General features: G+C 45.7%; 1 long non-coding RNA gene across 1 annotated transcript; it reads left to right on the top strand.

The window, feature by feature from the left end:
* Positions 1-7,016: 7,016 nt before the first annotated feature.
* On the top strand, positions 7,017-115,816 carry LOC309526649. Its single transcript, XR_014216786.1, has 3 exons — positions 7,017-7,774; positions 110,958-113,576; positions 113,956-115,816. It is a non-coding gene; the product is annotated as an uncharacterized lncRNA (long non-coding RNA).
* Positions 115,817-121,896: the final 6,080 nt, after the last annotated feature.

The raw sequence follows: 121,896 nt of genomic DNA, 5'->3' as shown, positions 1-121,896 counted from the left end.
TTTTATTTTGTGTTTGTGTGGAGGGAAGGGGGAGTAGCTTATTGAGGGTAGGTTTCGACTTCTTTCTCCTCCTCTCCTTGCCCCCCCCTCCAGTGCCTTAGGAGACCTGGTTAATGAGTAACTATAGCGTGCTTGGAGGCAGCTGTTTCAGACAAACCAAAGAGAAGATTTTTTTTTCTTTCTTTCTCTCTCTCCCTCTGAGCTTCATAAGGGAGCGTTTGTTCTGTGGCTTCTCAATAGATCCTTGTGCAGGAGGCAAAAGAGTGGAGGGAGGCAGAGAAACGAGACACTAAATCACTGGACTCCCTGAAAAGCACCCCTCTCTCTCTTTTTTTTTTACTTAAAAATCTCCCTTTTATAATAGCCCCAGCCTTTCAAGTCCAAGCTCCTCATTTAGGGTTGAGGAGTAGGTCTTTAAAAATCTATCTCAGCTCGGAAGGTTGCTTCAAATAATATAAAGCAAAAGAAGAAGAAAGCAGAATTTATAGAGATACCAATAGCAGAGGCTGGAATCACCCATCCCTATCCCAGAACAGTAAGCCTTATGCAGGCTTAATGTTTTGGGGTTGTGCCTAAAGCCAAAATCGCGTATAGTCAAAACCAAATGGGTTCAATGGTGGGTGGGACTTCCCCGTAACCTCACCCCCTTTCCGCCTATTTTATTTTATTGTCATGCACGTAAAGTTGAATGTGCACAAGTTAAAAGTTTGTAAGTTGCAGGCTTACAGTATATAAAGGAAGAGACTGGGTGATAGCCAGTTAAGGAAACAATCCCCAAAGGGATTGACCATGGCACAGTCCACCGGGGGGAGGGGGACCACAACACTTACCTCCCCCAGGCGTCAGCAACCCACACGACGCCCCACCAAAAGCGAACCATTTAGGCTCACAGGTGCCCAAGGTAATTGAAGTACCCATTAGTTCTCTTTCTTCTTTATGGTCAAGCTGTTTTCTCCCTCAGGCAGGGAAAGCACCCAGAAAAGAAAGTAAGGACACCTCTGTCAGGTTCGTCTTTAGCAGATGCAGCGCCCCCAAATTACCACAGATACTGTTGGGGCGGCTGTAGCTGCGCACTGAGAGCCACCCGGGGGCGCAACTCTCCCTCATGCCGCTGCGGGAGAGCGATCCCTGCAGAGGCTTGGGAGTGAAGTTGTGCCCCTCCCAAGCCTCTGCGGGAGGAGAGCGCAGCTTCCCTCCCAATCATCATCATCATCATCATCATTTATTAGTTATACCCCGCCCATCTGGCTGGGTCTCCCCAGCCGCCCTAGGCGGCTTCCAACAAAGTATTAACAGTGGTCTGTTAAACATTAAAAGCTTGCCTAAAGAGGGCTGCCTTCAGATGTCTTCTAAAAGTCTGGTAGTTGTTGTTCTCTTTGGCATCTGGAGGGAGGGCGTTCCACAGGGCAGGTGCCACTACTGAGAAGGCCCTCTGCCTGGTTCCCTGTAACTTGGCTTTTCGCAGTGAGGGAACCGCCAGAAGGCCCTCGACGCTGGACCTCAGTGTCCGGGCAGAATGATGGGGGTGGAGACACTCCTTCAGGTATACTGGACAAAGGCCGTTTAGGGCTTTAAAGGTCAACACCAACGCTTTGAATTGTGCTCAGAAACGTACTGGGAGCCAATGTAGATCTTTCAAGACTGGTGTTTTGTGGTCTCTGCAACCTCGCAGAGGCTTGGGAGTGAAGTTGCACCCCTCCCAAGCCTCCGCGGCAAAGATGTTGCTGGACTGCAGATCCCACGATCCTTCACCATTGGCCATGTTGGCAGGAGCAGATGGGATTCAGAGTCAAACAACAGCCAGAGGGTCACAGGTTCCTCACCACTGGGTCAAGCCAAAAGTTTCCAGTTTTGAGAAGCGATATGAAGGAAGTGTTCTGTGAAGGAGTTCAAGGCAGATGGAGAAGCATGGGAAGAAGAAGGAGCTATGCTGATGAGAGAGAGCAGGTTGGGAAAATGAAGTTCACAATAAGGTTATCATGAGAAATAAGGGGAGGGAATATGGGGCAAGGTCATGCCACAGAAAGCTTCACGGGTGAGGGCAAGGGCTTTGTGCTGGATGGAGAGTCAGGATCTGATGCCACATGTTCTGGGAACAGCTTTTGCACCGGTGGTTTGGACAGAGACGAAAGGTCTGGCTGAGAAGAGACTGCCAGAAGGAAAGTTGGAAGAGCCAAAGGCAGCCAGGAGCTGACCAAAGCAAGCTTTACAAAACCCGAGAGGTTGTTGTTTTTTGCAGTGTTGTATAGGGAGAAGCTATATCTGTGGGGATTTGAATTGTGCACTAAACATTGTGTCTGTTGTGCCATTTCCAGAGAGCTGGATGCTTTCAATATATACAGAGAGCTGAAAAAGGCTTTCAGAAGTTTGTTTATACACCACACAGAGACACACACACAGAGAGAGAGCGAGAGAGAGCGCCTTGCGTGACTACAGCTTCGGCTGGAAACATAAAGTCATTGTTTTAAAGTGATAGTCTCCTCCCTTTCTCCAACCTCCTTGTAAGAGGACAGCATTCCTCCTTCGCATTCCTTAACCACTGCTGAGATGGGGAGGGAAAGCTGTGGGGGGAGCGAAAGAGAGGGCTGGAGGAAGCAAATGTTTTAATTACTAAAATGGGCTGGAAAGGAGCGAAGGCACCCACTGAAAAAGCAAGATAAAGGATGTACGGAACAGGTAAATTAAGCATGATTGCCAAGAAAAGAAAAAAGAAAAAAGCAAGCCTGCAGGCTGAATAATATGTCAACCAGATGTTGCTAAGATACAAAGAATTAGTGGTGTTTTCCCCATAGGCCCACATGAGCAATTCAAAGCATCCTTTATTCTATTTAACCTGGAGGTCTCCTGGGGGGGGGGAGTGGGGAATGAGAGCCTTGTGTAGTGCCCATCCTGTGTGAGCCACAGGTAATAGTAGGTCTCAAGAGAGCAGTAAGGTAAAGGTAAAGGGGCCCCTGACGATTAGGTCCAGTCGTGACCGACTCTGGGGTTGCGTGCTCATCTCACTTCCGGGTCATGTGGCCAGCATGGCTAAGCCGCTTCTGGTGAACCAGAGCAGCACACGGAAACGCCGTTTACCTTCCCGCTGGGGCAGTACCTATTTATCTACTTGCACTTTGACTTGCTTTCAAACTGCTAGGTTGGCAGGAGCAGGGACTGAGCAACGGGAGCTCACCCCGTTGCGGGGATTCGAACCGCCGACCTTCTGATCAGCAAGTCCTAGGCTCTGTGGTTTAACCCACAGCGCCACCTGCGTCCCTCAAGAGAGCAGTAGAAAGATGCTTTTGACAGATTGGCTGATAAGCAGGCAGAGGCCTCTACCAGCAGAGGATTGTGGGCTTGCAAAGAAAACTAGGGATTTACCAAGCAGATCATTTTGTGCTAAAAAACACCAGGGCATAAGGTACCGAAGGGCATTGTGCCAGAACTAGCAGAATTCTCACTCACTTTCATCCTGGTCTGTAACACGTTTTATTGGACGCATAGAACATACTTCCAAGTAAGGTGCTTTGGGATCGGAGTCCTAAACACTGCAGGTGAAGACCTTTCTGTAGCTGCCAGGGCTAAGGAGCCTATGGCCCTCCAGGCTGCAGCTCCCATCAGCCCTGACCATTGGGCATGCTGGCTGGAGCTGATTGGGAGTCCAACGATATCTTGAGGGCCACAGGTTTCCCAACCCTGCCTTAGGCAGCGGGAAGTAGACATTGAGATAGCGATCATTCAGCTTTTAAAAGTTGTGTGCGGTTTGGATTTCTGCCAAATCTGCCATGCTTTGGGGGGGTGGGGACAACCAGGCACATGCTCACTTCGGAGACTGCAGAGGCTGTTATTACAGTGCAGAATGCAAATCAATTGGTCAGGGAAAGAAAGATGCTCACAGGAAGTGTTTCAAAAGATGGAGGGACTCTGGTCCACTGCTGATGGGTATTTCAGGTGGGGTTAGGCGTGTACGGGTATCTGAGAACTGTTTGAACCCTAGCATTGCAATGGGCAGCCCAAACCTGTTCTTTCTTTGTGACAAATCACCCAGCTCTTTCTGCCTGCCGCTGCTGGGTTCAAGAACTTGGAGCCTAGCAAGTAAGCAGGACCCATTTCCCCCCTTTTGATCCCTCATCTCTGAAAACTATGCCATGGATGTGTGTTTTGTCTGCAGCCATCGCAGCCATTCTTTCCCTAGTTTCTGAATTCATCCAGCAACCAATCATGTGTGCATAGCCGGCCTTTAAGCTCACGAAGGACTACAGACTTTCCTGGAGCGGTTTTGTATCCATTTGCTGTTTACAGTAAGATATGGGGTGGGGGAAAGATCTGGTTCCATTTTCGTCTTGGAAGTGTATTTGAGAAGTCTGGAAACGATTTAAATGCTTAGCAGGTGAGTGACAGGAATTCTCATCTAAGCATTACCTTGCAGGAGCACTATAAATATCAAATTATCATCTGTCACCTCTCTAGCTGATGCCATTATTTCTCCCTGCTAACTGGTCACTGCAGAGGTTTCCTGCGTTATTGGTAAAGGTAAAGGTACCCCTGCCCGTACGGGCCAGTCGTGACCGACTCTGGGGTTGCGTGCTCATCTCGCTTAAGAGGCCAGGAGCCGGCGCCGTCCAAAGACACTTCCGGGTCACGTGGCCAGCGTGACGAAGCTGCACTGGGGAGCCTGCACCAGCACAGCACACGGAAACGCTGTTTACTTTCCCGCTTTAAAGCGGTACCTATTTATCTACTTGCACTTAGGGGTGCTTTCGAACTGCTAGGTTGGCAGGAGCTGGGACCGAACGACGAGAGCTCACTCAGCCGCAGGGATTCGAACCGCCGACCTTACGATCAGCCAGTCCTAGGCACTGAGGTTTTACCCACAGCGCCACCTGTGTCCGCCTGCCTTATTGGTAGTGTGTGTTTTAAATAGCTGCTCCTATCTACAGTGCTGCTTGCTGCCACATTTTTTGAAGCTAAACCATTTTTGGTGTAAAACATGGGTAGGCAAACTAAGGCTTGGGTGCCGGATCTGGCCCAATCGCCTTCTAAATCTTGCACACGGACTTTACAGGAACTCAGCATGTTTTTACATGAGTAGAATGTGTCCTTTTATTTAAAATGCATCTCTGGGTTATTTGTAGGGCATAGGAATTTGTTCAACCCCCCCCAATATAGTCTGGCCCCCCACAAGGTCTGAGGGACAGTGGACCGGACCCCTGCTGAAAAAGTTTGCTGACCCTGGGTGTAAAATGACCCCCCCCCAAAAAAAAGGCTGCAGAGTGCCTAGTTGGAAACTGTATGGACGGGAGGAAATTTGGGGGAAAGCTTTTTGTTCCCCCCTTCTCCAAGAAAACTCATAGAATCATAGAATCATAGAATCATAGAGTTGGAAGAGACCACAAGGGCCATCGAGTCCAACCCCCTGCCAAGCAGGAAACACCATCAGAGCACTCCTGACATATGGATGTCAAGCCTCTGCTTAAAGACCTCCAAAGTAGGAGACTCCACCACACTCCTTGGCAGCAAATTCCACTGTCAAACAGCTCTTACTGTCAGGAAGTTCTTCCTAATGGAATCTTCTTTCTTGTAGTTTGGATCCATTGCTCCGTGTCCGCTTCTCTGGAGCAGCAGAAAACAACCTTTCTCCCTCCTCTATGTGACATCCTTTTATATATTTGAACATGGCTATCATATCACCCCTTAACCTCCTCTTCTCCAGGCTAAACATGCCCAATGGGGGCATGCCCAACTCAGAGAGATGCTAATGTTTTGCTCATTCTTTAATTGTAAGAGTTTGAAGATAATAGCATCTATCCCTTTATTTCTCTGTCAGAACATGAATGGGAGGGGGGGCGATTCTTAAATATAATGGTCAAGAAGTTAGAATAAGAGAGAGGCTAAAATATTTTTGTTTATTTTTATTTATTTATTTTATCTTATCTCCAAAACCCTGCCCTTTAACGTGAAATTATTCAGGGTGGATCACAACAGACAGCACCACACAAAACCAATCATTTAAAAAAAAAAAGTATCTGAGGATCGCCTTAAAGTTCTATTCAGTCGATCCATTGGACCTAAGTTAGCCATGTCCATTAACTTCAATAGGTTTACTGTGAACACAGAAAACATTGAATAAAACAGAATCTGTAATTCAACATATTTATTTAATGTACTTTTTTTTTTTTAAAAAAAGCCAAACTTGTACCAATTTCTAACTTGTACAAATAAATGAAGTACTCCTAGCCTTTTGTACAATTTTAGATTCGTGTAGTCCCCAAAAGTTTAAAGAAATTCATCCGATTCCTATTAATTCCTATTATAGGAATAAGACCAACAGGAAATGGGACCAGCAGTCCCCGCTCTAAATGACTTTGCTGTGCCCCGCACATGAATGGGGTACAAAAACGGCGCTAGTACTGTCGCGTCAAGGAAATAGTGTGACGTCAGAATTGCGGTAGCTTTTTTTTTCGTGTGTCCGGATGCATATCTAAGCTTGGTGCATGAAAACGCTTAGCCGCACAGCCCAGGTGCATGCTTACTCACAAGTAAGCCCCGTTGTGGTTATGAGAATTTATTATTGCATTTCATTCTATCATCTATCTATCTATATCTATCTATCTATCTATCTATCTATCTATATCTATCTATCTATCTATCTATCTATCATCTATCTATCTATCACGTTTAAATAACGAAGTATATAAACCAGTGGCGTAGCGTGGGTTGTCAGCACCCGGGGCAAAGCAAGTAATTTGCGCCCCCTAGCCCATGGATTTTAGCAGGGGCCAGAGAGCTGCAAGTACGAGCGCGCCCCCCCCCCCATGTTGCGGCCGGTGCGGCCGGCCCCCCCTGCACCCCCACGCTACGCCACTGATATAAACATTAACTGGAATGTGGCGAGAGAGGGAGGGACGGAGGGAGAGGAAAAACTACGACTCCCGTGATGCTCTCTGCCTCGGCTTGCCGCAGTCGAGCGAGCCTGCGGCTGCGGAGTATATAAAAGCAGGCATGGCTCGAGCCCGGGCAGTGGGAGGGAGGTGGGCAGGGCGCGCGTTTGCCTGGTGCGCGGCGAGAGTTCGTCTCCTCCGGAGCTGCTGCTTGGGCGGCGCTCGGCCGCCGGGGTCCGGCAGGAGGGGCTTGGCGGTTGGTGGAGGGGACCTCTCGGCGCCTCCTCGATGCGAGCCGAGCCGCTTCGGGATCCCGAGAGCGGGCTGCTTCTTCCAGCCTCCTTCTCTCCCGGGTGCGTGGATGCGCCGGGAGCTGCTCTCGCTCTTTTGGGGCTGGCCCGGAGAGAGACAGAGAGCGCGCGCCTCGCCGGGCACAAATCGCGGGGGATCGTGCGCATTTCTCGGCTGGCTCCTGCAGGTCGGCAGTACCCCTAAACCCCGAGTGTCTGCCAAGGATGGGATGCGGGTTATTATGGCCCCCACGACCTGGACGCATCTTCCCCGTTGGACAAGGAAGGACCTCGCTGCGTTGGATTTATGCCTCTGGGATGTTCAAGCATCGCCCTTCCGGGGAGAGGGCATCTGCTGGAGGCGAGGGAAGATGCTGGCAAGAACACCTGGGAGAACCTGGCCCCTTGGTCTCCCTTGGGCCTGGATTATTGTGGGACCTCTGCCTGGCAACGATGGTTTTTGCGCACCCCGGTTGGGCTTGGGCACCTTTGCCTGACGCAAAATCCGGTGCGTTTTGGAGCTGATCTGCTTGGTGCCCTCTCCGTCCCCGCCTTCATATTTGGAATATAATTCTTGCTGCGCTTTTCGCGGCAGCCCCTCTCCACATGGGGGATGCTCTCCAGGTAAGTTTCCTGTTTGCCGTCGAATGCTTTGGATTCTCTGGGAAGCGGTGGCGTGAGGATGAGGGGCAGCTGGTGCTCTTCGTCTTGGCATCTCGGCTCCAACGTGGATGATGGAGCGCTTTCTGTTATTATTGGTTTTTCAACAGTTCTGCCGGTGATTGTTTTACATGCACCACCAATGTGTATGGATGTACGTGATGCTCTTAAGGAGACATCGCCAAACTGGGAATAATAAGCGGGCGAATCCCCAGCACTGTGATGAGGGTGAGCGTAAAAATCATTCCCCTTTCTCTCCCTATCGCGTTCCAGGAAGTTTCGCTTTATTATCGCTTTGCATTCAGGGCCCGTTACTTGAAGGCTTGTATTAGCGAGGGAACAGCGCCTACCCACCGCAGGGAAGCTCCAGGCAGCCCGCAATCCGGTGAGATGGAGCCGCGAATGAATACAGACGAGCCTTGCGCGCGCTGACTGGTGCAATTCTGGGGTGTTTTGCATGGGGGTGTCGAGAAAAAGCGGCGAGGCGAGCGAGTCATGTAGGAAATGGCATCTGGGGAGAGGAAGTACATTATGTGCCTGGCGGTGGGTGTGAGGATGAAACGCACCTGTCCTTTGGGGAAAGTCCTGTGCAATGTGTATGGCTTATCCGTGCACGTAATTCAAAAGTGTTCATCTGTTTTGGGGGAGGGAGAACCTTGCATAATATTTCCTTCTTCCCTTCTTCCTTGTTTTTCAAAAATAAGATCTAATAAAAAGCATGCGTGTACTGGAGTTGCTGGAACGGTCATGTCCTGTTATGCAGGCGAGCGAGCCCAGTGGCTTGATCACAAAGCCTTGCAGTTCTTCCGTAGATGCACACATGCAATGCTTTGTCTGCTTGTTCCCCCAACACAAATTTTGGTTGTGCCTCCTTTTCCAACATGGGTTGTTGTTTTTTCAGTCTCCTGTGCCTCCTTATTTTGTCCCTGGGGGCACAGGTGATGTTAACCTTGCTCTGTAACTTAATATTGAGTCCTTCATCTGTGTAAATGGGCTCTAATGGTTTGCTTTAGGCTGCTCTCTTCTATATAATCAGCCTTTGTTTTCATTAGGGTAGCCAACATGCTCTTTGTTTTTCTTCCTTCCTGGGTGCCTCTCTGATCTCGGGAGTTTCTTCCCACTAGGACATATTTCATGCACCCTCTAGCCAGGGTGTGCAAAGCTAGAATTCCCTCCTCAGCCTTCCTCTGTGTTTCAGTGACTCACCTGCCCAAGAGGCAGAGGCAGTTTATCTTGTTCCCTGACAGCACTACTAGCTCCATAGTGAGGTTTACCGACCCCTACGCTTGTACTGGGATGCTACACACTGCCTCACCACCGCAGCCTTTTTATAGAGCTCTTGTGGGAACTGGTGCAATCTTGTCGCCCATGAATCTTATTTATGGCAAGAATGCCTAAACCACATTTCTTAGCTTGACAAGGATCTTGGATCGAATGTCTCTTTTGCACTGCTTCCCTTCCTTTCACCATCACCTGTGCCTGTTCTTGCTTCTGGGAGCACATTAGCGAAACCTGATTTGAATGATCTTATAGGAGCGATTTGCTCCCAAGGCAGCTCCAAATGTCCGTTAGATATGCATAAACATGTTTTAGTCTCTTGCAGTGGTGTGAATGCATTTCCGTCCTCTCAGATTTTTTTACATTTGTCGTCTCCCAAGACAGAGCATTTATGTTTTCAGTGGTGGTGGTGAAGTCAGTAGAGCTGACTGGCAGGAAGGTCATAGGAGGTTAGATACAAGGAAGAACATCCGAATCATTCAAGGTAGATGCATGGTTTACTTTGTATGGCAGACAGCTCATCCAACTCTCAAAGCTCACATGTCTGAGATTTCAGCCTCTGCAGGAATGCACTCATTTGGAAGTGTGTAGACCACCTTGAAGGAAAGGTGGTGTAGAAATGTAGTAAAAAAATAAAAGGGTCTGTGTTGTCAGTGTAATCTTTTAGGCAATTCCAGCATGATAGTTTCCTTTCCATCACTGTACTAATTTTGGGGGGGATTGGAACATCATTTCTTGTATTTCAACTGCAACCTTATAGTGAAAATGAATGAGGCTCACGTTCCCACACAAGTACTTGAGCAATGGAAATCAACGTTAAAGAAACTGTAGGATCATCTCTGTGTGTTTCATCAGGAGGAAGATGAAACTTCTGGCAGAGCTATGATGGTCTTTGCCTTGGTATGGTGATTTGGGCAAGCTAACATCATTTAAAAAAAAATGGGATCCAGTGGTGACACTGGAACTTGCACATTGTTGCAGTTTGTGCGATGTAACCATTAGCTTGTTGTGTTAATCACAACAACAAAATTCTATGTTTGAGCAGATGCATACAGCAGAAGCGGAATGTCTAACTCTGAATATACATTCATTCATCTGCATATTCTAATAAATATGCATTCATTAAGATGTATATTGCAGTAAAGGTTTATCATCCATACATGGTTCTGTAGCAGAAATCTCTCTCTCTCTCTCTCTCTCTCTCTCTCTCTCTCTCTCACACACACACACACACACACACACACGTTTATAGATGCAATCTTTCTCATGGGAATTCGAGTGGTATCAGTTTTATTTCCTTCTTGTCTGTGAATTCCATTCATTCTGACATTGTAGAAGCCTTTCTGCATGTGTGTGCATGCTCATAACCTCACGTCAACTCTCGGTGAAATATATTATCTCCTTTCTTATTTTGCTTCTGTAAATAAAGGCTACACCCCTCTGGTCCTGTGTTGGACAATTACAAAGGGATTGGGGCAAATCTTTTTCTAAAACAGCTAACATAAAGTATGTTCTGGAAATGACGCATGAGATAACTCTGCAATAAGCAAGAAGCGAATCTTCTGGACTTTAGCCTGGGTGCTGTGTTTAATCTCTCCCCTTTTCAAATGGGTGTATCATACAAAGTATGGTGTTATGATTTAGCAACCATCACTTGGGTTCAGCAACATTTCTGGACAGTAATGTCTTGCTATCCCACCAGCCTGGGGTAGTTTTAAGAAAGGTAATCAACAGCCCTGTAAGCACTTGGGAGAATATACCCCAAAGCAGTGCTGTTTTTCTAGAAAAAGAGGTGCTGGCACTCACAATGAACACCTTCCTTGTTCTCTTATAAGGGCAATGACTCCCACCTGAGAGGTGCTGGAACTGAGTTCAGGTGAGTTCCGGCTGGAAAAAAAGCCCTGCGCCCCCAAATGAATATTCAGGTAACTTGAGAAAATAAAGAAAGCCAAAAAACCAAACAATCCCCAAAACACTTTCTCTCCATTTATTTTTGTTGCTATTGCTCATTTTCTTCCCTAATGTAGCCCTCATAATGCAAGCTTTGTTCTAGTTCCATTCATCTCCTCGCCACCCCAATTCAGCCTACAAATGTGTGTGTGACTAGAAGGACACCCTTCCATAACTGCAATATGCAGTGCTGTTGGTCATAGAATGGTAGGGTTGGTAAGGAATGTTGGAAATGTAAAGAAAAGGAAGGGAATTTTTATCACATGTGGTGGAAGTGCAGTAAGGTAAAAGCTTACTGGGACAGTGGTACCTCGGGTTACAGACGCTTCAGGTTACAGACTCCGCTAACTCAGAAATAGTACCTCAGGTTAAGAACTTTGCTTCAGGATGAGAACAGAAATTGTGCTCTGGCGGCGTGGCGGCAGCAGGAGGCCCCATTAGCTAAAGTGGTGCTTCAGGTTAAGAACGGACCTCCGAAACGAATTAAGTATCGTATTTTTCGCTCTATAAGACGTACTTAACTCGAGGTACCACTGTAATGCATTAAAGATAATATACAAAAGTACATTTGTTAAAAAACCAGAAGCATTTTTATTGGGGATAATAGGTGAGGAAATCCTGAAGAAAGACCAAAGGCTGTTCAGGTATGCAACAACGGCAGCAAGGACTTTATTAGCTCAAAAATGGAAGAAACAGGAGTTCCCAGCGATTCAAGAGTGGCAAATGAAGATGATTGAATATGCAGAGTTGGCAAAGTTGACCGGGAAAATCTGAAACCAGCGGGTTCAAACATTCCAAAAAGACTGGAGTAAATTTATATGACATTTGAAGGATAATTGTAAACGTTCAACAACATTAGCAGGACTGACTTAAGAAACTTATAATGTTGAGGTTATGTACTTTTTGACATCTTTATTTAAAATTTGATAATTCAGATGGATATAATGTAAACAGGAAAAAATAGAAATACTGTGAAATAGAAATAATTTAGGTAACCATGAGGTGGGAGGGAGGGAAGTCGCTAGCTCTTTTGAGCAAATAACAAGGCAAAAAATATAAAAGTACTGTAATAATAGATAATGTAAAATTCAATAAATATAATGGGGGGGAATAGAACTGTAGAGTTGGAAGAGACCACGGGGGTCATCTAGTCCATCACCCCTGCAATGCAGGAATCTTTTTGCCTAGTTGGTGGCATTGAACCCATAACCCTGAGATTAAGAGTGTCATGCTCTACCAATTGAGCTATCCCAGAATAATAATAATAATAATAATAATAATAATAATAATAATAATAAATAATAATAATAAATTTTAATTTATATCCCGCCCTCCCCAGCCGAAGCTGGGCTCAGGGCGGCTAACAGTCAAAATAATCCAACGTTCTAAAAACATTTCATTATAAAAATTAATTAAAATCAAATTGATGGCAACCATTAAGCAAAATTCTGTGCAGATTGCCAGAGGAGGGGGTCAGGCTGTGCCCTGACCAAAGGCCTGGTGGAACAGCTCTGTCTTGCAGGCCCTGCGGAAAGATGTCAGGTCCCGCAGGGAAGAAGAAGAGGAGTTTGGATTTGATATCCCGCTTTATCACCACCCTAAGGAGTCTCAAAGCAGCTAACATTCTCCTTTCCCTCCCTCCCCCACAACAAACACTCTGTGAGGTGAGTGGGGCTGAGAGACTTCGGAGAGGTGTGACTAGCCCAAGGTCACCCAGCAGCTGCATGTGGAGGAGCGGAGATGCAAACCCGGTTCACCAGATTACTAGTCTATCGCTCTTAACCACTACACCACACTGACTCAGAAGAAGAGGGATTAATGTCCTTAACTCATTTCATGTGCACAAAGCCTCTGTCCGTTTGGGACAAGACCTGACTAAGATTCTATGCTCTTCTCGAGCCAGAAATGGCTGTTCCAGAAGCTGTTCCAGAGCCTTGCCCTAACCTGCTTCTTAAAATATATCCCCTTAGCAATATTTGCAGAAATGGAAATGAGCAATTTTGGCATTTGATTAAGTATATGTCGTGCAAATTGCACATGAAGCTGCAAATGGTTCATTAGCATTTCATAGATCTGTTTGGGGTTTGCTTACATAGATTTGAAAACCAAACAGATGTTGACATTGTCATGGGAAAGTCTTTCTTAACTCTGTTTAGGAAAAAAATGTTATGGGTGAAGCAGCTGAAGAGATAGAAAGTAAGCAAAGCAATGTTTGTTAAGCAAACTTTCATACAAAGAGGAAGCTTCTGAGTTATGTGGTGCTTTTAATCACAAAACTATCAGATATCCTTGGTTGATTTTAGGTGTCTCTTTGATGCACAACACAATGTTACATAGTAAAATCCTTGGCCCTTGTTTCCTGTTGTGAAGAAATTGACTTTTTAATGTGTCCAATTGTGTTGAGTTAAAGGAAATACAGAAAAGCTTTTTGGAGGATCTTGTTTTTATCTGTGAAAGTTTTGGGTCTTTGGAGCTACTTCAAACACTGTTTCCTATACAAAAGGCACTTTTGATAATCACATTCACACAACAAAACAGAGCTGTGTCCGGATTGTGGGAAAGCTGCAAATGTTCTCTAGATAGGAAGCTAGACCTATCTAAAACTTGTTCTACAATACAGGCATTCTAGAGTGTTGCCTCTTCATCCATGCGCATCTGGAAGAAATCTGTGCAGAGGGATTCCTAACAGTTTAAGTGACAAACTGCAGTACAAGGAGAAATGTTAGACCTGCAGTGTGAATTATATAGATAAACGAAGTCAAGGAGTACTGCCATGTATAGCTGTTCAGTAGAGTTGTGGAAAAATGGACGATCCTTGTGTCCTTTTCCCAATTTGCCTTTTAAGATTCTAGAACAGGGATGATCAAAGTTGTGCAATTTTATTTTATTTTACTAGATCAGTGAGATTCATAAGCCAGGTTTTTGTCTGAATTTAAGGATCCAGAGCCCAGAGATTTGCTCTGAGCACTAGAATTTAATTTGAACTCAATGGCCTTCCTCACAAAATTTTGTTGCTGTCATTGATAAACTAATAATAATAATAATAATAATAATAATAATAATAATAATAATAATAATAAATAAATAATTTATTATTTATACCCCACCCATTTGGCTGGGTTTCCACAGCCACTCTAGGCGGCTTCCAACAAAAGATTAAAAATACATTAAACGTAAGACATTAAGTGGGAGCCAGACCCTTGCCCATCTTCTTCAGATCATCCAGAGACCTTCTGCCCATCCAATCTAGAACATCACTGCTGTTCTTGACTTTTATCCATAATGCTGTTTGGGGGCTTCATGAGGAATTGGCTTCTGGTTCCATATGTCTGGGATGGGGAACCTGTAGCCATCCAGATCTTGCTGGACTACAGATCCCAGCATCCTTTGTCATGGGTTTCCCATGCTGCACACCTGTAGTGCATTGGTTAGGCTGGTGCTGTCATTGCCACTATCTGTCACAGGCACATAATGTTGGAGTGAAGCATTTTAGCCAAGCAGTGCTGAAAACAAATGCTGTGTCTTGAACAACTTCCACAACTTGCCCCTGCTGATTCTTGCTCCTTTCTCTTTCTTTTAAACCCTGTTTGCACTATACATTTAAAGCAGTATCGTACTTTGGGGTCCCCCCCGATAATCCTGTGGACTGTTGTTTGTTAAGGATTCTGAGAGTTGTTTGGAAACCCCCATTCCCCTCACAGAGCTACAATACCAGAGTGGTTTAATAGTCAACTCCTCTCCCAGGGAACTGTGGAAATTGTAGCTCTGTGAGCGCAAGAGGGCTCTTCTTGTTAGCATCTAGAGGTCATCCTTGGTCTAGAGTAGACCAACCTAGCCAGGTGCCTTAGAAAGTACCTCCCTGGCCTGGCTGTGGATTGGACAGAAGGCAGTTGATTGGCAGGGGAAGTCATTTTCTGGCAGGTTCCAGGCCTAATACAGATGGATGCCAACATCAGCTCCTTTTCTGTATGTCTCTTGTAAAGACATGAACACCTTTGCAAGGGTGTGAAGACATCTCCTTCCCATCAGTGCCCCCTGGTGTGTACAGAAGCAGAAAGCAGGCTGATGTGAACAGCTGGGGAGGAAGAGAGATGAAATTCAGGTGGGGGAAACAACTTCACTGTGCTGTGATGCGAACACACCCTTTTCTCCTGCCGTAAAAGGTGCTTGCTGTGGATTGCGACCTGTATTCCATACTGCCTCCCTGGTGCTCTGGCCATAATATCGTACTGGTAATCCCACACAGGGGATGAGATGGGGAAAATGAGTCCCTGACTTTGAGTTTGTGCGTCGCTGCCAGTTTGCTCCATTCTCCAAATCCACTCCTCAATCACGTAAATTAATTAATTTTAGCATAAGACATTAGATATTTGGGGAGTTGCTTGTCCTGGATTTTACTCATAGAAGACCCATTGACATTAATGTGAATCATTAACATTAAAACTTAGTTGAATGCCACCCATTATATTTCCCCCCTTTTAGAAACAGCCAAAGGGGGGCGGGAGGCTTGTGTGCTTTGTGTGTGGTCTAACTTTTAGAAAAGAAATGAAACTTTCAGAATAATTTGGTGAGAGTTTCATCCATGCATGGAAGCAGGTTCCCCATGCAGGTGTATTGTGATCTACCTTTGGACCTTGCTTGAATTGTCTGGATGCTGCTGCTTCTGCCTCTGGGGTTGTAGGATTCTTAGCAGCTTTTAGCCAAAGCATCAAATGACTAAAATCAGATGACTACTGTAATTCAATTTGTAAGTTACCGTATTTTTCGCTCTATAAGACGCACCAGACCACCAGACACACCTAGTTTTTGGAGGAGGAAACAAGAAAAAAAATATTCTGAATCTCAGAAGCCAGAACAGCAAGAGGGATCGCTGCGCAGTGAAAGCAGTAATCCCTCTTGCTGTTCTGACTTCTGGGATAGCTGCACAGCCTGCATTCACTCCATAACACACACACACATTTCCCCTTACTTTTTAGGAGGGAAAAAGTGAGTCTTATAGAGCAAAAAATACGGTAATAAAGTCATGGATCCAAGGGGGGGGGGTGAACGGGACAAAATGTATAACATAGTAAGAGGAATGGGCAACTAGAGCAAGTGGAGAAACAGACAATCACAGCACACTGGTTCTGTTCCAGTATCCAGCTGTCAGATTCCAAGGCAATGCATAGTTTGTTCACAGTAATTTCTCCATCACTGAATGTGTTCTGACAATAGACAGAATTAGCTGGAATACAGACTGTTTTTTCCCCTTTTCCCCAACTGTGGCAGCTGGTATATTTTGTATCACAATAAAGGTTTTATCATCCAGCTTTGGCAATCTCTCTTAGACCTGAACTTCACATTCCATTGCAATGTTTTCACTGCGCTTTCAGATGTACACGTAGAAGCTTAAACATTCAGCATTCAATATGTTTCTTTAGAAAAGCATAGCTGTCCTTGTTTGGTTTCTTTCTCAAGTCTGGGACAAGCAAAAGCACCTTTTAATTGTGAAGGAACAGTGGTGTTCATGGGAAGCGTTCACAATAACCCTCTTTCTCATTCTTGCTTGACTTAAATCTGGTATGAGAATTTGTACCTACATCTCCATGGTCCAAGTTGGACACTTTGTTCATTGCACTACACCAGTTATTACATTACTAATATATATATATATTTATTTATTGCATTTATTATGCCTGCTTTTTTCAAGCTGCTCCATGGGGTATTCGTGATTCTTTTTTCCAAAGAGCCTTTGAGATAAACATTGAATCTGTAACCTATCTTAGAGTCACCCTGGTTGAGTGGAGATTTCAACCTGTTTGTTCCTAGCCCAAGGATAGGGAATCTGCAACCCTCCAGATGTGGGCTGCAATATCCATCATCCCTGATCTGTGGCCATGCTGGCTGAATCTGATGGGAGTTGGACTCCAACAACATCTGGAGGGGAACCCCCCACTCTCGTCCCTGCATTACACTATCCCTAAATATACACTCATCTTTCTGGCAGGTTAATTTTCAATTGTCAGGATTTCATATCACATTTATGAATGTACTATATGGCCATGCACTCTGTAGCTTCTAAACAAAGTCGATCAGCTTCCCTAGTAGCTAGAGGTGAGGGATGACCTCTTGACTGCCTCCTGGGATGTCCTGTACTGTGCATCTTTTCAGTACATTGTTCAGGATACCTGATGATGGCTCATTCCTGAAAAGTATAATCTCTCCAGTTATCTTTTGAGTTACCTTTACTCACCTGTTAGGGTTACTTCAGATCACACACCTATAAGCATTTTATTCAAGGCTTGCTTGGGTAGCCTTTGACATTGATAGTCGGTACTATATGGTAAGAACTGTCTCTCATATTTGTGATTGAGTGCATGTAATTCACAGAATCATATAATTGTAGAGTTGGAAGGGACCCTGAGGATCATTTAGTGCAACCCCTTGCAATGCAGGAATATTCATCCTCATATGGGGATTGAACCTGCAACCTTGGCATTATCAACACCATGCACTAACCAACTGAGCTATCCAGTCGGCTATTATTATTGAATATTTCTGAACGATGTGTGTTTGCTTTCCAAAGTAAAAATATGTGGACTATGATAAATCTAATCTAGGAAGGCAGAAACCTGTTGCGCTCCAGATGTTGCTGGACTACAACTCCCATCATCCCGGACCATCAGGTCATGCTGGCTGAGGCTTATTGGAGTTGTAGTCCAATAGCAACTGAAGGTGCACACAGATTCACCATCGTTGCTGTAACCCAGTGTTTCCCAAACTTGGGTCTCCAGCTGTTTTTGGACTACAGTTCCCTTTATCCCTGACCACTGGTCCTGCTAGCTAGGGATGATGGGAGTTGTGGTCCCAAAACATCTGGAGGGCTGAGTTTGGGAAATCGTGCTCTAACCTGTTAGACAACTAGTTTATCTAGGCTGCTACTTCATAAAAATGAGCGCCAGTATTTAGAGGAGGTAGAGCTGGAATTTATAGTCAAATCTCAGTTTAAGGTTAGGTGCAGATCATGGTTCAAAGGGGCCTAGACAGTGTACTCCTAAATCTCAATCCTTGCCATAACCTAGTCGGTTTCCAGTGGCATTCACTGTGCCAATCACCAGTACACTGCCACAGGACAGTAATGGTTGGGTTTTTGTTTTGTTTTTTTACAAAAAAAAATATTGTACTGGCCCAAGAAATGTTGCTGCTTGAAGTGGAGCCCAAATGTCAGCACTCTGAAACATCACCCTGTACCATTCAAGCAGCCGTTCTTGCCTTCATCTATTCTCCCTTCTCACATTCAAAGGTAGCAGTCTTGTGCACACTTACCTGAGAGTAGAACTTATTTTTTGAGCAGATCAGCACAGGATTTTGCTATATATTTCTTCACGCCCACACTCCTGTTCCATCTCTCTCCCTGAAAGTTGCCAAAGTCGCTTGCCAGATGTCGGCGGGACTCCAGCTCTCATCAGCCCCCACCCAACGTGGCCAAAGGTCAGGGATGATGAGGGCTGGAGTCTAGCAACATGGCCCGAAGGTTAGACACCCCTGATTTCAGAGGGAACTTTGCGACACAATAGGCCTATTCTGGCATTATACTAATGGATGAAACCAATGGAGGAGGGGAGCTGTGCCAGCTAGCTTCACACTGATGCTGTGTAGACAACACCTGCAGTAAGAGAGAGGGAGCTTCATGCATACAGTTCTGCAGGTTTTTGTGTGTCTGAATAGCTTCAGTGTGATCTGGAACCTGAATGTACCTGAATGTGGTACTAAGTCAATGTGTGCACCATTAGGGGAATGGCTCCACCTTACCTGTGTTGATATAGCATTATTATTATTATTATTATTATTATTATTATTATTATTATTATTTAAAATTGATATACTGCCCTTCATCCAAAAATCTCAGGGCAGTTCACAACATTAAAATACAAGGGGGAAAGCACAGAATAAACAGTTAAACAAAAGCAAAACACATTCAGAAGGCCATAGAATATTCATCAGCCAAAGGCCTGGTTGAAAAGGGACATTTCTATAATTATTATTTTCTTGCTGCCCTTTGAAGCAGAGAATCCCCTTAGTTCCAGTGAGGGCTCAGAGAAGCAAAGTAGGAACATGCCCTATACCAAAATCAGTCCACTGGTCAGTTATTGAGCTAGATGGACATTGGTGGAGGAATGGGGGGGTGGGGGGAGCGCATCGCCCCCGGCACCATCGGGGAGGGGGATACCATCGTGGCTGCCCCCCTGACGCATGCCGTGCACCCTCCAACCGCGCCGGCGCCACGCCTCCACGGGTGGTGTCCCACGCCCCTGCAGGCAGTGAGCCACACCCCCAGGACACGCATCACGCCCCCCCCAATGTGCGCCATGCCCCTGCGGGTGACGTGCCACGCCCCCTGGGATGCACACCAGCCACGCCTCCACCTCCTCCACCATGCCAATGGATGAACTAACTGGCATCAATCTCCAGGCTAGGAGGATAGGGCTCATATGTCCCACTTACTCTTTGTGGAAACATTTGGGTGGGATGTAGGAGAAGCTGCAACATCAGTCAGTAGAGCATGAGACTCTCAATCTCATGTTGGGCAAAAGATTGTTGCACTGCGGGAGGTTGGACTTGATGAACCGCGGTGGTCCGTTCCAGCTCTACATGCAAAGCTGGATAGCTCAGTTGGCTAGAGCGTGGTGCTGATAATACCAAGGTTGCAGGTTTGATTCCCGTAAGGGAGAGCTGCGTATCCCTGCATTGCAGGGGGTTGGACTAGATGATCCTAAGGGTCCCTTCCAACTCTATGAATCTATATCTATATCTAATTCTGTGATTCTATAGTGCACTTTCCTATCATTGTAATGCTTGTGTTTGTGTGTGAAACAGAGAGAGATGGTAACAGATTTAGCTGTTGGGAACTAGATATGCTAGGTTAAGCTTTTTTCTCTGTGGAAGCAGGGACCATCCCAAACTGGAGAAACTTTTACCTCCAACTGGGAGTCCAAGCCATCTCCTCTTCAAATTCGTACGTAATCTAGGGAAACGTAAGTGCCTTCTTCAGCTGAAAGGGTTGTGGGGTCCACCTGTCTTGTTTTAGCATTGGAGGACAATATTTGATTAGCCCACAGCTGGAAGTGGGATTATTTCTCTGTTAACATTTTCCCAGAGCCCTCTCAGCCAGCTTCTTATAGATTTCAAGTAGGCTCGGTTTTTAAAGAAAGTAGTTTCTCCTGGACACACAAACAGAGGGGCTGGGTGGGTGGGTGGGGGGAGGATGGTAGAAAACCCTCTGCTTAGAGTCATGAATGAAACTCTTTCTTTTCCACCTACTCCCCCGCCACCGGCCACCCGAACCTCATTTAATGCTTCCTAAAAATGTATGGTGTGGGGAGGCCCCTTTTATAACTTATTCAATTGTTCCTTGAAGAAAAGGAGGAGAAATCCTTCTAAAAGGAGGGGAATGTGTCCCCCCACTCCCAGTCAGCACTGGGGGTCTTTAAGGCCTTGCTCTATTGTGAGTCCAGGACAGAGACCCTTCTGTGAGGGCCGGTTGGGATCTCTTCACCAGATCCCCCCCTCCCGCCTCATCTCAACAAGCCCCCATTCTCTTCTGAAGAGGGTCCCTCTGTCTAACGCCAAGTAACTCTCAGGGGAGCATTTATCCTCGGGCACTTTCCTCACAAAGCTCACTGGAGTGTCAAATAAACTCGTTCAGACCTGCAAAAGAGAGGACAGAGGGTGCCGGTGGCTGGGGGGGGGGGGGGGAGGAAGAGAGGGGAAGGGAGAGAAACACACACAAAACCCCCTTTATTTTCACCCCTGCAGGGAAACAAATACAGACTTTGTGCTGGAGAGTAGCAATCTTAACAAAACAGAGTAGTGTGTGTACTAATATCCCAATAATGGAATGGTTGGTTACGCTCCCCTGTACGATAGCAGTGGATAAATTTGTCGGACAAGCCATAAATCAAGACTTCTTTCTTTGTGTAGCTTGTTGGCAAGGCTGAGCAAAGATTGCGGCTGCCACCACAGAGGTGGCTTGTGTGTTATGTGAATTGAGTGTTATCTGTTTTATTTGGGGAAGAGGGAGCTGGAAAATGACTTGCAGCTTTAGCGTGTCTTTTTTTCCCCTCCTAGCCCCCGGCAACCCCACCCAAAACCTGATGGAGAGAAGGACTCTGGAGTCAAAATTCGCCGTCTACCTTTTTACACTGAAGTATGCTATATGGTGGGACGCGGGTGGCGCTGTGGGTTAAACCACAGAGCCTAGGACTTGCCGATCAGAAGGTCAGCGGTTTGAATCCCTGCGACGGGGTGAGCTCCTGTTGCTCGGTCCCTGCTCCTGCCCACCTAGCAGTTCGGAAGCACGTCGAAGTGCAAGTAGATAAATAGGTACCGCTCTGGTGGGAAGGTAAACGGCTTTTCTGTGCATTGCTCTGGTTTGCCAGAAACGGCTTAGTCATGCTGGCCACATGACCCGGAAGCTGTCTGCAGGCAAACACCGGCTCCTGGTGAGTGATAGGAATACAGTGGTACCTCAGGTTAAGTACTTAATTCGTTCCAGAGGTCCGTACTTAACCTGAAACTGTTCTTAACCTGAAGCACCACTTTAGCTAATGGGGCCTCCTGCTGCTGCCGTGCCGCCAGAGCCTGATTTCTATTCTCATCCTGAAGCAAAGTTCTTAACCTGAAGCACTATTTCTGGGTTAGTGGAGTCTGTAACCTGAAGTGTATGTAACCTGAAGCGTATGTAACCTGTACTTCCTTGGGTTTATTTCTTCTTCCAGTATGGGTGATCTCTTCGTTTTTAGTGGGGGAAAGGTGTTTGTGCGTACCATAAACTGGGCTAATATCGCCGGTGTGTGTATTTGTGCTGTGTATTTGGGCACTTTGAGAAGGGAGGCGGCTTTGTCTTTTACATTAGTTCCTCCCTTCTCACAAGAAGAAGCTGCCTCGAAGTGACTTTACAAACCCGTAAAGTACAAATCCGGCAAATCGGTAATTTGAAATCCAAATATCTGGGAAAATGCAATCTAAACGGAACAAAATTCCCCAAAGTGCTCATCCGATAATAACTATAAAGAGGGCGCTTCCTACCCCACCCTGCTACCCGCCACCCGACAAGGCCTGTGTGAAACGAAAGAATCAGGTTTGCCTCCACTCTATGGTCCACTGCATGTAGCAGGTAGGGTTGGATAGGAGAATAACTGATCCTCTCTGCATGCCCCAAAAAACGAACAAGTCCCTTCCCTGCTTCCCCGTGACATTGGGCTGAGAGTGGGGATCATGACAGCTTTGTTGTGGGGCACTATCCCTCACCAGAGGAGGGATCAGGGTGGCAGCAACCAGTTGGTGATGGCAGGAAGTGGTTGTATTTATGGGAGAGTCCCTGGTCAGGAAGAAGGCAAAGAGGTTGCTCCAAAACTTCACTGCGTCATGACATCGTAAGTATTGTGTGGATGGACTAGGAAGGATTGGCTTAGTTGTGTTCTGAAGCTCGACTCTGGCTCCTTTAGCCTGTGCTTTTCTTCAGGTAGCTCTGTTGAAGCCTGATGACTGATTATTTGATTTCTGTACCAGTTAATATGTTAAAAATATATCCAAGCAGTCTGAAGAAAAGCAACAACCACAACAAATATGTTACAAAAATACAGTGACATATAAAAATGTTACATTAGTACCAAGTTAATAATATACAGTGGTACCTTGGTTTACAGACGCTTCAGGTTACAGACTCTGCTAACCTGGAAGTAGTACAGTGGTGCCTCGCAAGACGAAAAGAATCCGTTCCGCGAGTCTCTTCGTCTTGCGGTTTTTTCGTTTTGCGAAGCAAGCCCATTAGCGGATTAGCGCTATTAGCGGCTTAGCGGGCTTAGCGGATCAGCTGATAAGCAGCTTAGCGGATCAGCTGATAAGCGGCTTAGCGGCTTAGGATCAGCTGATAAGCGGCTTAGCGGCTTGGGAAAAAGGCCCCGCAGGAACTCGCAAGACATTTTCGTCTTGCGAAGCAAGCCCATAGGAAATTCATTTTGCGAAGCACCTCCAAAATGGAAAACCCTTTTGTCTAGCGGGTTTTCCGTCTTGTGAGGCATTCGTCTTGCGGGGCACCACTGTACCTCGGGTTAAGAACTTTGCTTCAGGATGAGAACAGAAATTGTGTGGCAGCAGCAGCGGGAGGCTCCATTAACTAAAGTGGTACCTCAGTTTAAGAACAGTTTCAGGTTAAGAACAGACCTCCAAAACGAATTAAGTTCTTAACCCAAGGTACCACTGTATATCAAGCAATATCAATTCATTTTCCTTCTGGCACACTCTCAGCCCACAGAACCATAGAACCATAGAGTTGGAAGGGACCCCTGAGGATCATCTAGTCCAATCCCCTGCAATGCAGGGATGTGGAGCTGTCCCAAACAGGGATTGAACCTGCAACCTTGCCATTATCAGCACCATGCTCTAACCAGCTGAGCTATCCAGGCATTCATCTGTTTGCACCCAGGGTCCAAAGGAACTCTCAGTTCACCCACAAAAGTCTCACAGTGAGGAGAATTCCTGGAAACCCTAGTCTCTCACTCTAGACCAGTGTTCCCCAACCTTGGGCCTCCAGCTGTTTTTGGACTACAACTCCCATCATCCCTTGCTAGCAAGACCAGTGGTCAAGGATGATGGGAATTGTAGTCCAAAAACAGCTGGAGGCCCAAGGTTGGGGAACACTGCTCTAGACCACTCAGTTGCTCCATTCCTCCCCCCCACCTCCTCTCTTTATAAAAAATCTATGACTCTTTAGGGTGCCTTTCAAGGCCCCAGTCCCCCTTTGGTGTGTCCCCCCCCGGTTTCTTAAGTTATTTGTTTGCCCCTTTTCCTACTACTTACATGTGATCCAGCGATTGGGGAGAAGCGGCGGTGGCAACCATTTTGTACTGGTAGCAATACTCAGAACAGTAGCATGCTAGATTGTGGCTATCTGTGGGTTGGTTTGTAAGGGCATGTTTATCGCTTGATAGCAGCACTGAGTGAAAAGGTGCATGTGTGAATGAATTGACCCACATCCAATTCCACGTGCATGCATTGATTCTTCTCAACAGAGCCATCCACGAACACAGTGCTGCCACACACCCAGTGTTCCATTGTTAAGTGAACTAACCTACCTCAGATTGCCAGATTACCTCAGAAGATGGTGGATTCTCCTTCCTTGGATGTTTTTAAATGGAGACTGGGTGGTCACCTGCAAGGGATTCTTTAGCTGTAATTCCTGCATTGCAGGGAGTTGGTCTAGATGACCCTTGGGATCCCTCCAAGTCTGTAATTCTGTGATACTGTGACCTAGGGTCAATCTCCTTTGGAAAGACTAGGGATGAGGAAGGAAAGGGATTCTTCATGGCAGAGAAACTTGTCCAATGAGCCCAGTAAAAAGGTAAACGTAAACTTAAAGGACCCCTGGAGAGCCAGTGTGGTGTAGTGGCTAAGAGCGGTAGTCTCGTAAACTGGTGAACCGGGTTCGTGTCTCCACTCTTCGACAAGCAGCTGCTGGGTGACCTTGGACTAGTCACACTTCTCTGAAGTCTCTCAGCCTCATTTGTGGGCGAGGAAGGAAAAGGAGAATCTTATCCATTTTGAGACTCCTTCATGTAGTGATAAAGCAGGATATCAAATCCAAACCCTTCTCTTATGGGGTATGGCGCTCATCTCGCTTTTCAGGCTGAGGGAGCCAGCGTTTGTCCACAGACAGCTTTCTGGGTCATGACTAATCCGCTTCTGGCGCAACGGAACACCGTGACGTAAACCAGAGTGCATGGAAATGCCGTTTATCTTCCCACTGCAGTGGTACCTATTTATCTACTTGCACTGGTGTGCTTTCGAACTGCTAGGTTGGCAGGAGCTGAGACAGAGCAACAGAACTGCCGACCTTCCGATTGGCAAGCCCAAGAGGCTCAGTGGTTTAGACCACAGCACCACCTGCATCTAGGAAACTCATTGAAGCACACTCAAGTCATGCCTGTCTTTAGGCCTCAAATCCTCAAGTCACCCCTCATTTCTCACGGCCCCAAGCGGGCTACCTGAGGTGGACAGCAAGTGGATGAGCTCCAGTGTAAGCCAGATGGAAAAATTGAGTGCTGGCAGCTTTTACAAAGCCTGGCTGAGATGATCGGAGGCTGTTCCCTGCTGTGCCTGCTGTTCCCAAAGCAGAAACATCTGCCCCAGCCAATGTTTCCATGTTTTACTTGCGCAATGGGAGGAGTGGCTGCTGCCTTCTTTTTTTTAAGTCTGCTGGGGAAGAATGACAGAAACTCTCACTGGAGAAAAGCAAACGTCCCTTCTTCCCTTGTTTCTCTAGGGCTTTGATTTCTGAAATGTGGTACCTTTCCCAAAGGCAATGGCTATTCCTAAGACACTTCAAGCGAGGGCTGAATTGTGCCAGACGGTGCTGCAAATCATTTCGTTCCTTTCCATGAGAGAACTGGTGACACAAAATGACTTGCGCTGAGCTTGCAGTGATCTGGATGTAACACGCCATGTTCTCCAACTCTGCAATGCATGGGTCTTGTGCTGGTTAAACTGTGCGTTGGCTGAGAGCTGCACTGCTCTGCGGAAGGCAGTACCTGATACACTTGTTTGACTTCGTGCTCTGTGAAACAGCCAAGTCTAGAGGTATATTTTCTGAAAGCAGTTAGGCATCCCGGAATGATGATGATGATAATAATAATAATAATAATAATAATAATAATAATAATAATAATAATAATAATTTATACCCTGCCCATCTGGCTGGGTTTCTCCAGCCACTCTGGGCAGCTCCCAACAGAATATTAAAAACACAATGCAGCATTAAACATTAAAAACTTCCCTAAACAGGGCTGCCTTCAGATGTCTTCTAAAAGTAAGATAGTTGCTTATTGCCTTGACATCTGATGGGAGGGCGTTCCACAGGATGGGTGCCACCACTGAGAAGGCCCTCTGCCTGGTTCCCTGTAACTTCACTTCTCGCAGTGAGGGAACCACCAGAAGGCCCTCGGTGCTGGATCTCAGTGTCTGGGCAAAACGATGGGGATTCTTTTGATTCCCGACGTTGTAACCCGAAGCCACCAGAAACCTTGACTAGTAAGGTACTTGCTGCTTTTGTTGTAGGACACCATTTTCACATGAATGGAGGGAGCATGTACGATTTGCCATCCGGTCTTATGTTTGCCCAAAATGGTTGTTCACTCCCAGCATGGATAGTTGGCAGTTGAAGATTTATCTGTTTCTCCCCATGTACATGACCGGTGTCATGTGATCTCTACTCTCTTCTTTTTCTGCATCTCAATGTAGAGGGATGAACCAAACACAGTGTCAGTGGGAATGACTGGGTGCTAGGGAGATGTTGCTGGAATTGCACCCTCCATGGTGGGAAATAATAATAATAATAATAATAATAATAATAATAATAATAATAATAATAGATTTCATTTCATTTCCTCTTTGTATTTTAAAGTATGAATCTCAAACTGGTTTACAACACATTAAAACATCAAATAAAACATTCCAGAACAGAACATATTCAAGCTTCAAGGAAAATATTTTGACATTTTGCTTTCCCCAGCCACCAGCCTGGCATGCAGAGACCTCCATGTGGTAGCAATTGGACCTGTGCCATTCACAAAATGCACCTGGCACATGGCTAATTTCTAACACAGCCTAGCAATAGGGAATTAGGGAGGGTTGTAGGACAGGAACTAATGGCAGTGGTACATTTTGAAGTGCAGAAGCCTCACTATAGCCACACACCCATGGATGTTGTTAAAACAGCAACTGAATTTCCACCCACCCATGAGCCACAGTACTTCATACCCATTTAACAGGGTCAGCTTGACGGTCGTAGATTAGTGAGCTGACATGTGTGGCTTAGTGGTTAGCATGATGGACTATGACTGGCAGCCTCTGGGTTCACACCTGCCTTTATTTTTTAATTAGAAATGCAAACTGTCTTGCAATGTACTGGCCACAGTCTAAACTGCTAGGGAAGCACTTTTTTCAAATAAAAAAATAAAGAAGTATCTCGTCACTGCTTGGCGATTTCCACCATTCCTGTGTTCTAATGCGTCGCAAGCAATGGTGCAACTTGAAAGGCTCATTATTACCCCATTCACTTTCCAGCCCAGTTGGAAAATCCTCAAGCTGCGCTCCTTGCTGTTCCCCCTTCCATGATTCCACTGTTTACCTGCAAGCTTCTGACTTGCCTCACATCCCATCTTTTGGATTCCTGAGCCCCACACAGCTCTTCTCAGGAGTGAGTGGCAGCAGGCTTGGGAGTCGTGAACATGCCAGAGGAGAGAGCCTGCTAGCCTGTGGCATCAGAGCCCAAAATAGTCACTATATGTGAGATAACATGGAACGTCCATTTCTATAAAGTCTCCGTATAAATGGATTTTGTTATGTGTGCAAAAAATGTTTATTTTTATTTATTTTATTTATATACCACTGTGTCATAAAATATATATCATAGTGGTCTACAACAATATAAAGACATAAAACCAAACATTAAAACAGGGAAAAAACCAACAGTTTTCAGCAGGCTTTTGAAAGTTGGCACAGAAGGTGTCCTCTGAATCTCTTTTGGCAGCTTGTTTCCAAAGGACTGGGCTGTTGTCATACAAGCCTTACCAGCTCAGGGAACAACCACTGACACTTCTGCAAATGACCTCACTGTGATCGAGCTGGGATATAAGGCTTCAGACAATCCCTGAGGTACCACGAATCGGAGGTTGTTCAAAAATTCAAATATTCACAGGGAGAAGCAGCGTATTTCGGGCCTTGTTTGCTATTGGATTTCTTCAAACCGGCTTCAGGCAATATATTGATATATCACCCAGCTCTTGTTCCTGAGTGAAAGTGCAGCCATTGGGCAAAAATAGGATTGGCACCTCTAGTGGTGAAAGACCACTCCAGGTGTTACCCTTTAATAGCACTGCAGGTAATTTCCTAATCCAGCACCGCAAAATTTATGACCCACCAACTGCAGCCCACCAGTCGTGCTTTGTAGCCTTCCGTGTGCTTATCAGTAATAATCATCCACTTTTTTGCAGTTCTGAGCTAACAGCCATAGCAGGTTTATTGAGGCCCATCTTGCATGACTAACAAGAAGCATTTAACGGCTTTGTGGCTCACAAATTGTGAAGGTTCCATCTAAGACCAGCAGGCTGCATTGATCCACTCTTGACAGAGACCCCCTCTCTGCCTGGTCGACCGTAGTTCCAATCAACGCCTTCACATGTGTGCATTGACGGAATCACTCCTAATATTTTGTTCACGCAGAGGTCTCTTGAGAAGGTTTCTCAATTCAAGATCTAAAAACCAAGGGTGTTCAAACTGTTCTTGTTAACATTACTGCCATCGTCTGGTGGAAGAAAGAGAAGCTTTTCCCTGTCAGCAATAGTCAGGAGGAAAGGTCCCGTCTGGTTGGCTGTGCAAAGTGGATCTTTTCCTGCAGTGCTTTCTTAAATAGCCGAAGGCAAGCTTGGCATTGCTTAAACAAAATGCTTAAGCTGTAATAGGTGAGAGCCACCGAGTCTTGGCAAAGTGGGTTTTCTGTCATCTGATACTAGTGTCCACCTCTCTTGCAAGGAGAAGTTGTGTCACGGTTTGCGCTAACAAGTGAAAAGAAGTGGTGTCTCTGCCTGTACATGTAGCTTTAGAGACCTCTGCTGGAAGACCCCTGCCAATGCCTTGGCCACATGTTGAATGACTGGAGCTGCTTGGAGTAGGTGTAGTATAAATAATGATTTTCAATCAATGGAAGAGACTAAATTCCTGAGGCAAGAGCTGATGACGTACAACCCAATTCTGGTCATTTTTAATTTTTTAAAAATAGGATTTTATTAAGACTTTTCATAATACATTACAAAAACCAAACTTTTCTGAACAAAGAATAAAAACAGTGAAGGAAAGGAAAAGAATACATAGTCCTATTCCTAAGTGAGCCCCACTGGTATGGTTGGGCTTCTTCCCAGGTCATTGCCCATAGCCTTAGTGATGATCTGAGAATGGATGGCATGCAAAAAAGAGCACTCTAACCTAATGGAGACCCGACTTTGTGAGAGAAAGCTAGGATCGGAAGGCAGTGATGCTGAGAAGGATAGGGATACTGGAAAGAACTGCAGATCAGGGCGTAAAATATGGCAGCCCTGCTTCCCTTTTTACTACACATACAATTTCACTGCTGTGAAGACCAGTGGCTTGGTCTGCATGACTCCTGGTGGCAATACAACCCGTACAAAGCTTGTTTGGTGTCTTTGTGTGTAAGGCATCAGCTACATTGGCTCCCAGTATGTTTCCGAGCACAATTCAAAGTGTTGGTGCTGACCTTTAAAGCCCTAAACGTCCTCGGTCCTGTATATCTGAAGGAGCGTCTCCACCCCCATTGTTCTACCTGGACACTGAGGTCCAGCGCCGAGGGCCTTCTGGCAGTTCCCTTGCTGCGAGAGGCCAAGTTACAGGGAACCAGGCAGAGGGCCTTCTTGGTAGTGGCGCCTGCCCTGTGGAACACCCTCCCACCAGATGTCAAAGAGAAAAACAACTACCAGACTTTTAGAAGACATCTGAAGGCAGCACTGTTTAGGGAAGCTTTTAATGTTTGATGCATTACTGTATTTTAATATTTTGTTGGAAGCTGCCCAGAGTGGCTGGGGAAGCCCAGCCAGATGGACAGGGTATACATAATAAATTATTATTATTGTTATTGTTCTGTGGATGGTTCAGTCAGTAGAGCACGAGATTCTTGATCTTTGCTTTCGCCTTTTTCCTCCCGGAGCGACTGACTGCCGGGGGGGGGGGAGATGCAGCCCACCTGATATGGCGAAGGCACGAGCCGGAGGGGGGCCGGATTTCACTCAGCTAAGCAGTTTAATGAAGCCCCTATGCTCCTCATGTGACCCAGAGAGGGATTGGGATTTGCTCATAGGGCTGTGTAGGAAGGAAGAAGCAGCTGAGATACATTCCAGATGTTGTGATATATCAGACCCTCCAAGTGTCCTTATTTTCTAGGGACTGTTCCAGATTTATAGAAGCCATCCCAGTCTCTGATTTGATCCTGGAATGTCTCGCTTTTCCTTAGGACGTCCATATTTTCATTGGAGAAACGCTGGAGGGTATGATATATCAGCATATCATGGCATTGGTTGCTGTTATATTATGATGTTGAAAACCAGATATCACCCAGATCTGTGTGTAGTACATTCTAAAAACCATGAATGAATGAGTATATCAAGAAGGGTCTGTTTGTTGGACTGTGTGCATACAGTTTACCCACTTCTTCAGGTACAGTTCTTTAATGTTCATGTGTATAACCTCCATTTTATGTGGAACAAATAATTCCTGGAAGAGGGAAGGAAGGGAATAATATGCTTCCTCTTCTGGATTGCCTTTTCCCACCTTATTCTAGCTTGCCAACTTTTACGATCACCTTTAGAGAGTTGTCTACATTTTTTTTTACAGCTGCCTACAATTTGACTGGGACGCGGGTGGTGCTGCGGGCTAAAGCCTCAGCGCCTAGGGCTTGCCGATCGAAAGGTCGGCGGTTCGAATCCCCGCGGCGGGGTGCGCTCCCGCTGCTCGGTCCCAGCGCCTGCCCACCTAGCAGTTCGAAAGCACCCCCGGGTGCAAGTAGATAAATAGGTACCGCTTACCAGCGGGAAGGTAAACGGCGTTCCGTGTGCGGCTCTGGCTCGCCAGAGCAGCTTTGTCACGCTGGCCACGTGACCCGGAAGTGTCTGCGGACAGCGCTGGCCCCCGGCCAATAGATGTGAGATGGGCGCACAAACCCCAGAGTCTGTCAAGACTGGCCCGTTCGGGCAGGGGTACCTTTACCTTTACCTTACAATTTGACTGGAATATTACTACCTACTTGCCCTGCAGCAGAGTATGGTCTCTGCTGACACCTAGTGACTCTTGATAGATTAAATTGGAATATCATGCCCTCTAGTGCTCCCATGATTCAAAAGCAACTTCCTCCGCTCTCGAAATCTCTTGCTAAGGGATGTATAGATTGGAAGAAACACCTTATAGGAAGAACAGGAGAGTCTCATCTGGAAAAAAGAGAGCCTTGCTGAAACTGCTTTAGCAAAGCATCCAGTAGGACAGAGTCGGGAACTTGAGGGTTGAATACTGTGTGTATGATCTAGTTTGTGCTAGTCCTATCCACATGGATGACCCCTGACCGATGGATACGGGCAGCCTAAATCAGGCAGAATATACACACAGGGCTGGAACAGTTTCCCAGACACAGTGTTTTGGCTTAGGAGGGCAGAGACTCTGCAGTTCCTGGAGCCCAGGTCAAGTGGTTTGCTGAAGCCTTCTTCATGAAAGGCTCTTGGCTGAAGAATTGCACGCGATGCAACAATTGTTGCCTTTTGTAAGGAATATGGATTAAGTTTGTTTTACTTCTGCTGTACCGTATGGGTCACTTTAAGGTAGAAATTTTGTATCTGTTGATTGCCAACACCTGTTACTCGAATCAATATTGTGCTTGTTCATATAACTCTACTCTGTAAAAGTTGATGCTTACAGCAGCTACTACTATGCTATAAGATGCACTGTCCTGTGATATCATATATGGTATGTACAGTTGTTGACGGTTTTTATATTATTTTTGCTGTAAAAATGTGTGAGATTACAATATTGTATTTATTTGCATTAACGAGAGTTTGTACTACTGATGAAGCCCAGGACGGTGAAAAAAGGCTAATATTCTGGAAATCCTTGTCTTAGATTCTGTGGAACTGTAACAACCTTTCGTGTGGTTTGTTGGACTTTATGAACAGACAGGTGGAATAGACACTTTCACATATATGGACCTTATGCATAAATTGAGTAGACAATGAACTGATCCACTGGGTCTTCTACTTTTTTCGTTGAACTTTATGATCTACTTCTGTTGAAATCTACAGTTCAATACAATGAATAGTATATCTTATTTTTTCAAACGTGCAGCCGGTTACGTCTTGTGTGTTTATTGAATATGTTTCACATAACCAGAGGTTTGTTGCTGTCTTGTAAGGAATAAGCAGCACTCTGAGCTGCAAACCCGGCTTCAAGTAGGATAAAGCGCAGACCAGTCCGTACACCATTTTTTCCATAGCCATCATTTCCTGCAGAGACCCTAACAATTCTCCCTGAGTTGCCTGACCCTGCTGTGTAAGAATATGCCCCCCACAAAAAAGTAGACAAAAAGGAGGAGAAAGAAGGCGGAGGAGGGATGTGATGTATACATACATTGTCCATTTTTCCTCTCTAGACAGAGGCTGTGGATGGAGATAGACTGAGTTCCCTATTCTCTCCTGCTTCCATTTCGCTGGCTCTCAGTCATAGGCCAGTCCTATTTTTTGCCCCATTTAACTGGACACATTTCACATAAAACACACTTTTAAAATGCAAAATGTGTGTTTTCGGTGCATTTCCCCATAAAATGTTGTGTGTATTTTGAAAACAGAATGTAGTTTTTTTTTGGGGGGGGGGAACGCTTCTTGCAGAATGAAACAGCATCATAAAGTCCAGAGCAGTCTGTAATCTGACTGGGAGTGCAAGTGGTCCGCAGGTACACAGTGGTACCTCGGGTTAAGTACTTAATTCGTTCCGGAGGTCCGTTCTTAACCTGAAACTGTTCTTAACCTGAAGCACCACTTTAGCTAATGGGGCCTCCTGCTGCCGCCGCGCCACCGGAGCACGATTTCTGTTCTCATCCTGAAGCAAAGTTCTTAACCCGAGGTACTATTTCTGGGTTAGCAGAGTCTGTAACCTGAAGCTTATGTAATCTGAAGCGTATGTAACCGGAGGTACCACTGTATGTGTATTAACTTTAGAAAGCAAGGGTTCTTTACTGCTGAGGCATGACTAACTTGTGTGAAGGTTTTTCATTGTTCTGCCCTTGAACTCGGTGGTTTCCACCATCACTTGCCAGTCGGGGGAGGGCCAAGCCAGACCTCTACTGGGTGTTTGCGAGAATCACAGAATCATAGAATCGCCGAGCGAGGACCATCATTCCTGCAATGTTGGAACAGGCATCTGTCCCATATTGTGATCAAACCTGCAACCTTGGTTTTATCAGCACCATGCTCTGACCAACAGAGCTATCCCTGAGACAAGAGAGAGGGGTGTGTGTCATTTTTTAAAAGTGGGGTTTAACACTATGACTCCTGCTGTAGTCCCAGTATAGATCAAGACTCACACTCCTTTAATTTACACCACAAAAGAGAGAGAGAGAGAGAAGGCCCCGTTCATTTCAAGGGGACGTTTTCTTTCCAATGCAAGTTCCAGGTATGGGCCACCCTGAATGGGACTTGGGAGCAGGGCAAGGGTTAAAAGCTATTGTACGCCCATGCTAGCTTCTGGATTGGGCCCTCTGTTCTGACAATTCATGGAGGTGGGGGGAAATCCTTGCACTTAAACAACAACAACAACAACAACATCATCATCATCATCATCATCATCATCATCATCATCATATTTATACCCCGTCCATCTGGCTGGGTTTCCCCAGCCAATCTGGGCAGCTTCCAGCAAAATATTAAAATACAATAATTCATCAAACATTAAAAGCTTCCCTAAACAGGGCTGCCTTCAGATGTCTTCTAAAAGTCAGATAGTTGTTTTTTGCCTTGACATCTGATGGGACATCCCAGTTTTGATCATGAGACCACAGCGGCCATTTTGATTGCTGTGATCTTGCATGAGTTTGCTGCACAACTCCCCCCCCCAGCACTTTTTCAGGGCCATGTTCTTGTGCAGCACCCCAAAATGTGTGTTTGGGGGAGCTGTACCCCCCCAAAACCCACTTTTTTTTGGGGGGGGGACATGGTGCAAAATTGCGCGAGATCACAGCAACCGAAATGGCAGCCCTGCTTATGGCATCCGTGAGTTTGACTTCAAGGTATTGGAGGGTATGACTGTAGGAATCCAAAGAATCCTTATTCTAGCATTCTTTGCAGGAATTCCAGTGGGTCTTAAGGTAAAGGTAAAGGACCCCTGACAGTTAAGTCCAGTCGCGAATGACTCTGGGGTTGGGGGCGCTCATCTTGCTTTACTGGCCGAGGGAGACGGCGTTTGTCCGCAGACAGCTTCCGGGTCATGTGGCCAGCATGACTAAGCCGCTTCTGGAGAAATCAGAGAAGCTCATGGAAACGCCATTTACCTTCCCGCCGGAGCGGGAATTTGTCTACTTGCACTTTGACATGCTTTAGAACTGCTAGGTTGGCAGGAGCAGGGACTGAGCAACGGGAGCTCACCCCGTCATGGGGATTTGAACCGCCAACCTTCTGATCGGCAAGCCCTAGGCTCTGTGGTTTAACCCACAGCGCCACCCGCGTCCCATACCCATGGCTTAAATAAACACATACCGTAATTGTTTATTGAACTATCCACCATAACCCCAAGATCTGTTTAACATTTAAGTGGCATTGTTAGCATTTATTTACCCCATGGAGCATCACTTTACACTGAGCCACTTTTTCCTTTCTAATACTAATTCCTCCATTTTGGGGAAATCCTTTTGCAGCTCCTTGCAATCCATTTTCGCACGGGCTGCAGGAATCGAGAGAAGCATGGCTGGCTTCATGGTTTCCCCCACATTGTGCTTTTTGCATAGTGTGTATGTGTGTCTGTGTGCGCGCGCGCGCACACACACACACACACACCATGGTTTGTGTTGTATTGCCAGGTCAAAAATTATAAAAACCGATATCACAATATGGAATTCAAACTGGCTTTGGATGATATATTGATATATTGCCAGCTCAACTGTCCATTTCTTCCTACTTTCTGGTTCATGTTCTGGTTATTCCAAGATAGAGGAAATGAATGGAAAAGGTGTAATGCGAAGCAGAGCTCGGTGTGTTTAAGGTCATTTATTTCAATGGGCTTTGGTCTGTTTAATTCTGTGTATAGTTTGGTGCTGCAAGATGCCTCAGTGTTATTTTCTCGGGTGTTTTGTACAGACTCTTGAGCCAAATTGGACTCTCAGCCTAGGGTGAATCTGTAGCGTTCCAGAAGGCTGCATGGTGAATCAGTCATCTGATTACTCTTTGTTACACAGCCAAGATTCACTTTCATTACATAACGGAGAAAAGTTGAAAGAGATGCCCATGCCAAAACTCAACCAGGCATTTTGAGGGATCGACTGTTTCTACCATGCAGCTAGTGGTAACATGCACAACATTTGCCACACACAAAAGACCAATTTTGGATGTGTGAATTGGTCTTAACACGGAAAGCCTCTTGTCTTCCAGGCCCTCAGCAGTCGTGGGAGTTTGATACTGTCTTGTCTGGCCGCTTTGTGGTACAGATTACAGAGATTGGCACATGCTTACTAGCGCTGTAGGTATAATTTGCTTTGGAGATAGCAGTCTTCAAGGCCTTTTAAAGACAATTTTTTTTATTATTATTGCGTAAGTTATTAGGGAAAAGGGACGCGGGTGGCGCTGTAGGTTTAACCACAGAGCCTAGGGCCTGCTGATCAGAAGGTCAGCAGTTTGAATCCCCACAATGGGGTGCGCTCCCGTTGCTCGGTCCCTGCTCCTGCCAACCTAGCAGTTCGAAAGCACATCAAAGTGCAAGTAGATAAATAGGTACCGCTGTGGCGGGAAGGTAAACGGCGTTTCCGTGTGCTGCTCTGGTTTGCCAGAAGTGGCTTAGTCATGCTGGTCACATGACCCGGAAGTTGTACGCTGGCTCCCTTGGCCAATAAAGTGAGATGAGCGCTGGAACCCCAGAGTCGGTCACGACTGGACCTAATGGTCAGGGGTCCCTTTACCTTTAAGTTATTTGGGAGTAGAGTCCGTTTCAACAGATGAAGCTCATAGACTCATAGAGTTAGAAGGGACTCTGAAAATCAGCTAATCCAATCCCAGGAATATGCAGCCGCCCCATACGGGGATCGAACCTACAACCTTGCAATTATCAGCACCACACCCTAACCAACTGAGCCACCCAGGCAGGTGTGCTTCTTACATGGTTACAGAGAGGAAAATGGGGTAGGAGGGTCACATGGCAAAAAGTAAAACCTCTGACGGTACATTTAAATTCAAGCTTAAATGCATGCAAAATAAGGACAGTGGCGATTTTTAACCGTAACTGGCAATAGTAAAGTCTGCAGTGTTTTAACATGGCTGGGAATTTCGGGCTTGTTGCTCTGCAAGCAGTAACTAGCCGTTGTCACTTGGTGGCAGTATTGCTCCACCGCTGGAGCAGCTGTTTTGGACTTGACTGTGTTGCTTGGGCACTCGTCTATGCAGTCCCATGGTATCTAGGGCACTCATTCATTGTTCTTCTTGTGCAATTGGCAGAACATTCTTCGGCTGAAATAAGCAAGCTTTTGGTAAGACTGCAGCTTCTTCGTTTTCTTTTTTGAAGCGCTCAGCTGGGAACTTCCAATACTATTTTATGTAGGTTGGCCTATTCCCAGCATTCAGAACAGATTATGTGCATTGTAAAAAAAGAGAGAGAAAAAGGAGGGGTGGGAGAAGATTGTGAGTCTTTTAGGGCTAGGCACCCATTCTGGTTTTGTGCCTGGCTAAGGACATGCTGCAGGGAAATCTCCCCCATTCCCTAATTCTTTGTTTTCCAATAAAGGCAGCCGTACACACATAGACATATGTTCCCTCTTTGGACTATGTGACTCTAATAACTCCTGAATCTACTCCTTTCTAACCCCAGTCTCCAACTTTATACCCATCCGCAGACTATTACAGGACTGATAAGGCAAGGAAATAAACATGACCCCCCCCGACAAAGTTGCCAGCCACTGACTGTAAAAAGGTGCTGCCTTGTTCCACATACCTAATGAAATAAACCCTAAACATGCTTGTCAATGGGCTATCCTGCTATGAAATCTTGATGGTGAGAACTGAGTGGTGGGAAGGAGGGAATGAATCAGGCCTGGGGAGTCTTTTCCAAGCAAATGCAGACTTTTAAGTCCTGCAGAATCTTTTGCAGCCTGGGCCATAGCTGTCAACGTTTCCTTTTTTTAAAGGGAAATTCCCTTATTCCGAATAGGATTCCTCGCAAGAAAAGGGAAAAGTTGACAGCTATGGCCTGGACTAATCGGCAGAGAATGTGGTGGCAGTATTGGAACTGGAGCTTTGCAGACTCCAGAATTCCAGAAATGTCGCCTTCCGCAAGCTCATTAAGGATCGATGCAGAAAGGGGTTGAGGAGGTTGGCTGCAACCTAGATTAGAAAAGAGTGAATCGGGGGCTTTTTCTCTGGAAAAATAGGTGCAGAAAAGAGTGAATTGGAGGCTTTTTTCTGGAAAAATAGGTGCTGGTACTCACCATGAAGTTGTTGCAGTAAGTGTTACACTTTTTAAGCAAAAAAAGAGGTGCATAGCCTTGAGTATGCCCTAAAAAAAAAAAGGCACTGGGCAGACCCACTTGCAATTTCCCCTCTTTCTCCAGTTTTCTTGAAAAGGGGCTTGTTGTTGAACTAAGGCTGGGATGCCACTTTTCCTAGAGAGATAATTTGTGTTGTTTGAAGATATAAACTGCATAAATCTATGCAAGTTAAAACACATGTCTGCCTACTGCTTTGTAAAACAGCTTTATTATATCTGGTGCACTCTGGCCTGTAGCATGACCATGTCATAAAAGGTGGAATTCTCATGGGGGTCTGCCCATCCTTTTGAGATAGGTAAAAAGGTAAGGTAAAGGACCCCTGGACAGTTAAGTCCAGTCAAAGGCGACTATGGGGTTGTGGCGCTCATCTCGCTTTCAGGTTGAGGGAGCCGGCGTTTGTCCACAGACAGCTTTCCGGGTCATGTGGCCAGCATGACTAAACTGCCAGAGCGCACAGAAATGCCGTTTACCATCCTGCTGCAGCAGTACCTACTTATCTACTTGCACTGGCGTGCTTTTAAACTGCTAGGTTGGCAGGAGCTGGGACAGAGCGACAGGAGGTCACTCCGTCACAGGGATTCGAACCGTTGACCTTCTGATCAGCAAGCCCAAGAGGCTCAGTGGTTTAGACCACAGTGCCACCTGCGTCCAAAGTCATTTAGCCATTCATCGTGTCCAAGTAGAGATATCGCATCTCTCCAGTCAAGAAAGCCAGTGAAAACTTGCCTAGTGTTCGAGTTTACCTCTAGCATCAATATGAGTTTGCATAATAAAAACGTCTGCTTTACCTGCTTTCCTATGGCATTGTTTGTTAAGTACATTGCATTCATATCTTACCTGCTTTCCATCATGGAAACCGAGGCAGCTTAAATGGAGTTTCCAGGTAGTCTCCTGCCAGGCATTGATCAGACCCAGACCTGCTTAATTTCAAGTAAGGTCACTGCATCATGTCACCTCCGAGCCAGGTCATGCCCCGTGGCCTTTTGGGAAGCCTGACATCTTTACTTCTGTGTTTAAGCAAGCCTACCTTGACAAGATGAGAATGTATGGTGTCTGCATTTTAGGAAGAATGTTTCCCTCCCAGATCTTTCAAACCATCTTCCTAGACCCTGTGGCAGTAGCTCCCAGTGCCTGGATCAGGGTACATACTAGTGTGCCATGACAAAATTGCTAGTGTGCTGAAAGGAAGAAGCTTCTTCTGAGCCAAAAGTCCTCTTACCTGTTGCATCTTGGCTCTGGCCTTGCATACTTCCTAGGAGCTAAACTGATGTTTTCTCCTAAAGCTTTGCTGTTCCATTAACAGGCGATGGGTGGCTTTGGGGCAACTGGAGAGGGTGAAATGGGGGTTTGAGTGAGCACAGCATTCCTTTTAGCAACTGGCAACCACCATCTTTCCCAGGCAATGTTTACTACTGGGTTGCTATTAAAATCTAATATGGCTATCAATACTAAAACCACCATCACCACAAATACGAATAAATTAATAATAATAATAATAATAATAATAATAATAATAATAATAATAATAATAATAATAATAATAAATAAGTGTTAGCAGTGTAAGAAACTCAGATATATAAGCTAGCCACCAAATGGTTCCTTAAACCAGGTTTACAGTCGTGAAAGTTGTATTTCTCAATTCAACTTTTTGGTCCCTGAAATTCGTTCTGGTGGTGCAAGTAAAATATCACAAATAGAACTCTACAGTTTGTGTTGTTAGTGTGTGAAAGTAGGCAAGACCCAAGGATCCCCAGGCATGCACCTCCAGAGGCACCATCCTGGTGCCCGGCCATCTTCACTTGGTCACAAATGGCGGATAGGTGCAAAATGCACCTGCCAAATTTTGAACGCTTATTGTTAGTGGTTCTTCCTCCACTGTCAGAGGCATTATGCCTCTGAATGCCAGTTTCTGGGAATTGCAGGTGGGCAGACATGTCCCATACTCATGTCCTGAGCCCATAGGTATCCGGATGGCTACGTTTTTCATCATGTAGCAACATCCCGAGGGCAATTGTAGGTGACAGAAGATGGTGGCCCCCAGCCCCCAGTCAGAGAGCCATTGTTTTCGCTGGGCTGGGAGAAGTGCGACATCAGCAAAACAAGTGGCAATAAATTAAGGTGACCTTGGGAGCACAGCGCAGTCCTCTTGTTCTCTGCTCAACCTCAAGCCCTCACACCAAAACTGAACCGTAAATAAATGCTAGTACTTTTGTAACAGAAAGTCAAAATACAGTGGTACCTCGGGTTACAGATGCTTCAGGTTACAGACTCCGCTAACCCAGAAATAGTACCTCGGGTTCAGGATGAGAACAGAAATCGCACGGTGGTGGCGTGGGAGGCCCCATTAGCTAAAGTGGTATCTCAGGTTAAGAACAGTTTCAGGTTAAGAACAGACCTCCAGAACGAATTAAGTTCTTAACCCAAGGTACCACTGTACATGTATTATCAGCTCTGGCCTCACTGAAAGGCACGTTGCCTTAGATGTATACCCAGTTTTCTTTCTTCGAAGGGAGCCAACTTGAATTAAATATTGGGGTGGGGGTCACAGATAAGCCCAGCCCCCGCATAATCAATCACAAGATGCAAGCGCACCATTTGAATGGCAATGCCTATGAACTCTGGGAGGGGGCTGGCCCCCTCAAATATTTTATTAGTGGGGCCAAGGGGACCTCAGCCCCTAGGAGTGGTTCCAATGCTTCCTTCCAATTCAGTTATTGAGAGCATCGTTCTTGGGTAGAAACAGTAGTGTAAGGAATGTACCTTCATTATTCCTTTCAGCTATTTCCCCCCTCCTTCTCCCTTAATTTTTTTTTTAATCAGCCGAAGTGTCCACAAACAAAAGAGGAAGCCAGATCTGGTGTAATCTAAGGCAAAATATCCAGGGTGTTTCTAATCAAAAGAGATTTTCTTCTCCTCCTTTTAAAAAACAACCCACCCCCAGCAACTTTCTCTAGAAGAACAAACAGGAGCCGTTACCACTTCCTCTCAAGTCGTAAACAAAACCAGAAGAAACCTTGCCAAGAGACTTTCCCTTCTGATTGTTTGAGCTTTCAGGCTCTGATTGGTATTTTGCAAGCAGCCAAGGCTCAGGCTGTTGAGTTTCGGGAACAAGTTGTAATTCTTACAGCTTGTGCAAAACTTCTTCTCTCCACTTCTTTATCTTCACTTAAAAAAATAAGAAAAGCAGAAGGCTTGAATCTTAACTCCTTGGGGATATGTGTGTGTGCATGTGTGTGTTTAGCATCTGGATTTCCAGTAATTTACTTCATGCCTGAACGTCTTATCTTCCATCTTTGCTCTCAGAGTTTCAGTTAAAAGTCTCTGTGCTTGAATGATGATCTGTGCTGTGCTTTCGCCTCAGACTCTTTCGGCCAAAGCATCCTGACCCCAGCCTTCCCCAGCTCTGAAATCCTTTCACTCCCTCCTGCCATTCTTTGGATGAGTCTCCATCATAATTCTAAATAAATTGATTGACACCCCAGTGCACGCTCTTCAGACTGTTTGCAGCAGCAAAGGTCCACACCACCAGCCCACCGACTTATAAACAAGGCATGGGACCCATTCAGGAGACAGATATAACTTTTTGGGGGGTGTTTGTGTGTGACCACTGTTTTCAGGAAAGAGCTTGTTGCTGGATTTTTCTGTGACATAAGTGTTCTGAACTTTAATAATGCAAGTTTGCTTTCTTCCCTGGCTGTTGATTTTGAACTTCACCAGCTGAAACAGTACAGGTAGAATATTTCCTGTCAAATATTTGCACATTTAGGTTATTGTCCAGAAACAGTTGATCCATTTTCTGCTGAATATCAGCCCCAAACATTTGCTGTCTGTCTGCAGACTCCTTTTGAGGGGTATGTCTTCATGTAGTTCAAATGCTAACCTGAGAATGGGAAACACAGAGTAGGACCAGCATTTGAAATTCACCAGGTGCATTTTGCACCTGTCCATCGGCCATTTGCGACCAAGTGAAGATGCCTGGGCGCCAGAATGGTGCCTGACGTCTCCACCATCTGGGCTGCATGCCTGGGGATCCTTGGATCTTGACTGCTTTCACACACTAACAACACAAAGGATCTATTTGTGATCCTTTACTTGCACAACCAGAACAGATCTCAGGAACCAAAAAGCTGAATTGAGAAATACAACTCTCGAGCCGTCTGACTCCAAAATGGCAACTACCGTATTTTTTGCCCCATAGGACGCACCGCCCCATAAGACGCACCTAGTTTTTTTTTTGGGGGGGGGGAAATAAAGAAAAGAAAAATTATTTCCCCCCCAGGCGCAGGGCTGGCGCAGGGGAAGCCCGAGCTTCCCCCGACCCCACCCCCTAGAACAGGCTGCTGCCTGCAAGCCTTGCAAGCCTGGCGGGACCTCCTGCCGGGCGTGCAAGGCTTGCGGACACCTTCCCGAAGCACGGGGTGTCCTCCGGAGGGCCCGCCGGGTGCGAGAGGCTTGCGGACACCTTCCCGAAGCACGGGGTGCCCTCCGGAGGCCCCGCCGGGTGCGAGAGGCTTGCGGACACCTTCCCGAAGCACGGGGTGCCCTCCGGAGGACGCCCCGTGCTTCGGGATGCAGGCCGCCGCCCCAAGCCTTGCGCGCCTGGCGGGACCTGCCCGCAAGCCTTGTGAGCCTGCGGGAATTCCCACCGGGCTTGCAAGGCTTGCGGATAGCTTCCTGAAGCCCTGAGAGCGAGAGGGGTCGGTGCACACTGTCCCCTCTCGCTCTCCAGGCTTCAGCGAAAGCCTGTATTCGCTCCATAGGACGCACACACATTTCCCCTTCATTTTTGGAGGGGAAGAAGTGCGTCCTATAGGGTGAAAAATACGGTAGATATTCCATTTTGGCGACTGTAAACCTGGTTTAAGGAGCCATTTGGTAACTAGCTGATATGTCTGAGTTTCTAAAACTGAGTAGGACCTAGGGCTGTGCAGTAAGTCACTATACCACTGAATACCGGTATTGAAATAACATTGTGATAAGTGTTTCAACAAGGCAATATACCGGTGAACAAAAGGTGGACACTGAACAGCTTGGGGGGGGAGGGGTTTAGTTCATCTGAACTGATACTTTACAGATACTTTGCAGATAATTTGCTGGCATGATCTCCATCTTTGTTTGCTCTCTCCCTCCTCCCTCCTAACAGATAAGAAATGACATAAGCCCTCATACAAACCGGCAAACTCTTTCATCTTTCCACTTAGAGCTCAGCTAATTATGCAGAGCCTGCTAGCAATCCAGGAGGAACACCCCTTCAAAGACAATCAAAGGTCCAGCAGCAAAGTAAAGAAAGAAGGTAAACTAAGAACTGGAAAAAAGAGAGGGAAGAGTTTTTATTTTTTATTTTCTGGTACATGTAAAGTAGGCTGCTAAGTATTGAGTAGCCAAATCTAGTTAGTTCACTATGCCTGTGTAACTCTGTGCCATCTTTGGTGATGTCTGAAGCTGATCACCTCCTTAAAGTGGAGAACTGACAGGCCATAGAGGAAGTAGCTCTGGCTGTTTTGGGTCTGTGTGGCGCTGTGGGTTAAACCACAGAGCCTAGGACTTGCCGATCAGAACGTCGGCGGTTCGAATCCCTGCGACGGGGTGAGCTCCTGTTGCTCGGTCCCTGCTCCTGCCAACCTAGCAGTTTGGAAGCACGTCAAAGTGCAAGTAGATAAATAGGTACTGCTCCAGCAGGAAGGTAAATGGCGTTTCCGAGCGCTGCTCTGGTTCGCCAGAGCAGCTTAGTCATGCTGGCCACATGACCCGGAAGCTGTATGCCTGCTCCCTCGGCCAGTAAAGCGAGATGAGCGCCACAACCCCAGAGTCAGCCACGACTGGACCTAATGGTCAGGGATCCCTTTACCTTATGTAGGCTTGTGGAACCTCTGTCCATCCGGATGTTGAACTGCAACTCCCAGCATCCCCAGCAAGAGTGGCCAATGGTGAGGGATGATGAGATTTGTGGTTCAGCACCATCTGGATGGTTATCTACACCTGCTGTAGATATGCATATAGGGATATATGTGTCTGAATGCCCCCTGGCGCACACATTGAAACCCACCCCAGCATGTACAAAACTTGAACACCAGGGAGTTGGCCTGTAGCTCAGCCTTCTCTGATACCTTTGCATGTTTTCACATGTGTGGAAAGGAATGCAAAACTCCTCACATTTCTGAAGTGTTACAGTCCCATGTACAGTGAGTACCATGCACAGTGGTTTTGGTATATGCTTTACAGCAGCATTTAAATTCGCCAAATTAAACAGTGAACGATTGATGTCAACTCTGTATAGTTAAAGCTATGGTTTTTCCAGTAGTGATGTATGGAAGTGAGAGCTGGACCACAAAGAAGGCTGATCGCCGAAGAATTGATGCTTTTGAATTATGGTGCTGGAGGAGACTCTTGAGAGTCCCATGGACTGCAAGAAGATCAAACCTATCCATTCTGATGGAAATCAGCCCTGAGTGCTCACTGGAAGGACAGATCGTGAAGCTGAGGCTCCAATACTTTGGTCACCTCATGAGAAGAGAAGACTCCCTGGAAAAGACCCTGAAGCTGAGGCTCCAATACCTTGGCCACCTCATGAGAAGACCCTGGTGTTGGGAAAGATGGAGGGCACAAGGAGAAGGTGATGACAGAGGACAAGATGGTTGGATGGTGTTCGCGAAGCTACTAACATGAGTTTGATGAAACTGCGGGAGGCAGTGGAAGATAGTAGTGCCTGGCATGCTCTGGTCCATGGGGTCATGAAGAGTCGAACACCACTAAACGACTAAACAACAACAGCAACACGTTGGTGTCTTGTGCTTCCCCCTGCTTTTGTTCCATACAATTTCCTGCACTCACGGTTCTAACCACTTGGCAATAATTCCTTTCTACAATGAGTCTTATGGCCACTGACAGTGGGCTGGGAGGGGAAAACTGGCGGGGGGGAGAACATATTATTTTTTTGCATTGGACACTTATCATTGCAGATGCTGCTGCTATCTCCTCTTTTCACCCTGATCAGATCCTGAACCAAGAAACCAAGCCAGAGGGTGTGGGCTTTAATTAACTAGTTCGTCGCTACGTCCGTGAGTCAGTTCCGGTTCTTCTTGTTATTTCAGCTGAAGTTCGAGGGGCGTTTCTTGGGGGAGCAGAGCAATTCCTGCGCCACATGTGCATAGATTTTTGAAGAAGGAAAAGGTGCTGGGAGGCATGTTCCCACATCACTTCTGGGCCTGGGATTTTCATTTTGTTTTTTAAATGTGCAACATTGTTGTTTCTGTTCTTACATCATGTACCAAAGATTATGAAATCGCCCAACGATAACAAATAATCACAGGGCAGTGAGTAGGCGGCAGCGGCTGAGAGGGAAGGGAAGGGAAGGGAAAACTCACGTCGGCTCCAAGGAACTTGGCTCAATCTGCAAGCCCTTGCCCCTTGGCGGCTGCTGTTGTTCAACTGGGCGAAGGGTAGGGCTAGCACAATCACAGTCTCAAACGAAAACCCACTCTGGAGCATTCAGGTCATAGCTACAAGCCGCTATAGGCCTGCCACGGCTTGGATGTTAGGCTTGAGAATCTGAAAGTGTTCCTGGTTAAGGAGGCTGCAATTCGAAGGTGATGCCTAGCCAGCTTTAAATAAATCAGGCTCTCTGCCCTCCCCCCACTTGCCCCCAATACAGTGGTACCTCGGGTTACATACGCTTCAGGTTACATATGCTTCAGGTTACATACGCTTCAGGTTACATACGCTTCAGGTTACAGACTCTGCTAACCCAGAAATAGTATCTTGGGTTAAGAACTTTGCTTCAGGTCAGGATGAGAACAGAAATTGTGCGGTGGCAGCGGGAGGCCCCATTAGCTAAAGTGGTACCTCAGGTTAAGAACAGTTTCAGGCTAAGAACGGACCTCCGGAACGAATTAAGTTCTTAACCCGAGGTATCACTGTATCAACCTCGATGCAAGCAAATGGGCACCTTAGTGCACTGGGATGGATGTCAGTGTTGATGAACGCCTGGATAAAAGCAACTGCCGAAAATCACGTCCCTTTAATTTCGATTGAATTAGTCCGGAATGAACTGTTTATGAATATGGAAAGCAGTGTTTTTAAACCCCCTTTTAATGAAAAGCCTCGATATCTTTCCTGCTCTTCCCAGGGCAGTTGTGACTCTGTTGCCCAGTGTCCTGTATTGATGACCCATGGGCTGAATTGCTGCCTTACAGTGTGCAAGAATATATTTGTGAGTGACTCTGCTTTTGACTCTCAGAATGGGATGTGGGATGTTAGTCAAGCAGTTTGCAGTCAGTAGTTTTATATTGTTTATCTGAAGGAGCGTCTCCACCCCCATCGTTCTACCCGGACACTGAAGTCCAGCACCGAGGGCTTTCTGGTGGTTCCCTCACTGTGAGAAGCTAAGCTACAGGGAACAAGGCAGAGGGCCGTCTCAGTAGAGGCGCCCGCCCTGTGGAACGCCCTCCCAACAGATGTCAAAGAAAACAACAACTACCAGACTTTTAAAAGACATCTGAAAGCATCCCTGTTTAGGGAAGCTTTTAATGTTTGATGCATTACTGTATTTTAATATTTGGTTGGAAGCCGCCCAGAGTGGGCGGGGTATAAATAATACATAATAATAATAATAATAATAATAATAATAATAATAATAATAATAATAATTATTATTATTATTATTATTATTAGACAATGGCCACCTTTTCCTCTTTTGTAATACAGCTGGATTCATTGTAACAGCACCCATTCTTGGTGCAACCATCGAAAAAACACCTTGATAACAAAATGCTCTGTTTTACATCCCCCCCCCCCGTTGGAAAATCCATATCTGTTCATGGGCATTATTCTGCCTAAGCCTGCATCTGCGACTTTGAAGCCAACATCTTTTGAATATCGGTTGCGGGAAACCGCAGAAGGGGAGATAGTGATATGTTTATACCCCAGCTGTTTTAAAACTACTCCGGGGAGCTCGAAATTCAGAGAACATAGGAAACTGCTTTATCCAAAGTAAAATATTGGTCCATCTATTGGACCAGTAAATAGCTATTTACTGTCTGCACTGACTGGCAGTGGCTCTCCAGGGTGTCAGACACTGGCCTTTCCTAGCTGTACCTGGAAATGCCAGGGACGGAAACGGGCTTTCTGAATGCATGGCACCTGCTCTCCTGGAAGATCAATAATGGCGGGCAACTCTCCTGGCAAGACAGCTTGCCTCCCACACCAGTCCTTCTCCTGCCATATGTAGCTGTGAGAAAGCATTTGACCTATTCCAGGGCACACTCTTAGTTCTTATTTTATTTCAGGCCCACATACAGAGAGCAAACAGCCCACAGGTGCGATGCATACTCAAGTTGTGTACACACTTTACCGTTCGAAACACGCTCATTCCCTCAAAGATTTCTGGGCACTGTGGTTTACCCTTCGCAGAGTTACAAGTCCCAGCGACCCTTAACAAACGACAGTGCGTCTTCTTCTATTTGTCCCCGTGTCAGTTTCATACATTGACCACTAATAATGAAATATATGTTGTAGATATTTCCCCACATATATTATGCTATTTTTGTGATATACAAATGGCATGAGAAAACTTTGTATCCAGTCATACCTCATGTTACATTTGCTTCATGATACGTTTTTTCAGGTTGCGCCCTGGAAGTACTGGAAAGGGTTACTTCTGGGTTTCGCCGCTCGCCCATGCACAGACGTGCAAAATGATGTCACGCGCATGCGCAGAAGCGGCAAATCGCAACTCGCGCGTGCGCAGGTGCACCACTGCGGGTTGCGCTCTTTTCATGTTGCGAACGGGCCTCCGGAATGGATCCCGTTTGCAACCAGAGGTACCACTGTATTTATTTGTATAATTTGTATTTCTGTTTATAAAACCCAATACCCCCCCCCCAACGACAGAGCGCAGAATTTTATTTTATTTTTTTGGCGGGAAAGAAATGTGCCTCAAATGTGCTTTAAAGATATAGCACGTGCACAGCCTTAAACTGCTTGCCCGGCCTTGTTGAAGGCAAAGCCTTCTCTGTAGGTGGGTGCCTGGGCATCGCAGTGCAGTTGAGTATTCTCAGCCTCCTTTTACAGAGAGCAATCCCTCCTTCTCATAGATGGTTTTCTGGCAAGCCCGCCTTATCCTGAGGGGTTTAAAAAAAATCTTTTCCTGCTGCAAAATGATTAAATCTGACAAGCTATAAATCCTGCCTTCAATTGAGAGGCTGGAGGAAGGAGGAAAATGAAGCCCAACAACTGTTTGAAAACAAAGTTTGAGGTGAATTTATGGCCAAGTTAAAAAGTAAGGCTACCTTCCACCCCTTATCTATAGTAAAACATGTCTTTTCAAAGTGAACTATGCAGAGGAGAGCTCGTAAAGCAAAAGGGTGGCTTTTGAAAGGGGAGGGAGGGTGAATGTGAAAATGTCACTCACGAGGTAAAAAGAGGTTGAGAATACTTAACTACAGTGTGATGCCCATTGAAAATAGGGACGTCCGATCAGAAGATTGAGGGCACAAGGAGAAGTGGACAACGGAGGACGAGATGGTTGGACAGTGTTCTTAAAGCTACTAACATGAGTTTGATCAATCTATGGGAGGCAGTGGAAGACAGGAGTGCCTGGTGTGCTCTGGTCCATAGGGTCACGAAGAGTCGGACATGACTAAACGACCAAATAACAACAACAAAAGGAAAAGCAGGACATTCTGGGATCAAATCAGAAACTGGCATGGCTTCTGTAAATCTGAGACTGTCCCTGGAAAATAGGAACACGTGGAGCGCTTGAAATATTAGTGATTTCTTTATTGTGGTTGTTTGAGAGAGGTTTGGAAAGGAAGAGTCTCACTTTCTTTTATAAAATGGTGGGGATGCCAGGGCACTTCAGATATTGTTGGGCACTAACACTCATCACCCTTGACCACTGGCCATGAGAGTTGGAGTCAAAGAACATCTGGATAGCCACCTGGTTCCCCACTGTTTGTGAACCAATAGTCACAGATATGTGCCTCATCTCGGCAGATAAAATCTCAGCTGGACCCTTCGGGTGCTCTTATCTCTTATCTTTTTCGGGAGTGCAGCAAAAGAGCAATTAAACCGGGGAGAGGCCAGGAGCACCTGCACAAATCTCTTACAGAACTCCTTTAGAATAAGGTGAATTATCCTGCGCTTAACAGACAAGCAAGAGATGGGGCTTTTCAGGGCTGTTAACACACTGCATTTGTTTCTGCCAGTTTGCCTTTGTCGCTGACCACCTAGTGTTAAAACTTCTGCTGAATTAGTTCTATGCAGACTTTGTGTTTACACAACACTGGGCTGTCCAGCAACGAAAGGACTATTGGCAAAGGTTGACAGCATCCTCCTCTCTTCTCTACCCCCGCTCCCGGCCGTTCTGTTGGTGAGGAGGCTGCCACCCGCACAGATCAGCTGCGATGGAGCATTGTGCAAAAACATAGGGATAAATGGCCAATCTGCAACCTCGGTTGAATGTGCAGTGAGCATCACATGCACACAATCACTTTTCTGGACCAGGCAAGTGAATCAAAGGCACTCGGGAAGGGGCAAAGCCAGACACATCTTCACATCTTCTTGCGTCACCTCTTACGCTCAGGACCTCTTGCGCTGTAGAAATCACCATCACCATCATTTTATTTGTATTCTGCCTTCCCACAGTTACAACAGTGCTCAAGGCGGCTTACTGTATGAAAATATTTACATAGTTACAGACATCATCATCATCATTTTTATTTGTATGCCACCTTTCCTGAAAGATCTTCATTGGCTCCCAGTACGTTTTCGAGCACAATTCAAAGTGTTGGTGCTGACCTTTAAAGCCCTAAATGGCCTCGGTCCAGTATACCTGAAGGAGCGTCTCCACCTCCATCGTTCAGCCCGGACACTAAGGTCCAGCACAGATGGTCTTCTGGTGGTTTCCTCACTGCGATAAGCCCAGTTACAGGGAACCAGGCAGAGGGCCTTCTCGGTAGTGGCACCCGCCCTGTGGAACGCCCTCCCACCAGATGTCAAAGAGAACAACAACTACCAGACTTTTAGAAGACATCTGAAGGCAGCCCTGTTTAGGGAAGCTTTTAATGTTTAATAGGTTATTGTATTTTAATTTTCTGTTGGAAGCCGCCCAAAGTGGCTGGAGAGACCCAGCCAGATGGACGGGGTATAAATAATATGTTGTTGTTGTTGTTTGTTGTTGTTGTTGTTGTTGTTGTTGTTATTATTACTATTACTATTACTATTATTATTTCCACAGTTAAAAAACAATGCTCAAGGTGGCTTACAACATAACAAGATTTACATAATTACAAAAAGTCAAAAACAATAAATAAACCACATCAAAAAATACACAACCAAATAGGAAACAATTTCCACATAAATCAAAATCTTAAACTAGGAATACATAGCAAAGTAGTCATATAAAATAAATAAAACACATCAAAACTGCATAACCGAACTGAACAATTATCCACATGAAAATAAAGATACAAAAAATTAATTTCAATAACAGCAAAAACTCCCAATGAAACTTTTCCCCAAATACCCCAGTCCTTGCTGGGCAATCTGCAGCAGCAGTTCTTATGGAGCCCTGTCAGGCCCTGCCCTAGGCCAGGTGGAGAGAGGCAGGATCAGGGCCGTCAGGCTCCCAGCAGGTCAGACCTCTCTGGGCAGCATCATCAGCAGTTCCTTCTGGGCTTAGCAGTAGTTCTTCTAAATAACTGGAGGGTTTTTAAAGGCTCGATTATTCAGTTATGGGCATAGCGTAGCTGCTCTTCCTCTGTATCATTCTGCATCCCTGTGCTACTCTGGTCGCCGCCGAATTTTCAGACGACATGAAGAAAATCACATTAGCCTCGTGACTGAGCAGGAGGGAAAGGGTTAGCCTGATTCAGTGGCTGAAAAAAAGAAAGAAAGAAAGAAAGAAAGAAAGAAAGAAAGAAAGAAAGAAAGAAAACAAAGTGAACTGGTCTCTTCTCCCCTGTCCCCATTGTAGCCAGGCAACTAAGTCTTTCCCCTCTACTATTCGGTTTCTGTCGGCCTTTGCCAACCTGTGCTTTCAGCTGTTTTGGAGTGCAACCCACGCCAGCCCAAGGGATGATGGGAGCTGTAGTCTAGCAACATGTGGCAGGCATCAGGCTCCTCACCCCTGGGTTAAACTCCCCTGCCTGTGCACTGTGATTCTTCCGTAGGGTTGCCTGGTCAGGAGCACCCAGACTCCAAGTTTCTGACACCCAAATCTGAGACCTAGGGGCAACTCCTGGTGATGCCCAGGGGAAGGCCCCTGGTGGTGTCATGGCGGCAAGCCTTGGAGACGGAGGTAAATTGGAAGAGGGGAGCAGAGACGGTCAGGGCACACTCCCGTGTCTGTGCCATAATTTGCAATGAGTTTCTGCCTGCCTGAAGCTTGTAAGCTGCGTGCACAGTCCTTTTTTCTTTCCCTTTTCTTGGATTCTTTTTAATTAAAGATTTTCTTGTGTTACAAAACAAACAAACAAGGAAAAGTACGCACAGCGTCTCCACTTTCACTCCACGGAGTCTTTTTCACAGTTCGTTTACATTCGGTATGAGACGCTGTTGTCATAGGCATTGTGCGATTGAGGAAAATGAGAGGGGAGGGAGAGAAATAGGGGGATAACCATCTTTTGTTCTGTCATGTACTATTTGTGCAGAGTTTTTGTGTCAGCAGCAATGACATGGGTAGGTCCTAGATCAGCAGTTCTCAACCTGTGGGTCCCCAGATGTTGTTGGACTACAATTCCCATCATCCCTGAGTTCTGGCCTTGCTAGCTAGGGGTGATGGGAGTTGTAGTTCAACAACATCTGGGGACCCACAGGTTGAGAAAGGCTGCCCTAGATATATAGATATGTGATAGATAGATAGATAGATAGATAAATAGATAGATAGATAGGCACTGTGGGTCCAGAACTTGGTTGGTTGCAGTATGGTTTGTTTGTATCTGTGAGGTGGGTGGGGGCTTGTTGGGTCAGATTAGCCATATTGATTCATGTGCTGTTGGGAGGGCGTGGATAGGTCCTTGTCGTGGAGATGCACAGTTGTTGTTGCTGCTGCTGCTGTTGTTGTTTTTGAAGCTACCTGGAGGTTCAAGCCCTCCACTTCCTACCTGGAGAGGGCCAGGCAAACATGGAGACGCCAGGTCAGACCTGGATATATGGCAACCCTATTCTTCCGCCCTGCTGTTTTAAAAGTAGAAATGACCACATGATTCCAACTTACACATTTTTAATATAATCTCACATACAGTGGTACCTCGGCTTACAGACGCTTCAGGTTACAGACTCTGCTAACCTAGAAATAGTACCTCAGGTTAAGAACTTTGCTTCAGGATGAGAACAGAAATCGCCCGGCGGCAGCGGGAGCCCCCATTAGCTAAAGTGGTACCTCAGGTTAAGAACAGTTTCAGGTTAAGAATGGACCTCCAGAACGAATTAAGTTCTCAACCCGAGGTACCACTGTATCTATAAACGGTGTTAAGATGACAGCACCACTTTTTGTCCCTTTTTATATATATAAAAAAGCGGCATTAGTGACGATGCACAGTTTGGCTGGATTTACAGAAAGGCAGCTCTTGAGTACAGAAATTCTCTTCTTGCTTGTGTACAAAATTAACCAGAATAAATCCTACAAGGGGGACTTGCCAAAAGTAGATTTATAGCGGAGCCTGCCTGTAAGGCTCAGTGAAAGCAGTGTTTCCTTCTTATTCGCCCTGGCAGAAACTCCCCTTGAGGCAGGCCTCTCTTATCCCTTTTTTGTAACTGAGGTTGAAGGAATTTGCCCAGAGCTGAATGGTGAGTTGGGATTTTGCATCTAGGTCAATCCAAAATCTTTCCCGCCGAGCGAAACTGAAGCCAAATGTCCTCACGATGACAGATAACCAAAGAAGGTCATACTGCCATGTGCACTTGGCATTCAAAGCTGAGGGGTGGGTGTTGGGGGTGGGCCCCTGGCCACCATCGTGGAGCTGGAGAAGGAAGCTCACCCGAATGAAGGTGCAAAATTCCATGGCATCTGAGCAGAGGCTTCTGGGACAAACATATTCAGTGACCATTGCCATGTGCAGACACCAGTGTGGTGTAGTGGTTAAGAGCGGTAGTCACGTAATCTGGTGAACCAGGTTCGCGTCTCCGCTCCTCCACATGCAGCTGCTGGGTGACCTTGGGCTAGACACACTTCTTTGAAGTCTCTCAGCCCCACTCACCTCACAGAGTGTTTGTTGTGGGGGAGGAAGGGAAAGGAGAATGTTAGCCGCTTTGAGACTCCTGAAGGGGAGTGAAAGGCGGGATATCAAATCCAAACTCTTCTTCTTCTTCTTCTCCTTAGCTGTATGAGTTGGCTGCATATGCATTGCCCTGGCTTCATCTACTGCCCGCTTTGTAGTGGCAGCAGACAGAAACACTCTCTACCTTGACAATCCCCCAATAATGGCAGCAGGGCCGTCTTTAGCAGATGCTGCGCCGGGGTGCAAATATCCGCCCAGTGCCCCCAAATTACCACGGATAGTGGGGGGAGGGTGCAAAGCTGCACACTGCCAGCCATGTGTGGGGCACAACTCTCCCCCATGCAGGAGAGTAATCCCCGTAGAGGCTTGGAAGCGAAGCTGTGCGCAGGCCAGCCATATGGTTGGCGGGACGCAGCTGGCGGGCGTGCCAGGAAAGGGGAGGCCGCTGGCAAAGCCGCGCAGCTCCTCCACTCACTGGATGTCCCTGAGAGGCCGGTGCCCTGGCACAACAAACTACTAAGCCCTATGGAAAAGACGGCGCCGAATGGCAGCCAAGTATTGTAGTGGGCTCTGGGCTCTCTCAGGAACCCTCCCATTTTTCCAGTGGTGTAGTATCATTTGTGCATGGGCAGGGGCGCGGTGCAGAGGGTGAATGGAGCCCGCTGTGCCAGCCCAGCCCTCATCACCAGAGCCAAGCGGGGCCACACTGTGCTGCCTGCCCACTCATTCATGGCGGAGCCCGGCTGGTCAATGTGGCCCTTGGCAGGTGAATGCTCCCAATGCCAGTGGAGAGGTGTGCTGCGCCGGGCCAACCTAGGATTGCTCCTTGCTTGGCTCCCTCCATCATCCGTCTGTTCACCATGTGTCATCATGTGTGTTTGTGGATTTTAGTCTCAGTGGACCAGAGTGGGATTGCTGAAATTCAGGGAAGAGCAAGCCAAACGGGCAGTATGACTACCCAAAGCACATAGATCATTGCTCTAATAGTAGGAGACTTCTTGGTGTGTGTGACCTGTGTTGGGGGAAATGTTATGTGCGAGTCCAGAGTGGGAGGCTTGCTTTATATCAACAGAACGGTCAGGGGGGCTCTCAGAAGATGCTCAAGGTATCATTCTCAGGTTCTATCTCATTCACTGCTCTGTGCTAGGATGTTGTTTGAAGGCATCATCATAGTTAGCTGCGTATCAGATCTTGACTGCTGAATAACTGATGCATTTTTTTTCCTGCTGGACAAATGCATTCCAGCGCATGTCCTTTCTCATGTGCAATGCACACAATGCCTTGGCATGAAAGAGGTCTTTGAAAGGTTGCAGCTGTGGGCATGATGAATCCAAAAGATGGGATGCCTTCCTTCACCCTGGACCCTTCCTCCCCCCCCCCCAATTCGGGGAGCCTCAAGAGATAACCCCATGATTCGCTGCATTCCATTTTGCTAACAGCGCTTTGTTCATACAGCTCCTGTTCCTGGCAAGATTAATGCCTTGAGTAAATGAGAGTGACAGGCTTCAAGATGCTGGGAGAGGATGGAAACAGCCCATTCCTTCAACAAACACTTCCCTGCCTCCTATATCCCTAAGCAGCTAGGTTTTCAGGGGCTTCTGGCTGGCTGCCAAGGGGCGGGAGGGGAAGCAACGCTATCAGTTGGAAAGATCTGGTTGCCTTGTTTTGGGGTGGGGTGCCAAGCAGCGCACCCTCCGCTTTGGGCACCATAACATGAACTCTTCCTATGCGCTTAGGTGAAAACCCTAGGCTGCCTAAGCATTAGATCCTTTTTGTCTTTCCTTCCTGTGGCTCGTGTTACCTCCTGAGCCTGCTGAAAGGGTCTCTTTCAGGGAGTCTCCATCAACACTGCGGAGGCTGGAGGAAAGGAAATGAGAGGGGTTATGCTTTGTACCCCTGAAAGTAAATGGGCACTAGTGTTGTGAAAGACTCCAGAGCCCTCTTTTTGCTGTGACCTGTGTCGTGAAAGAATACTGCATCATACAGCGGGGGGAGGGAGGAGATTTTTGTTTTGTTTTGATTTTTTTAATCCCCAATGCTTGCTTACCTCCAGAATCCAGAGAGCCCTAACGCTACTTCCTTTTTAAGGCAGTAAAAATCTAGAGAATTTTGCAGGGAGTTCTAAGGCAGTTCCTGTATCTGTTTGGGGCAAGAACCTTGGAACGCTGGATAATTTGGAGGTAGCTCAAAATCCAGAGCCCTTGTCTCAATGTGGTCTCCCTGCAGAGTCTGATATACAATAGTTGCTGCTCTTCCTTGCAGTGATCAAAGTTTTCCTTGCTCCTATGGCGAACCTTCCATTACCATCTCACAAGAGAGATGAGCAGAACCCCTGTTGCCTCGTCCAGGTTGGAGCTGGAGTGTGGAATTGAATAGGAATTGGCATGTACTGCTGCGAAGACGCCTCCACCCCTTGCAGCAGTAACCTCCTGGAGAAGAAACTTCAGGCTTGCTGTTTTGGCGCTGTGTGGCAGAGGTCACGTGATGTCAAAGAATCCTGCTCTTAAAGTGTTGCCGATTATAAGGATCTGTCATCTTATCACATGACTGCCAAGTCATCCTTGCAGCCTTTGGCGATTCGGCTTGGGGACACACCCATACATTGAAAGCCCCTGATTCCCCCCCCCCCAATTATCCTGAGAATAATTGTTTGTTAAGGGTGCTGGGAATTGCAGCTCTGTGAGGGATAAACTACAGTTCTCCAGGGGAAGTCATGTGCTTTAAATCTGCTTTATAGGTATGGTGTGTGTACAGCCTTTGTCATTAGTTGTCAGTTCAGATATAAAATATCTATCTCATCAACATACAGTGGTACCTCAGGTTAAGAACTTAATTCGTTCCGGAGGTCCGTTCTTAACCTGAAACTGTTCTTAACCTGAGATACCACTTTAGCTAATGGGGCCGCCCGCTGCTGCCGTGCCGCCGCTGCGTGATTTGTGTTCTCATCCTGAAGCAAAGTTCTTAACCCGAGGTACTATTTCTGGTTTAGCAGAGTCTGTAACCTGAAGCATCTGTAACCTGAAGCGTCTGTAACCCGAGGTACCACTGTAGTTTGGAAAGCTTCAAATAACTGAAAAATGTTGATAAAATAAGATTTTTGAATAAGTCATTAGTTGTCTTTCTGCGGGAAAGCTTCTTATTTTTTTTAAAAAAAGTTTCTAGCTTTAACCATGCTGTCCAGTGGTTTCAATCTGCTTCCAGTTCACTACTCCCAATAGGTGAGTCCATATTATTTCCTCACTGCCTAATGGCATGCTGAATTAGCTTGTTCTTCAGCATTATTTCTCCCCCCCCCGACTGTTGGCACAGGAACTGATTAAATAAGTTTTTGTCATAATATATCCATGGGGTTGGCATGGTTGTCTTCCATTTTGAAAGTGATATGCTGCTAGTTAAATTTATGTAAGCAGCTCTCTCGGTTTTATATAAATGACAAACCGGCAATGTGCTGTTTGTTCATTTGCTCCTTTATCGGTCAATGTGTTGTTTCTTTGTTGCTTTTAGGCATCATGGAGCAATTTACAATATAATAAACACACACACACACACACACACACAGATGATAGATAGAGATAGATAGATAGATAGATAGATAGATAGATAGATAGATAGACAGACAGACAGAGATATGAGAGTGTCTCTGTTTACAAAACCTACCAATTATGTATATACAAGTAATTCAGAACAGTATGTACTAGGGGGGTTCATAAAAAAACTTTTTTTTGAAAATGCTTGCTCCAAAGATCTTATCTTACTACACTAGGGAATATATTGCTATATCTGAAATTTCATGCATATCAGTTAATATATTGACCCTGCTCCACTGAATAGAAATTTCAGCCTTCATGACACAGGAAAATGGCCACGTAAAGAGCTATTTTCATGGAGGAGGGTCAAGATATTAACTGATATGCATGAAATTTCAGATATGCAGGCATTTTCATCTACTTTTATCTACTTGCACTTTGACGTGCTTTTGAACTGCTAGGTTGGCAGGAGCTGGGACCAAGCAATGGGAGCTCACCCTGTCACGTTTGACCATTTTGGTTGCCCTCCTCTGGACACGTTCCAGTTTGTCAGTGTACTTCTTAAACTCTGGTGCCCAGAAGACAGTCTTTTAGATAGCCTGTGTACGTGTATGGGTACTTGCCATCCTTGTTTCCTGGGGGTACTAAAGGATACGCAGTACCGACACCCCAGAAGAAAAGCACTGGCTAAAAGTGTGTCACTTATTGTAACAACTTCATGGTGAAAAAAATATGAAATAGGGTGGTGATTATAGTTTTCACAAGGACCTAGTGTGCATCAGAACCACTTGACGGTGTTACCAAATGCACTCCCATCTTGGAAGCTGACAATTCTTGCCCTGGAAGGGGGAAGCCCATATATACCAAGAGGGTCTAGTAGGTAAGATGGGATATAAATATTTCAGGATAAATGTGGACTGTTTGGTGACTGAGCAGCAATACACTCTCCCCACAAAAAACACCACCTCCTAACTTTGGCTACATTTGCCCATCACAGTAAACCATGGTTTATAGTTTACCAGAAGTAATCATTCCCATCTTGCTCTTCCCTACTAATGAGTGGGAGCAATAAACCACAATCCGTTGTTTATAGTGTTTACAGCTGAACCAGGGATTGTAGTTTGTTTCACTCCAAGGTAGTCACAAGCTGAAGCCAACGCTTGTTCTTGGCTTGCCAGTCGTGGCGTGTTGTCCCTGTTCACCAGCAGGAAGAAGTGAAGTAAGAGCAAGTCACACATTCACGGTAAACCATGGCTTACTGTAATGTGCAAGTGCAGTCTTTGAATCCTTTGCAGCCTTCTGCTTTAATGTGCATGTGCCAAAAGAGAGGTAGGAAGCAAATATCTCAGTGTGCCCTTTGAAACTGGAATACCAGAGCATTGTGCTGCTAATTTCACATCTTGTCCTGTTGCTCTAACAACTGATTTCCCCGTAGCATGAATTTATATGATGGGCTCCTGTACAACCCCCAACCCAAAGCCCCTGGCTGTTGTAGTATGATATGGGATACTTGGGGATACAGAAGGAGCGGCTCACCATGTTGTAGAGCCTGTGCAAGGAGGGCAGGGAGGACTTGCCACCATCTCCAGGGTGGTGGAAAACAGGATGGGAAGCAAGGCAGTGGTAGTGGCAGCCAGGGAATAGATTACTTTGTTTCTAGTATGTTTAAGAGCAGGAACCATGAAAAGGCTGTGTAAATAAGGGTGAAGAAATCTTGCTAGAGGCATGTTGTGGGAGAATCTGATTGGCTGTTTGGTTCAGAGCGCTGCCAAGTTTTTTGGCTACTGGCAATCATAAACGCATTGGGCTGGTGCTTGGCTTTATAGCTGCCCTTTTGATCTTCCTTCCTTGATTTACCTTTCTGTTGTCTTCCCTGTGTGCATAAAAGACAGAGGAGCGGCAATATCTTTCTGTCGCTCTGCAGGTGCTTTCCACTCCCCTCCTCTCTGCTTCTTAACCTTGGTCAGCTGCCCATAAATTTCTGCCATTCCTAGTGTTTATAATATGTACAACCTTCCAGCCTTCCTGTATTAGCACTCACCCACTATCTTCCTGATGCAGCAGTGTGAGATTGTGGGGGGGGGGGGAAGGTAATGATAATGTATGCTAGCTTGTTTGCATAAAGGTAAAGGGGACCCCTGACCATTAGGTCCAGTTGTGGCCAACTCTGGGGTTACTGCGCTCATCTCGTTTTATTGGCCGAGGGAGCCGGCGTACAGCTTCCAGGTCATGTGGCCAGCATGACTAAGCTGCTGCTGGCGAACCAGAGCAGCGCACGGAAACGCTGTTTACCTTCCCACCAGAGTGGTACCTATTTATCTACTTGCACTTTGACGTGCTTTCGAACTGCTAGGTTGGTAGGAGCAGGGACCGAGCAATGGGAGCTCACCCCGTCGTAGGGATTCAAACTGTCGACCTTCTGATTGGCAAGTCCTAGGCTCTGTGATTTAACCCACAGCACCACCCGCGTCCCTGTTTGTTTTCATAGGAACAGAGAATTGTAGCAATGGAAGGAGCTCCATCTTATCCAACCCCCCTGCAATGCAGGAACACGCAGCTGTCCCATGCGGGGATCGAACCTGCAGCCTTGGCGTTATCAACACCACACTCTAACCAGTTAGATAGAGCTATCCACTTGTTGGCATATTGCATCCTGATTTTTCTTTCTGGTCTAGTGCAGCCGCGAGCTCCAGCTTTATGGAGCTTGATGAGGCTCATGTCAGTGGAGTGAAGTAATAGGAAGAACTGTTAGATTGGAGTCTGGAGAGATTTTTCTACTGCTCTTTCAAAGCAGCCACCGGAGAGATAGAAACTCATTCATTTCACACACACACACACACACACACACACACACACACCACCCCTTGTTGGGAGTAAAAGATTCTACACAACCAACTACAGTGGTACCTTGGGTTAAGTACTTAATTCGTTCTGGAGGTCCGTTCTTAACCTGAAACTGTTCTTAACCTGAAGCACCACTTTAGCTACTGGGGCCTCCCACTGCCGCCCCGCCGCCCCCATGCGATTTCTGTTCTCATCCTGAAGCAAAGTTCTTAACCTGAGGTACTATTTCTGGGTTAGTGGAGTCTGTAATCTGAAGCGTATGTAACCTGAAGCGTCTGTAACCCGAGGTACCACTGTACTTCCAAAACAGGTCTGCTAAAGTCCCTTCCTGCATTGATAAGTATCACACCTTTCCGATGGAAGTTGGGAAAGAAAAGAGTGAGCTCACCTCTCAGTAGAGGAGAAAGAGATACAACAACCCCTGCCAACTCCCCCTATTTTGGACCAGCTCCATTTCACCCATGTTTTCCTGCTCAGTATTTTCTGCGAGACCATCCACTTCCTTGGTCTTTGTGTGTGAGCCTGGCCCACCACCAAAGGGATGAGAGGGGCTTTGATCTATTGTGGGTGATTAAACTCCTATCATCCAGACTGACAGCTTAATATACCTCAGCGAGGCCTCACTAAATTAGTTGTGTCTGTCTTGCCAAAGCTGCTGCGGCAGAAATGCCTTCCGACAGTTATTGGCACTTGGTACCCCTTCCCCTTCTTTTAATATACAGCAAGGGCTGCCATTCTCCTAGATTCCAGGGCGTCTGTCCTCATGTTTCATATAAACTGATCTAGCGCTGCTGGAGTTACTCTCTCTCTCTCTTGTCTTTGTTGAGTGGAAACAGCTGCCTTTGGTCCCGCTCCCAAGAATCTGCCAGTGTGTATAGCCTGCTTTGGTCTTTGCTTCTCCATCTTCATACGTTGAGATGCCTCTGTGAGTTATTAACATAGACACGGATTTTCCATTTAATTTCAGCAATGTAGTTGAATTTTAGTGTTTACGAAAGCAGTGGCCTTATTGAAAACCTCTAGCAATAACCTCGGGAGAGCCTTTCAAAATATCAGCCACGAGACCTTGTCTCCCGAGAGCTGCCAAGTATTCCTGTTCTCTTGGATTTGTTGCTGACAAAAAAAGTGCTGTGCTGTGTTTTCCACGACTAGAAAACCTACCAGGTTTGTGTAGGGTGAAGGAAGTTGGATAGGACCTTGAGTGTAATCAATTCTACACTTGCTGCATCAGGGATTGAAAGTAAAATAAAAATGACCCTGAGCCAATGCTCTAAGTGAATTCAACACATACACCCATTTCTTGAGGTTTGGGGTTTAATCCAGTGTGATGGAGTCAATTTCATAGAGTCTGACCACCATTATATTTCTTTTACTGGTTGTTCAGCTGCCAGTTTATAGCTAGATAAAATTTAGGCAGAAGATTCCCAGTTTGAGACTTGAGCCTACAACTGACAGAATTGTATGTGAGTGCCCTGACACCTGGACACCACACTCTGAACTGAAGACAGAAAGTCTTGTTCTTAAAACTTCCTTTTTAAAATTCTAAGATGATGAAGATTCAGCAAGTTCTCTAGTCAATGAGCACAATGAGCTATACCAGTGGCAATAATTTTAGCCCTCTGTTGGTGCAACTCTTGTTGGCATATTGTACTAAGCTACCTCTTGTCAACTGAAACACCCTTAATTTGGGAATTGGATATTGTCCCGTTAACCCCGAACTGAGGCTAGAGTAAAAAAATAAAAATAAAACTCATGGGTTTCATTATCTAATAAACTATTTAAAACAAACAAATAATAGCCAGGCTTCTGTTTTGTTAATAAATCTTTCTCTATGCATATATTAGGAAACTATCTGTTTCTTGATGGGGTGACAGGTGAGACGTCACTCTGAGGGGGAAATGATTCCCAATGTGACAGAATGAAGATGTCCGTTATTGTGAAATCCAAAGAACAGTCTAGCTTCGAGCACGACTTCTCCAGCCAATTTCTTCTTTTTTTTGCCAGGAGCTTGGGGAAAAATAACTTCATAATTACCACTTTTTAAAAGGAAGGAATCTTGCATTAAAAACAAATCTCCTGCAAGGATTATCAAAGCATGTGGCATCTTGTCAAATGTGAAAACACAGTCTGGGACTTCTCGGTTTTTGGGAGATGAGAGATGTTGATATCAGCATATATCTCGGGTTCAGACGTCCAAATGATGGGCCTTAGTGACTGTGGGACCCCTGATTCTGGGGAAAGAAATTGTCCAATCTATTCCATTCAAGGCTGCAGCTGTGCTTTACAGCTTGAACATTTTATTCATATGTGGCACTGTGAGATGTCGTTCAGCCCAGACACCGAGATCTCGCTCCGAGGGCCTTCTGGTGGCTCCCTCATTGAGAGAAACGAGGTTACAGGGAACCAGGCATAAGGCCTTCTTAGTAGTGGCGCCCGCCCTGTGGAATGCCCTTCCATCAGATGTCAATGAGATAAGTAACTACACGACTTTTAGAAGTTTTTAATGTTTGATGTTTTATTTTGTTTTTGTAAAAGCTAGGAGCTGCCCAGAGTGGCTGGGGCAACCCAGTCAGATTGGCTGGGTAATAAAATTATGATGATCTTAAACTGGAAAGCCTAATTCTTTGCAAATGCTTGGGCTTTTGTAACTATTAATTTTGGTCAGAAACTACCCAGCTAACTAAACACCTCCCCGCTAGAGTCTCCCCTCACCCCTGTGCTCATTGATCTTGACATCTGAGCTCTCATTTTAGTTAATATCTTAGAGAAAGTTGTTTATTGGAGTGAATGTGCTCATATTTAGCAGGAGGGTACATCAGTTCCCTCTACCCCTGTACCAGAATCTCATCCCTTCTGTATGTAGCTGTGATGTTCTGAGACAGGGGTAGGCAATCTAAGGCCCGGGGGCCGGATCCGGCCCAATCACCTTTTCAATCTGGCCCACGGACGGTCCGGGAATCAGTGTGTCTTTACATGAGTAGAATGTGCCCTTTTATTTAAAATTCATCTCTGGGTTATTTGTGGGGCCTGCCTGGTGTTTTTACCTGTGTAGAATATTTAAAATGCATCTCTGGGTTATTTGTGGGGCATAGGAATTCGTTCATCCCCCCCCCCAAAAAAAAGAAGTATTCTGGCCCACCACATGGTCTGAAGGACAGTGGACTGGCCCACGGCTGGAAAAGGTTGCTGACCCCTGTTCTGGGACAACTGGGTTACCCCCGAGAAAGTGAGGTTGGAATTTCTAGTTCACCCCACCATGCATAAAGCTGTGAATGAGTTGTGAATGGCATGTTGGAGCCTTTGTTGGCAAAATACAAAGAGGGGCAAGGATCAAGACCCTTCCTTTTGCCTCTTTAAGCATGCAATATGCATAATGTTTGCACATGTGCACCATTGACGGGCGATGCTGTTTGAGGGCATTTTGCATGGAAGGCAAGGTTGCAAGAGAAGGAGCAGGGAGTGCACAACAGAACTGGGAGCAACTTTCTCACCTTGTCAAATCCAAGCCAAAGGTAGGAGAAACAGCTGGTAGGAAGGTGGTGTGAGCGTGCTCTGTGCCTGCAAGAGGTTAAAACTTTTGCCCCAGTGTTTACTTTAGTTGGCTGCCACACTGCATAATAATCTGTCAGCACTTCAGGTGGGGATTTATTTATGCATTAAAAATGGCCTGGGGCGGGCGGATGCAGACACTCTGCAGCATGCTGGAAAATGTGCCTTTAGCATTAAAAAAAAAAGAAAGAAAGAAAAAGCCAGCCTCTCCAAATATTTCACTCTTTTAATAAGTGCATTTAATTAAAGTCATATAACTTTTTTATTATTCTTATTTTTTTATTAAGGAGGGGGAAATTTGTGGCTGAGAGCAAGGGCTGGATTACATTGGTGGCGGGTGGGGGGTTAAATTCTCCTTCTTAATGGAAAACTCATCAACAGCATGTTGTGCTTTTTCCCCCTTTCACGCTGCTTTGATTGTGGATATAAAGTAAAAGGGAATTTTGGTTGTTGTTATTATTATTATCCCCCCCCCCCCCGCCTGCAACACAAAGTCCTCCCCTCTCAGAACTGTGTCTGTTTTCTATGTATGTTGCAGAATTATTAAATTTTCCAAATAAAAACCAGCAGATTTTTCTCGTTGCTGGATGGTCCTTTTGGTTTTTCTTCCCCCGCTCCCTCCTTTTTCTGAAACTTCTCAGTTCGTTTCAGGTTGCTGCAAAGAGCCGTTTTTGGAGAAACGGCAAGCTTTCTGCAAGATGGTGTGATTTTGTATGGCAGAAGTATAGCAAAGTTGCTGTGATAAGGGGGCACCTGCCTTGGCCAGGAGGGCCAAATGTACATGAAAGAGAGTGTGGTATATTGGCAGAAGGCAGTAAAATTTATTCAGGTCCACAAAATACATTTAAAGCACATGCAACCCACATGTGGTGTGGATCTCCCTTTTATGTTCAGTTGTGCAATGTTTTCTACAACGCAACATTTGCTTTTAACATAGTAAAATAAAAACATAAGCTTTTTATGGTGGGGAGGGGCGTTGAGATTGGGGAGAAGCACACTAGACATTGCCATGAATGTAACTTCTTTTTTAAAAAAATATATATTTATTTTATAACACAAAAAACACAAACAGAAAAGACAAACAATACGAACAAATTCTTGTCATATCCTTATTTTTCTAAACATTGTTAAGTGGGCTTCCCCAAGTCTCACCTATCTGATTTTCATTTTACTTCATCTTTAGCAGTTTACATATATCATAATTTCTAACCATCTTTTTTTTAATCACACTTAAAATAACTTCACATTTTATCACTTACAAATAATACTATTTTAAAATAACCTATCTTCTACTTCTAACCCTACAGCCTATATCCACTTCCAAATCTATTCTAAGGTTTAAATATTAACATATTTTTTCAAATATTCCTTAAACTTCTTCCAGTCTTCTTCCACCGTCTCTTCTTTCTGGTCTCGAAGTCTCCCGGCCAGTTCTGCAAGTTCCATATGGTCCATCATCTTCATCTGCCATTCTCTGATAGTTAGTAAATCTTGTTTCTTCCAATTCTTTGCTAACAATATTCTCGCAGCTGTTGTGGCATGCAGAAAAAAAGTAGCATCCTTTTTGGGGATTTCACCCCATGAATGTAACTTCTCATTGGACCTCCACTTGCAGTCTAGTGTGGTGCAATGCCATCAGCATTGAGTATTGCCAATCTAGAGCGGGGAAATTTGAGATATGCAATGATGGACAGTAAAAGCTAGCAGATCCTACCCCCTATTTTCTTTCACATATCAGCTTCATGCAGAAGCAGTTTTGCAGGAATACTTTTCAGAGCCTCCACCACCACTCACAACTCACTGTGGGGTTAATCCCCTTGGGGGAAGACCATAAAATTGGGATCCTGCCCTAGGAACTGTAGTTATAGGGCTGTTTCTTTGTGGCAGACCTCAGGAGATCACCACAGAATTGTGTGTTCTTCAGTGGCTATGTCTCTATCCTTGGGTGGTGTAAAAAAACCCAACTTCTTGCCAACCCTAATATGCCTGCTCCTGTTTGCCCTCGATAGGCTTGCACTTTCTGTTCCTTCTCCGCTCCCCATCCTGCTCTTTCCCTCCATAACTCTGTGACTCACTTTAGGTTCTGAAGGAAAGCTAGGCTCACTGGCCAACACATAAGTTATGGCTGTGGTTCAGTGAGTTGCCCGAATACAGTGGCAACGAGGTAGAAGAAGCAGAATGTTACTGCCTTGGTTGTTTGAGGGCTTTGGTTTTTCCTCTCTTGCTGCAGGCACCAATTAGCAGTTTTTAAATTGGCGATTTAAAAATAGAGCACGGTTGCTCATGTGGCGGGGGAAGAGCAATTAAAATGGCGGGGAATGTGGGAGTTCAATGGTTTCCCTTGCTCTGACAGGGCCCTGTGGTGGCCCTGTGTGGTGGTGGAGCAAGGCTAGTGAGCATAAACGGCGACATGCCACATGCAGGAAGGCCAGCACCTCCAGTAATTACATGTCCCCCACCAAGGGATCACTCTTAGCTCTCCAGACAAGTAAGAAAAGGCAGCATGCGAGGGCCTGTAAAATGGCCGCCTGTTCTGGTGATGCAGATGGTTGCCTATCATTGGCTGTGAGGGGAAACATTCCAGATGGCTTTCCAGTGAATTTCCCCTTCCTTCTCCTCCTCGTTTTCATTGCTCTTTTCTTAAGAGTTGCGTGAGGAGATACTGCCTATGCCTCTTCAGAAAGAAGGGCGCTACTAGTCAGTATTTTAAGCTATACTGTCTTTTCCTCCTCAGAGACTGTTGCCTCGATTGTCGTTTGAATCTAGGTAGGAAGAGGTTGAAGGGGGGAAAAAAACTGGCCAGGCCTTTTGGCCGAGGGATTTCTGCTGCATATATTATCCAGGCATGTCAGTGGGATAGGAGCTCGCCCAGAGTTCTGGCACTTACTGCCTCCTCTTGTATTGACAAATGTATAAAGGAAGGCTGCTCCAGCAGTAAGGGTGTTGCATTTTGGCCAAGTTAAACTCCCGACACAGAGACTCTCTGTGTGACCTTGAGCGAGTTGCAGGCGGCTTCAAACCTCAGCATCGTGTAACTCTGTTCTATTTCTCACTTTTATTGGAGCGCCAACTCAAGGATCTCTTCAGCCCATGTAGGCTCCAGGTTAGAAGTAAGCAGAGACGGGGTCCCCCCCCAATTTTGGTTTTCGTTTGTTGTTGAAAGAAAATGCGTTTCTGCTTTCCAGTGTGCTGTCATCTGCCTGCCTTGAAATGTCATGCATTTTCCCCAAACTCATCATTCCACTCCAAGAGGCTCATTGCATCTGGCGACTGATAAATATAACAAAACATTGCAATTTGCATTTAGCAAATGTTCCCCTGACAGCTTGTGGCCCTGATGGGGGAGACTTTTGCAGTATCACAAGCTGCAAGGGGGCATCCCATGAGAGTGCAGCCGTGGCCTGCGAATGGTAGCTTTCCCTACAGCAAACTCCCAGTTTCTTAACACTAGCAACAGTGCTTTTTAGCTATGGGCTCTTTGGCAAGAACATTTTGGCAGAGCCTGGAGAGATGAGTGATCACTCAACCATTCTGTAAGACAGGAAGGTTCTCCAAAAGGAGGTTTGTTCTCATGAGCTTTGAGAGGTGGAACAAGTTGTGTCTTAAGTGGTGTGTGGGGAGAGGTGTGGGGAGCCCTCCAAGTTTCCTTGTTTCTGTCCAGTGTGGCTTCTGGTTGCAACTGATATGCTCAGTCATGTCAAGGTGGAGAAGGGTCCGTTTTCAAAATCTCCATGTGGTTCAGGCCCACGTGATAAAATTCCATATTTTAAAATGTGTTGAGGGATGACTTATTTTTAACCTTAATAGACAAAGCCCCTTTCATGCTAGCACATTCTGCATTGCTGTGAGATGTGTTTTCCATTAATTGGTATCCTTGGGTGCTGTGTCATTTCTCTCTTTTTTGCACCTGCACCCACATAGGTAGTGATTTTGAAAGTGCCATGTGCGTGTAAATATTACATATCCATATATACGTACATAGGTTAAGGAGGGCATGTTTCTTATTTTATTTTACTCTGATGCTGCAGTTGCAGATGCCTTTTAGATAGGTTATTGGAATTCCCCCCCCCCCAATAAAACTAAAACTGTTACAGACTAGTTGTTGCCCAAGAACATTATTGCTATCATAAATTGTTGCCGTTTAAAGTTATTGCTAGGGAACATGCTGTAATAAATGAAGCCAATGCTGAACGCCCAAACCACCCCCCAGCCTGGCCTCAGGCAATACAGTTGCTAAAGGACAAGAATGGTGGGAATGCCCACCCAAAATGAGAACATTAGGGGTGTGCATTTTGGTTCCTGTGAACCATGGTTTGCAAGCCTAAATATGATATGAAGCGAAGTCGGTGTTCTCCAAAAATTGCCCAGATCAAATGAGGCTTTTCCAATTTGGAGTGTGCATTGTGCATGTGGAAACTGGAACCCCTCTCCCCCAATTCTCCCTATAAAGCAAGTGTCAGGCAGGGAGGAGAGAGAAGGGACAGGGTTTAGTTTTGTGGCTCATATCTCTAGGTCCCAACCAAGGAATAGGTTTAAGTTTGCTTCCAATCACAGTGCTTGTGAGAGGCATATAGAGGAAACTTACAGACTGCTGTCAAGCTGATTAGGACAAAAAAAGAGAGCCTCAAACTGTTTCTTTATTTGTCGTAACCATCTATCCATTTGAATTTTTGCAGGTTTCCGTTACACACGAAAGTATCTGGTTTGTAACAGATTTTTGTAACTAGATTTAAGGAACAACTCTGAGCGAGTTGCAACAAGTAGAAAATGCATGAAACCATTTAATGTAATAAACATTTTAAAAGTATAAATAGGTAGCAATAAAAATTCAGTTAATAACAAAATGCAGGGCCCAACATGGGCAGTGAGTGGGAGAAATCCAGATCTGAGGGTTCAGGGAGAGCTGGGTTGTAATCCAGTTGCCATGAGGGAAAACAATGGAGCTAAACTGCACATCATCCTTTTGGATATTTATGCAAACTTATTTCTCTGCATCTATTGGGGCTTGACTGAGCTCTGAACCAAACTGGGCATATTTGTAGGGCTTCATCCCTCGGACAAGCCAGCAACACACCGCCATGGATGCCTGTGAGTTGGGTTGGGTTGGCCAAGAGCAACCCATGACTTGTCAGCATCAGGCAGAAAAGAGAAGTTGGCAGAGTGCAGAAAGACCTACCTGACCCAGGAGAAGGTTGACTCAATGCTGCAGCTCTGATAGCCTGCCCTACAGGATCCACGCCTCCAATCAAAAGCAGCACTGTGCAACTGTTAAGCGGGATAATCCAATCCTGCACTCGGCTGGCCACAACTCCTTCTTGAGTAGCTTCCTTTGCACGCAGGGAAGATGGTCGCAAAGGACTCGACATCATGCAATATCAGATTCTCCCGCTTAGCAGCTGTAAAGTGGGAGGATCTGATTCTGCATGGTGCCATTCTCCCTGACCTTCGAAAAAGAGTTTTAAGGATGCAAAACTCCTGAGCTCCACCCCCAGATTGATCTGGGGTGCAGTTGGTGCTTCCCATCCAAGCAGCACCTCACTGCATTTTAAGCTGCTAATGTATCCATAGCCTTAGGCCACTCTCTTGCTGAGTTGTGATTCAAATCGAGGTTTCCCACACTTGCTTCTTCTCACTCTCTGGGATACAGTAAAGTTCAATTAACTTTAGGCTAGGTTTCCCTTCGATAGTTGCCTCTAGCAGCCAGGGAACCCCACAAAGTCCCTGTAATATGTTGGCAGAAACCAAACCACAGCTTCGGTCACAGCAAGTGAATACTGTTTCTTGCCTCTGGGCACTCCAGGCTGTTGCAAGGTGGGGATCTTAAATAAGCCAGATGCTCATTCTTCCACCACTATCTGCTGTCTGAAACTCACTGTGTGTGATATCAGATGTTGATTAGGAAGCAGGTGCTCTGACTAATGCAGCCTTAAAACAGGGGAAAATTTAGTCAGGCTGGATTTTGCCAATGCCAGAAATATATATATATATATATATGCATGCACACCTGAGGGCTTGTGAGAGGTGTCAACCCATCAATCTATGTGTTTAACTTATACGGAAATGTGCTTTGTTTTGAGGTTGGAGGAAATCTCCAGCCTTCTTACCGTAGGTAGAACATGCACTTTGGAAATCAAGTTTTTAGCCTTCTTTTTTTCCACCAGTATCTACTTACGCTTTGGTGCTGTGGATCAGGATTATAAGTAGAAACGCCAAATGTTCACAGCGTAGTCTTCAGCGCTTAAGAGAAACTGGCATCCTCTGGTGAACATACAAATCCTCAATCCAAAATTGTCAAATGAATGAGCTGTTTTTAAGAGGTCAGGTTACCTAACCTGCTAAAGAGCTGTGTCAATCTTCACTGTAAAAAAACACGCCATTTCCTCTTCCCTACAAACAAGAAGGCAAAACTGGTGTTGCAAGACATTTTATTCCTGAAACACTGTTGCTGGTTTTTTTAAGGACATTATGCCTGGTACAATAGTTGAAATCTTTCCCCCAAGTAAAATGAGCAGTATTATGCCCACCAGACAATAACAGTGAAAAAGGGAAACTCCTACACTGACCCACAAGCTCGGACGCCAGTCACAAAATTGGCACTCCTGGAAAGCATAAAATAAAAAGAAGCCTTCTGGCTCGTAATTCCACAACAGGAATGTCTGGAAGTGGCAAAGTTGCCATCGTGAACACAGCATGGCATCACGACTCTGTGCAAACTCCTTCATGCAGGTTTCGTATGGCTATTTTAATGCGGAAGCTGTGTACTGAAAGTAGGCTGAAACACAGCTTGGGTTATGCTGTGAAAACGTGGTGTTGGATTCCTTCAGACATTGCCTGTCCTAGTTGCAGGTTTCCATTCAGAGCTTCTGCCAAATAAATGGTGTGAGGCGTTGTAAACCAAGGGTTGCCACTGTGGTGCCCTCGAGATGTTGTTGGACTACAGATCTCACCATCTGCAGCCAGAATGGCCAGTGGTCAAGGATGATGGGAATTGTAGTCCAACAGCATCTGAAGGGCCATAAATTCTCCATTCCTTTCCTCTGCAGAGCCCTGGGCTATCTATATATGCGGAGGAGTTGTCTGTCAGTGTTAGGATTTCTCCAGTCTGCACCCCACAATATGATGTCTTTTAAACTGATGCCACATACTTCTTAACATGAGAAGTATGAGGGGTTTCTGCCTGTCCCCAAAACTTGCTTGATGGAAACCCACCCTGCAGGTTTGTGGGTGGGTGTAGGTAGGATAACTGCAGCTAGTGGGTGGCCCTCGTAGAGATATTCACATGTTCCAGTGCAGAATCATTTCAGAAGCTTATCATTTCACCTCTGGCCCAGGCAACTCAAACTAAGGCAGACTGAAGGGGAAGACCATAGTGTGCACTGGCTCCCGGTGGAGTACAGGATCAGGTTTAAGGCGCTGGTTTTAACCTTTAAAGCCCTATACTGCCTAGGACCCTCGTACTTATGGGACCGCCTCTCCTGGTATGTCCCACAGGGGACCTTACGGTCTTCAAACAAAAACACCTTGGAGGTCCCGGGCTACAGAGAGGTTAGGCTGACCTCAACCAGAGCCAGGGCTTTTTTGGCTGTGGCTCCGATCTGGTGGAACGCTCTGTCACAAGAGACTAGGGCCCTGCGGGACTTGACATTTTTCTGCAGGGCCTGCAAAACAGAGCTGTTCCAGCAGGCCTTTGGCCAAGGCACAGTCTGACCCCCCCCCCTTCTGTAATCCTCACAGAACTCTAGCCCAGTGGTTGCCATTTATTTGATTTTGAATTGATTTTAAAATGAATTGATTTTAGAATGCTGTTTTACTTTTGTTGTTCCAGTTACAGGTAGGTAGCTGTGTTGGTCTGCCATAGTCAAAATAAAAAAAAATCCTTCCAGTAGCACCTTAAAGACCAACTAAGTTAGTTCTTGGTATGAGCTTTCGTGTGCATGGTATCTGAAGAAGTGTGCATGCACACGAAAGCTCATACCAAGAACTAACTTAGTTGGTCTTTAAGGTGCTACTGGAAGGAATTTTTTTATTTTGACTTTTATTGTTGTTAGCTACTCTAAGCCTGGCTTCGGCTGGGGAGGGCGGGATATAAATAAAATATTATTATTATTATATTATATTATAAGCGTGTGCCATACAGAGGTGGATTTTGGTTAATGTGGAAATTAACAGGATGGTAAATTGCAGTGTAGTTATGTTGCTCTTAAACACAAGCAGAGCCTGCTAGATCATACCCAAAAGCCCATCTAGTCTGGCACCCTTTTTCCAACACTGGCCAAGCAGGTGCCTCTTGGGAAGACCAAGGGACATGATGGCAATAGCAGCTTCCCACTTTTGTTCCCCAGCAGGTGGTACTCAGAGGCATGCAAGCACAACTGAAGCCATAGGTATTTGTAAGCATTAGGGGGCCTTTTCAATAGGAGTGTGGCTACTCTGTGCTGGTCCAGACAAACTAGGCTGCACCTTGGTATATAATGTGGAAGCCCTTCTGATGGCCAATTCTGAGACAGTACAGTGGTACCTCAGGTTACATACGCTTCAGGTTACAGACTCCACTAACCTAGAAACATTACCTCGGGTTAAGAAGAACTTTGCTTCAGGATGAGAACAGTGCAGCAGCAGCAGGAGGCCCCATTAGCTAAAGTGGTGCTTCAGGTTAAGAACAGTTTCAGGTTAAGAACAGACCTCCAGAACGAATTAAGTACTTAACCCGAGGTACCACTGTAGTTGAAACTGCATCCCCACATCCTTGTCCCAGATTATCTTGACCCAGCTCTCATGGATCCTTGTTTCACCTTCCACTTACAGTGCCCGGACGTTGCCTCCATTCATTTTGTTTCCAGTGAATGAGCATGCTAAAAAGGAGAGCCACATTCCACAGCATAATCTTAGGCAAACAGGGCATGGCTTCTCCATTAATCAAGGTTTCTCTCATCTCGTTTTATTTTCCCCGGCATTTTAATCAGCAGCCTTGGCTCTTTCCCAACTTCTCTGATGTCTGCAGAGTTGAACTAACACCTGTCCAGGTAAATAAATGGTGATTCTGGTCTGGTGTGTACTTTGGATTTGATTACTTGGTCCATCTACGGAACTGGAACAGTGGCAGAACATTATAAAACCACACACACACACACACACACACACACACACACACAGCCAAAGAATTTGGCTTTACTGTTTGTCATACGAAAACCTTCTACCCCAGTGATATATTTTCTAGTATCATGGGAATCATATGTGATCCTTAAGACTGCAGTGGGGGGCGGGATGGGTACTTGCTGCCTTCTGCCTGCATAACAACCCTACAGCCAATTCATTCTTCCTTGCAGATGACCATAGCAGCAATGCTGTGTCTGATATAACCAAGTCTTGTATATTGAGCTGTTTTCAACACCAAGCCACTGCTCACATAACTGAGGAGAGGGACAGAGTGGTCTCCTTATGTTTCTGAAAGCCTGCTTCACTACTGGTCTAGAGGGAGATGATTTGGTTCAAAATGAGGAGAGTTTGAGGTGGGGCTTTTGGATTTCACTGAGGGCTCACCACCTCCCAGCACAAGTTCATGCATTGGGCCAAAGTAGATTTTGCTCATGTGAATATAACGGTATCCTGAAGTTATTTTTTAAAGTCCATTCTGGAGGCTGCAATTGGGTGTGGTTTTTGCTCAACTGCTTCAGGTAGAATGGTTGTTTCTGTTGCCTCTTCTGCTGCAGGGGATGGCGAACCTGTGGCACTCCAAAGATTGCTGGACTACAACGCCCCTCATCCATGACCATTGGCCATGTTGGTTGGGGCTGATGGGAGTTGGAGTCCAGCAGCATCTGGCAGGCCGCAGCTTCCCCACCCTGGGTCTCCTCGGAGTACTTATAGTTGTAGCACAAGAATTCAGTGATCATTGTTATACTGGAACAGATAAGCATATATCTAACACAGGATTCTGTTCAGGCTCATGACATACAATGCCTCTACTGAGGGACATGTTCTTCCCATGGAATGACTGAGTGGGGATCATTCACTCCCACAACTGTTTTAAGTAATACAGCTTCAAATAGTCATGTTGTCTTATCTTCAGGGTGGTCCAAAATCCATGTCCTGTGAGTGAATTACCATAAAACATTTGAATCATTGGCCATCAAGGCATTGTCTCATTTGTTCTGTGTTGTAGCAATGTGTAACCAACATAACTGATCAGAGTCTGACCTCCTCCTCTCTTTTGAATGTCATAACCTTCCTGTTGGTTTTGCTCAATGAGAAATCAAAGTGTCACTGTTTGGAACAGCACTTTTCAATCTTTAAGGGAATCATTTTAAGGTGTAATGTTTTATTATATATGTTGGAAGCCACCCAGAGTGGCTGGGCAGGGTACAAATAATAGCATCATCACCATCACCATCACCATCACCATCATCATCTCTTCTTCTTCTTCTTCTTCCTCCTCCTCCTCCTCCTCCTCATGTCATTTTTGCAACCTGCCATTTAAGCCATCACAGCATGACGTTTGTTCAAGTTACTGGAGAGGAAACACAGAGGAAACCCATATCCCAAACTGTATTGCAAAATAGAACTTTGAAGAGGCTCTCTCCATGTTCTCTGAGGGGACCAGTATGCCTTGGTCAATACTTTCCAAGGTCAGAGTGCTTACTAATTAACTTGTGAAACTTGGTTACCAGAGGGTAGTTTTCAGTGTTCTGGAAGGAAGGGTGTGAAGAGCTGTTTGGGGACGAGGAGGGAGTTCATTTTCTCCTTTGTTACGTCCAAAGTATATAATTATATTGGAAGTGGATGAAATTAATGAATTCCATTCAGCTCCATCATCTCTTTCTGTGTCCTTCCGTCTCCCACCTCCTGGTTTAGGCATCTGAGACATACAGAGTGAACTTTTGAAACACATTAGAGGGAGGAAAGGGTGGAATCTATTTAGATGCTTGGTGAAAAATGTCACTGAACAGGTAGAACCTACGAGGGTGGTCATGGTGGTGGATGTCAACTCTTCCTGGCTTTGGAACTCCCTCGATCACAGCTGCCTGGTCTGTAAAGCTTTTGGGCTTAACCCTTTCTTCTCATCACCAGCTAACATCAAGTGTGCATTTAAAAAGTGCATTTGTTGTTCCGCCTGGCCTTTGGCTTGGAATCAACTTGATCCCCTCTCCCACTTTCCTTTTTCCTTTCTCCTTCTGTGATGGAACTCCTATTTGGGGACTTCCTTGGCTATTTTCTGGCCCACGTAGGACCAGTCTGGATAGTTGGCCTTGGTGAAGATTTGACATTTTCATCCCCAAAAAAGTTTTTGATTTGAGTTTCTACTGAAATGAGGCCGCATTTTAATGTTGTATTTTAATCTTGTTTTTAAGTTGTATTTTAATCCAGTGTTTTTCAACCTTTTTTGGGCAAAGGCACACTTGTTTCATGAAAAAAAATCACGAGGCACACCACCACTGTGTGCGGAGAGGGAGATGTCAGAGCCCCGCTGCTCTCTATGGGGAATCGGATGAGAGCGGACCGCCTGTCCGCTCTCATCCAATCCCATCCGATCTGATCCCCACCCAGGATGGATGGGAAATAGGGTGGACACAGTCCAGCGCCCGCCTAGTGGGCGAAAATTTGACTTTTTTTAAAAAAAAAATCTTTGGAATTTTTCAATTTTTCCCACGGCACACCAGGCAACATCTCGCGGCACACTAGTGTGCCGTGGAACAGTGGTTGAAAAACACTGTTTTAATCCATTGTTTTTATATCTGGTGTTGGCCGCCCTGAGCCCAGTCTTGGGGTATAAATAAAATTTATTATTATTATTATTAGCTCACATTCATAAATTACTCTCCTTCTATCTACCTGTCTTGGTTTGTTTCCTTCCTTTCAATTAATTCATTGTCTCTCTCTCCACACACACACACACACACACACACACACACACACAAACACAAACACACAAAGCCCCCCACCGTTTTGTGTGTTGTTTCTTGGGCAAGGAGGGGAGGACATTCAATAGATCATAGGGTTGCAACAGACCCCCAGAGTCATGTACGCCAACCTTGTGCAATGCACTAACCACAGCTAAATAATCTGACAGAGATGACCATCCAACCTCTGCTTATAAATCTCCAAGGAAGGAGAGTCCACTACCTTTCCATGTGGTCCGTTCCACCGTTGAACAGCTCTTACGAACAGAAAGTTATATTATTTTTATTACTATTATTTATTAAATTGGTATACCGCCCTATACCCGCAGGTCTATAACATAAAATCACAATATAAAAGCACGGAATACATAATAGAAAGAAAAACAAAAATAACCCAATAACCCCCCCCCCCCCGGTCAGGGTTTATGGTTCCCTTTAAACTGGGAGAGGGATAGTGAATTTACAGTCTTTCCAGCAAGCCTAACCAATAGAGGCTTCAGTAATAGTCAGCATCTTTGCCATTTCCTACCTAATGCTCCCCCAGGGAAAATAAATAATCCTTCTGGCACATTCTTTGTAGTTGAGTAAAGTAGACCTAAGAGGTTTGTGTTCCATCCTTGGGGGTGGGAGGGGGGGACAAACACCAAAGTCTTCCAAGAAGCTTGAATTGACAAATTATTCCTTTCTGCTTTGGCTATTATTTATTGGCGGATTGAATTTGCAGCGAGTGGGGACATTTCATGTGACAAACATCCGCTATTGAGATGAAAATGTGTAGTTTGGCCTTAAGGACCTTCTGTGAAAGATCTGTCATTGGGCCTGGGATAGTTCAGTCGGTAGAGCATGATAACACTTAATCTCAGGGTCGTGGGTTCGAGCCCCATGTTGGACCCGAGGTACCACTGTACAAGATAAGAACTGATGCATTACAAGAGGTGCTTGCTGAGCATCAGTTCCAGGTGACACATACAGTGGTACCTTGGGTTACATACACTTCAGGTTACAGACTCCACTAACCCAGAAATATTACCTCGGGTAAAGAACTTTGCTTCAGGATGAAAACAGAAATCGTGCTCCGGCGGCACAGCAGCAGCAGAGGCCCCATTAGCTAAAGTGGTGCTTCAGGTTAAGAACAGTTTCAGGTTAAGTACGGACCTCCAGAACTGAGGTACCACTTTAGCTAATGAGGCCTGCCACCGTGCCGCCACCATGAGATTTCTGTTCTCATCCTGAAGCAAAGTTCTTAACCCAAGGTACTATTTCTGGGTTAGCGGAGTCTGTAACCTGAAGTATCTGTAACCCAAGGTACCACTGAATAGCGCAACAACGTTATTTTACAACATTGATCTTTTTTTAAAGAAATGATTATATAACCACGCACAAATACCCTTTCCAGTGACTACCGTATTTTTCGCACCATAGGACGCACTTTTTCCCTCCTAAAAAGCAAGGGAAAATGCGTGTGCGTCCTATGGAGCAAATGCAGGGGGGGAGGCAGACGGGAAAAGCCCCCAAGAGCCGCACACAAGCTCCGTGCGCTCTTGCGGGCTTTTCCACAGGAGGGAGAAGGGACTGACTGGCCGAATTAGTCCCTTCTCCCACCTCCCAGGAAAGCCAGGAGAAGCCGTGCAGCCCTTTTAAAGTGTGCGCGGCTTCTGCCGGTTTTGCGGGAGGTGGGGGAATTCCCCCACCTCCCAGAGAAGCCAGGAAAGCCCTGCGCAGCGTCTCCCGGCAAGGAGACGCTGCGCGGGGCTAAAGGGGAAGGCAAAACAGCGAGCGGGATCCATCCCACTCGCTGCCTTGCCTTCTTCCATAGCTGCGCGCAACCCCTCCGCAAGGAGACGCTGCGCGGGGCTAAAGGGGAAGGCAAGGCATCGAGTGGGATGGATCCCGCTTGCTGTTTTGCCTTCCCCTTTAGCCCCGCGCAGCATCTCCTTGCGGAGGGGTTGCGCGCAGCTATGGAAGAAGGCAAGGCAGCGAGCGGGATCCATCCCACTCGCTGCCTTGCCTTCTTCCATAGCTGCATGCAACCCCTCCGCAAGGAGACGCTGCACAGGGCTATGGCTTCTTTAGCCCTGCACAGCATCTCCCGGCAAGGAGAGGCTGCATGGGGCTAAAGGGGAAGCCAAAACTTGGCTTGCTCCATAGCTGCGCACAACCCCTCCGGCAGGGAGAGGTTGTGTGCACCCTGTACGCTGCTCTTTGGGGCTGGGGGGGGGAAAAGATTTTTTTCTTGATTTCCCCCCCTAAAAACTGGGTGCGCCCTATGGTCCGGTGCGCCCTATGGTGCGAAAAATACGGTATTTTAATGGCAGTGACCGGAAAAGGTTTGTGTTTTTAAGAATTTCTTAAAGATATTAACAATATGACATTATTGTGCTATAGTGCTATTACGGACGCGGGTGGCACTGTGGTCTAAACCACTGAGCCTCTTGGACTTGCTGATCAGAAGGTCGGCGGTTCGAATCCCCAAGACGGAGTGAGCTCCTGTTGCTTTGTCCCAGCTTCTGCCAACATAGCAGTTCGAAAGCATGCAAGTGCAAGTAAATAAATAGGTATCACTGTGGCAGGAAGGTAAACGGCGTTTCTGTGCGCTCTGGTTTCCGTCACAGTGTGCCATTGTGCCAGAAGTGGTTTAGTCATGCTGGGCACATGACCCGGAAAGCTGTCTGTGGACAAATGCCAGCTCCCTCAGCCTGAAAGCGAGATGAGTGCTGCAACTTCATAGTCGCCTTTCACTGGACCATCCAGGGGTCCTTTTCCTTTTATCTTTTATACTGCTGTTCCTCTCCTTTATTGAAATAGAAATGTGTCTGGAAACACATTATAGTGTTCATTATAAGATTATTATTTTTTAAAAAAGAAGCATGCCTTGATATGTCACCCACCAAGAAAGGTCGTAATGATTATGTGCTGAAGTGTGATAGGTTCCTTTTCCTGATAAGTCACTGCTCCTGTCAAAACCTTGCCCTTTTCAAAAGATGGGAGAGTGTATCTAAAGGTTTCTGCACCTGTGGAGACTGCACTACTTGTCTATTCTTTTGGGAGAGCGGGGGAAGTCCAATTTTCAGCAGTGTGAGATGATGAGTGCATCATATGGATGTCCTGTAAACAATGATCAAAGCACAGCAATTCCACCTAGTGTGTAACCACCGCGAATCTCTCTGTGGCCCCATCATATTACAACTTGGAAATGTTTATAATGTCTCTGTCCCTTGGAGCCCCGGCAATTCTCCACCGTGACGTAGAATAGACTTCTGGTCTGAAACAGTAAAGCTGCGGTTCCTTGAAAGCTTCTTAAAAGACATTTGCAAAAGTGGTTGAATAATTATTCTGTTTTTCAGGATCCTTCTCGTTATTAGTTCAGGATACGTTGGCAACACTTGATGCTTGCCATTTCATCACAGTAGGAAGAAGTGTTGCCTCTTTTTTTCTGGCAGGATTCCTCGGCCTTTGATAGATATATGTCTGTTGTCTGGCAGATAAAAACAGCAGTAGAGAAACTGTCTCTCACTGAGTTTCTGCTTGCCATTCTGGCTGCTAAAAGCACAGAAACACTGCCAGGGTGGGGAGTGGAGTAGAGCTGCTCAAGTTGGAGAAGTGTTTCTGGGACACTTAGCATATTCTGCATAAGTTCTCTTCCACTGCAGACAATCAACATATGATCCAGTGAAGGATCCAGTGTGGTGCCTGGTTCTAAGCTATGGACCCAACCTGCTCTATTAAAGGTAAAGGTACCCCTGCCCGTACGGGCCAGTCTTGACAGACTCTGGGGTTTGTGCGCCCATCTCACATCTAGAGGCCGGGGGCCAGCGCTGTCCGCAGACACTTCCGGGTCACGTGGCCAGCGTGACAAAGCTGCTCTGGCGAGCCAGAGCCGCACACGGAACACCGTTTACCTTCCCGCTGGTAAGTGGTACCTATTTATCTACTTGCCCCCGGGGGTGCTTTCGAACTGCTAGGTGGGCAGGCGCTGGGACCGAACAACGGGAGCGCACCCCGCCGCGGGGATTCGAACCGCGACCTTTCGATCGGCAAGCCCTAGGCGCTGAGGCTTTAACCCACAGCGCCACCCGCGTCCCATCTACCTGCTCTATTAAACTGGTTGAAATACTGATACATGCAAGTCTGGATTCATTTCCAGGAAGTGCCTGGAAGCACTGGTGAGTCTTGTTTGCTTTAGGCCTGGCACATTGCTGCATTAAGGATTTCACAATTTCCTCTGTGGCCTCCTGGATTTCATGTGAATTGCCTTCTTAGCCTACCTCCTACGTGTCAGGTCCTTCATCTGATCAATTGACTAGCCTTGGATATTTGTTTAAGGTTATCTCTCCTCCCCCCGCCCCCTGCCCCCTTCCTCTGCTGGTGCCCTTTGGCTGTTTTCAGTTTAAACCCACCCCACCCTTCTTCCAGTTCCTTCCTTTGATGGAGGGAGTAAGTCCAGGTCTGTCTAATGGGAACCGTGGTTCGCTCTGTGATGTGGTTCGTTATCGCGAAGCTGTTCATAAAATCTGTGTGTTTCCCCAAGCTGTCACTCGGTCGAGATGGGAAATATTCCCTGAGCTCAGGCAATGTTTTATCATAACAGCAGCATGCACAGGCTTGATGAGCACCAAAAGTCTTTTGTTTGGCTGGGTTTCTCCTCTCTCCAATGGATCAAGTGCAGTTTGGGCTGCTGTAAGACTGTGTAAGGAGCTGCAGTGGAAGCTGTCCTTCAGCATGGCCTAGTGGTGATGTTGAACCACCTTCCCAGTGTCTGCCGGCTCCCCACCCTCCCAGCTCATGGTAGGAATGTGATGGGTTATTTTGTCAGCAGTCGCAGGGGGAGGTTAGGGTTAAGAGGTGAGCGCTCCAGGTGCGGCTGAGCATGAGGGTTTTATACATTTCGTTGGTGAGAAGGGAATGCATCCTTCGTTTCTAATGACAGGGCACTGCAGGTAGGGACATGATGCTCCTTGTCTCGCAGATGTGTGGTTAAGCAAAAGACAATTGCAGATGTTCCTGGAATTCCCAAACCGGATACAAAATTGCTAAGAGGATACATAGATGGGGGAGCGTTGCCAAGAGCTTTTACATAATGAGAGGATCATGTTATGCTTCTCTCGCTTCAGGGCTCGGTTGAGCTCCTCAGCTCTTCTCTGAAGTTGGAGGTAGAATGCACAGAGTTCTCTCTTGTTAAGAGAGGTGTGTGTTTTTGCATACATGCATGCACACTTGTACATGTGTGTGTATGTTTAAGCCCGGAACACCCCACAGCCTTGACACTGTATATATCGGATGAAAGATTAAAGTTGTCTTTTTAAAGGTGTGCTAAAGTTTACATTGCAAACAAACACCTCTGTGTGGAAATCTGTCTTCAGTTTAGAAGGAACATAGGAAGTTGCCTTATACTGAGTTGGACCTTTTCATTCATCTAGATCAGTACTTTCTGCACTGGATGGCAACAGCTCTCCGGGGGGTTCAGGAAAGGATCTCCCAGTCCTATCTGGAGATTCTGCACCTCTGGGCTCCAACTCCAGTTCACTTCCCCAGGTTTTCCTCCAGTCCACCCTTCCCTTCCCTTCCCTTGGTGTTAAAAAGTGGATTAAAGGGGGGAACAAACGCCCCCCTTAGGTCAATATTTGCAAAGCAGGTGGAGAGATAGCCTCACACTTTCTCCAGGAGGGGAATGGGAAGCATTGCCACTTAGAAAACTGGTCAGGTGTGTAGGAATTCCTTTCAAACTATACTAGTGAAAATGGATCAGCCTGGGTTCCCTGTTTCCCTCACTTTTCCGGTGGAACCAAGCACCTGTGTCGCCTGGAGGGGGGGGAGTGCTCCTGTTCCTATAAGACTGCTGTCAAACTCTGTGAGGGCTCAGTTCTACAGAGCATTAGGTTGTTGTTGTTGTTTTTGCCAGGACAGAAATTAGAATTTGTTGAGTCATCAATCTGATTTCAATAACTGTCCTGTGAAGCAGAACCATCGAGTGCCTTGTGACCCTCGACAGCCTCACTCCTGTCCCTTTTAAATTTATCCCACTGATTTGAAATGCCTTAACTTGTAATGCCAGTAAAGGTATTTGTATTGTGTTGCCCTCCTCAAAGGTGGGATCAGAAATCAGAACCATGATTTGATACGTTTCCTAAAATGTTTATAGAGTACCACTGGCTGTGGCTCTGGGGGTGGTGCGGGGAGAAGCAAGGAAGATTATAGCCCAGGGAATAGTGAATTGTTTACTGAACCATTGCGGGGGGGGGGGGAGAATAGGTCTGGTCATTGACGGAGAAAGGATGATGGACTCAGCTGCTCTTTTGCCATCACGGAGAGCCAAACTGGGACCGCAATGGGAAAGGGTTAAACTCCCCATCCTCACTTGCTTTGATCCTGTAAATTAATAGTGCCCCCGCACAGATGCTATTTGCTGTTTTCCCTTGAACGTCTATCTGAACTCTTCTGTTGCTAGTATAAAGTTAAATGCTCTTTTCAACTTGCTTAATTCTGTTATGCAGATGAGCAGTCAAACAAGTGGAATTTGGGTGTCCATTGTGGCATTCCCAACTTTCATCAGCCCCATCCAACATGGGCAGAGTTCAGGGATGAAGGGTGCTGAAATCCAGCAGTATCTGGAGGCACCACATTGACTACCCATGATCTGAAGAACCATCTTCTTCGCTTCCCAAACCATCAGTGCTTGGCCACCCCACCTTCTGATACTGCTCTTCCACCTCCAACAAAAGGAGAAGCAAGGCTGAGAACCAAAGGAGGATTTCTGAAGATGCACAGTGCCGTTTTTCAGAGGGCAGATGGACACCACTAACTCCCCTGTTGTGAGCTTGGCTTGAGCATGTACTCAAGAGATGTTTACTTGTTGCCTCGGGAGCATGCGCAAACTCCTTGCCAAGAATCCAACATCTGCACAATTGATACTTGGCAGGAAATCCCTGTTTGGTCCCTGAAGGTAATGAATGAAAGAGGCTGGGTGTGCATCCCACTATTTCACTCTTTGGCTCTGCTGTGCCAGTGGCCCTGACCTGATAGAGACCATCCCATGTCCACCATCACTATCATGAGGCAAGTCTGTGTAGGTGAGTGTATGAGACAGCATTATAAATTGTCAATGGAACTATACCAGGAAATAGACTAGGTAGTCAGCTGCCTGGGCAGCTACGAGTTTTTGAAATCTCCCCCAAAGCATACAAACCTAGAATACAACATTTGGGAGTTAAAAACCCCTGGGAATGAAGATCCCTCCCCTCGCTGCAACTCTGAGAATTTCCTCTGTGGCTTTGACTCTGACAGTTTTCATAAAGTAGTACATACTTCAAAGCACTAAGCAACCATAATAAAGGTTTTATTTGCGAAAGAGCTCTGCTCCCATTTATCCTGCATGCTGAGCTTTTGTGACTGACCAAATCTTCCCCCCTCACGGAATGAGAACGGCTAAAACGCGCGCGCGCGCACACACACACACACACACAACACTTGTGCAAAGCAAAAGCCGAGTTGTTTTGCTTAAGAAAGAGGTGAAGAGGAAAAATAAACTTGGCCCTGATTCTGGGGCCTGAATATTTTTTTTTTTGCCAATCAGCTCCATTATCCTGAACACTCAAGATTGAAAATAAATTCCCCTCCATTGTGTGAGGCTCCCCCTACCCCCAGCTTTCCAAAGCAACTGTATTTTGCTTTCTTTGACGACACTGGGGCTCCAGGAGAATCGCTGCCCTTCCCACCCGCTTTTATGACACACTGTAAGGGATTTAGGCTTGAGTGCAGGTGGGTTTTCTCCCCCCTTGCTGTCACCTGGACATTGCCATGGAGATAATCCCCAGTGAAACAAAAATAAGAGTAGAACCGGTTGGACAGAAAGTGCAAGGCTGAAAGCTTGTAGCTGGAGGAGGGGAGGGATAAGTGGCGTAAGGCCAAGGCGAGGGCAGCAGAGGCTCGGTGGGGAGCCTGCCTTGGCTCTAGAACTTGCTTGAATCCAGTGATTTGGGGGGGAGTATTGCAGCACTTAATCAACAATAGGCAAGTCCTCTCCCGTTGCGTTTAGATGGGATTATTTGTGTCCTCGGACAGGATTCTGCCGATTTCCAGTCAGCACAGTAAAGCAGGTCAGCGAGGCCGGCGTCTCACCAAATGTAACGAACACAAGAGTCCCCTTGAGCAAACATTTGTGCATGTTGCTTGCCTAGGCATCTTCCTGGCTGACCAGTTTTTACTGCTAGATGGAATTCTGCAGCGTAAGCAAAGACCACATGGGAGGATTTCGAGCCATGGCGGTGCATTCGCTACCTGGCTCCTTGGTAACTGTATTCCTGACATAAGCCTTTTGTGTTGGAAGGATTGTTTGGCTTTGCTTTTTAGCTAATCTTCCCATTATCCTGTTGAAAGATGCCGTGTGTGTAGCAGTCTGTATATTCTGTAGTACCGCTTAGCACCATAATATGTTGTTGGCCTAGTCTTGCATTTCTTGATGCAACAGAGGAAAGCCCCAGTGTCATTGCCTATGTTTTCATTCCAGGTTCATGCTGTAACCTATATCCAGCCACGTCTTTGTATTTGACTTGTTGTCAGATTAGAGCTGCACTTTTATTTTCTTTTTTCTTTCTCTTTTTAATCTCACTTCTGCATGACACAGACCTGAAGCTCCGTAGACACCTACAGAACTAAGGTCTATCAAATCTAACTGATGCCAAGATCTGAGCAAGGCATTGTAACAGAGTCTTGTGAAAACATCAGTTAATAATAATATAATAATAATTTATTATTTATACCCCGCCCATCTGGCTGGGTTTCTCCAGCCACTCTGGGCAGCTTCCAACAGAATATTAAAATTTTAATATACATAATATATGTTAAAATACAATAACCTGTTAAACATTAAAAGCTTCCCTAAACAGGGCTGCCTTCAGATGTCTTCTAAAAGTCTGGTAATTGTTTTTCTCTTTGACATCTGGTGGGAGGGCATTCCACAGGGTGGTTTACTTGCATTCAGATACCTGGAATTTGACCGGGAATCCAGAATTAGATAGGGAAGTAGGGAAGGAACTGGCCATGTTGTGCTTGCATGCATCATCTCTGAAAATTTGTTTCATTCACTCAATGGTTTCTACTTCTCTGTGTCTTGTACTGCCATGTTTTCATGGGTCCTGTGACCTTTCTGGAATTGGGTTCATCCCTGAAGACCTTTCAATATCTGGTGGGGTTTCAAACAATGGCTGGTGGCTCCTCCTCTGCCTCCTTCTGGTGCAGCCAACGGAGCAGGACTGCTTTGACCTGCTTTCCCCTCTACGGCAGCAGCAGGAGAAGGAACTTCCATGCTTTGGGGACATGGGAGGGGCTGGCCCTGACCCCCAAAAGGTCTCGGCTTCCAGGAGCTGGTGCCCCTGCACCTTCATTGTCACCTCACATTCCTGCCTAGACAACAATGGGGAGGGGGACACAAGAAGCCTGAGGATGAGGTAGTAGCTTTTGATTCCAAGGTAATGATTCTTTCAGTATTGCTGGGCTTGTGTATCCTTCCCAGAATAGCAGATTGTAAATTTCTTCTTCCTTTTCAATCTTGGTTGGCTCCCCACCACCATCGAGCCTTGAATAGAGTATATTTTGGGGTTGAGTGCCAAGAACATAGAATTTACTCTGTGGAATATCTCTCATGGGGGAATTCGGCAGCAGAAGGGGGCAGTTGATGGAGGAGGACTGTGGGCCTCTTGTTCGCAGGCCTCGATTGAAGGTTTCTGTGGTCTGCCCTGGGGCCGGCCACCGGGGTGTGAGGAAGTTTGGCATGAGATTATTACCTAGGGCCACCAGCAAACTCTGGAGTAGAGCGAAAGATCAGCCAGCAGCCTCGTATTTTTTTGGACGTAGCCTAGGCAAATATTGAGATACTTTCTTTTTAACATGGAGGCTGGGCAGGAAGTAAGGTTCTTTGGCGCCCATTTGATTGCTAATGGTAGCAGAGATGGAAAACTTAATCTATGTGGCATGCGTAAGAAGCCAGTAACTCATTAGGTTGCTGGGGAGTGCGCAGGATGGCTTTTAGAGACCACCGAAAGACGTTTTGAGGTTTCAGACTCCCCACAAAAGTATGGCTGTGCCTTCTGCTTTAAATACCTCTCTGGTACTAAAAACGGCATTACTTTTAGTGGTGACGTTAAACAGAATGTAAGGTTTTAATTGCATAATCTGTTCACTTCTTTAAAATGTCACTTGGAATTTCATCTTTCCCCTCCATGGGCTCTGCGTGTTCATTCCACAGGCCGTATGTGCCACTTTTGCCTGTCTGCATAAAAGGAGATACACAATGCTGTTTCTAAGCCAGGGATAGTAAATCTGTAGCTACCCCAGACATTATTGGACTACACCTCCCTTATCCATAATCTTGAAAGACCTACACTGGCTCCTAGTACGTTTCCGAGCACAATTCAAAGTTTTGGTGCTGACCTTTAAAGCCCTAAACGGCCTCGGTCCAGTATACCTGAAGGAGCATCTCCACCCCCATAGTTCTGCCCAGACACTGAAGTCCAGTGTTGAGGGCCTTCTGGCGGTTCCCTCGCTGCGAGAAGCCAAGTTACAGGGAACCAGGCAGAGGGCCTACTTGGTAGTGGCACCCACCCTGTGGAATGCCCTCCCACCAGATGTCAAAGAGAAAAACAACTACCAGACTTTTAGAAGACATCTGAAGGCAGCCCTGTTTAGGGAAGCTTTTAATGTTTAATTGGTTATTGTATTTTAATATTCTGTTGGAAGCCGCCCAGAGTGGCTGGGGAAACCCAGCCAGATGGGCGGGGTATAAATAATAAATTATCATCATCATCATCATCATCATCCATAACTATTTATCTTGGGATAGCTCAGTTGGTTTTAGAGTGTGGTGCTGATAATGCCAAGGTTGCAGGTTCGATCCCCATATGGGACAGCTGCACATTCCTGCATTGCAGGGGGGCTGGACTAGATGGCCCTCAGGGTCCCTTCCAACTCTACAATTCTATGGGTTTATGGTTCTCTTGGCCATATTGGCTAGAGCTGTTGAAGTCGGGGTCTGGCAAGAAGTGGAAGACCATAGGTTCTCCACCCCTGTCCTGAGCAAAATGCCCTTCTCCCATTCCTATGGCAGGCACTTGCTAGCTTTTTATGGAGAAATGGAAAGGCATAAAAAGAGGGGGTGGGGCAGAAAATGGAGACCAAATGTTCTTCTGGACCTGGAGTTATCCATGAATGGATGGTGGAAAAAACATAAATTTTATTGCTGGTTTGTCAAATGCAAAGCAACCTTGAAGAGGGATGGCCTGTTCCTCTACAAGAGACAGCCTTTGAAGATACTGGTCTTTATTACTTTGGAGGTTGCTTTTGTTTTTGTTTTGCAAAATTTAAAAATTATTGCAAAGGATTCATATGACCAAAAGCAGAGAACCCTGGTCTCTCTGCCACATATGCCCCTCTGGCATAGATGTATCAATTCACAGCCACCAGGGCCACATGTTCTTTTAAAGGAGTGTGTTTGCCCACCAAGCTGTTCCCACTGCGAATGTATGCAAGGCTGAAAATGCATCATCTGCTGTCGGGTGCAGCTGCTATCCTGCTGTCTTTTGGGTACCTGCTGCCCAGCATGGCATGGGAAAAGTATGAGCTTTTTCTCCATCTGTACTGCCCAGCCCTCTGGGCTATCCAGTTTTCTTAGACAGCCTGAGACGCAGTGGCTTTTTTGCTGCCTGTTTGCTTTACTCCCAGCCTTGCCAGTGAGCCATACTTCACCATTATTATTATTTTGCAGCCTCGATGACAGTTTGCTGAACTCATGCATGCATTTTTTATATTTTTTTAGGATATAAAATTGAAAGCAGGGTAAAGTGCCAGGAACACAAACCCCACCAGGCAGCCATACTGTTTTATAACAGCTGTGTGGGTCTGCCTGCTGAAGGAGGAGGCCTGCTCTGTGGTATGTTTGCCTTAGGAATTTTAACCAGGTGGGCCTTGTATGTTTTAAGGTGTATGCTTGAAGGCATCTACTTTTAACCCATTAGGGACATGAATTTTGGGAGACAGGCCGGGTCTAGAAGAGTTTGAGCTGATAAAATGGCATGATAATTGGGCATGATAGGAGAGAGAAGCAGATCAGCTGGTTCAAGGATAGTCGGGAGCCTAGGCTAGACTCTGCTTCTTTTCTTCCGCCTGCCTCTACTTCCTTTCACTGCCTTCCACCTAGGACAACACACAAATGTTACATACTGATTCGTACAGGGGGAGGGACAAGCACGAACTGTTTCACAAGTTTTCCTGCATGCATGAAGAAGAAGAAGAAGAAGAAGAAGAAGAAGAGGAGGAGGAGGAGGAGTTTGGATTTGATATCCCGCCTTTCACTCTCCTTCAGGAGTCTCAAAGCGGCTAACATTCTCCTTTCCCTTCCTCCCCCACAACAAACACTCTGTGAGGTGAGTGGGGCTGAGAGACTTCAGAGAAGTGTGACTGGCCCAAGGTCACCCAGCAGCTGCATGTGGAGGAGCGGGGAATCGAACCTGGTTCACCAGATTACGCGTCTACCGCTCTTAACCACTACACCACACTGGCTCCAGGGTGAGGGGGAGAGGTAAAGGTAAAGGGACCCCTGACCGTTAGGTCCAGTCATGACCGATTCTGGGGTTGCAGCGCTCATCTCGCTTTATTGGCCGAGGGAGCCGGCGTACAGCTTCCGGGTCATGTTTTTGAGGGCAGTCATGTCACTGTATGTCTAATTAGAGTATTGCTCAGCACTTGATGAAGATGCTGTCTTCCTGGCTCTGTGTTTTTTGTCCCTTCAGGACCAAAACTGCTGCTAGAATTATGCTCTGGTTAGTGAATCACTAGCTGTAGTCAGATCATTTCAGGACCTGTGTCTCGAAATCATATTTCATTTATCTCTAGGGCATGAGAGTTTTCCAGAGCACTTCACATCAATCATTGGAGTTTTTCTTCCAGCAACCAGTATTATTCCCTCTCCGTTGTTGGCCTGTGGAGGTGTGGGCATGCTGCGAATAGCGAAGCCATGGGAGAAGTGAGACCTGAACTGGTGGGTTTTTGGCTCCTTAGCCAATCTGCTGCACTACCTCAGTGGAAACACCCACTCTAGTGGGCATGGAGTGTATTTCATCATTCTGAAAGTGGGAGACTGTGCAGACAGCCAGAGGGCATGTCTGTGTCCAATCATGAATAAAGGAGGGAATCCCCATAGATAGGAATCTTGATTGAATCCAATGCCTTGAGGAAAAAAGGATTTGGAAAGGGAGATACACTGACAGTTGCACCGAAACTCATGCCAAGTATCCTAAATAATGCCAGTTGTTTTGTCTGTTGTAACTCTAGAAGCTAGGCAAACTCTGAGCTGGTGCAAGGGTGGAGTTCAGCCCATGGATTATGAAGAATTAGTCCCCATGGTCATCTTGGCAGTGCCTAGTCCTGAGTGAAATCTAATTGTGGTATTTCTTAACAAGAGAGAGAAGGGGGGGGGGGGAGGACAGCATCTGCTGTCCCCTTGAGAATAGCCTGAATTGCCTTGCATAAGTCATGCTGGGGGATTTAAAAAATTTGATCCTAGGTCAGAGAATTGATGGAGTACCTTCAATTTCAATTGGGTCTGTAGCATGCAGGGATGTGAGCCTTAACCATTCTCTTCCCAGCTGGGGTCCCGATGGATTTAGTGCACACCTGCACCCATGCTGCAGTTAGAAACACAGAAAAACCTCCCATTGGCGCTAGTTGGCTGTTCTTCAGAAGGTACTGAAAGGAAACAGGAAGGAGGACTTCAATGGGGGTGCCCCTTTTTGGCTTAGTGGAGGTGTAGAAGTCAGATCCTTCTGCTGACCCGACCCTACCTAACCGGTACCCGTCTTGCAGTCGTTGAATGCAGACCGAGGTGGTGCTTGAGAATGATTGATTGATTCTTTGCCTATTCCACAGAATGCAATGTTTGGGAGCGACTGCTTTGCAACATGTCCCAATGCACTAGGCTGCTTGGCCGGTCCTGCCTGCTTTTGTCTCCTATAGTGTGGTTTTTGTGGTTGAAACCACACCAAGCTTGTAGAGGAGGAAACCCATTAAGGATTAAGAGGTCAGTCTGCATTCTGCATAGTTTCTGTATGTGTCTGAATGCAAGTCTCAGAGCCACTTGCTTCTATCAGCGTCACCAGCAACCCCTGCAGGGCACAGGTGGAACGTGACTCTCCCAAGCAAGAGGCAATTCCCACAGACCGTTTTCTCCTGCCTGAGATGGAAGGAATCTATTCAGAGGCCAGGATTTATGAACCTAGCCTCTTGCCCAAAGGCCTTCTCAGAGGTCTAGAGCGACCCAGGCCATTTCCAGCTTCTGAGCCTAGCCATGATAAAAATAAAAAATGATGACACACAAAAACCTATTTAAGACACCCAGAAAAGAGCCAGTGGCTTGTTTATAGAATCAGCTGATCTGAGAGGGAACGTTCTTCATGGTCGAATCTTGTTCCATCAGAACCGATACTTTCTTAATCATTTTTGTGAATATTTTTAGCTCTTTAATATGACAAAATCTATTACCAGTTAACACAAAAAAATATGTCTTTTACCAGATCACCTCTCCTATTTGCTTAAATCTGCACTTCTAAGCTGAGATGGTGTGTCACATTTTGGTCCAATGTGCATACAAGCAAGTTGCAAAAATTATCAAATAGTTTTTAAAAAACCTCAAGAGTCAAAATCAGAGACTCGTTTTGAGCTTAATGCCCTAGGTCTAATGGCTATCCTGCCCAACATCAATTGTTTGGCCCTGTTTGTCTATAACTGTGAAAGTTTAAAGGTGTGTGTATGTGTGTGCAGGTCCCAGATTAAAAGAATCAAGGAGCAGCACCTGATACGAAAAACCCTTTGTCTGAAACCCCTGGAGAACCACTACCAGTCAGATGTTACTGGTCCAGATAGACAAATGGCATGAAGCTTGGTCTGTAGCTTGGTGATGCTCATGTATATGGCACTTCTCTGGGATATTCAGTTAGGAATGATAGCCGCAAAGGCCTTCTGGTTCGCCAGTTGTGCCCCTTCCTGGAAAAGTTAACATCTCCACAGTCATCCCTGCCCTAGTTAGCACCAGGTTGGACTACTGCAATGTACTGTACATGGGGCTAGCTTTGAAAACCGACTGGAAATTTGACTTTGTGTAGAAAGCAACAACCAGCATTTTGTCTGGGGCTAGCTAGTTGTTGAGATCATATTTATGCCACTATGTACCAGTTTTATTGGCTACTAATTAATTTCTGTGTCCAATTCAAGCTGCAGTTTCTGACCTAAACAATTTGGAACTGAACTAGGCTGTTTCCTCTTGCCTGTGGCCTTTTCAACCAAGGCACCTTAATTTTGGAAAGATATACCTGCCCTCATCACTGTCTGCTCTCAGGAAAGCTCAAAATCCATTGGGCATTTAGAATTCCTTAAAATGATTGTCTCTGTGAAGCGTTGAGGTTTTCATCCTTCCACTTTTCTTGGTGGGGTTGTGTATGCATCATAGTCATATTTTATTCACTGTAAGTTTCCTTTAATGCATATTATAAAGGTAAAGGGACCCCTGACCATTAGGTCCAGTCATGACCGACTCTGGGGTTGCGGCACTCATCTCACTTTATTGGCCGATGGAGCCGGCGTACAGCTTCTGGGTCATGTGGCCAGCAGGACTAAGATGCTTCTGGCGAACCAGAGCAGCGCACGGAAACACCGTTTACCTTTCCGCCAGAGCGGTACCTATTTATCTACTTGTACTTTGACATGCTTTCGAACTGCTAGGTGGGCAGGAGCAGGGACCGAGCAAGGGGAGCTCACCCCGTCGCAGGGATTCGAACCACCGACCTTCTGATCGGCAAGTCCTAGGCTCTGTGGTTTAACCCACAGAGCCACCCACGTCCCACATATTATACGGAAGTGCAATTAATTTCTGGTCTTCTCGGTGTGGAATTCATGATACAGTTGGAGGGACCACAGAAGGAGCTCCCAGTGGAGGCAGTGATGGCCAACAATGTGGATGGCTTTACAAGAGGGTTAGACAATTTAATGGAGGATAAGTCTGTCCATGGCAACTAGCCATAACAGCTGTGTTCCACTGCCACTGTTAGAGACAGTGTGCCTCTGAAAACTGGTTCCGGGGTATCACAGGTGGGGAGAGTGCTGTCGCACCCAGATCTTGCTTGTAGCAGCCCCACACTGTTGCTTGCAGCAGTGCCAACCACCACTAGGTACTGCGAGAACAAGGTGGTCGACTAGGTGGGCCTTTGGCCTGGTCTAGCAGGGCACTTCTTATAGTCTTTCCCCCAGAAATGCCTGGAATGCCAATGAAATAACAGGAAGGCCAACTGCAGAAGCCACTCTGGTCTCAAGATGGTTCTGGTTGGAACACGGGTTTAAACACCACTGAGCCAGAGCAGAACACAAATTCCATGTAAATCTTGATGCCAAATGAACTTCTCATCCTTCTTGAAGGCTGGGAGTCAGGCTTGTTTGTGCATGGGTGAGCATGATACTTGGTTGCTTCTATTATCTTGCAATAAACACTTTCAGAAGGAATTGTTCTCCCTACTTGGCTGATTGACGCAGGAATGTTCTGAGATTGCCACACACACTTCCATCTTCCCAAGGAGTTTGAAGGATGTGTGATTCCCAGCGTGAACTTGAAAGGGGACAGAAGTAGTTATTCTAGATTTCAATACATTGCAGGAAATCTATGCAAACAGAGTATGCAAAGTTGGCAAAGTCACTAAAGGAACTCTCCTGTTAAAAAAAAGAAAGAAAGATTAAATTAATGTTCTTCTCTGCTTTCCCAGAAATGATGCCTACTTTCATTGCCACATGACACATGACATGGCTGTTCTGATTTGAAGTTCTGCATTGGTCACATTGGCTCAAGAGCAGAATCACTGTTCATGAGCACCAGAGGAAAAGGCCATTCAGCACCTGGGCTCCAAGAGAAGATGTAGAGCTGGGTGATCTTCTGGGTGATGCTGGACTCCATCTCCCATCGGTCCCAGCCAGCATGGCCAGTGGTCGGAGATAATGGAAGTTTGAGTCCTATAGCATCTGGAGGAAGGCAAGTTCTCCATCCCATTTCTACAACTGGCTAATTTGCCAAACCAAAATATTGACAAAATGTTCACTTTAGAAAGTATGGTTTTATTTTATTTTATTGGTTCCCACTAGCCTTGAGACTGCAAAGGTGTTTTCTTTTTCAAACAGGAAAACAAACTTAATGAGCCTGGTCTGGGGGCCCCCAAGTGCAGATTGCCTCACTTGGCTCCCCTCCCCTGAGGCTTTAGAGGTGAGAGCAGAGGCCCCTCGGGAATACCGTTGACTTGAGACTGAGTGAGAGAACCTATTAAATGGGAATTGGCCAAATCAATAAATCAAGGCACCTGAAAGCTGAAACTAAGGTCTAAGGTGGTTATGCTGCTAGCATTCCGCGCTCCTCTCGTCAATTAAAACAAACACAACTAAGATGGCAAACATGTCATTCTGCCACATTATGTTAAACGGAAAAGCGTTTGTTCAGTTGGACACAGGTAGATGTGCATGCAACTGTAATGCTTTAAGCATTGGTCACCTTTTAAAAATGGAAAACACAAGTCAGTGCTATGGAAGTGTGACCATTCCAACTACAGTGGTACCTCGGGTTAAGAACTTAATTCGTTCCGGAGGTCCATTCTTAACCTGAAACTGTTCTTAACCTGAGGTACCACTTTAGCTAATGGGGTCTCCCGCCGCCCCCACACAATTTCTCTTCTCATCCTGAGGTAAAGTTCTTAATCCGAGGTACTATTTCTGGGTTAGAGGAGTCTGTAACCTGAAGCATCTGTAACCTGAAGCGTCTGTAACCCGAGGTACTACTGTACTGTGTTCTGTCTAGAGCAGGGCTTCCCAAACTTGGGTCTCCAGCTGTTTTTGGACTGCAGCTCCCATCATCCCTAGCTAGCAGGACCAGTGGTCAGGGATGATGGGAACTGTAGTCCTGAAACAGCCGGAGACATGAGTTTGGGAAACCCTGGTCTGGAGCAGCAGTCTTAATGATTATAGAAAGGGTAGACAAGGTGGTACCATCTCAATGTTGTGGCAATTTTAGGTACGGGTTTTAATTTGGGTTGCTCCCCACCCCGGCATACTTAATATATTTTGTAATATTTCTGTAGTGCTTAGCAGCAGCAGCAGTTCTTTTCTGGCCTACAGAGTGGGGTACAAATAGAAACAATAGCATTCCACATGTGGACTGGGGCCAGTATGACAGTAGATCACATACCTCTCCCAGCAGCTGCCAGGAATGTGGAGCTGAAGCACCATGTGGTGACCCAGAGCCATGTGTTGAATGTTCCCATGTGTTGAATGGAGAAAGTGGTGCATCTCAGCGGTAGAGCATCTGCGTTGCGTGCAAAAGGTCCCACGCTCAACACCCAGCATCTCCAGGTAGGGCTGAGAGAGATCCCTGCCTGAATCCCTGGAAGGATGCTGCCAGTCCATGAGTAGACAATACTGAGCTAAATGGACCAATGGTCAGACTCAGTTTAGGCAGCTTTCTATTTTCCTAAAGATAAAGGTAAAGGGACCCCTGACCATTAGGTCCAGTCGTGGCCAACCCTGGGGTTGTGGCGCTCATCTTGCTTTATTGGCCGAGGGAGCCGGCGTCCAGCTTCCGGGTCATGTGGCCAGCATGACTAAGCCGATTCTGGCAAACCAGAGCAGCACACGGAAATGCCGTTTACCTTCCCACCAGAGCGGTACCTATTTATCTACTTGCACTTTGATGTGCTTTTGAACTGCTAGGTTGGCAGGAGCAGGCACTGAGCAACGGAAGCTCACCCCGTCGTGGGGGTTGGCAGGAGCAGGCACTGAGCAACGGAAGCTCACCCCGTCGCCACCCGTGTCGCTTATTTTCCCATGTCCTAGCAAAACAATGTATGATTAGACAAAACTGCATGCAAAAAGAAGAAGTGATGTTTATGAGAAAGTTAAACTAAAATGCTGATTACAGGTAGGTAACTGTGTTAGTCTGCCATAGTCGAAACAAAATAATAATAATGATAAAATTCCTTCCAGTAGCACCTTAGAGACCAACTAAGTTTGTTATTGTTATTAAGTTTGTGCATCTGAAGAAGTGTGCATGCACACGAAAGCTCATACCAATAACAAACTTAGTTGGTCTCTAAGGTGCTACTGGAAGGAATTTTATCATCATCATCATCATCATCATCATTATTATTATTAAGATTCTGATGAATTTCTATGAGGCTTGGTTAAAAAAATAATCATCGTAAATTGCTGCAGAAATGCGGAGAAATGAATTTAATGTGGGGAAGAAATGAAATCAAAAGATCCTCTCCATCCCTTCTTGTAACCGTTCCCCCCGATTTTTCAGAAGGGAATACAACATGTGAACGGCCTTTGCTTAATACTGGTATGCTACCCATTTTATCCCTCCTAGAAATTAGACCATGAATATTTCATCAAGAAAAGGCTGTACACAGAATGAAGCGGTTCTAGCACACAGCTATCGAACGTAGACTAGTAATGGTAATACTGCGAAGAATCTGTTCTTGAGTAGGAACTCATTTGATGTGGTTGGTGGATGCAGATGAGATATTTGTAGCTGCTTTTACCATTTTAAAATCAAAGGAGCCAGTTAGCTCCCGGGCGAAGAGTTCAGTTCTTTTTTTAGTACATGTTATGTTGCATATTGAGAGGGCAATGGGAGAGCTCAGATTTGCCTCTATCCAAAGGCCAAATTCAGGGTGGGGATGGTTTTGTGAAATTTCTTCTCCACCCTGCCTCCATAGTTGGCTCTAATCCTTACCTACGGGCCTGTCTCATGGAGGATGCGAATTAATTTCCCCTCCTGATCCACTCTGGGGAGTCCATTGTGTGCATTAGACAGGCTTTTGTGGTGCTAATTTACCGGATCAGATTGGGCAATTAGCTGTTTATAGGACTGGGTGTGATGCGTAATTTTCCTGTTACACTGCAAAAGGTGCATATGTGCGTCTATGCAATCAACATTTATCCCCTCCCTCTCCCAAGCTCATTTCCCTTGGGCTCACTTGAAAGTCACCAGTATGAAGTCAGTGAAGTGCAGGGGCGGGCGGGGGGGGGAATCTCACACTTCTTGTGGTTTTGGTGAGACTTTCATGATGCCCATCCAACCTGAATCTTCTTGTGTAGTAAGGGGATAGCAGCCTGTTTTCAGATCCTTGTTGTATCAGTGTGAGCTGGATTACTAATTCCTCTTGTTAACAGGCCAATTGCTAACTAAAGTCTGTTCTGTCTATGACTCCACTCAGCTCCACCCCCCCCAACTGATGCAGCTGATGTGATTAATGTTTGTCTTCTAACTATTGAGGTGTGTGTGGGGGGGGGAGAGGGTCAACTGCAGATTGTTGACTTAAGTACAGCTGCTCTAAAGAAAGTTGGCAATTCCTTTGCCGCAGATAAGTATGGAATTGGAGGACTTGCGTGTTGGCACAAACGTGTGAGGATATTTGAATTATATTAATTATTTGATTTAATTTGATGTTAATTTGTTAAATTTTTTGAAAAGCGATAAAATTAATTGGCAAAAATAAATAAACGTGCAGGTAGATTTGCCTCCACTCCTCTTCTTTCTAAGGTTGTGTGCACATTCAAAGCACACAGTCTTCTAAGAATTCTGGGTAGTTTACGCCTCGCAGAGTTAAAATTCCCAAGCGACAGTGCCGGGGCGAGCGGGCAGTATTCTGTGGCTCTGTCCAGGTATTGTCATGGGTGCAACCCTGATAGCTCTGTTGTGCCCACCGATCTTACAGAAAACCCATAATCACATCATTCACCCTCCCCTTGCCTGCCCAAAATCTTAATAGCCTACCCACATGGCAGCTGTGGCAGTACCCTCAGCAGCAGCATGAGTGTGCATTTGGGCAAACCGCTTGCCCATTGTGCGGCCGGGCTTTGATGATAACTGCTTGCAAGGGTGAGGTCCAAATTGCTGCAGTTTGAAACAAGCAGCAGGATGCTGGCTCTTGCAATGCCACCATATACAGTCGTACCTTGGTTCTCAAATGCCTTGGCACTCGTATGCTTTGGCTCCCGGACACCGAAAACCCAGAAGTAAGTCTTCAGGTTTTTGAATGTTTTTGGGAAGCCGAATGTCTGACACAGCTTCCACTTGAGTGCAGAGAGCTCCTGCAGCCAATCGGAAGCTGTGCCTTGGTTTTTGAATGGTTTTGGGAGTTGAACGCACTTCCGGAATGGATTACGTTCAAGAACCAAGATACAACTGTATACAGTGGTACCTCTGGTTAAGAACGTAATTTGTTCTGGAGGTCCATTCTTAACCTGAAACTGTTCTTAACCTGAGGTACCACTTTAGCTAATGGGGCCTCCCACTGCTGCCGCCGCAGCACGATTTCTGTTCTCATTCTGAAGTAAAGTTCTTAACCCGAGGTACTACTTCCAGGTTAGCGGGGTCTGTAACCTGAAGTATTTGTAACCCAAAGCATTTGTAACCTGAGGTACTACTGTATGTATATATAGAACAGGGGAATCCCCACATGCACACATCCTGTAATGCAGTGTTTCTCAACCTGTGGGTCTCCAGATGTTGTTGGACGACAACTCCCATCATTCCTAGCCAGCATGATCAGAGGTCAGGGATGATGGGAGTTGTAGTCCAACAACATCTGGGGACCCACAGGTTGAGAACTCCTGCTGTAATGGAACCCCAGTGTCAGTGGCTCCCACAGGGGAGCCACAGAAAGAATGTGGTTGGTCAAGGGCGCCGTGGATTCAAAAAGGTTGAAAACCACTGCGCCCAGAATATCTAGGTAGGAATATTCCCTGCCTAAAACCCTGGAGAGCTGCTGCCAGTCAGTGTCAAGAATACTGAGCCAGATGGACTGATGGCCTGTCATGCTATAAGGCTGCTTCATCTATTCCTGTGACAAAGTCTGTGATTCATATGAACCTGTTAGACTAGACGAGTTCATTAGGAACCGTCTGTATAATGCAGAGCCCCAGGATAGCGGAGGATGCCAGACATCCTTTCCCCCTCATATTTGAGGAGTGAAACAGTTCGGTTTAGATTGTGAAACTGTCCGGGATGATGCCTGCCTCCTGGGGATTTTCCAGCTGGCAGTGTGGGAGCAAACGGGCTTCGATGGAGCGCCTTCAGGAAGAATTCCAGACAGAACTCCGAGAACAACACAACAGGTTTCATTAGTTCTGGCTCTGATATGATTTACCTCCCTGCTGATACCTCCCATCCCAATCCATCACCACTGTGCCCACAAAAATCTCCCTGATCGTTTAGTGAAGAGAAGCCTTACCTTAATGGCGTGTTTGAAATGCAGGTGGTATAAAAGCTTAACGTCCTATTTATTATTTTTTGTATCAATTAGCCTCACCGAAACAGCATCCTTGGCCCCTGATCCAGACCTCTGCAACAGAAGGAGGTTTTCATTCATAAAACTGGAAGGAGTACTCTTCGGCTGAGAGTAGAAAAGAGCTAAAAAAGAAGTCGAGAGTCAAAGGAGCTTAATCCCAAAAAGCCTGGAAGAAATATTGTATAACTTCTAATGGGCTGCTTTGCTAGCTGCCAAACCGTGAAACTGATTTATGCTGTTTATGGTTAGAGTGTGTTGCCTCTTTCTGCTCTCACCTGTGTTATTCTGCCTGGCCAGGAAACAAATCCTGGATTGCTTTTGCAGCCAAGGCACTTCTGGGTCTTCAAGCCAGTCAACCAGCCTAAGTTGCCTGAGATTCCTGGTACTCATGAGCGTATCAGGTGGCTTGAGGTGCCAGAGAAAGAAACTACAGGTGTGGCCACATCATGGCTTGCTGAAATGGAATCCTTTTCAAGATCAGTTCCCCTGAGCTCCTGCTCAAAGAAAACCCCTGTCTGGATGGAATGTGTCCTTGAATAATAAAAGGGACTCTTGCTTGCCTGGATGAAGGATAAGGAGAAGTGTGTGTTTGTAGGAAGCAGCCTATTTTACATAGATGAAATTGGTATTCATTTCTCTGCCACCTTTGCCTCTCACTCCTGGCATGTGACCTCTGGAAGCTAGCCTATAAGTGAATGAGGCCTTCAGAGCTAAAAATGTTTCCCACTCCTGATGTCCTGGGTAAAGGACCCCTGGACAGTTAAGTCCAGTCAAAGGCGACTATGGGGTTGTGGCGCTCATCTCACTTTCAGGCCGAGGGAGCTGGCGTTTGTCCACAGACAGCTTTCCGGGTCATGTGGCCAACATCACTAAACCAATTCTGGCTCAACGGAACACCATGACAGAAACTGGAGTGCACGGAAATGCCGTTTACCTTTCTGTCGCAGTGGTTTATCTACTGGCGTGCTTTCGAACTGCTAGGTTGGCAGGAGCTGGGACAGAGCAACGGGAGCTGCTGATGTCCTGGGATAGATGTCTAGCTGGCGTCATGGCAGTAAAACCAGCTGTTCCTGGTTTTTAAGCCAATGCTCTCATCTGACAAGCTGCTGAGCCCCGGAAGACGCTGCTTGGGAAAAGATGGGTACATGCTGAGACTATGGGGCCAGAGAAATGGAGCTGCTGCTGCTGCTGCCGCAGCCGTCGCCCCTTGCAGCTTCTTTCAGAAAATCCGGATGACAAAATGTGAACGAAGCACAGAAGCAACCTGAAACTGACTTACTAAGGCCCTTTTCCTTAAAATGTGGAGAGCTGCAAGAACATGTGGTTGGGTTGTGCAAGCCTCCTCTGTTCAGGCGACGTCTATAGGCAGAGGGAGAATCTTGTTGGTACCGGGTCAGGATTGAAGAAAGGCAGGGGCTGACAGCTGACAGCTGGAAAAAGGTAATTTTACCTTACCACACTTGTCAAGTTAGCAGTCGCAGGATCCCCCTCATTTCTTGGAGCTGGGGAAGGGGGCTTAATGGAGAAGCCCCAAGGTTATCTTTCAGGTGCTCAGGTTGAATGAGCTGTCTCTAGACCCATTGTGGTTTAGACAGTGCTAACATCACTTCGGTGTTTATCATCTTGTTTTAGAAACCAAGGAGAAGGGGATTTTCTTCATTCTTTCATCACCTTGTCAGTTCAGATATGACACATACAGTACGTGCTATTTAAAGGAGCAGCAGCCTTCTTAGCAATGATGCAAGGCAAAGAAGCTATTTGTTACAACAAAAGTAATGATCTTTCTCAGCGCTAGCCAAACACTTTAAATGCTACACTATACCAGCCGTCTACCTTGACAAATCTACTGTATTTACTTCAGTCTAATTCACTATTGAATCTAATGCACACCTCAGTTATCAGAACCTCAAAACCAAAAATAGTATTTGCTGGCGAATGTAAATGTGCCATCGAATCTAATGCACACCTTAATTATCGCAATGTCATTTAGCCAAAAAAGAGGTGAGCATTAGATTCAAGTAAATACGGTATTAAGATTCCATGATGTATAAAGGTAAAGGGTAAAGAGACCCCTGGCCATTAGGTCCAGTCGTGGCCGACTCTGGGGTTGCGGCTCTCATCTCGCTTTATTGGCCGAGGGAGCCGGCGTACAGCTTCCAGGTCATGTGGCCAGCATGACTAAGCCGCTTCTGGTGAACCAGAGCAGTGCACGGAAACGCCGTTTACCTTCCTGCCAGAGCAGTACCTATTTATCTACTTGCACTTTGATGTGCTTTTTGAACTGCTAGGTGGGCAGTAGCAGGGACCAAGCAACGGGAGCTCACCCCGTCGCGGGGATTCGAACCACCGACCTTCTGATCGGCAAGCCCCAGGCTCTGTGGTTTAACCCACAGCGCCACCTGCGTCCCTATAATGGTATATGCGTTGGTAAAATAGGAATGAAGTTCCAAGCTCACATCTACCGTGCATGTGTACCAGTGGAAAAGGCTGGGTATGCCTACAGTCAAAAAAAGACAGATGCAAAGGGTTATAATAAATGGCTATAAATGTTCTTTCTGTCTTTGAATATGAGAGTAAAGGAACATTCACTATGGGGAATGGGTAAAAATGGAAGCTGGCGAAATAAAATGCCTTCTCCACCAAAGGTTATCAACTTTTCCAATGATCGTTACACATTATTGATTGATTGATTGATTGATTGATTTGATTTGAATACAGCCTTATACCTGCAGGTCTCAGAGCCGTTCACAGGATAAAATTCAGTGAATGTGTGTGACATGACAGGATTGCAACAGTAAAGTCCCCAGCCAGGACCACCCATGCAATCCCTACAGGCCTGCTTTGCATGTCAAGGAACCCTGTTAAGAAACACAGCCCTGGCTATGCATGCAGTTTGTATGTAGGTAGGGACTATGCAGAGTGTCTTATGAACATGTCTATGCTAGAAAGAGGACCAGGGCTTGCCACCATAATCCTGCTTCTCCACCGAGTAAGGTGTTCATTTGAAAAATGTGCAGAGCAGTCTCTGAAACAGAGACTGATGGCAATTTTAGTCATGCACATAAACATGCTAGAGAGCATTAGGGGTTTTCAGAGATGGTTGCAGTGTACATCTCAGGTTAATAACAGAATTGCTCAGGCTCTTCCTCCACCATATATAGGGGAAAACAAAAATGGACAGCTTGACTGGCATTCCTTGCTCCTGCTCTTACATGGCGGCTGGGGAAGGGGCACAGATCCAAGCATAGAGTTTGAGAGGTTAAAAACCAGCGGGAAGTAGAGGGCTGCCCGAATGATGGCTCATCATCACATCCAGGAATAGCAAGGTGCTGGTGCTGCCCTGATTTGAAGCTACTGGCAGGAGACGGGCACTTCGGTGGGGAGTTGTGAAGGGGAATTCATATCTTCAGCACAAGTTAGCTAAATCTTTTGGGACACCATATTGTATGACAAGATAATCATGGTGGTAGGTGCAGACCCCTATGCTTTTACAGTACTGGGACGGTGTTGTTTGTGGGTGGGAAGTCTGCTCACATGGTAATAAAACCATGCTGCTGTTCAGTGACTGTATAGTTGACTCTGTGAAGGTCCAAGCAAATTACAAAGCAATGGTGGCACATGTAGGGTCTGTGAAAACGTCACAAATGTGTGCACAACCCGGTTCCTGTTTGTTGGGTTAATAAAGGACATCCAAAAACATGAACTGGAGATTGGGTTCTGATCCAATTGGATGTTCCCTTTCATCCTTCCTTATGGAGCCAAAGCTCTATTGTAAAATTTAATTCCCATACATCATTTGCTGTGAAATTTGTATGCGAAAGTATTAGATGAGTGTGTAAAAAGTTACTGCTGCCTTCTTAAAAGGATCTGTCTTTTCCATGACACATAATTCATTTACCAACATAAAAGGGAAATGACTCACCTTTCATCCAAACAAGAACTCCTAAAGCTTAGCCGACAGCACCTGTCTGGGACTTGGTTACTTATTAACTAATTGCTAGCCAAAGGTGTCCTGGGAAATAAAGAGTTTGCTTAAGTTTCTTCCAGCCTGGAATTTGAATGACCTCTCCTTGCTTGTCAAATAGGATTTGTACACTGAGCAATGTATATAATATGATCTTGCACTTAGCCAGTGGTCAGTGAGTGCCCAACAATCGATTTCTGGATAAGGTTTTAAAATAGCTGCCAAAAACTACACCTGCTAAGAGGCAACTACCCAACTCTAGAGATCAAAATTCTGATTTTGTTGCCTAAAAAGCAAACATAGGCACTACAAACATTTTTACTACCTAATAAAAATATGGCCAGATACCTTTAGCTGAAGAAATTCACACTGACATGTGGGTTTCCGTATCTTTCTCCTTTACTTCCTTCCCTTCAGTGCCCTTCTTGCGATTGACAGGAGAAATGCCGCAGTAATGCTGTAGCAGCTGGCAGAATTCTCCCTTCAGTGCTGCTCTTAGACACAGGATTCCATCTTAGGAGTCTCCAGACCAATGGTGAGGAAACTGTGGCCCTCCAGATGTTGTCGAATCACAACTCCTGTCATCCCTGACATTAGCAGGCTGGGGCTAATGGGAGTTGTCATCCAACAACATCTGGAGTGCCACAAGTTCTGCATCTTTGGGGTAGACGTGCCAAAATTATATCTCCTTGGCAGGGGCGCGGACTTATAACAAATATTGGGGGGGGGGCGGGAAAGCTCATGAATAATAAATAAGCTCATGAATATGCAGATAAAGTGGCGCCGCCTCCTCGTGAGCGAATAGGGGAGAGCGTGCTGCGCCTATTAATCAGCTCCGAAGGAAATTGGGTGGAGCTTTTGCTTGGGAGGGAGGGCAGGAGGCATGCAGCCCGACCCTGTGCATTTTGGGCTGGGGGAGGGGCGGCGGCGGCACTCTGCTGGAGGGGCGCCCGAGATTATTGGGGGGGCGGAGCCCCCAAACGAATTTTTGAGGGGGCTCGGGCCCCCTCAGGCCCCATGGAGTCAGCGCCTATGCTCCTTGGCTCCTTAGCTTGCACTCTCCAAACCTGCTCCCCAGGCCCCTGTCTCCTCCGCTTACCCTTCCCTCAGGTTCATGAACATCAGTGCACTGATTGCTCTACCCCATTCCTTCAGCTCACCTTTTTCTTCTCCCTGGCTTCTTTAGCCACTTTCTGGTCAGTCAACTTTCCAATAATAGCCTATGTGAAATTTAAATCCCAGTCAAGCAGAGAACTATCCATTTTCATAGATTCCTGACTAGGGATGGAAGGGTTTGTCAATTTTGGTTCTCTCTGTTTCTCAATTTTCCCATCTTAAATTCAGTCCTGCAGCAAATTACTAGCACTTTAGTGTGCATTCCTCCTAATAAACACATTTTCATATGCAGTTTTGAATAATGTCCACTTTTATATCACCTACCATAATGCATTATTGTATGCTATTTTCAAGTGATATATGCAATTTTTATGCTCCAACAGTTAAGTACAGTTGCGAATGACTCTGGGGTTGCGGCGCTCATCTCACTTTATTGGCTGAGGGAGCTGGCGTTTGACTAAGCCGCTTCTGGTGAGACCATAGCAGTGCATGGAAATACCGTTTACCTTCCCACCGGAGCGGTACCTATTTATCTACTTGCACTTTGACGTGCTTTCAAACTGCTAGATTGGCAGGAGCTGGGACCGAACAATGGGAGCTCACCCTGTCACAGGGATTCGAACTGCCGACCTTCTGATCGGCAAGCTCAAGGCTCAGTGGTTTACACCACAGCGCCACCTGCATCCCATCACTTTCCCCTAATGTATGCTTGGGTTTGTTTTGAAAACTTTGGTTGATTGAAAAATTCAAATCGCTGCGAATTTTAAAGGATGACTCAGTTTAGGTTCTCATATTGTTTCAGAAATGACAAAGATCATAGATAGGTGTGAACTAAGTTGAATTTCACCTCTATTCCTAACACTTACTGTGAACTTTTTGATGTGGATGCTTGGACTGTTCTATGACTTCACAGTGCTCAAGCCAGGCGATGCATTACCTTGAGTTCTACATATTTTTGGATCCACTTGGATAGGGGTGCATGAGGATCAAACTTTTCACACACCAGAAGATATTGAACTGGACATGAACTTTCCTTCCAACATCTTCAGCCATGAAGAAGATTGTATTGTATTGTGCTGTGCTGTGCTGTGCTGTGTTGTGTTGTGTTGTGTTGTGTTGTGTTGTGTTGTGTTGTGTTGTGTTGTGTTGTTGGACCATTCTAAAATAGCACTGGAGTTCTGTTTTTCCACTCCACCCTCTTTAAAAGCAGGTGAATTCAGAACCAAGCTGGAAATATGGTGTGTGTGTGAGAGAGAAATTTCGTTCTGCTGGCTTCACATGAATGCATTGCAAACTTGCAAACAGAATGCCAGGGAAGCGAGTTAACCCAAATGTTTAATCTCCCTAAAGCTGCCCTCAGATATGGTGGAAAGTAAGCTTTGACTTACTAATAGACTCTAAATCTTGTATTGCTATTTCGTAGAGGTAGCTTTGTTCTGTAGCTTGCTTGCTTGCTTCCTGGTTGTTCTGTCCCCAAAAGGGAGGGAAATAGTTCTGCTGCACTCAGAACCAAGATTAAGGGGTGCCTTTTTAAAATAAAGCAGCTAAGGGGAGAGGGGCTTTTCAGTTTTAATTGCTGCCAGGGGGATGTTGTACGGTGAAAACTGCCAAAATCGTTTCCTTTCCTGTTTTGTTTTTCTGCCCACACAGTTTTGCAGTTGCCGATAAACAAAATTCCAAGTCCCAGCAAGAGGGTTTCCCCCTCCTCCTGAATCAGAAAAAAACACCCTGTGCTGAAGAGCGAGCGCATGCTTTGCTGAACTAATAGAAGGAGGTGGAGGAACAGGAGAACTTTGTGACAAGCAGATAGATCTAGATCCACATTATTATTGTTTTTATTCTTGGTCCTTTTGCTGTTTTCTCTGGATAGGGATGTCTTCCTGTCCCGCTGCTTGAGGTGGAATTTGCACATTTACAGCTTGTGCCCTTGTACGGAGGCCAGCTCCAACTCTAGCAGTTTATGCCGCCTCCTCTTATGGCCTGAGGGAATCTCTGTGACTCGGGGGTTAGAGAAGAAGAGCGTGGGGGTTGGAGGCCAGGACTCTTTGACCCTGGAGACCCTGTTGCCTCGCTGCATGTGTGGGCCATTGGCTGAATCATTTAGCCTCACTGTGTGTTTCTGGGAGTTTTCAACTGCTGGGTAACCAAGCTTCCCTCCTTGCCAGAAAGCAGTAACTTGAGGTTTATAAGCCTGATTTCCTCCGATAAAGGATACTATGTGCTTCTTGGTTCTCTCTCTTCTTTACTCAGCTCAATCCAGATGTAGGTGTGTAAATGTACAAGCACATTCAGCTTGCTGTTTGAAATGGGACGGAGGGAGGTTTGGTCTATAAATCCAATAAAATAATTGTGCGTGGTACCCTTTCATATTGGACTGGGATGTGGAACCTGTCACCCAGTTCCTCCGGAGAAGGGTTCACATGGAAACACTACTGCCACTGATATTTTTCTAGAAAAAGAGGTGTCGGGACTCACCATGAATGCCTCCCTTGTTCTCCTTCAGGTTACAGATGCTTCAGGTTACAGACGCTTCAGGTTACAGACTCTACTAACCCAGAAATAATACCTCAGGTTAAGAACTTTGCTTCAGGATGAGAACAGAAATTGTGCAGCGGCGACGCAGCAGCAGCAGCGGGAGGCCCCATTAGCTAAAGTGGTGCTTCAGGTTAAGAACAGTTTCAGGTTAAGAACAGACCTCCAGAATGAATTAAGTTCTTAACCCGAGGTACCACTCTAATGGCAATGGCACCCACCTGAGAGGATTGCCGGAACTGAGCTCACTGGGTGGCGTTGTGCCAGCTGCTCCATCTCAGCCTGACTTACCTTATGTGAAGAAGTGTGCATGCACACGAAAGCTCATACCAAGAACTAACTTAGTTGGTCTTTAAGGTGCTACTGGAAGGAATTTTTTATTTTACCTCACATGGTTGTTGTGTGGATATAAATGGGGAGAACCATGTACACCTCCTTGGAGGAGAATGTGGTATACAAACATCAGAAACAAAGCAAACAAATAATTTAGCTGGCTTCAGTTTAGTGCTGCACTAATGTTCGTTGCTAGTTGCGTCTCCCTAAGCGGTTCCCAGAAAGATTCAGAATCTTATGGGCAGCAGCAAGTGGTCTTGAGACGACTTCCAAGCTTTCTTAACTTACAGTAGCGACAAGGAACCATTTCCCTTTCCTTGCTGCAGTATATTGTGGGCTCTTTTCATGGGAAGGGAAGCAGCATCTACTGCTGTCTCCAAGGCTGGGATACTGGGGATAACAACTCCAAATGGGAGACAGTTGGGGTGAAAAGTTGCCGCAAACAACCTTTCATTTTTTGCAGCAGCGGTAGTGGTGGTGGTATGCAGACATTTCCACCCTGGATCTTGGCATCTGCTCACATTTTGTGCTATGACTGTACTTCGTTCCGAGGCAGAAAACGCTTGACTTGTAAAAAACTGGCTAAAGATTTATTACTGCCATCTCTGGAGCAAGGATTTGAAATCCTGACTTCCACAGCGGCATTCCTGCGTCCCTCCTGGAAGGCTGCTTGGCACCTATGTCTGAGCCTGGGTGGGGCATTTCGGGAAAGAGCTTTGATCTCTCCTGGCAACACACTTTCAAACAAGCCGCAGAAGGAGCAACATTACCTGAGAGGGTGAGATAACAGGTAACAGCTTTCTGCGCAGGGCCTGTGATAATTCTGCTCTTTATGGGGCTTTGATTGCAGCAGGATACTTAGGAGCCCAAGGAAACTTCAAAAGCTGCGCACACTGCCATTGCACCACCTTGTGCAAAGAACCGTAAGAGGGGCGGGCGTGTGTATCGAGGCATGTTTATTACTCTCATTGAGAAATATTTGCACTAGCTCAAATACTAAAGCAGGAAGTAACAGTGTTGTTTTCCAGCTTGCAGAGTTAGAAAACAAAAGAAAAGAATGGCTGTGCCAAGATTGGCTTTAAATTTCTCAGCTTCTGCCATTCTTAGGGAAACATGGAGTAAAACAGGCTTATCACTGAATTTGCCATACGAGAACGGAGATAGATACAGGTTCAGCCTTTCTATGCCCAATTACATATGTAAGGTAAATGTAAAGGGACCCCTGACCATTAGGTCCAGTCGTGACTGACTCTGGGGTTACGGCGCTCATCTTGCTTTATTGGCCGAGGGAGGCGGTGTTTGTCTGCAGACCGCTTCCGGGTCATGTGGCCAGCATGACTAAGCCACTTCTGGCAAACCAGAGCAGCGCATGGAAATGCCGTTTACCTTCCCGCCGGAGCGGTACCTATTTATCTACTTGCACTTTGACGTGCTTTCGAACTGCTAGGTTGGCAGAAGCTGGGACCGAGCAACGGGAGCTCACCCCGTCACAGGGATTCGAACTGCTGACCTTCTGGTCGGCAAGTCCTAGGCTCTGTGGTTTAACCCACAGCGCCACCCATGTCCCAATTAGATATGTACTTAATATGGAATAGGCAGATCCGTGTCTTGTTTTTTCTTAGCCAATTAAAGGTACAGGAGAGCCCAGTTCTCACTGTGAAGGCAGTAAATGCTGGTGGGGAGACTGATCTTTTCATCACTCCTGCACCTCGGTTGGCATAGGCGCTCCCTGCCGCAGCTGTGGATCTAGGAGCCATGGAGGGAAAGATCACCACTGGCACTATTTGGAAATGCTTGTGTAAAGTGACATTAAAAAGCTCAATGGATAAAGCAGTGGTGATAATCCCAGGATGTATCGCTACCCCTCACAGTTATAGGACTGACATAATTCACTGTTAATAGTTGGGCAGGTTGCTTTGAGCCGCTTCTTCACTGAGACAATTTCATCCTGTCATAACCAGGGGGAGTCCTTCCTCAGGATGAAACATTTTTTGGTGAGGTGGTCAGGAATAATGTCTGCACCACTGCCATTTTTTCCACAGTAGCTAGGAATTCCTTTTTTAAAAAATAATAATCAGCAAAATAAAATCAAAACTGCTAAAGTGACTTTTGAGTCCAGCTGCAATTTAAACGATAATTTCTAGAGCACGGGCACTGAGGAAGGATCCATTTTCCTCAGAGTGAGGCAGAGAGGTGGGTGGGGAGTAGAGAGAGCAAAACTCTCTACCAGTAAGTGACAAGGAAAGTGAAAGGGAGATAGCCCCTTGTCTTGGACCACCTAAGTCAGATCACCAACCAAATGGCAAAAGCAGTGCCGATTTAAAACTAGGACCCAAATAATTTTTCAGCATCTTAAATCCTACCACTGAGGCGTGCAACAAGAAACCAGGTATACTTATAGGCAGACACAACTGTGTCCAAGAGTTAAAGTTTCTGGCCTCTGGCTTCACGCTGGTCAAACATTGCCCAGATGCTGGAAGGTATGTCTTGTTAGCCCCTAAAAGCATAACAGAGCCCGCTTGTTTCGCCTGCGAGGGAGTGTGCGCGACGGTTATTTGTCCAAGCTAATTTCCTTTTTCACCACCACCCATTCCTAATTCAGCTTTCCCTCCCAGAATTAGTTCTACTGAGCACAGTGGCAAAGCAGAACCTCTTCCCTCTGGCCTTCTGTTTATCATCTTCTGTCAAGCGCATGCTGTTTCCAGGCAACGGAAAGGAAGTGCCAGCTAGGGCCACGTGGTTGTGGCCAGTCATTTCGTGTTAGCATCCTGGGGCAAAGTCTCATTTATTTCTAATCTAATGTTTCTAGGGGAACGACACAGTCAGCGTGTCCCGTACTCCGTGCCAGTTTAGACAAAACTGCCTCTCTTGGTTTCTACTTTCCTTGGAACTAGTTCTCATAAGGATTGTGTTTACAGTTTCTGGCTGAATATTTATTAAGTTTCGTAATTTTTTATTTATTTCCTTTTTTAAAAAAAAAATACACAGCTTAGTCCGAGATAAACTTTGTTCTTTTCATTTCGTTCTACTGATAAAACGTGCCACTCCAAAACTGCATAACACATTTGGAATATAGTTTGATGCAGATTTAGCCCAACATTTTTCAAGTAGCCTTTTGTTTGGATATGGTGTTTTAAATGGTGGTGGTGGTGGTGGGGAGAGGATAGATTCTCGCCCCCAACCCCGCCCACTTCCTCCAGTCTGGCATTTCTCAAGCCACATTTATGGACTCATTCTCACAATCCTGCTACTCTGCGTATCTCCCCCCCCCCGCCCCACCCAATGAATGAATAGAGCTTCAGTGCTGCAGCACTAGAGTGCTTTTAATAATGCTGTTTTCGAGGATGTAAGAAAATGAAAAGAATGGAAATGGAAGAATAGTTGTTAAGCACATTAGGACGTAATCAGTTAGCATTAAAATTAATTCTGCGTGATTCATGAATCTGTAAGAGGACAGGGGAGATATAAGGTCACAACTACACCAGTGATTTTTCGGAGGTAAAATGGAGAATTCAGGAGCCTTGACCTGCTTCTTCATTAAGATGTTGTCAATAAGCATCTGTATCTGGGTTTAACAACTATTTTTTTAAAGAAACTGCCTGCTTTTTAATTTGCTCTTATATTTCCTTCCCTCATGAGCAGTGTTAGAAACTCAGGCATATAAGCTAGGTGCCAAATGGCTTCTTAAACCAGGGTTACAGTTGCCAAAACAGAATGCCTTGTTGCCATTTGGGGGGCCAGGCAGATCAAAAGTTGTATTTTCCAATATGACTTTTTGGTTCCTGAAATTCATTCTGATTGTGCAGAGAAAATAAAACGGATAGAATTCTACAGGATGTGTTGCTTGTGTATGAAAACAGGCCAGATTCAAGGATCCTCAGGCATGCTTCTCCAGATGGTGGAGACATCAGGTGCCATCCTGGTACCCAGGCATCTTCACTTGGGTCACAAGTGGCTGATAGCCAGGTGCAAAATGCGCCTGGTACCTGGCGAATTTCGAACACAGCTCATGAATCCAATTCGGTCAAGGAATCACTCCCTCTTGTGAAAATTCTGCTTTTTGTGAGTTAGGGTTGCTCAGAATGAAACTTCTACTGCTTGCAAGCTTGTCTGCCATTATCATACATGATAAGTATTCTGGCATAACAGATGCTCCTATATAATATGTGCTGCTCTGTTTCTTCTAATTAATTAGTCCCAGCTCACTGTGAAATCTAGTTAAAATGTGCTCTATGGCTACACTTGCATCTGCCCATTTTCATAAGGGTGTTTCAGTCTCCCTCTACACATTGGCCATGATTTGGATTCTACTTGTGCTTTAGATCCTGGTTTATATTCCTAGTTCCTTAAACCATATTCAGCTTGAGTTTCCCAGTTCAGACCTAACCTAATACAAGCCAGGATCTCAGCACTCAAGCCAGCATGCAATGGCAAGGAGAAGGCCAAGGGTAAAGCTTGTAGCTGTGGTGCTAATCTATGGCATTGTAATACCTGGTTTGAAACCTATGAACCCAACCACTATAGTGACATTACCCATCTGTTTGAATTCAGATTCCTGTAAACGGAAGGTGGTGATTTAAAGGGTGAAAGAAAGTGATGGGAGATTTTCTATTTCCATGTCCCCTCACTTTGAAGTTGCATCTTCCCTTCCAGAATTGGAGCCAGACCAGGGAGGAGGAGGAAAATCACAACTGGAGGAAAATCACAACTGGGGAAAGGGTTATGCAAGCTCCCTCTGCCTGCTCTTTAAAGCCCACAGTTTATAGGAATTAAGAAGCATCTTGCTTCTAACACACCAATTTTGCCACTATCACGTCTAGTTCACTGCATAGTCTAGGTCACAGGTGGGCTCTCTGCAACCCTAGAGCTACATGGGACCTTCTGCCTAATTTTATCTGGTCCTCAGCCATAATTTCAAAAGCCCTCTGCAAGTGATCAGGCCTTTTGGTAAGGAAGAAGTAGAAGACAGATGGATAGCTAGATACATAGAAACATGCAGAGATACATAGATTGATACATAGCTAGATACATAGATATGTTTATTGTTTAGTCATTTAGTCGTGTCCGACTCTTCGTGACCTCATGGACCAGAGCACGCCAGGCACTCCTGTCTTCCACTGCCTCCCGCAGTTTGGTCAAACTCATGCTGGTAGCTTTGAGAACACTGTCCAAGCATCTCATCCTCTGTTGTCCCCTTCTCCTTGTGCCCTCCATCTTTCCCAACATCGGGGTCTTTTCCAGGGAGTCTTCTCTTCTCATGAGGTGGCCAAACTATTGGAGCCTCAGCTTCAGGATCTGTCCTTCCAGTGAGCACTCAGGGCTGGTTTCCATCAGAATGGAGAGGTTTGATCTTCTTGCAGTCCATGGGACTCTCAAGAATCTCCTCCAGCACCATAATTCAAAAGCATCAATTCTTCGGTGATCAGCCTTCTTTATGGTCCAGCTCTCACTTCCATACATCACTAATACATAGTTATATGGATACATAAATCAACACATAGATGAATACATAGATACAGATACATAGTTGGATACATGGTAACACAGACAGGTAGGTGCATCGATGGATACAATTTTGGAATATAGTGGTACCTCGGTTTACGAACTTAATCTGTTCCTGAAGTCCGTTCTTAAACCAAATCCGTTCTTAAACCGAGGTATACTTTCCCTAATGAGGCTTCCCGCTGCCGGTGCCCTTCCACCATTCGGCTTCCGTTCGTAGACCGAGGTAAAGTTAACAAACTGGAACACTACTTCTGGTTTTGCAGAGTTTGTAAACTGAATAGTTCGTAAACCAGACTGTTCGTAAACTGAGGTACCACTGTACTAAGGTAGCAGAAGGAGGGAGGATAACAGGGATGAAAGAAAGAGAAAGGGCTCTGACCTGCCAGTCACTGACTTTGGCCCTGCTCATAGCCAGAATGCTTCCTCTGACAGATTTTCTCCAACAGATCCCCCTGGATAGAATATACAGCTGTCCATCCCCGATTTCTACGACCATATGTTTGGTGGCTGTTCAATATCAAGCTGAGGTCAGAGTTAGCCCTCCAGAGTCTTGCTATTGAAGTGGATTGTTCTGCTAAAGCAAGAGCCATGCATGTCAAAATGAAACACATATATAATTTATTTCATCTGTCAAATGTTAAGTGCCTTTGTCAATGGGAGAAAGAATGTGTAGTTCTGTTGTTTTTTTTAATAGCACAATGGTTTCCATAGCAAACTGACCATTGCTTCTTATTTCTTTTCCTGTAGGATCACATGTCAAAAGAAGAAGGTAATCAGTGCACAGAGGACGCTGACAGAAAGGCCAAGATGCAGAAGACCCAACTGTTTGTGCAGAAAGGACCTCACCTGATGGAGGAAACCTCTTTGGAAATGCCAGGAACGCTTATGCTTATGACTTGTAGTCCACCAGCTGCTAAGATCTGAAACAGATGTCTGGTGGAGAGAGGAGCTCTCATCTCATGATCAGCAGAAGTGGAGTATGGGATCTTCAGCTAGCAGAATGCTAGGCAAAGCTACCTCACCAGTATCTGTACATAATGAAGCAAGTTAACTTTGGTTTGTTTCCCCTGGTTTTACAGTTTCCAGATGTTCCCTCCTTTTCCACTGTGCCTGTACAATCACCTCCACCAGAGACCTGAAAACCACTTGGGGAAAGGGAACAGCCATTTGGTCCAAACAGGAGTATATGCCACACACACACCCTATGTTGTTGAAAGATTCAAATATGGCAATGGAAATAGCTGTGAATTTTCCCAATGGCCTCTGCATCTCTTATGCCTCCTCTTTCGTTGCCGATTTAATGATTCAGTGGAAGTTCAGGGTGCCCAGATGATCAACGGGAAGATTGGAACAAGAAGATTGTTTTGTTGTTGTTGTCCTGATGTATCAATAAAATCATATTTTTTTTTTAAAAAAAAGAAAATTGGACTATGTATACCCAGTGTTGGGGGCCCACAGAATTTAAATCTGTTCCCGGGGAATTAATAGTCAGTTTTACAAATTTTACTGTGAGTTGTCACATGGAAACCCAGGAAATACAAACTGTCATTCTTCTGTCAAAAGGAAATTATAATGTCACATATACTTATACCGAAGAGTCCATCTGACATACAAAAGACAGCCTCATGTAAGCATGGATAAGCATGGGAAGTTTTTTATGCTTCGTGTTTTAAATATTTTGTTGGGAGCTGCCCAGAGTGGCTGGGGCATACTAGTTGGATGGGCATCATATAAATAAAATTATTATTATTATTATTATTATTATTATTATTATTATTATTATTATTTTATTTTACTGGAATAAGGTGAGAATGCATTAGAACTGTACCTTTTCTAAGTGAGGTTGTAAGAGAGAGGAAAGTAAATTTCAGCTTGTAAAGAAGCTGAAAGCAGCCTTCTGCAACCCCCATCAGCCTCAGACATTATGGACAGCTGTCAGGCATGAGGGCAGAGGCATTTTTAGGGTAGTTGCACTGGACACCGGCACCACAGGGGGCACTTCAACAGTGAAGTTGAACGGAGCACAAAAAGGCTCCATTTGGGAGACCAAAATCTGCCATTGATGAAGGGAGTCTATTTGGGTTTTTTTATTCAAAGTGTTGATCCTGACCTTTAAAGCCCTAAATGACCTCGGCCCAGTATACCTGAAGGAGTGTCTCCACCCCCATCGTTCTGCCCGGATGCTGAGGTCCAGTGCTGAGGGCCTTCTGGCAGTTCCCTCACTGCGAGAAGCGAAGCTACAGGGAACCAGGCAGAGGGCCTTCTCGGTAGTGGCGCCCGCCCTGTGGAACGCCCTCCCATCAGATGTCAAAGAAATATACAACTATCAGACTTTTAGAAGACATCTGAAGGCAGCCCTGTTTGGGGAAGCTTTTAATATTTGATGAATCATTGTATTTTAATCTTTTGTTGGAAGCTGCCCAGAGTGGCTGGGGAAACCCAGCCAGATGGGCGGGGTATAAATAATAAATTATTTTTATTCATTTAACAAAATGCAGTTTGTAGGAAAAACTCTGAGCGGTTTAAATAAAAGATTTAAATTATCAATGTAAAAGCAGGTATTTTAAAATCAACAATAACTAAACAAAGAACTAAAACACCAACCAGCTCAGTTGGTGAGAGCCTGATTGCATCAAGGCTGCAAGAATTTAAAACAACTGGTCAGCAACAACAAAAACACTACAAAGTAAATAAGAGAAAGAGGGGGAGTGATTTCAAAATAAAAATACCATAAAAAGCAAAATACAGACTCGTACCAATGTTAGTCATACCCATAATGACTAGGTCCATTAATATCAGAGGGTCTGCTCTGAATAGTCATTGGATACAGCCCACAGACAGATCTGTGTCAGGGCAGAGCCCAAAATATCTGTTTAAATTGGTAACTGAGTTATAAAAGGGCGTGAATGCAAAATAATCTCTTGGCTTTATACAGGTTTTCTGACAGATCTCTTGGCTTCTCTCCTGGGTACATGGAAGAGTTTCCTTTGTGGTGGAATTATATGTTTCCCCATCAAGTGAGTTGACCTGAGCGTTTCATGATTACCAAGAGTTCTGTTGTGGCTTGCTGAGGATTCTGTTAAGGGATCATACAGCTGTTTAGAACGATTATGGGAAGCAAAAGTATGTGTTTTATCGTGCATTTGCCAGTGGCATATTCAAGGGCAAGGTGGGCAACAAGCTATTAGAAATGCTGTGCTATTTCTCCTATGACGCCCTTCTGTGGAAAAGGATCTGAAGTTCCTCGTTGGTGAGCATACACTTTCAAATGCAGAAGGTCCAGTGATGAAAATGTTCCCTTGCAAATGTGTGTTTTCTGTACTACCGAACAGCAAAATACACCAAATCCACACATCTCAAAAGAATGTGGGGTAGTTAATGTGCTCAAAATTGAGTCACTTCTTTATTCATGAGACATTCCTTTAAAAAAGCCAAACCAGAGCTCCATGTAGATGGTTGCTTTTCAAAAACTTGCAGAGCCCTCTCAGTTCGCAGTCCACATGTTTACTTTTCATGGCTCCAGCCGTGATATCTGGTTGTCATGAACTGGCAGGATGACGGAGAAGGCAGAAGAGGATCCCGACGAGGGGTGTAGCTGGGACTGGGACACACTGGGCAAGCGAGGGATGGGGAAGGAAGTACTCACAGGATGGCGGAGGGTGGTGAGGGATGGGCATCAGTGCACAGGAACCAGAGCAGCAGGACCAATCACTAGAGCCACAAATATGGCAGGCTCTGAGGTAAGGAGCTGTGGGAGTGATGCTCTAGGAGGCTGAGACAGGCAAGGGCCCACAGCCCAGCTCCCTAGCTGGCCAGGTGGGGCTCGCTAGCTTTGGGAAGAGGTATGTGATTCCTCAGCTGGAGACGACTCAGAACAGGTGAGGGTCACCTGCCTCATCGGGCCAGAGGCTGCAATCAGGCCAAGTATAAAAGGGAAGCAGAGCTGAGGGACTGTGTCTGCTCAACTGCCCAGGTTGGTGTGGATATTCCTGGACCTCTACAGGACTGTCCTCTGGGTTTAACTCTGGACTGTATCCTGACTGCTGGACTTCAGACTTGGCTACTTGGATTGACCTTGGACTGCCTGTGGCCAGGGGTTTAGGATGCTGCTCAAAGCAGTTTTAACATACCTCATATAGAGCTTTGAGCCCAACTGTGAAAATGCCAGTCCCAGAAGTATGATCAGCACTTCAGCACATACATGCCACGTTTTGCCTAAATTGTTGCTGGTTACTGCTAGATAGTACGCATGGTGATCAATTTATTTCAATATTCAATTTTTGGTTTTGACTATTGCTTACCAAGGTTTAACATGGGAATTAAATTTCAGATTAGTGACATATTCTCAGCAGATTCCCAGCAATATTTGTTAGCATTGTTGTTGCATTCCTTGAAAGAGACTCTTGATAGTCAAGTCTGCTCTTCCCTTTAGGCTGTGAATTTTCCTTAGACTTTCCTCCATCCTGACACATCATCTTAGCTGGACAAAGTCTGTCTTTCCTGACCTTTTAATGTATTTTCCTGCTGTGATAGTCCTCTTATGGGTTGTAATCCCCATGTGAATTCCACTATGATCCACTCTAGGCAGGTGGAATAAAAAGTGGAATAAAAACACTATATTGGAAGTAAACACGGAACAACCTCCACTCACTGTATGCACTACATCTGACTGAAGGTACATGATGCAACCAAAGAGTTCTGGCTTCAAACAGTACTTGGGGATAGAAACTGCCTGTGTGTGATGCCTTGGGTTCTAACATGGAAGAAAGGCGATTAGAAATGTAATAGTTCTGACCAGATGGAGATAATAATTTGTGGTTGCCATTCTGCTCTGCTATCGATGATCGGTACATACAGCAGGGTTACCAGTTCTGCATTACATTATCATGATGTTTTAAGTGATTTGTCCTTTTATGAAGTATTGTGCAATTCATTCTGAGAGTTCCTTCCAGGTCAGTATCCGACATCATGTGACACCATTGAACGATGGTTCTTTCAATTGGAAGAGTGTAGATTTCAGAGTTGTTTGAGGCATGCAATATTCTTTTTGATGGACACTTGATCCTTGGTGCACAAAACTCAAGTTTCTGGTACAGCCTGCCATGTTTGCATCACTGCGGTTACCTTTGAACTAACACGACCTCAAGCAGGGCTAATAACCAGCGCTACGTGCATCTTTGCTTTGAGACGAGAGATCACCAATTGTTACAGCGACTCTGGAAGTCTGAGATCCTTTTTCAAAGCCCTTCCTTGCTGTGAGCATGCTGGCATGCACACACAAGCTGTACCTGTGTAGACTTGCCCAATATAGCTGGTGTTTTTATTCAGCATCATACCGAACTGAAACGGAGGAAGATTGCTTCAGGGACAGCACTGTATGGTTTGATCTCTTTCCTTCCCTCTTCAATGTCAAGGCCCGCCAACACCCATTGTTCATTGAAGAAGACTGCATCCCTTCTGTACAGCATGGTAATGAACAATTTCTACAAAGGGAAAGGCTGTTTGCAGAGCATATCAACTGCACAATCTCAGCTATTGCAGGCTGCCTGCTCCTCCAGGTTCATCTGCTTGGCAGGACTGCAGGGACTGTAATGGCAGCAGTGCATATATATATATATATATATATATGCAGGTTTTGGTGTCTTCGGGTGTCTTCCCGTGTAAGAGTCGGGGTGTCTGTGCGACGTTTCGACGAGGTCTCACTCGTCATCTTCAGGCTGGTGCTTTCGGCTTCTTGTTACTGGAACAGAGCAGAGTCTGGTGTTTGAGTTCCTATAAATACTGTTGAGGGGTGTGGTGTATAGCCTCCAACGTTCTGGGCAGAGAGGAAGTTCCTAGATTAGTGTGCCTTTTCTTCTTTTGTTCCTTAATTACTTGAGGGATATCTTGGGTGATTTCATGAGTGATATTCTGAATACCACTGGGTGGGTCATTAAGTGTAGATTAGTTGCTAAAGCTTTCGTGTCTTGACCTCTTGAGCTTGTGAAGAGTTTTTCTGAGAAGATGGCTGTGCTGCATTTAGTTGTGCTCTGGCTTGGCTTCGTGTATAGGGGCGAGCTGTGGTTTTGTGCCTTGTGCCAGCCAGATCTGTGTAGGGATTGCAGGGGGGTGCAGCATCCGCAGGTGCCACTATAGTTTGGCTACTGGATGGAGTCTGTAATATGTCTGTGGAGAGGGTCTGGGTTTGGGTCTGGTGTGGTTGATTGGTGACGGCGTTCTGTGTGCCTCTGGTTCTGGTGTCGGTTTTTGTGGGGAGGGCTAATTTCCAGATGTCTGGCAGGCGGGACGTGTCGTCACGCTTGTTCAAGACACGAAAGACACGTTGGAGGCTATACACCACACCCCTCAACAGTATTTATAGGAACTCAAACACCAGACTCTGCTCTGTTCCAGTAACAAGAAGCCGAAAGCACCAGCCTGAAGATGACGAGTGAGACCTCGTCGAAACGTCGCACAGACACCCCGACTCTTACACGGGAAGACACCCGAAGACACCAAAACCTGCATTCCTGTACCCGTGAAAATCTACGAAAGCAAATATATATATATATATATATATATATATATATATATATATATATATATATATGAATGAATCAGAGGCATCAGCTGCATGGCAAACACATGCAAGGCAGAAGTTTCTGTTTTTTTAATAATGATTTTTATTAAACCTTCCAAATTATTACACAACTGCAATCATATATATCTTTTTGTTGTTGTTATATATTTTCTTCCTGACTTCCTGTCCCTCCTTCCCTGATGTTTATTTTTATTCCCCCTTAATCAGCTGCATTAAAGCACATTTTCTACCCCCCAATCCATTCTCTATGTCCTTCAGTTGCTCATATCTCAAATCCTGCATATGTTTTCATATAAAAATGATAATTTGATAGGTGGTCCACCAATGGTCTCCATTCTTCTATTAAAAGATCAGTTTGCCCTCTTATTTTAGCACTCAGTTTTGCCATTTCTGCATAGTCCGTCGGTTTCATAAGCCGTTCTTCCTTAGTCGGAAGTCTCTTCGTCTTCCCATTCCTGAGCATCTAAAGTTCTAGTTGCAGTTGTTGCATACAGAAAAAGGCTATTCAGCTTTTTGGGAACCTCCATCCCTATTATTCCCCCCCCCCCAAGGCTTTGGGTTTTGGGGAATGGTCAGTTTAAACATCTTTTTCAATTCATTGTATATCATTTCCCATAAACCCTTGGCCTTGCCACAGGTCCCCCACATATGCACTGTTCTGACTCTGGGCCCCACCTCCTTTTCCCAGTGCATAGCAAACAGCTTGGCATCCGAGTACAGTGGTACATCGGGTTACAGACACTTCAGGTTACATATGCTTCAGGTTACAGACGCCGCTAACCCAGAAATAATACCTCGGGTTAAGAACTTTGCTTCAGGATGAGAACAGAAATCGTGCTCTGGTGGCACGGTGGCAGCAGGAGGCCTCATTAGCTAAAGTGGTGCTTCAGGTTAAGAACAGTTTCAGGTTAAGAACGGACCTCCGGAACGAATTAAGTACTTAACCCGAGGTACCACTGTACTGCAACAAAAATCAGTTGGAGGTGGCAGGCAGGTTAGCATCAGCGAAAGCAACAGGCAGTGGGCAACAGCATTGCCACCACACCAATGACAACCGGAGGCCAAAACATGGCCTCTGCCATGCTGAGGGTTGGGCAGGAGCCCTGCCGTCCATTTTTAGCAGCATCACCACTCAGCTTACGTGGAGATGGACAGAACTGGCAAACTCAAGCCATCAAGGATGGATGAGGAAAGAAGAGGACGTGGGAGCTGCATAGCCATTTATCTGTGTCACTTGGAGGAAAAGCAGTTGAATATTCTTGTTAATGAGCAAACAAACCTTGGAAGTGCAGATAAACCCAGTGGGATTTATAAGTTTGCTTTTGTGGAAGGCAAATATTAACCTGCAGTTAGAGTCTGTCCCCATAGCTACCTTCTTGTCTGCTTAAGGACTTGGGCTGTCTGGTGGCCCTTGCCTCCAGCAAGGGCATGTCTGTGTGGAAGTTTTTCAAGGACTGACTCTCTTGACAGCTGAGAGGACAGCCAAGCTACAGATGCTTCCTGTCCTCTGAACTGATCCCTCAATGTGGCATCCCTGTGGAATGTTAAGCAGGTGATTCCGATCCAGAAGACAGGGATAGGGAACCCCAGGCCTAGGAAACAAATGTGGCCCCCCAAGCCTCTCAATCAGGCCCTTGGGACCCTCTCAAGCCACATCTCTCGCTGCCCTTCCTTTGCACACTCCGGAGGATTCCAAATGACTTTCTCTGGTTCAAATGTTTTCTTGGACTTTGATACATGCTTTGGATGGCATGAGCCTCCAGAATAAGGATGTCCCCATTTCCCGGGGACAGTCCCCGGATTTACAAATCAGTCCCCACAGAAAATCCATTGAAGTTGAAAAGTGTCTCCGGATTCATTGAAAAAAATCTGGTAACCTTACTCCAGAAGGTTTTCCAGAAGGAAATGTGACCCTCGGGCAGCAAAGGATTCTCTATCCCTTCAATAAGGCTATGAAGTCTCACCTAGCTCTGCCCAGCCAGCTATGGGGAATTCATCATAGAGCTTGCCTGTTACTTCTGTGGTTTCCTAGTGTTCTGCCTCTGAATATATAGCTATCATAGCTAACAACCACTGATACACCCCTGTCATTTAGCCTCCCAGTGGACCCTCTGCAACCATTCCTGATGGGAGTCCATATTTCTCACATACTTGTCTCAGGCTTGCAAGGAGTAGGGCTGGACTCGTATATCAACTGCGGCTGGGAAATAGAAATGATGGGAAGCTGTGTTGTTGCTCTCGCCTTTCCCATTGTAAAACGTCTTCTTTGGCTGCATCTCCTCCTAGCTTTGGGGTTGGGCTTTCTACTAAGAGCAAACTGCCTAGGGCCCTATGAGGTACTGGGAAGAATTGGTGGCATGGATGCCCTGCCCTCTAGGGGTTCTCCACCTAAACTCTGCTTTATGAAGGATATGGCACATTGGGGGAGGCCTCAGAGGGATGGCACAGCCAAGAGGGCGGCATGCATTTTAAGATATAACCTCAAGGGACCCAAGCACCCATTTCCCTGTGAAACGGTTTGTGCCTATATCTCTATCTAATTATGTGGAACAACAGTAGCAGGTTTTATTGTTCTGCAGAGAGCAGAGTGTGGTGTAATGGTTAAAAGTGTTGGGCTAGGACTGGGGGAGACCTGGGTTCAAATCCCCACTGAGGAAATAGACTCCGGATTGGAAATGAGGATTTTTATGCTCTTAATCACAGATTCCCACTTTTAATCTAGTTTAGACTTTCTAGAAAATATATCAACTCGTATTTGAAAATGTAAACCTCTAAATCAGTAGTAGTAGTAGAAGAAGAATACTTTGGATTTGATATCCCGCTTTATCACTGCCTGAAGGAGTCTCAAAAACGGCTAACATTCTCCTTTCCCTTCCTCCCCCACAACAAACACTCTGTGAGGTGAGTGGGGCTGAGAGACTTCAGAGAAGTGTGACTGGCCCAAGGTCACCCAGCAGCTGCATGTGGAGGAGCGGGGAAGCGAACCCGGTTCACCAGATTACGAGTCTACCGCTCTTAACCACTACACCACACTGACTGTATTAAATGATGCTGTCTTGGATGGCTTGAGTGCTGCCCTAGTGAAAGGAAATCAGAGCACATTGACACTCTGCATGGTCTTAACTTCTTTTATAAAAAAAGGAATAATGGAGTGTTGAGGATGTGTTGAGGTAGCAGAGAGGGAAAGAGGCTGAAATTGGGTAGGGGGTTAAAACCATATCCTGTTATCAACCTTAGACATACCAAATAGCATTGCAAGGGGTTTGACTACATGACCCTTGGGGTCCTTTCCATCTCTACAATTCCATGATTCTATGTACTGCTCTGCTCCTCAGTCCCTATTCTTTTCTTCTTATTCTTGGTAGTGGCGCCCACCCTGTGGAACACCCTCCCTTCAGATGTGAAGAAAATAAGCAGCTTTCCTAGCTTTAAAAGACATCTGAAGGCTGTCTTTAAAAGACATCTGAAGGCTGATCAGGGAAGTTTTTAATATTTAACGCTGTACTGTTTTTAACACTTGATTGGGAGCTGCCCAGAGTGGCTGGGGAGACTCAGCCATATGGGTGAGGTATAAATTATTTATTTATTTATTTATTTATTTATTTATTTATTTATTTATTTATTCCTATTCCCGCCCCCCTTAGACTTCTCCCGATTCCACTACTATTGAAAGTGGAGCAAAACCTGTTTCCCAACCTTTTCTAACCAGGTCTTTCCCTTGACATAGGTTGAAGCTTTTTATGTGAATTGGGTCAGGTTAAAAGAGTCTCTAGTAAACGCTGGATGATGATGATGATGATGATGATGATAATAATAATAATAATAATAATAATAATAATAATAATTATAAGGTTGCAGGGCTCAGCTCCCCCCTTGCTCCCCTTTGCTCTGTGTGTGTGTGTGTGTGTTTAAGAGAACTGCCCTTATTTCTCTGATCCCTGAAATCGGCTTGTTGTGGAAATATCTCGACCCAAATATGCGGAATTAAACTACTGGTTTCAGCATTACATACCACAACAGAGAAGCAAAGAGGGTTGCTATTTGTGCCATGTCTCTAACCCATGACGAGAGCTCTCCAAAATCCAAAGTGAAGGAAGAGTTCACTCTGAGTTCACAAGAGGAAGGGTAACTCAAGTTTTCTGCCCAACCTCATTTAAGACAATGCCAGGTACGGTTACAAGACTATTAGTAACGGTAAATAGTTACCTTTTCCAGGTAGCCTAGTTGCTTGAAGTGGACATGTCCATCACTGATGCCAAATGCTGTGAACAGATTTCTTTTCCTCTGTGCCTCATGCTCAGATATTGTACACATTGCAGGTTCCAACATCTCTTATTTTAATACATCGGAAATGTCATTTTCCTGTGGTTGGATTGCATGCCAGCCCCAGTAAACACTGAAGGGTAGTTTTGTACAGGAGCACAGCTACTTGCTTGTGCCAGTGGTGTGTGTGTGTGCATGCTGTATTGATGGCCATCTCCCCTCTATACCATGGTCTCACTCAGGTGAGGTGTATTGTCTTATCTGACCCAAACACAAACATCCCTATGCTCAAGAGACTTGTTCTAGACTCCTGTATTTGCACCAGACTAAGGATGGTGATGTGCAAATTGATGTGCCTTCAGATGTGAAGCTAACTGAAAACAAATATTTTTTGGAGGAAAGAAATTGGGGGTCCAATTTCTGCCCATGGTTCTCAACTCAAAAAAACTATTAAGCAGGTATCCTTATCTAGATCAGGGCAAACGTTTCTGAAACTCAAGGGTGTTTCAAAAGTAGTTTGTGATATGTCAAGGAACATTGCGAATTTGGTGGTAGTGGGGATATTCTGCTGGATCTAACAATTCCACTCTCCTAAAGTTTTCCTCTGGACTGTGGCCACAGAAAAGACAGAACTAGTTTATAAACTCCAAACGCCAAAAAACTGACAGTCTTGGAACTAGTAAATGACAAGGAAAAGACAAAAGTCAGATGAATGAATTTGCAATGCTGGCTGTTCACACAAAGCATATTTCCCCCACTGGTTATGTTGCAGTGTTTCACCCCCGAGCTTTCTTCCTCCAGCTATTTTCTGTTCTTTCCAGCATCATCTGGCGTGTATGTTTA

Source organism: Podarcis vaucheri (assembly GCF_965113315.1).
Source record: "Podarcis vaucheri genome assembly, chromosome: 2".
Lineage (NCBI taxonomy): Eukaryota > Metazoa > Chordata > Lepidosauria > Squamata > Lacertidae > Podarcis > Podarcis vaucheri.
Note: the sequence above shows the minus strand (reverse complement) of the source record. Positions and strands in the feature narration are given on the sequence as shown.